The 116,220-nt window shown below is 43.4% G+C and overlaps 3 protein-coding genes and 1 non-coding gene across 7 annotated transcripts; 3 read left to right on the forward strand and 1 right to left on the reverse strand.

The window, feature by feature from the left end:
* The first annotated feature begins 35,138 nt into the window (after window positions 1–35,138).
* On the forward strand, window positions 35,139–54,991 carry TPM1 (tropomyosin 1). 4 transcript variants are annotated; one of them, XR_012765183.1, is made up of 10 exons: window positions 35,139–35,441; window positions 36,341–36,466; window positions 42,285–42,418; window positions 43,663–43,780; window positions 44,241–44,311; window positions 45,127–45,202; window positions 45,749–45,811; window positions 46,063–46,132; window positions 47,404–47,648; window positions 48,965–49,264. XR_012765183.1 is itself a non-coding variant. In XM_009943317.2 (10 exons), exons 1-10 carry the CDS (start codon window positions 35,328–35,330, stop codon window positions 48,966–48,968), a joined length of 855 nt encoding a protein of 284 aa, XP_009941619.1. In that variant the 5' UTR covers window positions 35,139–35,327; the 3' UTR covers window positions 48,969–49,264. The 4 variants fall into 4 exon arrangements, 3 of the variants coding, with proteins under 3 accessions (XP_009941619.1, XP_009941621.1, XP_009941627.1); XM_009943317.2 differs by having other exon boundaries at window positions 47,404–47,482; XM_009943319.2 differs by lacking the exons at window positions 47,404–47,648; window positions 48,965–49,264 and adding an exon at window positions 54,057–54,991.
* Window positions 54,992–67,207: 12,216 nt separating this feature from the next.
* On the forward strand, window positions 67,208–78,019 carry LACTB (lactamase beta). The gene is made up of 6 exons (XM_075431289.1): window positions 67,208–67,402; window positions 67,627–67,693; window positions 69,569–69,759; window positions 70,131–70,476; window positions 72,143–72,308; window positions 74,672–78,019. The coding sequence occupies exons 1-6, from the start codon at window positions 67,208–67,210 to the stop codon at window positions 75,213–75,215; spliced, it is 1,509 nt and encodes a 502-aa protein (XP_075287404.1). The 3' UTR covers window positions 75,216–78,019.
* A 3-nt stretch (window positions 78,020–78,022) lies between these two features.
* LOC104337417 (uncharacterized) lies at window positions 78,023–82,916 on the reverse strand. Its single transcript, XR_012765119.1, has 3 exons — window positions 82,818–82,916; window positions 82,552–82,660; window positions 78,023–79,117 (listed from the first exon to the last, which is right to left on the reverse strand). It is a non-coding gene; the product is annotated as an uncharacterized LOC104337417 (transcript).
* A 3,933-nt stretch (window positions 82,917–86,849) lies between these two features.
* RAB8B (RAB8B, member RAS oncogene family) lies at window positions 86,850–112,322 on the forward strand. The gene is made up of 8 exons (XM_075431469.1): window positions 86,850–87,021; window positions 102,489–102,549; window positions 103,709–103,769; window positions 105,178–105,255; window positions 106,389–106,478; window positions 107,281–107,346; window positions 109,547–109,597; window positions 110,092–112,322. The coding sequence occupies exons 1-8, from the start codon at window positions 86,898–86,900 to the stop codon at window positions 110,182–110,184; spliced, it is 624 nt and encodes a 207-aa protein (XP_075287584.1). The 5' UTR covers window positions 86,850–86,897; the 3' UTR covers window positions 110,185–112,322.
* Window positions 112,323–116,220: the final 3,898 nt, after the last annotated feature.

A 116,220-nucleotide genomic window follows, 5' to 3' on the forward strand; every position in this document is an offset into this window, starting at 1 on the left:
CAGTTGACTACTTTGTTTAATATCCTTCATGCCGGAGATGACAAACATCAGAATTCCCATGACCAAGAACTCCCAAACAATTACAGTACGGGAAATAAATTGAGATATTGGATAATGCACTTGCATGCTGTGCATATGTCAGAGGGCCCCTCTCTGACGTGGAAATGTACAATCTGCTTGTTTCTGGGATGCCAGTTTTGTGTCTAGGTTCCATTCACAATCAGTGCAAATAGCAGCACAACATTTCTGTTTCTTCAGTGTGTAATAAACCCATATTGAGAGATTCATAGCCTGTTGTGAGTGGTAAGCAGTAAAGAGCACAGCTGAAACATAGACCGTTTCCCCCTATTGCACCAGCTCTGCCAGCTTGCTCAGTTTGAGCATGGGTCGTGCATTACAGGATGATTTTCACTGAGACCCAACCACTAGAGCAATACAGAACCCGGCTCCTAGAGTAATGTGTGTGAGAATCTCCGATATGTCAGGGGTAGGGTAAGGTTGGTAGTTTAAATTTCTACATGTGGTGAAAACTTTAGAAGTGTCATGTAAATTCAAAATCTGGAAAGAACCCAACATCAATTTATTATTTCTGTGAAATTGCAGAAATTAGTATATTAGAATATTCACCCCTTTGGGAGAGTTTGACTTATGATTTAGGAGGATCAGCAATATCCTCATAATATCATGTAATTAATTATTTTCCATGTATCCAGCCAACTCTTACTGAGAATCCATGTAGCATAGGTTCACACAAATAAAACCCCAGATAATGCAAAACACAGAAATTAAGTTAAACAAATATGTCATGAGACTGATGTAGAAGGGAGGAGTACATGTGCATAACTAGTCCATAATCTAGAAAATCAGAACTGAGTTCCCTTTTTTCCATTGCTTGGAGAGCCTTAGAATATACATCTGTCACTGAATCTGTCCTTCAGTTGTGTGAAATCTTTCAAAAACATGAGAGGAAGAAATGCATTCTACAAGTCTTGCCTTGATTTTTTTTTTGCAAGGTCACTAGTCAGAGGTTACTTTCTTTGCAGTTACCTGCAGAGAAGTCAATTACGAAGGGAAGAACCCTTTACTTCAAGGCTGTAGAAGCACTGAGTAGAGAGGGTCTGCCTCAAGGAGCTTATGCAAACACTAGTAAACTGAACTTTTTTAATAGTCAAAAGAACTGACGTGATGCAGTCAAGTAAGGAAGGGAGTCCAGAGATTCAGCAGCCCAGTGTAGTGCCAGATACAGTAGATGCCATGTCATATACTGTGTCTTTCTCCATGTACAGAAAGACTCAGAAATTAAGTATGCTTTCAGACTTCATCACAAATAACTATTTGTTAAAAACACATCACAAACTGTTATTTTAGCCTTCACTTGAGCTTTTTGGGTGACAAACCTTTTAAATGTGTTTGATAAATATGATATAACATTAATATATTTGCCACTTGTTAGTGGGGAGACACTAATTACAAAACAGATTGCATTCATAACTCACAATTATTTGTCTAGAACCTGTATTCTCATTAACTACTTGCATTGAAATAAGTGCTTTCCTTTGAAATGTTCAGGTATTCTTGGTATTTTGGAAGCTTATTATGGGAAATAGATGATGTTTGGATGGAGATGACGTAACCCTTACAGAAGACTTTAGCAGATGAGTTTTAGGTTTTGTGGAAGCAAGTTAGGAAGCTGAGTTGGCAATTAAAATGAATGTCAGTCTTCCAGTTCACAGGCGTGTGTGAATGGTGTTTGCTAACATCTAATTGTAGTGGTTTCAGGTTGCACATCCCCTTCTTTTTCCTGTCTCGGTTCAGACTGGCTCTGGATTTTGAGGTTCAAAAAAGTACAGATGCTTTGCAGAGGAAAATTTATTGCTCTCAACAGAGGAGCACTATGGGATCCTCCTTGATTTCTAACAGCTACATTCTTTCAAGCTTGGTAATGTATTTAGTGATAATGAAAGTAAGTAGCTCATTGTGTTGGTATGAGCCAGGTGTAATGTAAATAGGCATTGTGCAAACATGTTCAGACTACCAAAGCAAATTATTTCAGGTTGATTCTGGCCTTCTGTAAATACAGATTTACAACCAAGGGGAAGATCCTTGTCTAAAAGTGTACTACTGTTATCTGGAGATCTTCCCAGAGAGCAAAATGTATGACTGCTTCCAGGGCAGTATCCCTGCTTTGGCAGAGCCTATGGCAAATAGTAACCAGTTGATTAAACCCTTGAAAACAATTGTGTTTAGAACTAAGCTCATCAGGCTGAAGATTGAGCAAACCATTAGAGGAGAGCAGCTTCCAAATGATGCACATACAGTGTCCCCTTCCTAGACCTAGAGTTCTGCAGCAGCATCAGAAAAGATCGAAACACTGCCTGTCGGTTAATGCACTGGTGACCAGCAGGCAGACTGTAAAAGAGCGTTCTGGAGGGGAATCACTAGCACACTGGAGCCTATGTGTTAGCTGAAAGCCATACTGTTTAAAAACATGATTGAATTGATACCAGGTCTTTAGAATTAATGTTAGCCCCAAGCAGAGACACATGTTAGAATGCTGACCACTTCCCTGTGGTCTCATCACTAACCCATCCGCTTGTTATCAGGGCCTGGATGTGTGGAATCCCCGGAACTGTAATAGTAAAGAGCTAGTGAGCATGTAGAACTGGGCAAAGGGGAATTACTGGAAATTTGAGACCCCTCCCTGCATCTGCAGAGCAAACACATCTTATAATTGATGTGTATTTATTTAGTGTTACTAGTTACAAATCTTTAGTAAATAGTGCCTCAACAGGTCAAACATTTAAGGCACAATGAGTCATTCCCCAGCATTAAATGAGAAGCCTTGATCCCAAAATTTTTGACTGAGGCGAAGAAGTGTTTTAAATGTGTATCTCAAACTGCTTGTTAAAATAAATGCCTATGGTATGGCTGGGCTGAAAGGATGAAAGAGAAAATTCACTGGCCTTTTAGACTGGAATGTACATTGCCTGCTCCAGCTTCAGGTTTTATTTCAAGGGGTCTGGTTTTACCCGAACTGACAGCAACTTGGCAGAAATTTTCCTCAGTGCATTCTTTTTATGTAGATTTACCAGCTGTAAACTCAGAAAATGGACAAATGAAACATGTCAGTGAGCCTGTGGTGTAAGTCTCCATCTGTGCCCAACCCACAAAATGTGATTAGTCAGCTGTTGCCCCAGCCAGAAAGTGCTAGCTCCTGAGTTCAGGTTGTGGTAGCTTGTGTGTTTAGCTTGGGAGATTCCAAGTTCAATACGCAGAGTGCCAGCCAACATGACTACTCTGTTGGAAACAGAAGGCCTGTCAAACAGAGTGGCCTCCTCCCTCTGAAGAAAAGGTGGATGTGTCCAGGAAAAGAAGGACAGAATAGACTTATACCTGTCTTTTCTCCATCATGTCTTCTCTCCAGCTTTTATAAAGATAACTTGGATATGCTCTCGGGGAAGAACGTGTCAGGTTCTTCCTTTAATTTATGATATTTCTGCTACCACAACATTTTAAGCTCTGTATTTCAGCATAGAATCGTGGAATGGTTTCGGTGGGAAGGGACCTATAAAGATCATGTAGTTCAACCCCCCTGCAGTGAGTAGGGACATCTTCAACCAGATAAGGTTGCTCAGAGACCTGTCCAACCTGACCTTGAATGTTGCCAGGGGCAACAGGGGGTTGCCCCTCTGGGCAGCCTGTTCCAGTGTTTCACCACCCTCATTGTAAAAAATTTCTTCCTTATAGCCAGTCTAAATGTACCCGCTTTTAGTTTAAAGCCATTACGCATTGTCCTGTCACTACAGGCCCTTGTAAAAAGTCCCTCTCCAGCTTTCTTATGAGCCCCCTTTAAGTACTGAAAGGCCACAATAAGGTCTCCCCTCAGCCTTCTCTTCTCCAGGCTGACCAGCCCCAGCTCTCCCAGCCTTTCCTCCCGGCAGAGGGGTTTCAGCCCTTGGATCATTGCTGGGGCCTCCTCTGGCCCCGCTCCAGCAGCTCCAGCTCTGTCCTGTGCTGAGGGCTCCAGAGCTGGACGCAGGACTCCCAGGGGGGGTCTCAGCGGGGCGGGGCAGAGTGGCAGAATCCCTTCCCTTGCCCTGTGCCCACGCTGCTGGGGATGCAGCCCAGGGGACAGTTGGCCTGCTGGGCTGCCAGTGCACACTGCCAGGTCATGTTGAGTTTCTGGTCAACCAGCACCCCCAGGTCCTTCTCCTCAGGGCTGCCCTCAATCCATTCTCTGCCCAGCCTGTGTTTGTGCTTGGGATTGCCTCAACCCAGGTGCAGGACCTTGCACTTGGCCTTGTTGGACCTCATGAGGTTCACATGCGCCCACTTCTCGAGCTTGTCCAGGTCCCTCTCAATGGCTAGCATGTCCCTGAGAAATTCAGTCCACTTTCTGGAATGATCAATATTACTAAAGCAAAAGCAGTTTGATAAATTTAGCAGGTTGTATTACACAAAAGACTTCTTAACAGGTATTTGCTTGCGGTGAGGACTGGCAGTTGACTAAGAGGTAGCATAATCAGAAATTTAGTTGTTTAATAGCTCTGAAATAGAAAGCCTATTGTCCAACTTGTGCATATGTGAAATTTTTGAGCGAAAAATCAATCCTTTCAACTGTTACAACTCAGCGGATTTCTGTTGGCTGATACTGTCTTTCTCTTTTTTTTTTTTTTCCCTGGGACAGCTTTCCTTTTTTTTTTTTCCTACTTTATTACTCTTTGGCAGTATTTTGGTCACCAGTGGAGTATTTGGTTCCTTGCCACATGCATGGTGTCCACAGAGGGGATTAAAACTTTAAGCTCTTGCTGGACAGTTTGATGGAAAACTGCACACGCAGTTCTAATGGTCCCCTTTGTGGGTAGACGGATGGTTACACTGTCATAGGGGTTTTGGTCTCAAGGGCTGAGAGCCTTCCTGCGTGTCATATCCAGAGGTGATAGACTTGCAGATTGTTGTTCACGGTGGACAAAAGGAAATGCTTGTACCACTACACAGTGTTACGTAAAACATAGACTGTGTCTGCGTGTTAGTGGCTGCTCTCAGTGCTGCTCACAAAAGTGATTTCATACTTCAGGTGGAGTCCTGTGGTGTGTGTGTGTGCCACATAAACTGAGGTGGCTTAGGATATCCACTCTTCATGTTAGCAAATGGAGACTCCATTAAATTTTGCAAAGACTGATAAGTTGATAGTATTATATCCAGCCAGAGCAGCGGAAGAGGCAGAATATCATTACATGTAAGGGATCTTTTCTCTGTGCAGGCATTGTAGTTTAGATCTGCAATAGCCGGAAGTGCTTGGAATGGTTATGAAGTGGTGGGAAAAAGCTTTGAATCAGCATCACCTAAATCCCTGCTGTGTCCAGAAATTCTAAAATTTATAGATGCATGCTACTGAATTCTGTAACCCCCTTTGCCGTTTGCTGGTATCTGTGTCTTTATTGTTGTCTAACAGTGACCAGATGGATGTTCAACCAAAAATCTATCCAATTATTTCGCCTGTGAGTAAGAAGATAACGATACACATGTGAGTAAGCTGCCTGTGTCCTTTCCTTTCAAACCAGGTAGTGTGGCATTTACAGCTCCATTTCTAGGACTTTTATTCTTACGGCTTCCTGTATTAAAGAGCCTAAAGCAGCATGAACGTAGATACTGCAAATAAATACAAACAGTTCTGTTTTCTCTCTTTGAATTTGACATCTCCAAGTACCATGTTCATAGTGTCTTTGTGTGAAGGCTGAGGTAGATGCATTGGTGAAAAAGCAGCAGATTTCATGTAGAAAGATAAAGGTGATAATGTAGAAGAAGTTAAGAAGACCCACAACCAAACATTATGGCCCAGATCTCAAAGCACAGACATAAGTTTACAGAGCTCGATACAACACCTATCAAAGGATAGTAGAAGTCACAATATATTTCTGCCATTGTTTCTTGGAGATCCAAAATATCTTCTGAGTTGTGTTGCACCGGAGACCAGAGAAGTCATAATATATTTCTGCCGTTGTTTCTTGGAGATCCAAAACATCTTCTGAGTTGTGTTGCACTGGAGACCAGAGAACTGCTGCTTTCTTGCAGAATAGATTCAGGAATGGGCTTGATCTGACAGAATCTTCGGCCGCACTGTTTTGTTTTTTATTACTAACTGGGCAAACATGCAACGATTTGTATTGATTATTGATCAACTGTTAAGAGAGTTTGAGGGATAAGCATTAGTCTTAGTTGATCATTAGCTCAACATGGTTCATTCTGTTCCATGGATTTATAAAAGGCACTACAAGTAAATGGCCTAGTCCTGTGTAAAAGGGGTTGGGTAGGAGATAAAGGGGTAGTGGATTATAAACAGTGGTGTTTTGTTTTGTTCTGTTTGAAATCAACAGGTTTTTTAAAAAGCACAATGAAAATGTTTTATTAAGAAAAAATCTGTTTTTTGCAAGAAATATTGCCCCAACACTAGTGTGGGGCAGTTGAGATAGAAGTGCCCTGGGCTAGAGAAGTCTGCTTTCTTTTTACAGCTACAGGAAGTACAAAAAGAAAGCACAGTTGCCAGTGCAAGAACTAATTCCAGATTTTAAAATCTTCCTATTGAGAAATAGTAGTTTCATAAGCAAGGAAATGTGTTTTTCATAATTATGATCAATTGTTCCACCTAACTCTTTCTTACTGAAGTTTAGCAAAGCTAAACAACCTTCTACATAAATAGTAATGTCAATGCTGTTATTTTTTATACTATGTAAATGTGACAAGAGCTGTTTTTCCATGTTTTCAAAATCAATCTTTACAATTTCTGTACAATTCCCATACATTGTCTCTCAAGCTAGAGAGTATACGGATGCACACATCTCCAGTACTTCTGGTCTGCAAGCTATGCAGTTCTAATGCATCTATTAGTGTAGAATCCAGAAATCGTATTTTGCTAAGCCAGCTCCTGTTCTTCTTTTTTTTTTCTTTCTTTTTTTTTTTTTCCCCCTCCTCAAAGCAGCGTGCCGTTCAGCACTGGTGGAATTTCCTGAAGGCAGAGCGATGTTACATCCCATTACAAGTCTTCCATGTGTTCCACAGTACATGAAAAAGTTGTGCTGTCAAAAGCCAAATTTCCACCTGTTGCCTTTGAAAATGCTGTCTTGTTTTGCCTGGAAAAGGAGGCAGGGCCCCTATTTGATGTTTCTTATGAAAATAGCAATTTGCGTAACGTGCACAGCCCATGCCTCTGAATTCCCATGTTTGTTGACTTCTTCCAAGTTTCACATTGTAACTGTTGGCATCCTGCTTTGAAGTGATGAAAGACCAAGAAAGCGTGCAGAGGTGTGATAAAAAGGGGAACAGAGAGCTTGCCAAACCCTGCAGCATTTTGTACAGTTAAAATGCCAATAGTGTCCTTTTGCTCTTGGCTATGATACTTAACTTCAGCTGCCCAATGGGTGTAAGAATGAGCTTGTTTCCATTGAAAACATGTTTGAATTGAACTAAGAGTCTTCTCTGCTCTTATTTTTGTAACAATCCTTGCAAGATGCCTTGCAGGGATCATAGCCTATCATCAGTCAGCAGGAACATAAAGAGAAATTTGAGTGTAAGACACATGTGTACAGCAAGATGGTTATACTTGTGATTTCTGAAGAGTCAAGCTAAAATTTGCTATAGTTCCTTAGTTAAAGAATGTGTATATTAAAATGTTCCAGGCCTCCTCTTTTTGTCTCCTGTTTGTTTGCGTGAAAGCAACACGCTTGCTTTGTTGTGAAGCTGAGCGGGTAACACATTTCCTGCCGTGTGTCCCACTGCATTGTCTAAACACTGAAATATGAATGTCCTTCATCTATGAATTACCCTTATGCTCTTGATTTGTAGTCACACTATGGTTTTGACCATGCTAGTCAGATCCTGAGATTTGGACTTCGGAGACTGAAGTGGTTGTAGTGATGTGGCCTTTCCCTGAGTTGTGCAGTGCCCCTGTCACTAGATGTAATGGTAGTGCCCTTCCATGGTAGATGTGACGTGTGTTCTGAAAATCAGTGTCAGGAAAGGAGTTGAAAAAGTTAAATATGAGGACCTATGCAGTGTTTTACTGGCCAAGATCACTCAGTATTCCTGATACCATATATGTAATTTCTGTTCTTGTTGATCATAAGTACTTTTCAGGATATTGAGAGGAAGATTTTTGCATGTGCTTATACAATATCATGAAGTCCATATCTTCAGACCAGCAGTAAGGTTACTTCATTGTTGATTACAGGGTTAAGAATATTGCAGCAGCCCCACCGCAGACCAGAACAAGCACATTTTTCCTGAGCAAGTAGACTTCAGAAAGCAGTAATCAGATTCTTCAGGACATACCTTCTACCTCAGAAACGGTATAGACTGCTTTCCTGTCTCTAATTCAAGAAATAATTGCACATTATTGTACTTAATTATGTATTACTGTATTGGGCAGGGAAGGTATCACATTCTCTGCCATAAAGCTTGACAAGGTTTGCACTGACTAGCACTACTATTGCTTTGAACCAAGTGAGGGAGTAATCTCACTCGTTTCCAGATTGATGCTGTGGGATCTGAAATCAGATTCTGAATCTCTGTTCTTAATCGCTTAATGTTCTAATCTCCTTTTGTTTGTTGATACAGCTTTGGTTTTACTTAAGGAAGCGTTGCGATTTTTGAGTCCAAGCGCAGGTAGTGCCTGAAGCAATATAGGCCTTAGTTCCCGTTCCGTCTTCTTTTCTTGAAACAAAGATTAATCCATGACTGAAGCGTTAGTTAGAGGAGAAGGCAAGATGTAACAGAAGATTGTTTGTGGTATGGACTGCATATGTTTGCTGACTGTGTGTTATGTAGGGCAGAACAATCATTTAATGATGGAATTCAGACCTCAGTTTACAGCCTGCGTGAGGCAGTGTTTGATGGTTCAGTGTTCTTAGCTATGCAGAGGTGCAATAGAGCATCTGTCCGTCAGCGTGGATGTACGCGCTCCTGCAAGGGAAAGGGACAGGGTAGGGAGAGTCCTGCAGGCTGACAGCTGGAGCACACTTACCTGTGGGAAAGTCTTCAGTGCGCCCTCTCTCTTAGATTACCATGGCTAGAATCAGGCTAAAAATGCTAAAGAAAAGTGTTTATACTGATTGTCCAAAATTTCCACCAATAACATTACAGTAACAGAAAAAAATGCAGAACAACATACGGCTTCTCTGGTACCATGGCACCGTGAGTCTGAGTTGTGTCTAAGGTGTAGGTATCCTCTACAGAGAATGGAAGGAATAATTTTAGGATCATCGCTGTGTACAAGAGGCTCCAGCAGTATGTGAAAGTGCAGGAGTGAAAGACAGAACTACCAACCACTTAACTTCCTACTCCTGCCTCTTGGCTGTTATACCCTACAAATCTCCACGACACAGTGATAAAGAGCTTTTCTGCCATCTTTTAGCAGTCTGCAATCCTCAGCCTCACAGGTTTTATTTCTTTGCAAAACCAGACTTAAAAATAGCAAGATGGTCTTCATGGTTCTTAATCAGTGGGTTAGCACTGCATGAAGGAAATCCTGTCTCTATAGAGCAAATTATTTGCCCTTGCTGTAGTAGTAATCGTTCTTAACTTCCTAATGTTGCCTGCTTTCAGCTCAGGAGGCCTTTTGTGAAAGTATCTCTGTTTTGCTACCTTACTCATAGGCAAAGCTTCCTGTGTGTCAGGAATGACGGATTTTTCTTTTTTTTTTTTTAAATATATGAGTGTGTTGGAATCTGTGACTTCTGCAACAGCTATGACAAAATGCAGGCTAAAGAATAATTTACACTTGCTCACTCTCCCACTTTCTCACTCTTGATCTTTCAGTGCTGCTCAAACCTGAAATCCCCTAGCACCTAATTATGAATCATCAAGGAGAGGTTCATGCTATTTTACTGACAGTGGGCCAAAGTGATGTGTGTTACCCTCTTGCACCAACTGTCAGTCTGACCCACACTCAAGCAATTTTGTTACTCGGTGTGAAAAGAAGAGACTTTAGTCTTGTATTTCTAGTGCTCACTTGAAGTTGTCAATTTTATCCTGCCCTGTCATCTTAAATTCTTTCAAATGAAGTGTGACAACATAGCTGAAAAGTGTCGAAGGTCGTAGCTTTTTTTCATAGTATCTGTTTCCATCTCTTAGGAGGCTATTAAAAAAAATGAATAACAACCTTGAAAATAGAAAGGGAGTACCTGTATAATGAAAAGCAATCTCTTGAAAGAAAAAAAAAAAAGACAAATATTTGTGTGATCCAGGATAGGGTGGGAGGGGAAGTTAAAGATGCAAATTCTCCTTGTCTCTTGGTTTTTGCCTACAGTTTTGTAACAGAGAGAATTATGTATCTGCTGCCATGGCCACAAAGGGAAAAAATGGATTAGAGTGAGATATCACATTGCAGAAAATTAGTGTTCTTGCTGCTGTTACCCCTGTACACAGACAGAACCTTGGGCCAGAGTCATGCCAAGTCTGGCTTCTCACCCAATGGATTATATATCACTGCAGCAGCACATGTCCACGCCAGTCTTTAACACACTTGGCAGTTAAATCTAGGGATTTGATTCCCACACATTACCGAGAAGCTTAAACCCATGCCATTCATGACTACAAATATATTTAGGAACTTTTTGCTGTCAGGAACATGTGGAGAGGAATATCTGTCTGGTTGTCAGTTGGGTTTTACGATAATCAATTCTGCTAATAATGGGTGCTGTCTATTATTAGGCTTCAAGCAGTGGACTGAAAGCATGCCCCATAATGAATAAAAACTTAGTTCGAAGGAATTCTTTTGTTCTTACATGTGTTTGCTGTCATCTCCTGAAATGTTATTAATTTCCTTTTGGAAATGGCTACAACAGTCAGAGCTTGATATTCTTGCCAGCCATTTGGTTTAAATAAACAGCTGTATTGATTTACTGAGATGCGGGGCCTTGTGCCAGTTTTTTCTGTGCGCTGCTGTTGGAGTAGGAAACGCTCCCTGACGCGGTATGCCCTTGACTAAGCTGTATCTTGGCTGCTGCATCCTACCATATTCAATTTCTTTCAGTTTCTTTCTACAGGTGAAAGTCGGCTGGCCATTAAGGAATGTAACGATTTATAGTGTGAAAGCTATAAGTTACCAGCTAGCTCTTGGTGTGGTTCTTTTCATCCCAAATCTGCATGTTTCCTAGCCCCTCAGGGGATCCCAGCATTTCCTTCTAAGCTGCTTTAAACATGATTCTGCATCTCTGCTTTTTGTATTTTAAAAAGAAAATGCCTAGAAAATGGCTTTCTTGGAAACATTTCCTTCCAGAGACTAGACTAGAGCAGAAAATGCAATTAGAATGGAAGGCACTCACTGAAGTTTTAATACCTCTCTCCTTAAACAGGCTATTTCACCACTGGGAGTAGTATAGCTAAGGCAAAATAGACTGTAAAATCCATGTAAGAAGCTGGATAAATACATAAGCTGTGCTCTTGAGCTGGCTTTGTACCGCCATGGCAACAGCGCTACCAAGCTAGCTCAGATGTGTTTGTGGGAACTGATGCCATAGGAATGATGGCAGCACAGCTCAGAGGCTGCCTCCCTGCCAGAGAGCCAGTATCCTTTCAGTGCATCAAACAAGATGTCCCAAGAAATGGCCTGATGATTTCTGAGGCCCCTCAGCACTTTGAAACACAGTTGGTGAGTGAATAAGCCAGCTGGTTTTGGGCTTAGATGGACATCAGAAAGGTCTGGCATGTGGGAGCTACGGAGGAAGATGTAGATTTTAATTTCTTCTGTTTGTTGTGAGTCAGGATGACTGAGGGCAGCAAGCAGCATCTATTGAGTCGAGTGGCAACTGCCCCTTTAGGAAGGAAGTAACCTGACTTGACATAAATGCTGTGCTGCAAATGTGAGCTTAAATTAGGACTTCCAGTAAATTCAGACTGGCATATAATCAGGTAGGAAAGAGCAACATAGGAATCTTTATTCTAGTGGCTTATGATCAGCAGTCAGGATTCATCTCAGATGCTGAGTTTTGCGATTAGTTGGTATTGCACTTGGAACTTTCTTTGCCTTACCTTTCTGGACTTTGATCGTGTCAAACACTTCAGGTATGCGGGCTCAGCCTGTCTGCAGAACCTTGCAGCATCTCCAGAAGCAACAGTATCTAAAGCAGCAGCTCCCTTTGGGGCTCTGTCATCTGATCTGGAAGTTGATTTTTGAAGATAGACTATGCTATTTGCAAATCTGCCAATGGAAACCCGAAGTCCAGCGGACATGGTGATATGTTTTTGAATTCCTTCTGACACCAAACTGTGATAGAAAAGGGAATTGCTCTGGAAGCCTTGAAAGTTTTCCAGGGTCTGGATTAGCATTCCTTGACTTCTGGTTCTTGGGTCACTGCAAATGTATCCTTGCTTGGAAGAGAGTAGGATGTGCCAGAGCAGTGACACAAACCTCATGCTACCCTTGGTTTTATATAGTTCGTCTCTACTAGTTTTATTCTAGAAAACAGGATAGCGCTAGTTAGAGCATGGAAAGTCCTAGGCTGTAGGCTTTGCTGGGGGCTTTGTGGTTGGCATCTTTTGCTAGAAACCCCAGTGAAAGAGCAATAAAATCCCACAGGCAGAAACTTCCCCTGGATCCCTTGGTCTTTTCGTGGTGAATCTTGCAGCTGCAGGAGTCCAATACAGCTTGTCTGCCCTTTCTACCAGGTGAACCTCCTGTCCTTTGAATAGAGACCAAGAGATCCAGCCATTTTGTACTGAGAAGATTTGGTGTATTGCTTAGCTGCTAGTGAACCGAGCTGGAGAGAAAGAAAAGCTTGCAGTTTTTTTGATTCATTCATTCAATCTGTAGCATAATGGTATATCATACATTGTTATTCATTAGGGACTAGAAACAGAATTGTCCACCTCATCCCATTTCCTTAGACAGTAAAAAAATTATTTGTCTTCAACTTAACAGGTAGAACTGGGCTACGAGGATGATGAGGGGACTGGAGCATCTGTCCTGTGAGGAAAGGCTGAGGGAGCTGGGCTTGTTCAGCCTGAAGAAGAGAAGGCTGAGAGGGGACCTAATAAATGTTTATAAATATCTGAAGGATGGATGTCAGGAGATGGGGCCAGAGTCTTTTCAGTGGTGCCCAGTGACAGGACAAGGGGCAATGGGCACAAACTGAAGCATAGGAAGTTCCATCTGAACATGAGGAAGAACTTCTTCCCTCTGAGGGTGATGGAGTCCTGGAACAGGCTGACCAGAGGGGCTGTGGAGTCTCCTTCTCTGGAGATATTCAAGACCCACCTGGACGTGGTCCTGTGCAGCCTGCTGTAGGTGACCCTGCTTTGGCAGGGGAGTTGGACTAGGTGATCTCCAGAGATCCCTTCCAACCCCTAACATTCTGTGATTCTGTGTAATAACTGGAGTCTTAAGCATTCTCTCCCCATATTAGCAGGAAGGATGGGGTATTCTTTTTGTATTATTATTGTTTTGCAATAATATTTGGTCATGTTCATAGAGCTGTTGCAGCATTCTGGTCTGTGTCTGATGCTGAAGTTTGCATCTAGCAATGCTCATGCTGTGTTACATCATCATTGGTTATTTGTGGCAACAGTTTATAAAGCACCATCCCGTCAAAAGGTGATGTGTTCAGTTACTCCTCTAATCTGGATAAGAGTGATGCCCAGAGACTGGCCAAGGACAAGACTCTCCTGTACCAAGCAATATAACAGCTCTTCCTCACAGATTTATTAGAACAGTGGCCAAAGATGCAGGCAGGGTAAATAATGGAATGGTGACTCGCCAGGGCAAATTTTGGGATGATTAGTGTTGTAGTTTAGAATTATGCCTTTTTTTTCCCCACTTTGATCTTTCGTGAATATTGGGTTCATGGCAGAAAATTAGATGCCAAGCTGCTTCCGGCTTCTGTTCTTTATTGCCAGTTCATATTCTGGATTTAATCTGAAATAATCTTCTCTAGATGATGTAAATGTTTTATTTCCAAGGTGGGTCCTATGACCATTTGCTCATTGTGCTTATAAAGCCCCCTCACATTTTTATAGAGGCTCTGTACTTGTTTTAATAATGGTGTAAAAATGTCCCAGCAAGATTGCAAATCCATTAGCAGTTTGCTTTTATCCTTACTCTTTGTGGAGGTGGGAATGGACATTCCTTTCAAAAAGAGACTGACATTCTCCAGACTCCATGAGGGTTGTCCTTTGCCTATAAGTGCGTGGTACAGTCAGCTGGATCCGCCCAGCATGCTGGCAAAGCCTGCAATGTAACAGCGCTCTAGGGCAGGTTTTTCTGTTTGTCCAAGAACCACCAAGTTGTCTGGAGAGCAACAGAAAGACCATCTCACACACCACACACATTGTCACTGTGATAAAAATGAGGCTGTATTTGAACTGTTCTTCTGTAGTTTAGGGCTCTTGATTTTGCTTGGTGCCTCCCTCAAGTAAGTGCATGGCAATGTGCATATGCGTGTTCTGTTTTGTTGTGGGTTTTTTTCTTCCAGTTATTTTGCAGACTGTCTTCTCCCATCTACCCCAGACTGCCAGTGGTCTGGGGAGCACGGGTTGAAGAATACTGGTGTAAAAGTGTGCTTCTGTACTAACATAATAAGCAACAGAAAAGTGATATACTTCTGAGATTTTTTTCAGTGATGTTATTTCAATTCTTTTTTTCAGAATTAACTTCTGCTTTTCTGTCTGCCTCTCTGATGCTGTCATCCTCGAGTCCCTCTACATGTCCCAACCTACAAATTCCATTTTGGAATGGAGTCTGAATACTGAGGCGTTCTTCCACGTGCAGGTATGAGATTTTTTTTTAGTGCAGTAGTTACTCATTTACCTGAGCTTTGTCACAGGCTCTCAATGCTATAAACTGTCTGAAACAGATTAAAATCTTGATAACTGACAGCATAACAGAAAGTTATGCCAAAAGATAAGTGATTATCCTCAAACCCATAAATAGCTTGTACGTTAACTTAAATACCTCAAAGGGAGTAAGTAAAACTGTTTTTGCTACCACATTCGTGTGCCTCTATTGCTGTCACTGAATTTAGAGAGACATAATTAACAGAATAATTAATCAAACAGCTACTTTGTAGTTTTCCTAAAAGTGAATCAACTTTGTTTAGCTTCAAGACAACCAAGTTGAACAGAGGCTTCTGTCAGAGCCACTTTAATTATATTTACCAAACTGATTAAATTCTCTCCCTCTCTTCTGACCCTGTGCATGAAGGAACGGGAGGAAATCTGCATCACTCTCTGTGGTCTGTAGTCCTCTGCACGCGTGTTCTAGGCCTTATTCCCTGTCTCTAAGGCTTAAAAATGAAGAACAGTACATTTAAGCAGTCTGCTGCTCTGCAGACTTGAGATGTTTTATTTTTTTCAGCTGTGGATTTGTGCAGTTATTGTTTCAGTGTCTTTTGCTACATTTTGGGAAGTTGAGAAATTATAGAAATCATTTGGAGAATGAAATTTAGACAGTAAGCATTGGAAAAAAAAATGTAGCCTTGGTAAGTTGATTGTGTACGAGTAATTTTTGCCTTCTACTTTGCGTGTAGATCTCATAAGGAAGATGACCAGTAGTCCTCATGTATGTGTTACGTGTTTCTAAAGGAGCTTTCTTGTTTATCTGATAAAGAGCACATTCTTCAGAGAATGGCAATGGCCCACAGGGAGCCGTTTGACATCTCTGACCCTTGGTGAGGTGTTACAGAGCAAGCTAAGGTCATTCTAGAGGTTGTGTTTTGATCCTCTGTTCCTTTAGGTCGGCACTGAGTGGAGGGGATTAAGGGATTGTTTGTAGCAGTCTGTATGAGGGGTCTACTGCTGGGGATAGCCTTGAAAAGAATGTTTGTCATTCCCTCTGCCTGCTGTGGGAAATTCATAGGATCACTGCATTAAGTGCTGGGATTGCTAGAGAGTCTTAAGCCAGAAAGAGCCTCAGGCAAGATACATCTTTCTTATCTAGCTGTGACATTTCTACAGGAGGTGCTGGTTTACAGAATTTTGATTTAAGGTACCTGAGTCATAGAGAATTGACACATTTGCTGTGCTTTTTTCAAGTGATTTCTCCTATAATCTTAACTTCAGATTTTGGGGTGGGTGTGGGGGAAGTTAAGCATTTTGTCCCAGGTCTTCTTGTCACTGTTCTTGCTCACGTGAAACTTCATTTGTGGCTATCTGGATCACAATATTTAGAGGAACAGGACCTTGCCTTATAATTTGCTATCTGTCCCAAAGCCTGCATTAATTAACTAGCTACCACATTCATGTGCTTAAAAGTCCCTTTACTCAACCTACAGGTGTTAAAAAGCAGTATCAAAGTGTGGGTTTGGCTTGAGGGAAATCAAGGCAGTGGAAACAGGAGATTCTCCTGGGGCACAGCTCCCAGTCCGAGGCATTGTTCACTTTTGTACTGTCAGCTGGGTGTGAAACCTCCTGTTCTCTTTTTTGTAAGTTCAGCCCGTCCAATGCAAAGGATGCACCCACACAGCATGATGCAATATAGCCACAAGAAGGCTGCACTCCTCCACATATGTCAGCTATGGTGAGAAACACAGTTTATTAGCTGGTGTGATTCAGAACAATGCAAGTCTTTCCACTTCCAAGATCTGAACTGGCTTACGTATCACACGGTCTGCATACAAAAGACACTAGGGGTAAAAAACCTTTTAACAATTTCTAGCAGGATTTTAAACATACACATTTTTGTAGCTTCTACTTTGAATGCAATACCCTGTTATTTTATAGAGAGACCTCTGTGCTTGAAGGTCTCCAAGTGCTTTCAGTTTACTAGCAAATTTCTCCTCTATTGTCCCCTTTGACTGTCATCATCTTTCTGCGTTACTTACCTGTTCTGTCTGCCAGTGGCTGACAGTAATGCAGTCAGTGTCAAAGCAAAGAACTTTTGATTATATTTGCTCTGCACTGTACGTACATACCTTGAGAATAATGAGGAATCTTCTGAATTAATTCTGCCTACTAAGTTCTGTGATTAAGGACAACAGTATGGCATAAAAATCTCTGAATCTCAAATGAGAATTTTGCACTTGAATATGTGATGAAGAGAAATGTTCTGATTAGATCTTTAGTATATTGTGGCTTCATCATTTTGCATCTTGTATTGCTCAAGCCATCAGTTACTAAAAGCTGTTTGGCACAAAATCCCGTTGATATTTCAAGAAATTAATTGTATTGCTTAAAAACATAGTACCGCCCTCAAACCGCCAAAAAGGAAGCAGTTTTGTGTTTGGAAGATGAATTCAGTGGAACCAGTCTAGTTCACAGGTGGGAGGATCGTTCTTGTCTTTTCATTGCTAATTGTGTTACAGAACTGGTTTCTTTCAACAGGAACTTATCATGAAATAATCAAATTATGAATAATTTTGTTTACCAGACAGTTTTTCTTTGGGAATAATCTAATTGAAGTCTCTCAAAAATTTATCACCTCAAATACATCCTATTGTTGGTTTCCTAGCCCTTCCCGATTAGTGCTTCTTTCATGGGTTTCTCCCTCTTACCCTTGATGATTGTTCCAGAAGAATAATCTCTCATTATTTTAATGTCTTTCCATTGTGAAGGCCTGTCAGTTTAAAGATAGAATTCCATTATAATTTCCTTGTGCTTTCCAGAAGCACAAGTATTTGAGAGAATACCTGCATGTACAAAATATATTTGTATACAAAAAATGTGTCTGTAAATATATTTAAATGTTTGTAAATAAACACAAAATATATTTGTAAGAATGAAGACTGGAAGATGTTTGAAAACGGTTATTAGAGGCCCATGCTGCTGTCATCACAACAGAACGTGAACATATTCCATGTAAAATAGCATGGCCATTGCAGAGTATCTGTGATCTTCAGGGTGTGTTCTGACTTGTAGTTTCACGTAACTATAATTGAGGTATCAAATTCATGTAATAAACTGGTCGCTTATGCAGTTGAAGAATTACTGTATTCACAGAATCACAGAATCACAGAATGGTAGGGTTTGGAAGGGACCTCTGTGGGTCATCTAGTCCAACCCTCCTGCCGAAGCAGGGACACCTACAGCAGGCTGCACAGGACCTTGTCCAGGCAGGTCTTGAATATCTCCAGAGAAGGAGACTCCACAACCTCCCTGGGCAGCCTTTTCCAGTGCTCCGTCACCCTCAGAGGGAAGAAGTTCTTCCTCATGTTCAGACGGAACTTCCTGTGCCTCAGTTTGTGCCCATTGCCCCTTGTCCTGTCACTGGGCACCACTGAAAAGAGCTTGGCCCCATCCTCCTGACACCCACCCTGCAGATATTTGTAAGTATATATTAGGTACCCTCGTAGCCTTCTCCAGGCTGAACAAGTCCAACTCCCTCAGCCTTTCCTTGTAGGGCAGATGTTCCAGTCCCCTCACCATCCTCGTAGCCCTCCACTGGACTCTCTCCAGTAGCTCTTCATCTTTCTTGAACTGGGGAGCCCAGAACTGGACAGAGTATTCCAGATGAGGCCTCACCAGGGCAGTGTAGAGGGGAAGGAGAACCTCCCTCGTCCTGCTGGCCACAGTCTTCTTGATGCATCCCAGGATCCCATTGGCCTTCTTGGCAGCCAGGGCACACTGCTGGCTCATGGTTAACCTGTCATCCACCAGCACTCCCAGGTCCCTCTCCACAGAGCTGCTCTCCAGCAGGTCCACCCCAAGCCTGTACTGATGCATGAGGTTGTTCCTCCCCAGGTGCAGGACCCTGCATTTGCCTTTGTTGAACCTCATCAGGTTCCTCTCTGCCCAGCTTTCCAGCCTATCCAGGTCACGCTGAATGGCAGCACAGCCTTCTGGTGTATCTACCACTCCTCCCAGTTTGGTGTCATCAGCAAACTTGCTGAGGGTACATTCTAACTCTTCATCCAGGTCGTTGATGAAGAAGTTAAACAAGACTGGGCCCAGTACTGACCCCTGGGGGACACCACTAGTTACCAGCCTCCAACTAGACTCAGCGCCGCTGACGACAGCCCTCTGAGTTCTGCCATTCAGCCAGTTCTCAATCCACCTCACCGACCACTCATCCAGCCCATGCTTCCTGAGCTTCCCTAGGAGGATATCATGGGAGACTGTGTCAAAAGCCTTGCTGAAGTCTAGGTAGACAACATCCACGGCTCTCGCCTCATCTACCCAGCCAGTCATGTCATTGTAGAAAGCTATCGGATTGGTCAGGCATGATTTCCCCTTGGTGAATCCATGCTGACTACTCCTGATAACCTTCTTTTCCTCTACTTGTTTGATGATGGCCTCCAGGATAAGCTGCTCCATCACCTTTCCCGGGATGGAGGTGAGGCTGACCGGCCTGTAGTTCCCTGGGTCCTCTGTCTTGCCCTTTTTGAAGATTGGATTGGGCTCATGCATTTTAAAAAAACAGCATTGCTGGTGTGCAGTGGTCCAAGCATACTGTTCCGTAACTGTTAGCTCTTCCCACATCTCCAACTCAACTGCTACTCTGCAGTTTGTTATTGCAGAAAACACAGCCTTTACTGCTGCCAGTTGTCACATTAACTCTGGCATCGCAGGAGTCAAAGTGTGAAGTATGGGGTCAAGTCACTCTGCATTCTGCTCACATCTCCCGTGGATGGATGGCACCACCTCCACAGGCTAGCCTTCCTTTTTTTTCTTGGGTTTTTTTTTCAAATTTCCCTCTCTCTCATTATTTCAAAATTAAGCCCTGTGAAACCTACCCCCATATACCTGTCTGCTGACCAGACCGTTAGATGCTGGTGCCAGAGAAATGAGCCTGGCCTGACTGGAGTAATTAAGTTGGCCAAGGCACTTAAGACTAGCTTAAAAACGAGTTGCAGTGGGAAAGGGAGGGAGTAACACCTATTTCTTGTATGTGCACGGACTAAAGGAAACCAGCTGCTCCAAAATACCCTTGGTTAGTGCATGGCTCCACAGGCAGTCTGCTAAGGGAGCAATATCGGGAGTTTAGTAAACCTGACATTTTAAAAAGGAGTACTTGAAAGACAGAAGGATTGATTTTATTCTATTCCCCCCCCCCCTTTATAATCAAAGTTGCTTTCACTCAAGCTTCTAACAAATGATACTTTTGGCTTCTGCAACCTTTTTTGCTAGACTGTGAAAGGGAATATGGGACCACCCTAGCAGGAGGGCCCTACACAAATCACTTAACCCTCAGGGTAAGATCTGTGTGTTAAAGCGCTCTCTTCTATTTTTGAGTAATTGAACTAGTCAGCTTCAGCTCCAGAGTTTTTACTGTTGCTGCTGATTTTGTGTACTTTGTTGATTATGCTCCACCACTTTTAATGTTTTTCTTTTTTTGTTTATGGAAACAAAGACAGTAATATCGATGGTTGGAAAACGGAGCCAACAGCAAATGTGAGGCTGCAATTCCCGTGTCTTCCTTCCTTGGCATGTCATCACTGAGGGCTCCAAGAGACTTCTGTTTCATATTGCATCCAATATCTCTTGTAGTGTAATCTACCTACTACTTTTTGCAAGTGCTGGTAACTCGTGTCTTCTAGCAGAAGTCCAGTGTCACTATATTCCTTGTACCTTAAATTCCTTTACAGTTTCAGCTGAACATGTTCTTTGCTTCCTGGGTTAAACTGTGCAGCCCATGAATTGCCAGATTGCAAGTGCCACCTCTTAGCTCTGTTTTGGGTGAGCAAATCTCCCTGAGAAGGAGGAGAGAGGGAGTGTTTGTCACTACAAATTTAGTTTGTAGTGCTCTTCCCTATGGCTCTTTGTAGAGTTCAGTACACATCTTCATTGCAACGAGAAAGAAATACAGTGGGCAGCATCTTGTTGAGATTTGTTATGTGATTAACTGTTATGAGGAAAGAAAGCTTATTGGACTCACAGTCTCATCAGAATTTGTCCTACAGCAGTTCTGTGCTGAGCTTTGTATTGTCAAGTCTTTACAATGAAAAATGGCTTCTCTCTCTTTTTTTTTTTTTTTCTTTCCCACTACATCACAAAAAGTACAAAGGAAAGAGGAATGGTTACTTTTTCAGTATTACGTGATGTTTTTCTATATCTGGCTGGAGTCTTCAGCTGAATAAGGAAGTCATGAAAGCAAGGTAGGGAGTGAATAGAACTTCCAGAAAGAATGTTCCAACAACTGGATCACTATTTTCATATTCAGGAGACCTGAGTATAAGCCCCTTCTCTCAGGATAATTTCTACAGTAGGTTAAGTGGGTTTGCTTTTCTGCGCCTCAGCTCCTCGGTTCTGCAGTAAGGCTAACAGCATTGCCTTGCGAGAGCTTGCTGTAGTAAAACCAGCTCACTCTGGTTTCAAGAGGGTATCCACTGGGTGGGAATTGCTGCCGCGCTGGTGCTTCTCTCTTTTTCTGAGGACGTTGGACTGTGGTTCTAGCAAATGCTATTCCAGACTTCATTCAGTTCTCATTTCTCTGGTCAGAGAGTAGAAGAAAGGGAGAGACCCAAGCCAGGGTGGTGGTTCTTTTTCTAAGGACTGGTGAAAGAGCTAGTGAGTATTTTGGGCAGAGTGGGAGGGTGTTCGCGTCTTTGCTTGCTATTTCTCCTTCTCCACAGAAAATACTGAAGATTACTTGCATGTGTGTGCACAGTGGGAGAAGATGCCCAACTGAGATCCAAACAGAGCTTGCAAAGTTCAAAGCTGACACAATCCAAGTTCTTGCTACTAGGAAAAAAAAAATTCCTCTATTTTTCCTTTATTGAAAAAAAAATCGAAACCAATCCACTCATCTTCCTTTTAAAAAAATGCATGCTTTTAAATCAGCATAGTGATTTTGGGGAAGGAAGAGAGATTTCTGCTCCCAAGCCTGTTTCTAATCATCAGATGAATTTTGAGACAACCTCTGAACATTCAGCACTTGTGGTCAGTTTTCCCCACCCAGCAAAGTAGTGGCTTTTGCAGACATTCCATAAACACAGGAAGCTTTGACTGTGTCTGTAACAGATAGGGAGACAGAAAAGCAAAATACATACAATATAAAGGCAAAAGCTAAACTTGCCATGCTAGCTGAGAGGAATGTAGTCCAGGAGTCTATCTCTATAGCCAGAGCCAGATGTTTCAAAAAATAATACCCAAAATCTATAAAGTACAATTATGACATAACCTGCCTATGTTTTAGATTTCTTTTTAATTACTGTTTTTCCTCCCTGAAGCATGGGACTTTACATTCTGTTTGAGCCTTTGGTTTGATTTGTTTCTTTGGAGGGGGAGAAAGGGGCAGCATGGAAGGCTAAAAACTGCTGTGCAGAATTCCCATGATGTTTGGATTCCTGGTGATCTCATAACTGGCCCTAATTTGTATCTGCTGAAGTATTAGCCTCAGTTTTATCTGCAGCAGAAAATTTAATGGATTAACGATGTTTTACCATCTGTTTTCTTTTCATCCATTTTAAAATTTCTGTCTTCCAGCTCCTTACTGAATATCTCATTTTTCTTTTAACATGAGAGTAGCCAAAAAGAAATTCCTGACTTTTTTCCTGCACCATTTATTATTTTTATATAGCCTAATTGTTATTGTCTCCTTTCTAAAATAAACACTTCTGTTCCTTTCATCCGTGCTTTTTTTTCAAAGAGAAGTCTTTCCTTCATCTAGTTCCCTCACCAGTCTCTCTCCTCAGCTTTGCTTTTGCCCATTTGCTCACCAGAACTGAAGCCAGTAATACAGGTGAAGGTACCCCTTTCACTTTCAGATAGCCTTTTAATATTGTGATTATTGTCTTCCACTTGAGTGTTAACCTTTCTAACCTCATCAGCCCAATGAACAGAGATTTTAATAGAACTGTCAACAATTAACTCCATGAGCAGTTATACTGTTACGAATAGGTGAAATTCAGAACATGTTTTCCAAAGTACATTACTTCTCTCTGAAAAGTAAAGAATTTGCCCGATGTTAGTCTGTCCACTTTTGTCATTTCTACCCAGTTAAAAGTACAGGAAAGAACCTTTAACTGGGAAGAGAGAACCTTTAACTGAGAAGCTGTGGCTGCCCCCTCCCTGGCAGGGTTCAAGGCCAGGCTGGATGGGGCTTTCAGCACCCTGGGCTGGTGGAAGGGGTCCCTGCCCACAGCAGGGGGCTTGGAATGATGTGAGCTATAAGGTCCCTTCCAACCCAAACCATTCTGTGATTCCATGAAATCTTCAATAATTTCTGATGATTTCTGTGAAGTTGTCATTGTTGAAATAGCTGAATCTAAGGTCTTTTAATCATTCTGAGTTTAGGATTACGAATCAGAGTAATTTCATATTTTTAGAGTCAATATTCTTTGATGACAAGCTTCCTCATTTTTTGATCTGTTTTCTGAAATTCTGTTTTAATATGATTTTTCCCTTCACAGTCAAACTGGAACACGTCATCGTTGTTAGCCTGTTTGTCAACAGAAACGCTGTTCCAGAATTTTTTGTTCTGTAGAAAAGTTTCAAAGTAAAAAAAATAATCAAATTGTGAAAAAAAGTACAGATTTTGAAATTTTCTGCAAAGTGAAAAAAACAATAGTGAAGATCTTTCATGATACTGTACAATATTGGTGGTATTAAAATAACAATGGAAAACAGGAAGAAAATAGTTTTACTTTGTAGTAATGTATATATTCCTGCAGACCTTTCAGATTTCAGTTGCACTGTCCTGTGGTAAACTCCTCTGTAAAAAGTTTAGTTACAATTCCACCGAGAGAAGGCTGCTTAATATTTGATTTTTTTTTTACCCTAATGGCTCTGTGTTAACAAAGAGAAGTTAAAATAGTGTATATTCTATTGCACTCCACAATCAGGAATTATAACATCTAAGGTATTGAATTTTTAACTCTCATTGCATCATCTGTACCTTGTGTTCAGAAAAATACTAATTTACCATTATTTGGTTTCTGCTGGGAGCTGTTTAATTTGGTTTGGTGAAACTATCCGCTGACATCCCAGACGCCTTCCAGTTAAAATTTGCCTTTGGTGTATCCCTGCCCCATCCTGCTCCTGCTTTCTCCTATCAGCTTAGCCTGAAATCTGGAAATTCCTATCCCCATGACTAACAGATACTGATGCAGTTCCTCCCTGAAAGCTCTGCATCCCCTGCTCCTTTGGGTGTACTTTGAAACTAGTTAATAATAAGGGACGAAAGACTCCTGGCCCTCACATTGTTTTATTAAACCTGTTTGCATGATAGCTTTAGCACTGTACGCTCATTCTCCTGTTCCCAGCCTTAAAGCCACATATGATAAGTAAAGAAATATTGTGTTTTACCAGTCAGTGTAGTTAAATGGCAACACAGTAGGTAAGTTGCATATGTTAAAGCAGTTCTAGTGGTATACACCAAAATCTCATCTACAAAGAACTCTGAACCAGCTGTTCTCAAGGGAAGGGTCAGCAACCTTGAAGAACTCCCAGCTGATAATCAAATGTCATCTGGCCCCACCAGCTACGGCCTAAAATTGACTTGCCCAGATCAAAAACATGCAGTGTCTTTGGAGTCCTTTATTCACTGAACCATTATTTTCAGCAGTATTTTTGGCTAATTCAGATACCACAAGCTTCTGTGGGAGATGTAGTCAACACCTGTAAATGCAGGATACTGAATGAGATCGTGTGCAGATTTTCAAAGGTACAAATAAAGCAGTGAGGCCCCGTTTGCGCTGGGAGCAGCTGGCTCCCACTGGAACAAGATGCCTCTGTGCCACCAGTGTCCCTGAACCCGAAAGGGTTTCACCCAGTCGTGCAGCTTTGCGCTGTACTGATGAAGAGCTTGGGGGTCTGTTCGTGTTAGACACTGGATCTTTTTCTTGAAAATCAATGGAGTGGGGGATTTATTTATTTTATTTTTTTCTAATTTTGGCATGATAATTAGGCATGGGTAGTTAAATAAAGGATTTTAGCAACTTCGTGGAAGTAGAAGACCAGTATGAATAACTATTACAGCTGTCAACATTTCTATGCTGTTTTTAGGGGATTAATATGCAACCGCAAAAATTTGTTCCAGGCAGAAATTTGGCATTAAGAGATGCAGTCCAGGATTTTTTTTTCCCCTTAAATTTGAATTTAATCCATTTGGCCATTCTTAAGTAGGAAACAGACTTTGTGTTTTTGAAGGTAGAGATTACTAAAATACTTCTGGTGTCAGAGGGAATATTTAGGGAACTAACAGCGGCTGCAGGACTCTGCCCCGTACCTTGCCCCCATTCTGCCTCTCTTCAGCAAACCTATTTTGTGTTGGTATGTTTTTGCACTTTATCACAGCCTTATGATAGGGGCAGATATAAGTGTAGTTCTAGGTTTATTCTTCCTCGTATTTCTCATTCGTTTGGTTAGGTATTTGCAAAAGCCCATAACTGGTTATGCCTATTGACTTTTGATAGCAGTTGAGGGTTTCTTTGGGACCTTCTGGAAAATTACATCTTGGTTATATATTCTGTCCTCAGTGAGTGCTTTCTATGCCTGTATGTAATACAAGTTAACCACCCCATGACATCCTGAAAGTCGTCGTCTTTCCCCAGTCATCATAACTGTCTTCCAACAGATAGGTTTTGAGCTATTTCTGGAGCAAATGACCTTTTGTGAAGACAGTAGTAGCAGAAATTGATCTAATCCCAGTGCTCTTGCAGCCACGTTTCTATGCCAAATTTCTGCTAGTCTGGGGAAGAAAAATTTAGCTTTTACATAGCAAATACTTCATGACTTAATTTAAAATAATATGAGAACTCAGAAGAGGAAGAGGGAGAATGTTTAGACTGTTAAGAAAATAGCTTCTTAATTTAGAGAGAGATAAAGATAATTATGAAATTTTCTTACTTACAAATTACAAATCCCTATGTCATGGTTTAACCTGGCAGCCAGCAGCTAAGCACCACACAGCCACTCGCACGCTCCTCCCCATCCTCAGTGGGATGGGGAGGAGAATGGAGAAAAAGTGAAAGTTGTGAGATAAAGACAGTTTAATAATATAACAAAGGAAGGAATAATAATAATAATAGTAATGGGTGGTGGTGGGTACATTCAAGATTTTGTGAGCTGCAAAATGCTCGACTGTCAGGGAAAATCACTCAGTGACTTGTTCATTTTTCTTTTTATCTTGAGTGTCTAGTTTCGCTTTAAAACTAAGCAGTGTAGGTTCTATGCTGAATTCCAGTACTGAGTAACATAAACCCAGAGATTTTTTCTGTAAGTTCAAACAAAAAATGTGCCATGAGGTAACAAAGAACCCACTATTCCAGGTCTGAGTTTTGCTTTGTACGTTGCCTGTGAACTTACAGCATTATTTATTACTGTTATGCTGTCTGTGGTGCAAAACGGGGTTCTGTTGCCCTGAGATCTGAGGCAACAAATGCACTGAGGGATGAGTGCTCATATTTGAACCATAAAAGGGGAACAGCAGTACTGTAATCTCTGTTCTACTGAGAGCCGGAGTGAGTATGTTTGCTTTGTTGGAGATTGCTCGGATAGTCTGTGAATCAGTGACAAGCTCTACTTAGAACAGGGTTTGTTCCTTCCTTCTGATCCCTGCAGTGTTACATGAGCTTTTCTAAAACTTCCCTTTTAATTAAACGTGTGTAATATTTTTAGAATCAAATCCATCAAAACAGTTACATTTGTCCTTAGTTTACCGTATTTAAATTTAAAGAACAAGACTCAACGCTCTGATGAAGCTTGGCAGCGTCATTTACTGAATAAATTATTTAGGGGGGAAAAGACCCCGAACATTCTCTGCCAGCTATTGTCAGAATTCTTGACAGCTTAAGGTCTTCATGCTTTGAAAACCAGTTGTTAAATAAAATAAACTGTGTGAAGGAGTGAAATTTGAAGTCATATAAAGTTCAGAAAGGATAGAAAGAAATACAAAGAGCTTATTCTCAACACCAAGCTCCTATACTAATATTGAGAATTAATTCACCCCATATTGGACGCAGAGGGATCCCATTGTTTTTGTTTAAAAGAATATTTTTCACTAAAATTAAATATCCCATACATAATGTTTCAGACCATGTTATCTTCCGCTATTTCTGTTTTTAACATATGGTGCAGGAGTATACTATCTTCCCTGTTTGTAGAGCACTCAACAGCCATCACTAGGTATTTTTCCTATGCATCCATCCTGAGGTTGTCTTTTGCAGAACAGAGGAGGTCCTGCAGATATCCTGTTTAGTCAGAGAAAATGGGGGTCAGGTCTGCTCTACAGAGCAGAGCCCCACATTGGCAATCCCAGCTTTAGCTCCAAGCAAGCTGCTGGTTCTGCACTGGGCAGCATAATGTCGTGCAGAGATAGTAAGCAGAGTTTGGTCCTGGCGGGGCTGTAACTGCTAACTAGCCTGTATGCCTTTGTCTACTAGTGCCATGAAACTTCTTTCAGTTCTGACACCAACTTGTTTAATACTTGCTTGGGGATTTTTACAAGGTGCTCATTACATGATACATACATGCCCAAAGGCTCTGCAGAGTGATCTTGGTAATAAATAATAACAATACCAGTGAGTTTTAAATATATCATTGCCTTGAGTACAGGAAATGCGTTTATACCCTGGAGTATTATAGGAACAGGCACCTACATCTTGCTTTACAGCAAAGTAATTTGGAATATTCTTGGTATGAACAAGAAGGGCTCATGTGAGATGTGTACGATGTCCTATTCTGACGTGAGCGGTTCTTGGAGAACATCAGCGGTTGTTGCAGAACAACAGAATGAAATTAAGGATCTGCTTTTGCAAGGAAAATAACGCATGAAACAATTCTGTTTTGTGCAACAGCCCTGAAAAAAGCATGGCAGATTGCTTTTCTAATGCAAATTAAGGTTTAGCTGCTCAGCATGAACCCCAACTTCTGACACAGGATTTATTTCAGCAAACCAACAGATCCTAAAATACATCTTACCTATTATACACTCAAATTCAAATATATTAGTAAAATTCTAAAAATTTCACCCTTTTTTCCTTAGTGTTTACTTGGCATCAGTGTGCACGTTACATATCTGCTGCACGTTGCCACTTGTATTAATAAAAGCGGGAGCAGATGAACAAACGCTGGCCAGATCTTGCCTAAAACTGTTAGGACTCTCAGGGGCCATAGCAAAAACTAAAAGCTACCTATAGAAAAGTTGAACTGGTGACTTGTCAGGGACCCCAGAGTGCCTCTGACACAGCTTAGACTCGCAGCAGTTGTCAGTTTTCAGCAAGGTCTTCAGAAGGAGTCGCTGTTGGCATGCAGCCCCTCATTCTGCCGGTGATGAAACGAGTCCCACTCATCTCTGTAGCCTGGATGAATGAGTCCAGAATCTAAATTTCACCAGCTCTCCGCAGCTGTAGTTTTGAAGCCTTTGCTCTAGAGCTGCATGCTAAAGAAGAAAAGCTGTGAGCAGCCTTCAGCTTCATCAGGATTTGCGTTTGATGTGCTGGTATCAGGAGCAGAACATAAAGTCGTGCAGCCTCTGTTAGAAATGATCGTCTTTTCTCGTAAACAGCTGAAGTGAAATTGTAATCAGCAAAAGGAACACTTTTGCAAAAAGGTCACTGGGGAATTCTGCCTCTGGTTAAGCTCACTGTTGGCTGCACTGGAAAAGCGTGTAGTTGAATCTTTGTAAAATGTTAACTTCAGGAGTGAACTTTCAAGAGTCACTCTGGCAGAGGGCTCTAGTAAAAGTCCAATTGTTTGCTAAGCTTGTTGTCCCTGTAGACAAATGAATGTTAAAATAGCTTCTAATGAAACTTTAGCTTCTGGGTGGCTCCTAGTCTCTAATCCAGCTGTAGCAGCTATGCCATCTGAGTGCCAGTTTTCAATTCTAATTGATTAACAGTTCATGCAGACCACAGGATGGCTGAGATGGATGTTAAACACATCAACATGCGGATGATTACCGCTTCAAACGGTTTTGCTGTTGGCACCTGCAAGCTGCTGTTCCAGTGCCAGTGATTAGCTGGGAGAGGTGTGACACCAGATTCTAGACAGATTTCAAAACAACGTGTTGCTCAGTAAAATTGATCTGTAAATTTGCAATACAGAGGCCATTTTACCCTCAGAATGAAACAGAGCTGTGAGCTGCAGTGGTCTTAATACTTGCAGCTGCCATCTGCATGCTGAAATACGCATCTTGTGACACTGTGTTAACTGTTACAGTACCTGTGTGGTGGGCATGCAGAGGCTGTTCTCTCTGCTGCTGCCCAAGGGCTGTTGTATGGCAAGCCCATGGCTGTCTTGTATGCAACATTCTTGTGTAGCTTTCCCAACCAAATGGAAAGCCATTCATTTTGGCATCATGGTACGTGAGATAATTTTAACTAACTCCAAAATCATTTGTCTCTGAAGAAAAATTGTGTTCTTCATGGAACTTGACAACTTTTTATTTCAGATACTCCCTTTGCATCTGGTAATTTGGTTTTTACGCTGAGACATAAAGGTTTGTCTTCTGAGGTTTGAGGAATTAGATTCAAATCAGGATTAATTGCAGGAAAATTATCTGGGAATTTGTTTCTTCCACTTCATTGGGGCAGGAAGGAATGTGTAAATGTAAATTATACAAACCCATGAATTCTGTCCAAGCAGCTTTCCGTAGCAAAAATAGCATGAATGCTAATGAGAACATCAAGTAAGTTCTTTATCTAGAAAAGCATTAACTGCCAAATAATTAATGAAAGGTTTCAGAGTTGCAAAGAAAAAAGATAAGGAACTAATGAGAGGACAAATTAACATGTATTTGTTATTCCAGTGGATTGGCTTTATTGTGTTTACTATTGCTGAAGTTCATCTGTCGTGTTGTTAGCATGTCAAGTCGCCAGCTCAAAGATCTCAGCGATATGAAATGCATGTTTGCCATCGAGGAGGACAGGAAAGACCAAGCTAAGGTTGTGGGATACATGGAGATAGATGTTGGAAGGACAGAGTTAGCACCTGGGCTACACTCTTAATTCCTGAGCTGAGACTAAACACTTTCACAGTTCTCTTGCTGTGGCAGCAAGTTTCAGGCTGTACAAACATAAGACTTGAAGTGAAGGGGATAAAGTATTATTTGTTCTGCTACATGATGTATGATCATTTATAAAATAAGGCTGAAGGCATCTTTCTTCCCTTTCTCGCTTCCCAGAAAATAGACTTGGATCAGAGAAAAAAACTTCTCTAGGTTCCAGTAGAGAGTTTTTCTTTTATTTTTTTAATTTTCTTTGTTCCCTGGTGGGTGTAGTCTTGATGGCAATAAGAAAACTTTGGCCAGACCTGGTAGGGTTAGCTTTTGACAAAAATTTACACTATTTAAAGGCACAGGCAGTTAGGTTCTCAGGATCTTCCCACCATAAAGGTGAATATTCAGATCAGATAAGAAAGTTTACTGTCTTCCAGAAGTAACCTCTTTACCTGGTAAGCTTATATAATGCATTTTGACAATTTAATTACTCGCTTATTTTCTTGAGCTATATACGCAGTTTGACTGAAATAGAATAATTGCTGAAGATCGAGTGTAGTGACGGCTCTATTTGCTATCAGAAAATTTGCTTTTACCAGAGCCACATTCACACAGCAGAAATTCCCCACGCTGGTATTTCTTCTTGGCTGAAAATTTCAGAAGACTTCTGTCTAGTGTCCTGGGTCGTCAGTCATAGGCAGGTAGGTTGAATTTAAGTTGCATGAATGTGGACGTATTTTCCTATATCCTGTCCAAATTCAGATTGATGCCTTGTTGTGTGATGACTGAGAACTTCCACAAAACAAAGGCTAATTCCTGGCCGGAGAGGAGCGCTCACATGTACAGCCCAGAAGCTTCTGCTGATTCACTTACTGGAGAAGCTTTTTCTTTTCTAGCCTTCCGTGCTGCAGGAGTTGCTACTGCTGTACATTCCCTGCTATGAACTCTAAAACACTTTCAGTTTTTTCAGTTGCAGCCAAGAGAAGGGAAATAGCTGTCTACCCCCATACATCTCTACCCCATCTCCCTCTGTACTGTTGTGTGAAGGGCTGGAAGTCAGACATATCATTAGGTTTCTCCTCTCCTTTTTTCCATTCCTGCTCTGGTCCAGTATTTACTGTCATCATATGTTACTGTACCAGTAAAATCAGTAACGTAAATCTGTTAAGGATATGCAATGGCAACTGTTCTTTGTTCTGCCGGGAAAAAAAAGAATCCCCGACAAAACGGCAAAGCTATACTTCAGTACAGCTTGCAATCATGCAATCTATATATAGCTCAAAGCATTGGCAAATGAACTGCTGAGCAAGGATGGAACTATGTCTTTTGCAGGTAGAGGCCACCTTGTCCAGGACAGCGGGTCTTTCTACAACTTTTTTCTCACCTTGAATTCAGTAGAACTGGGTCTGATATCTTTTGGCATATTGTAAACCAGAGCAGATCTACAAAATTTAATGCAATTTCTGCACCAGTGTAAGGTTGTGACTGGGCTTTTTCGCTAGGAAAGAGTCACTTCCTTTTGGATTTGTCGATTCACAGGGGGGTTTTTTCAGATTGGTGTTTGGGTACACTTGATTATAGTCTTTCCTTTCCCCAACATTACATATTACTTGTCCATATCTGTTACTTGTCCTCTTCAGTATTCTTCTTTTCTCTTTACCAGTAGCATGCTTTAAATCAAAGTGGACTGGGTGGTTTTTTGCAAGACTATTTTTTAAACACCACATTACTGTAGTCAAATTCAAGTAAATGACTTCAATAGAGACTGCACTGAGTGGAACATAAATCAAACAATGTATAAATACAAGCAAACAGTTTTAAATTATCTATTTATCTTTTTTGGCCTAAAACTCTCTGAAGCTATAAAAAGGAGGATGTGGGAAAACATCTTGCCAAAACTGACTTTTTAAAATTGTCTTTCCATTACTTGTTTTTTGTTTATTTTTCCAGAGAATTACGTTAGTAATTCATAACTACCAGCTAAAGCAAATCTGATTTAAAAAGGAAACACAATCCAAAACCTTGGGAGATGTGTGCTCAGCTGAAAAGTAGTGAATAACAGTAATGTAATTAGGGTGAAAGGAGTCTTGCAAAGAAAAAAAAAGGATATGGGGGGGGGGGGGGGGGAAGACATTCTCAGTTATTTTAAGACCTTAGGTCATAAGTTAGGTCATGAGCTTCTTAGCATTTGGTGTGATATCTGAGTAGACCCTTGGATTATAGATCAGGGCAGGTGCAGAAGATTGTACTATAAATACTTTTACCCTTAAGGAGTTCACAAGTTTCTTGAATGACAAATGGGACAGAAACATATTAGTTCTGAAAAGGAAAATTACTAAAATAATTTTAGAAGAACTCAAAGCTTAATTTCCCAACTAGTCATCCCATAATTCTTAATTGTAAAAGCTAAAATGCTGTTCACCATTACCTTAGAAATGTTAGGGAAAACCTTTTACAGAGTTAGAGGATGTATTCATTAAGCATGACTGGCATGTTCAGGGGTATTTCTGTACTCGTTGGCTGCCCACTGAGCTGTGCAAAGAACTGACCGTCAGGATTCCTACCTTCCATTTTAGGGCCTTCTCTTGCCTTATGGCTGGAGCATATTATGACCAGTTCCCTCAGGGGAAGTTTTGACATTTATACACTTCTGAGAAATACTGTCCCCCAGCTTCCTTAGTGCAAAGCTCTTGGAGACCCTTACAGGATAAAATACCCTAACTGTAGTGGTATAACCTACCTAACTTCATCAGTATCTATTGACTTATTTATTTTCCATGTGAATACAGATGTTTTCAGTTTCCTATTTTTTGATGATTTGCCACACTCATGTTGCTGCTCCCCTTGTCCTGAATGAACCTTCCCATTTTACAAGGGTTGCAGAGGTCTTGGAGAGCTTTGGGAAATTAGTTTGTATTTTATTTATATTTGCCTCCCTATGAGGGAACACTCCACTTTTCAAATGACACATACAGCCCTATGAGTTTACTCTGACTGTCCTAATTTGAATCCTTAATCATCTTTGAAGAGCCATGTTTTCATAGAACTGGTAGAACCAGTTGTAGTATAAAGTTAGGTGTAATTTCCTGCTTATTCCTTTAAAAAAAGAAGAAGAAGAAGAAGAAAAGGAAAAGTAACTCCAAGGGTATGTTTGAAGTTTTTCCAAATTAATATATCCACCTACACTTTTGTCCGTTGGCAGAGTCAACAGTGTGAACTCCCTTTGACCAGCCCAATCCATGCACAAAAAAGCAGGTCCTTCTCCAAGCAGATTTCTGCCTATGTCAAGGGATGTATGACATGTCAGAAACGTCGTGATATAAATGGGTTCCAGCCTTGCTCTGGGAAACGATACCATATTGTCAGTCAGCTTGAAGTGCAACATCACCTACTTATAGGAGGAGTAGTGAATTTCAAAAACAGTATATCCTTCTCTGGTTCTTTGTGTTGGCTGTCTTCATTTTCTAAAGAGCCTGACTAAATTAACAGACTTCAAAACGAGTGCAGTAGGTACTCCCTAGAAGCACATAAAGCTGATGCTAGGGAGTTCCTGCACCATTTGTTAGCAAGAGAGATGAGATAGCCACTGTGGTGGAAAACGAACAAGGTAACAAGTAGCATTACAGAATTGGTATTACGTCAGAAAAGCAAAGTTTGTGCTGCCTTCTTTTTTCAGTATGCAGAAATAATTTGTGTGCAGCCTTTCTTCACATATCAGTTAAAGAGGGAGAGACTGTACAAGCTGTTTGATTTCCAAGCCACTCTTTCTTAGCCAGCTGAAACAGAAATTTCCAAGCAATTGAAATTGTTAATGAAAGGTATAGCAGGCATGTTTACACATGTCTGTACTTTTCATATTCTCTCTACAAGGAAAGAAAAATTTAAATAGCCATCAGCCAGTTCAGCCCCATGGATACAGGGTCATCTTGATACAAACAAAGCTTATCAACTGGACATTTTCATGTAAGCGGAACCTCGAGATTCTGTTTTTCTGTGGAGGTGATTGCATTCTGTAGGTATGCCTTTAAAAAACTTGCAGTTCCTTTCCTGCTCCCCATATCTGGTACTTTCTCACATATCCCAGAGGGCTCCCATGTCAGGGCTAACATTCTTTTAGAAAAATGGAGCTGCACAGGAATTCTTTAAGAGCCTATCAGCACCACTCCCAAATGAGCCAGACAGAATTCTGTTTGTTTAATTTCGCAAGACATTTGCTTTCCCCAAGTCAGAGGAGCTACCTCAGTGAACTCCCAGCCATGACCCTATACTTATTCAGGAAGTTTTTGTGGCAGAGGAGTAAGTTCTCCTAAACTAGGAACAAAACATACTGATACATTTAATAGTGCAGTCGGGTTGCTGAACAATGTGTAACTGGGTGTCTTTTATTTGCTATGCTGAACCTCGGAAGAGCCGTGATCTCTTCTAATTGGCTATATTGTAAAAGCAAGGTAAGGGCAAAGAGAAAAACTGCGCTTTAGAGCTGGCTGTGACTAAACCTGCAGGCTTTTCCAACGCTTTGTTGTCTGGTGGTTTTAAACATCCCCTGACAGCGCAATGCTGTTTATATCCCGATGGGTTTAAATAGTATTTTTTTGGAACTGATGGATAGGGATGAGTGAACAATATTGCCTGTATAGAAAAGAGAGAATTTCACCCTCCAGAAGCTTTATAATCGTTACTATTATTACTATTGTTTTACTGTTCTTGTCGTAGGAAGCCGGCCCGTCCCCTCCTGCTGCAGAGCCCCGTCCCCTCGCCGTGTGCCGCCGCCCGTACCGAGCGCCCTCTCGCCTGCTGGGGCCTGCGAGAGACCCGCCGTCAGCCGGAACGGGGCTCCGCTTAATTACACGGTGCTTTCTTAATTGGCGCTCCCCGCTGCCAGTCTCTGGCTGGCGGGGCGGGCTGCCTCTGCAGCCCGTGTCTCTGGCCCGGCTCCCTCCCAGGCGGCTGGCGCGGCCCGGCCCCTCTGCCCGCTCGTCCCGGCGTGCGGAGCCCCGGTCTCGGTGCTCGGCGCTGTACGGCCCGGCTCCCCGCCTCCTGCTCCTCCCAGGAGCGGCAGCGAAGCGGCCCGTCCCGCCTGGTTGGAAATGGGAACGGACGGCTCCGCCGCCTCCCCTCGCTTCCCATATATGGTCACCTCCGCGATCAAATGGCCGGCAGCAGCGAATGGGAGCGCTCCGCCTGCGAGCGGAGCCGGGGGAGTGAGAGAGCGAAAGGGGTAGGGACGAACGGAGGAGGGAGGGAGAGGAAAAAAGCCCTTCCCAAAAAAGTATTGGATGTCTTGAGGAATGCAGTCAGCCCCCTGGGAAAGTACATATCTGTGAGCGCTGCCCGCCCGCCGCCCGCACTCCGCTGCGCCCGGTCCCGCACGGAGCAGCCCCGCCGCACCGCGCCGCGCCGTGCCGTGCCGCGCCGCTCCCTCGGGGGCCACGCCTGGCTCTCGCACCCGGGGCCGTCCCGCAGCTTCCCAAGTTCTGCTTGCGGGTGCAGTTCGCGCGGAGACGCGCCCTAGCCCACCGCCGCCATGGATGCCATCAAGAAGAAGATGCAGATGCTGAAGCTGGACAAGGAGAACGCCTTGGACAGAGCCGAGCAAGCCGAAGCAGACAAGAAGGCAGCGGAGGAGAGGAGCAAGCAGGTCTGCACCCAGGGTCCAGGCGTGGCCAGCACCGGGGCGCAAGTCTGTCCAGACAACTTCTCTCTCTCTCTCCCTTTTTTCTTCCCGATGTACCTTGTTGTAACCCCTCCCGCCCCCATCCCCTGCAGAACTGGTTGGACTTTCCTAAGACAGAGCTTCGCCCCGGCAGCCCCTGGCTGGAGGTCGTTCCCCCAGCACCCCAGCTGGGGAGCAGGGCCCTGGGACAGCCACATGGCCTCTGTGCCTTTGTCGTGGGGCCACGGCTGGCAGAGGTTGCCTTGAGCTCCTGGGTAGCAACAGACAGACATGCTGCTCTTAAAGCTCTGTTCACCCCCTCCAGCACCACCCAGCAGACTTGTCCGATTCCAGCTGCTTCCCCCCCCTTCCAGATGTGTGCCCTGTTTTCCTGGCCTTCTCCAACCCCCCTCCTTTACACCTGGGGCTTCCTTCATTTGGGGGAGAGAGACATGTTGGTTGCACTTTTGTGGGAGGTCCTGAAGGAGGAGGGAGGAAGGGGAGGGGGGGTTAAAAATGAAATACCCACTTCTAAGCCCAGGGAGAAATATATTTGTATTTCCTCTTGTGCACCTAGTTAGAGGATGACATTGTGCAATTGGAAAAGCAATTGCATGTGACGGAGGATGCAAGAGACCAAGTGCTTGAAGAGCTACACAAGTCTGAGGATAGCCTCCTCTCCGCAGAGGAGAATGCTGCCAAGGTATCGTGCCGTTGCCGCAAGCAAAGAGAATCTAACTGTCTCTCCTTCTCTCTCTCTCTCTGTCCGTCTGTCCTTCTCTGTCTCTTCTGCACTCGCACTTCTCCCTTTGCACGATCACATTGCCTGCTGCACCTTTTCCTGCCCGCCCTCCCCTCTCCACCACTTTCCACCCGAATCACAGCTGGAGGACGAGCTGGTGGCTCTACAAAAGAAGCTGAAAGGCACTGAGGATGAGCTGGACAAATACTCCGAGTCCCTTAAAGATGCACAGGAAAAGTTGGAACTGGCTGACAAAAAGGCCACAGATGTAAGTTACCCCCGTCCCTTTCACCCCCACGGCAGGACAGCGACCACACGCTCCCTATGCGCAGGCCCGCCCGGTCTCCTGCCGCCCAGCGCTGCAGAGCTTTGCTGAGGGCAGGTCAGGGAGGCGGCACTGCCTCCTTGCATGAGGTTTGCACACTACCAGAGGCATTTGACCGGGTTTCTGCTCACCTGACACGTGCTTCTCATGTGTACTTGCTGCTCTAGATGTGAAAGTAAGGAAAGGGAGCATTGTCGCATTGTCTGCTCAGGTGATGGGGGAAACGGCTCATGCTGGAACAACGCTGTCTCGATAGCAGTGCAGAATCAGAGAGTTGGTAGCAAGTAGGGCCGGGAGAGGGACATCTGGAAGAGCAAGGGCTGCGAGGTCGCTGCTCGAGAGAGCTGTTCTAGGCATACATGCGTTAGGACTGCTGCTAGGTGCTAGTTTGGCTCGCTCGCGGGGCCCTGAGGTAAAAGGCTTTTTTTCCTAGAGATCACTGGAACTCTTTCACTTGTCGGACAAAAGTTCAGTCTTGTGTGAGAGAAAAATGTCCGGAAGGTGATACTTGCTGGGTCTGCAGTTCAGAGGGCAGGGATCCTGGGAGCGAGCTGGGAGATATATATAGCTCAGCACTTTATATGGTAATACTGCAAGAGCCCGTGCCTCTCGCGGGCCTCATCCCACCCACTCGCCTGCCCCTGACGCACGTTTGGTGTGCTGCGTGCGCGGAGCCCGGCGAGGCGGTGGTCTCTGCCTTTCGGGTCCGGGGCTCTGCGGTTGCTGCCATACAACCCAGTTCTCTCTGAGTAAATCGCAGGTCTGAATTACAGGATTAGGGGAAACCATGGTATTTCCAAAGTGATGACCATCTTTTTCCTATAACTCGGCTTTAAAAATGAACCTCAAAGCCGTAATAAAGAGAGGAGTTGCCCCAGATGAAGCAAGCAAAGTATTTTTTGGGGGGAAGGATACTTTTGGAAGGGGAAATGTTACAAAAACCAACTTGGCATGGAAGACAACATGCTTTTATCTTGCTTTGCTTCTCCAGTGAACAAAGGATGGAAAGGGCTTAACTTCAGTATGGCAATAAAGTTTTACAGCTTTGAAAGAGAACTGGAGAACTCGGCCCCCATGAGCGTGCGTGCGCAGGAGCAGGAGGGGGTTCCGTGGGCAGTGTGGGTCGGGCGGCTCTCGGCCGCGGTGCGGTGCGTGGATGCGGGGCAGCTTCCTCGCAGGACGCTAGTTCGACTGGTTCGGAGGAACCGCGTGTGGGTCCGGGGGAGATACTCCTTATAAGGAAAAGTATGCGGGCTGTCTGGGAACGGCTCGCCTAGGGTGAAGGCGGGAGCAGGCTGCTAGGTTCCCTCTCTGCGGGATGAGCTCTTGCTGGCCGGTCCCGCGTCGGTTTGCCGTGCTGGCGGGCAGTGTCTGTGCGCGGGGGGGCGGACCAGCGCCTGGCCGCCGGCCGGGGTTCGCGGTGAGCACGGCGGGCAAGTCCCACGTGGGGTGTCCCCGGGGCCTGCCCCGCTCCTCCGGGTAGCCCCGAGCCTTGGGAAGGCTAGCCGTGCTCGGGGGGGGTGAGGACACGACCGGGGCGGTGTCCCGGAGCTCGGACAGCGGTAGGCCCCTCGCTGTCCCCTCAGCGCGCCGGGCCCGCGTCGCTGGAGGGGGGCAAGCCGGGACCCGGCACGGCCCTCGGGCGCCGCCAGGGGGCGCTGCCGCCCCAGCGCGCCCACCTGGCGGGCCCGCCGCCGACCCCCGGTCCCCGCCCGGCCCGGCCCGGCCCCGTCGCAGGGCCCGCTGGGCTGGGGCCGGGCCCTCCTCGGGGCCTGCCTCCGTGCTGCCCTCCCCTCCCAGCCGGCTGCCGCCAGCCCCGCCCCGGTGCGCGGCGCGTTGCGGCGCGTTGCGGCGCGGGGGGACTTCCGGGGCCGGGGCGGGCGGGCGAGGCGCGAGCATGGCGGCGATGAGCTCGCTGGAGGCGGTGCGGAGGAAGATCCGGAGCCTGCAGGAGCAGGCGGACGCCGCCGAGGAGCGGGCGGGCCGGCTGCAGCGGGAGGTGGACCAGGAGCGGGCCCTGCGGGAGGAGGTAGGGCCGCCCGCTCGGCTCGGCTCGGCTCGGCCCGGCCCGGCGGGGGTCCCGGGGCGCGGCTGGCCCGCGGCCGCTCCCTTCGCCGCCGCCTGGCACGCGGCGGTTACCTCCGGGTCCGTGTGTCCCCCTCCCTCCCCGTGCGGGGGCGGGGGCGAGGGGCCGAGGTGCGGGGGAACACCGCGCCGGGCCTGCTGGCCCGCAGCAAGGCGCTGAGCATCGGCGAGGTGCCTGAGATCCGGTGCTTTGCGTTCGATTCTGAGCAAGCGTTTATGGAGTTTAAATTTTTTAAATTTTTCTTTGTAAGTGTCGGTTGTCTGCTTACCCAGTCCGAACGGGCTCAGCTGTGGGAAGTCAGCTTGCCGGCTGTTCAGAGGTTACGCGCTCTGGACGGAACCCGAGGTGGCCACGTCCGAGTGCTCACCTACAGTACCTGAAAACACCACAACCGTGTGGTCATGTGGACCCTGTTACGGCACAGCTGTAGCATGTTTAGCTTGTCCAAGCCCTAGCCAAGATGGGAAAGGAACAGTAGTCACCGTTCTAGGCAGAGATGGGATCAGGTGGGAGCCACACAGACTCGTGCAGCAGAGAGATGTAGTTATGGGTGGCAGTTACAGCAAAAAGCTGATAGGGCTGTTGTTTGCCTTGCCACTGACCTTGGGGAATTCTAGCAGCTGTAACTTGAGGTTTCCTGCCGTAAAATGTACAGTGTCCTTTGCGGCAGTGTTAGTGTATTCAGGGACTGCGTAAAAGTGATGCAAAAGAACAGATTTCTTATGCGTGTAGTTTATTACAGTAGAAAAAATGGTGATTATTGGATTTCCTTACAATATGGGGCTTTCTGCATATTTTGGGCAGCGAGTTCAAAGGAAGAGCTTTCTGATTACTTGCAGGTGATCTTCCCAAGCAGCAAAACATGGCTGCTTATGCTTGTGTAACCACTGCATTCTTGCAGGTGACTTCACATACCCGTTGTTTTCAGTGGGGGATTGTCACGGGCATTAACTCGTTTCATAAGTGTTTCTGTCTTCAAGAAAATCCCTGTACTCGTTTTCTAAACTTTGTGGAGTAAAGGACACAATTTTCCTACTTTCAGTAACATGCGTTGTTCTAAACAACATGTTAAGGGATTCCCATCAAAATGGGAAGCTTTGCTCTTGCCTTTTGTGGCAGAAGGAATAGTGCTGGAGGAGTGATTACAGCTTGCTGGTGAAGTCTTCCCATTAGAGCTCAGCCACATTGCTATAAGGCTAGGATCCTAAATGTTAATGTTCGTCTTCTTCCCTGGAGTTGGTTTGTGCGGATCATGTGGAATTCTGCTGAGTACATTTACATGGTACTGAATGTTTTTGTTCGAAAGTGTCAGTGCTGAGGTGAATAAAGGCAGAAAACTGAACTGGCAGGCACATGTAGACCTGTGCCTCTTTTATAATGCTAGCTGTGTACAGATTATTTTATTGTCACAGCTGTATTTGTGCGTGCTTGAGGAGGGAAGCTTTGCAAGCACTGCAGCAAGCAAGCAAGTGGAGGTGTGACTCTAACCCTTCCTTTAGTGTAATGCCTTAATTGTATAGCATGTGACCATCTAGGGTTGTTAGGGGGTGTTTTTTTCCTTCCTGTGCAAGGTACAGATACGCAAACAATGAAAAAGCTAAAGCTGTGGCCAAAACATATCGCAGCTTACAGCTTCTGATAGTTAAACCAGGTTGTTGAAAGTTTCAAGGCTATGACTGGCAGCCATTGCCTTAAAAAAGACTCTCTTGTGTTTTGAGTGCCTGCATCTCAAGGGGCTGTTGGTAATCGCATTTTCAGAATGCATTTTTCTTCCTTCTTCTGGAAAACAGAATCTCTCTTACAACAGTAATAATTAAAACCCGATGGTAATGCCTGCATGTCGTCACTCATTGTAAAAATATTTGGTGTATAAGTGCTATGGCAAAAGCGCAGGAGGCTGTGTTTGCCTGTCAGCTGTGGGAGTGCCCCCTGATGTCACTGGGGTTTTTTCCTTCCTTACCATATAAGGAGAGAAGTCCTGCTCCGCAGAAGACTAACTTGGGCCATATAAGGCTGGTTGGTAAACCCTCATTGAGTTACTGGAGCAGGAAGTAAAAACTTGAACTTTAGTCACCCTGTGTTTTCTAAGTGTATTGTACGCTCTTATCATGATGAGGAGTCTTGACATGATAATTATTAACTTGTAACACCATAAATTCCTCAAGCGTAACATTTATGAAAGGTTATTTTCTTTCTTAAATCAGAATATTCAGATTCTTGCTGTTTAAAGCCAGAAGTCTGAAAACACACGTTTGGAGTACAGCTGCTTGATTACTGAGCTAAAGATGTCACATTTGGGTTAATGTGGATCTCTAAGGATGAAGTCTCCACTACTCCTGGTTCTACATGTTCACCATCAGTACTCATTAATGTTCAAATATCTATTTGTTTCCCTTTTTATGTGTTACTTTCTAGTGGGGCAAAGTTACTGTTATGTCAAACATTGTTCTGCTTACCTGGTGTGTAAATTATTCTTACTTATGTACAGCAACATTTTAGCTGTTGCCAACTATATCCAGCTGCCTCTGGTTAGCAGAAGCAACAAATAACAGTTCCTAAGATTTTTTAATTAAAGAAAAAATACCAGACTGATACTTGTGGTATCTGCTTTTGATAGAGGGTTGGTTCTTTCCCCTTCAGCTAGACATCATAGGAAATTCAGATGTGTACTTCCTCATATATAGCAAGATTGTTTTCAGTACTAATTAAGAGTAACTGTTACTCTTGGAAGTCATTAAATTTTTAGGATAATGACCTTTTTCTATGTATTTTGTGCTTAATATCCTTATGAAAGAAATAAAATTTAATAATGAGGTTACTGCGGGAAGGCTATTATATAGAACTTATTCTGCAACTTAAGCAAGTGTAGGTTTGAGCATGTCAGAAGTAAAAGCTTGTAACGATACGAGGCAGATGAGTTACAAGTGTTACATAGAAGGTGAACAGGTAATGCAAGACAGGCAAATCTGGGGGAAGTGGCAGTATGGGGGGAAAAACCCCAGATGTTTTAAGCAATTGTTGCCCGTACCAGAGCCCTTCCGAGGTGTAGGCCCTGCTGATCCCTTCTTTGTCAGCTCTTGCATAGCTTGTCTGTAAACAAAGCTTGTGGGTATTTGGGCATTTCTTAAACATCCTCATGCTCTCTCTGTATCAGCTGTCTCGTTGCAAATGCTGATCTAGGTGTGTTTTTGGATGTTGACACTGAACCCTTCTTATGGAACGCAAGGAAATACTGGGACAATTCTTCTCAAAATATGGCAAAAGATCATAATAAAGGGTTTGGAATAATATAGAAGAATCAAGTAATTAGTTTGTGTTGATTCGATTAAAAAAAAGGCAGGGGGGAGACTACGATTGACTAATGTCTGCCAATACAATAACAGAAGATATTTGGGGAACAATGCATAATTCTTCCAGTGCAGTTCCTTCTAGTACAAATTGTACAGTCCTTAATGTGCTTCATGTAAAGGAGGCATTAATCACTTTTTCCTCTGTTAAGCAATAACTTCACAATTCAATGAGGGCGTGTATATATCTGTGTACCGGCTTTTTAGTGAATGAAGTCAGAAATTGCTGAAGTGCTGTTCTATGGCACTAGCAGGTACATGGGACAATGTTTTACAAGAGGTGGTGTGCGCCTTATTGTGAATTAATATCTGTTCTTCCTGTGCTTAGGCTGAGAGCGAAGTAGCTTCTCTGAACAGACGCATCCAGCTGGTTGAGGAAGAGTTGGATCGGGCTCAGGAGCGCTTGGCTACTGCCCTGCAGAAGCTGGAGGAGGCCGAGAAGGCTGCAGATGAGAGTGAAAGGTGGGTGGGGCCGCTCTTGAATGGATTGTTACCCTTATGACAAAGGTGATAGTTGCCAGGGTATGGGTTAGGGAAGTAAACTAAGCCACTCCTATGTCTCTGAACCTGCCTGCTCTTCCTTTGCCTACATGGACTTCAGTTACAGCTTGTCTCTAGGGGATGTCCAAATGTGTAGGCTTGAATTCTTTTTTGTGTCTCAGATGCAAAGATAAGATTTAAGCACGGTAGGGCTTTTGATGTATCATGCTGCATTCTGGGAAAGCGTTGTGACCAAGCCTAGACTTCTCTACTTGGAGGACAACTTTTTGAGGGTGATGTGTACTTTTGTGCTGTTGGGTGATTCTTGATGTGATTGTGGGCAGAAAATCCCACCTGGAGAACAGCGAAGTGCTGGAAGAGGCTTTGGTTCTCCTATTGGTGAGATTGGTACAGGAAGGTGAGCAAAGGAGAGCGAGCATGATAATTCCTTCAGATTTAGGCGGGGATTTCCAGAAGTACTTCATGTAAGTTGGGAACTCAAGATTTATCGCTTTGGAAGAGGTCCTCTTCTACAAATTGTATTTTGTATCTGTGATAGTACTTTCTGTTGGGAAAGAATCCTTCGTATTCTGCGTATGTATTTCTACCTCAGTGACAGTACAGCCTGCTGAAAAGCACCTGAAACTCACAGTGTATTCTGAAGTAGCGAAGAGAGTTTGGGTCAAGTGTGCAAGGGGTAATAAATATGCAATGTTTCCTGTTCTGGAGGAGTTAAATTTTGCTTGTGCAGGACACAGAGAGCTTCAGTGCTCTAGGGCTCTGACATGGCAAAACTCATGGGAGTCTGTCTGGCCCAAAAACATAATGCCTGTCAGTCCTGCAGGGGTTGTAATGTGCTGTTTCACAATGAGTGTGAAGCACAGGTGCCTGCAGTCATCTTATTAGGTCTTTAGAAGCAAGACCCTTTATTTACCTTTCTATAAGATCAGTTTTCGTTCAATTTAAAATGAAAAAGAGTAGTACAGCTGAGCTGTGGTAAGAGCTAAACAAATTAAATTTTCTTTCTTCCTAAGACATGCTGCTTTCCTTTGAACTTCTGAAGTGTGAATGCACAGGACTAGATCTGTGGTGTGACAAATCCAAGTATCTGAGGTGCTTCGTTCACCTTAATACACCTGTCTGAAAGTCACACTCCAGCAGTAGTAGAGTTGGAGATAAACTGGCAAGCCCTGAACCTTGAGTTTCCTGGTTTTTGCGTCTTTCAGGGGAATGAAGGTCATTGAAAATAGAGCCCAGAAGGATGAAGAGAAGATGGAAATCCAAGAGATCCAGCTTAAAGAAGCTAAGCACATTGCTGAAGAGGCTGACCGCAAGTATGAAGAGGTCAGTTCTTGAATGCAGGTCATCTGTTTCTAAAGCCCTTTAGGCTGTGCCTGTGATTCTTTTTTTTTCTTTTTTCTTTTTTTCCCTTTGCCTTTTAAATTCAAAAGATCACAAACACTACTCTTTGCAGCTGTGGAAGGAAAAATGAACACCCAGATACCTCAAGGGACGAGGTGGCAGGAGATCTGCGCTCAGATCTTTGCACTAAGATGGTTGAGAGTATTCCCTGATCTCTTAGGGATAAAAATACTTTTCAGTTGCCTTTTGGTGAATGAAAGAGAGGTCTTGACAAATGTCAGATAACAAAGACTCAAATGCATAATGAATATGTCACATAATCAAAAACATGTTGACCAAGAAATGGAAGAAGGCCCAACTCCCTGCTTTTTTGGTTCTAGAAACAGGTGACGTGTGCTGCAGCAACATAACACGCCTGATTGTCATGTGCCTCTTCTTGTAGGTGGCTCGTAAGCTTGTGATCATTGAGAGTGACCTGGAGCGGGCTGAAGAACGTGCTGAGCTATCAGAAAGGTAAGTGTTGAACCGCCCTGAGACGTGTGTGAGGTGCTGCAAGACAGCGGTAACAGCATGAAACGTTGGCAGTACACTGTGCGTTCAGCTCAAAGCTATGTTCTGCTCATTTGTTCTAATGGTTGAAATAAATGGTCAGTGCTGAAGTAAATGTGTTCATACGTGTGTGCGCGTGTGTTTTGTCACTGCATGCTGTACCTGCACACTGATTTTGTGAATGGCTTTTGTGCATTTCATGTGTTCACTAACAGCCAAGTCCGACAGCTGGAAGAACAGTTAAGAATAATGGATCAAACCTTGAAAGCATTAATGGCTGCAGAGGATAAGGTACTGATACTAATAAACAGTTCTTAGGTTTAACTGCAACCCAAGTCTTTCAGCTTCCATAGCTGGTTAGCTCACTCAGTAGTAACAAGACCTCGCTACACTCTTTGCTCTCTTTGCATCTTGCTTTGGTGGTTTTCTGTGGTCTCTTTTTTGTTTATTTATTCATTTTTGCCTTTTAAACTGGTCTCCTGTGCAGCCAAAAAGAAGCTGAACTGTCTCACGTGTAAAGGCTATGTAAATATTTCTGTGTAAGCCAAGGGCCGTAGCTGATTTCTGTCTGGTCATCGTCTTAATGTACACTTGAAATGGAATTCGGCATCGTAAAGAGTTGCTTTCAATCCGTGATGGATTCAGCTGCTTTTGAGGCCGTTCTTTTGCTCTGTAATTGTTTTCATTTTTCTCTATCTTTTCCCCCTGTTTTCTCCTGTTTCTTTTGCTTGACTGAATCTCCCATGCGCCCCTTTCCTGCCTTCCTTCCGAAATAACAGCAAATGTGCTGAGCTTGAAGAGGAGTTGAAAACTGTGACCAACAACCTGAAGTCGCTGGAGGCTCAGGCTGAGAAGGTAGGCTAGAGGCTTACATGAGAACATTGTCATCTGGACTGGCCTGTGGGGTGTTCGTTATACGCTGATCACTTTGCAGCATTTCAGCAAGGCCGTTGTCAGTAGAAGCATTTAGACTTGCTACTCAATCTGTATTTGGCTCTTATCGGAACCTAGCATTCCTTCTGGTTCCAAATAGGTCAGTATTACTTGACCACGTATTCTGTTAAGTAGCCTGACAGGATTAAATATTATTTATAGAATGTCCCTCAAAATGGCACTTGTGTGCTAACATTGAATTTCTCCAAATGCCATTCCTCTTTAAAACTGTAGTACTAATTCCTACTCAAAGTTCCCACCAGGTAGCACTGGAATAGAACTCAAGGGAACTTTGGCTCTTGTCATAAACGGTGTATTACCACAGTCTGCTAAGTGAAATTAATTTAGTTGTACCCATATTGATTTCTGGTATGCAGTTGATCTATTAGAAGAGAATCTTGAATGTGAGTTTTTTTGGTATCTTTAGAATACCTGGTCTAATATCGGTGATCCTCTTTCTAATTACAGTACTCGCAGAAAGAAGACAAATATGAAGAGGAGATTAAAGTCCTGACTGACAAACTGAAGGAGGTAAAATTGGAGCTGTTCTTTACAACAGATCTTCCAAGGCAACTGTGATTCTTTCAATATCAATGCTACTTTGATGCTTTAAGGATGAACGCATCATTTTGGAGACAGCTTAGTGTTAAATGTCTCGCTAGTACCATTTTGTTATGTGTCTCCTCTCATTGTACTTCTTTCCTCATTTGAATTGTTGCTTTTCTATTCGTAAGTACTATGTGTGTGTTTCCTAACGTCGTTTGTATTTGTCTCGACTTCAGGCTGAGACCCGTGCTGAATTTGCTGAGAGGTCAGTAACCAAGCTGGAGAAGAGCATCGATGACCTAGAAGGTATGGGGTTCTGTTTTTCTCGCTTACTATAGAAATACAGTTCTTCTGTTCTTCTGTTACTTTTTTTTAGTACTCAATTCTACTCACCTAACTTGTCCTACTCATGTAAATGATTCTGCCTGAAGAGTAAAAATAGTCAAAATGTTTTCTGATTGAAATGTATTGATAACTTAAATGCTTCAGGTGAGCAGTGTTTTGCTCTTGCGCGTTCCTTTTTCTCTCATGTTCTCAAGACTCCTTTCATTTTTTTCATTATACTCTTCTTGGAGGTATATAAATGTATAGGGTAAATGAGTAGATGATAAGTAGTAGTATTCTGTTACTGAAAAGCTGATGAAGAGCTGTGTTATGTTTGTAATAATCAGGAATGTGGCAGGCTAACCTAATTTATTTAATGTGATAACTGTGGGTCGGGGCAGGCATTTTGTGACATAGACCAGTTGCTGTTTCTCAGTAAAGCTAATGGTTTGTATACATAATCAGAAGGAAAACTTATTTAACTTCAGAGAATTTGTTTCAAGGTTTTGATAAATTTTTTGGAACTGTAGTAGAATAGTAGAATGTGCTTTCTCCCTTCAGAGAAAATAATTGAGTAGTGCTTTGTAATTAAAAGTTTTGTAGAGTTTACTATTTAGGTGTGTTAACACCGAGTCTAGGGGTTGTAAGAAGCTTGATTGCTTGGCACGACAGGCTGGCTTCTGCATAAAGGGTATGAAATGTCAAGGTAGCTGCTGAAAGTTTACGACCACTGACTCAGGAAGGAAGCAGAGAAGAAAGATAAGTGTTTAGAAGGAACAAAAATTGCTGTAACAAACTGGGTTTATGACATCACACAAACCAGAATGATTGGGGTTTTTTTAAAAAAAAGCGGTATAAAATAAATGGTAGCATCCTTCTTGAGCCTCATTTTTTGGATCTCTTCTCCCTTGCTTCTGTGTGCCCTCCTAATGTGTGTTAAAACAAAAATCCAGGGCAGCAAAACATGGGCTTTGCTTCGCTTGTACACTTTCTTTCCTTCGTTTTCTCTGTATCACAGGTTGCCCCACTGGCAGTGCAGTTAATGAACTTATCGCATAAAACTGTTCTCTATTGGTTTTTTGTTCTTCTCTAATTTTGTAATTATTGTTTTGTCTGTCGCATCACCTCTTTCTGTGCGCTATTCCCCTTTCCTATGACTTCTGGATGGTATCCCATGCCACCACCTTCACCTTCCATCCCATGGTTGCACTCCATTTCCTTGCACACCTCTGCCTTCCCTGGGGGAATGTTAGATGAGCTGTATGCTCAGAAACTGAAGTACAAAGCCATCAGTGAGGAGTTGGACCACGCTCTCAATGATATGACTTCCATGTAAATGTCTTCCCAGCTTGTGCCTGCACCTGCTTCCCTGTCCTCGTTGATTGCGCGGTTCCGGCCTTGTGAAATTATACTCCCTCTGTAGCGGGAGACGCATTCCTTTAGCGAGACTAGGTGTACAAAATACCATGAACAGTTTCTTTACCGTGGCAGAGTGTGGGTGAGTGTTGTGCTGAGCCTGGTAAATACTCATGGTGATTTTGTAAGCTGCCTAATAAGCTCGTGTTTACTCTTTCGTTCTGTATCTGCAATCCTGGTGTCTTGTGGATGCCTGTTGGCTGTAGCTCTGCATTTATCCTTTCAGTTCACCTCTGTTTCAGCGTTGTCTGCCAGGCCTGTTGTGTTCAGTTAATCAAAGAAAATTGCCTTGGTACATGCTGCATTCAAAGTGTATTCTTCTGCTGTCACAGTTTTTGTCTAGCAAAGTTCCTACAAAAGTTTCAAAGAAATCTGAATTTAGCTGTATTCTCTGTTAATGACAGTGGAAAGTCTTTATCTAAATTTGCTTAACTGCCCGGAAAATTTCAGCTGCTATCACCAAATTACAAGCGTGGAAATTGACTTAAAATAGTTTGTCATTTAAACTCAGAAAAGTGACAGTTGAAATATAGGTTGTTTCTGCATATTTTGTGGAGAGTAGTAGTAATTTAATTTGCTTATACCAAAAATGTGGTAATACCAACTACAGTCATAAGGAGAAAAATAGTGCATTGGGCAGCAGGAAAGTGATCGATTGTAAGGTATGACGGATCCTTGCAGTGTTTGATGCAAGCTGAGACTTCTTCCTTCAACCTAAAACTCTGAACAGAGGTCAGCTGTGCTAAATCCACCTTCCCATGCTCATACCTCTCGCTTGCATGAACCCTGTACAGCTGGCATGGGAAAGAGGAAGAGTTGTGGCTCTCAAGTGCTGGTGAGGTGTGTTGTTTAGTCCTAGCGTCTCTTTTTGGAAGCTAGCATGCTTTTAGCAAGGCATAAGCTTTGCTCAGAGCTTGGAATGTATTTTGCATGCACCCATATTTTAGATGTCTTGTCTTCTGCTTTTTTCATCCCTGTATCTAGTCATTACTTCCCTCCTGCTCTCCCAACGTTTTAGTAGGGGTCTAGTGTTGTCTGCTTTGTATGCTTTGATCCCCCCCCCCCAGTTCCCCCTACTCCTCTAATCCCCCTACTCCTCTAACCCATGCTTTTGCTCAGTGGCTTATTGAGCAGATGGATTTCTTTTTCCTCCTCTGTATACAGAGATTACAGTATGTCTTCAATTTTGGGATATTTCTAAACGGAAAACAGACTTTAAAATGTACTCTGCTGGTACATGAGGATGTTACTGTAGCATTCCAGTCCCAGCATGGTGTGGTGTTTCTCTAGTAGTCATTCTGGCATGTTGGGCTCTGCCATGCTGTTGCTGCTTTTTTGGGAGTCTTTACTGCACCTTTTTTTATTTCCTACCTTATCTCACTTTTTCTTTTCATGCAGATAATTTTCTTTGCTTCACTTCTCCAAAGACATCTTCATCGGGTTGGATAAAACATCTTTCCAAGCTTTGGATGTTTCATGGGTTCATTGTCCTGTCTTCTAGCTTAGTTCACTCTATTCCTCTAGCACCTGTCTCAAAACATGCTCTGTTTGTGCTCTGCTGTACAGAAACTCTACATCTCGCAATGTAAAATAAACATCCCAGCTGTATCCCTTTTGCTATTCCCTTGCCTTTTATTTATTTCAATAACTATTTCAGTTATTAATAAAAATTGCTTTTTTTGCCATTAGGGATTTAAATTTTTTTGGTGTTTCCATTTTTTGCCTGCAAACTATTCTGTCTGAATGTTGACAATGCAAAGTCAGTGATAGGAGTCGATGGGAAGAGAATACTATGCTTGGTATTTTGAGGTCAAATCTGACCGGTTATGATCTTGGTCTTTCTCAAAATCTGATGAAGATAAAATGACAAATAGATATAATTAGGGTTTTTTCAGTTGTTATTGTTAGGCCAAAATCTGCAAGGACACTACTTCCTTGGGGTCACTAGGTCGTGGGAGCATGGCTGAGAGAGCAGTTAAGTCCTCAGCACCAGATTTTTCACTTTACAGTCCAAAATTTTCTCCTAGCTTGATGCTGAAGACTTCCTGTCTTTATATGAATTTGTTTGTTCATTAACTTAAATATTTGAGATGGATTTAAAGGGGCAATATCAAAAGCAGTAAATTGGTCCTCTAAATAAAGTTCTCCCCTCTTTCACACCCTGATTACTTGGCAAAGCTGTCACTTCGTAACTTTTTTTTTTACAATATGCTTCTCTTGAGTGGCATGATAAGACTGGAAGTTCAGCAGGGAGATTTCAGCAGTTTTCCACTCTCGTTCTTAGCGCAGACTTGTGAGTTTGAATAGCAGGCTCATGACAAATGTTTCTGAACTGGAGCAGGAAAACTCATTGTTACACTAATAATGAGATGATTCTGCTGCAAAGTGGAACATACAGATTTCAGGTTTGAAAGCCTAAGCATTGGCTTTCAGCTGATTTGGCATTGCCTAATTAAGGATGAAGCATTAAATACAGACAGCTTGTGTTTTTTGCATTGTTATTTGCAACTAGAGAGTTTATTGCATTGTTTTAACTTCCATTTTCTTCATGATGAAAAAAGTTATCTTCTAGTTCGCATAAAAGTGCATCAGTTTAAACTGGATTGATTTGTGATTATGCCTGTCACTGTATGTATTGCTAAAGTTCCTAAGTCACCACAGCTAAACAAACTCATCATAGTGTAGCTGAGTTAGTTTTTCGCTTGTAGAACAATGTAAATGTGGCTTTCTTGTTCAAGATTATTCAGCAGTGCATTCTAGGCTAGATTTCCTCCCCTCCCCAAAAACTGCTTTTCAAATCAGGCAGGCTTGCAGATGGATGCATCGTCTTCCCCCATGCCATCCTCGGATAACTTCGTCTCATCCCAGTGTTTTGTCCAGTGGCACGCATCTTTATGTCACTGGCGATGGGGAGAAGCCCAAATACAGGATATGCATTGGTAGTCCAGATAATAAAGTTCTGTAACTTACTACTCATCAATTGAGATACAGTAAGTGGGTTTATACACTGTGTGCATGCAACTGACAAGTAAAATATTTAGTGTGAAGGTTAACGAAATATAATGCGATGAGCATTTGTAAAATGGCTGAAGCTAATGTGGTTAACGTGACAAATGCAAAAGGTATCAGGAATGTGGTCAGCTGTCACTTCTCAGCTGAGCCAGAGTAATTTACACTACAGCAGCTCCAGCCCCTTAATCTGTTGTGTATTTTGTTTTATTGCCAGCAGTGTTGCTTTTTCCCCCTCAAGTCCTTGCAATACTGTTGTTTCTGAAAAGAACTAAAAAAAGCAAAGACCTATGTAGGAACCTGGTGATTTTTAACACAGTAATTTTGAACACCAGTATTTAAATCTTCCCTTTTCCTTTGAACACACTTTATCAGCTCTCTGCACTGTGGGGTGGTGAATTGCCTGACAGAGTACTGGAAACGGGCAATGCGGTGCAGATGCCCGGGTAGCTGTGTGCAGAATTCCTAGCCTGCCCTGCTGCACTGGTCTTGACCCCACGGAGCTGCTGTGTTTCTCACCACAGCATATTTCGGCACTTTGCTCAGCGTTGGGCCTGATGTGGCACATCCCCCAGTGTCTGGCCCTGGGTGGTTGGTTACGTACATGAGGCTTGTTGACTGGGGTGCAAGGCTGGCGCTGGTGCCTCACATGCGCGGGCTCTCTGCTGTGCTGAGGCTGAGCCTCGCTGGCTCTGCCCCAGAGCCTGAACTCCCTGTGTGGATGGAGGTGGCTGCCTGCAACGCCAGCCCGTGGCTCTGCCTCTGGGGTAGCTCGCAGCTTCGGCAGGTTCCCCCAGGTAGTAATGCTTTCCATGCTGTGCCTTGGGGGTTTAGGCTCACTTTGGATGTGGAGAAGTACTGTAAAGCTCTGCCTCAGTTAGAGGGAGGAGTTTTCTGTGATGAAGGTAAGCACCAAGTTCGTAGTTTAAATTGTCATGTCTGAATAACAGCTTAATACATTTTGCCAAAGTGAAATTTTAGTTACTCTGGGGTTTCAATGCTTTGTTCACTTACATATGGCATTATCCTGATGAGGGAGACAAGACCCAGTTGTTACTGGTCCAGAATCAGAGCTCTGAAATGTGCCCTGGCTTTGCTGTTGGAGCCTGGGCTGGGGAGGAAGCTGTGAGGAGCTGCTGCTTGCTGCACGAGTATGTCCTACAGACCAGCTCGTTGCGCAGCTTTGCCGTTGTTGTGTCCAGAGCCTGCAGGGACAGAGGATTTCTGTGGAAGCTGTTAGGAGGCTCATGGAAGATAATCAGAAACAGTCATTTCCTGTAGGAGAATGATCTGGGATCAAGAGGTCAGGAGGGCGGTTTGAATCTAGACTTATGAGAAGAATATGGAGAATCTGAGAAAACACGATGGTCAAAAACTACCACGGAACATTCTTTTGCTCTGCAGAACAACTTCCACTAAATGCGCTGTCACAGCATAGCTGTGGCTGTTCTCTGTGACTGGGAATGTGAACTGTCCTTTCCGTTTGCCGTGTTTGAGCAACATGGGTTTTCATGCTTCCATTTCGTTTTCATTGAACGTTTGGGTTTGTTTTCTTAGGAAGTACAAGTGCACGATTTAAAGGTATCAAATTGTGTGGATACAAGTAGCAGAAGTAGGTTTCCCTACCAAAAGTACCATTTCAGCTGTCAGATTCCCCAGGAAAGGATTAGGGGTCGAGTCAGACCTAGTGGACCTTGGCTACCAGCATCTCTCCTGCCGTGACGTACACTGGTTGTGACACAGTTCCTTGTCCTCCACTGACAAATGAGGTTCCACCACATCTTAAATAGTTTACAAGGAAAGATGGCACTCGTAAAATAAATCTTCCACACACTGTACGTAAATAGTAAAGCAGGACTTGGTTCTTCCAGGAATATAGCTGCAGTTCTTCCATTTCTGTTCCCACTTACCTGTCTCAGCTGTTGCCCATGACAGGAGTCTTAGCCGGTTCTTCATAGGTTGTAATAGCTGCTCCTTGGAGTAGCTGTTTAATTGCTACAGTTCTAGAAACAAAGGTAAAATGTTTGTATGTTACTGAACTGTCTGTGGTGTGACCAATTTCTTTATTAACTCTTACTTAACTGTTTTCTCTGTCTAATCTGTCTTCATTCTGCCTCTTTTTTCCCTTCTAACCTGCTTGCTGCCTGTACAGACCAACTCTACCAGCAACTTGAGCAAAACAGTCGCCTAACTAATGAACTAAAGCTGGCATTGAATGAGGATTAAACTTTAGTGTGACTATATTGTTAACTTGTTTAAAAACTGCTTCTTCCAAATTTCCTCAAGAATGAATCAGTACATGTAGAAATAAGCAAGAAACCTAGAAATTGGGGTTTTTTTTTCAGGCTGTTGGTTCTGTGGTAATTTAATGGATGAAATTCTCAGTTTATTTTGGAAAAATATGAAAATGCTTCTTCTGGATGAGGCTTTTCATTATCTATATGCACACCTACTGTGGGAGAGCAGTAAGCTCATTGGCTGTGCGATAGCTCCTTTCCACTTCAGTGAGCAGCTGCAGCATTTAGCTAACAGCATCCAACAAGTAACAGCCTGCCTAGCAGAGAGACACTCAGTTTACCTGACAGCCTGAATTGGCCCAGAGATATTTACTAGAACGTGGACGAGAGAAACATGTTCACCAGGATTCATATTTCTGTATTTCAAAACCAACACAAAGGATACTTAGAGCTGTTTTGTGTTCTGGGACTTTAATGCAGCAATTTTGCGTTAGTGTGAATTGGGCTTGTATTTGACTTAAAAAAAAAAAAAAAAAAAAAAAAACAAAAAAAACCACCAAAAAAACCCCACAAACCCTAGGAATGGGAGCTCCATCTGAAAATACCCGGTCAGTTTAAAGGTATGCTTGCATTAGTATGAAGTTACTGTTACTGGAATCTGGTAGGACGCAGCTCTAGAACATTGTGCTTATTTATTGTATCAATTAAGTGTGTTAAATGACTGTCCTATAAAAGTGTGCATGCAACATAAAGCTATTAACGTTGATTTTACTTATTTTCTAGAAGAAAGAAATTTCTTAAAGGTTACTTCACTGAAGAAGAGATTAGTTTTAATTTTTTTGTTCTTTGCAAGTTCTGAATTACATAAAGCTTAAAGTATATATTTACAAAGAACTTAATTATTTGCTTTATTGCCCTACCTTAAAAGAAAAAAAAAAAGCCATTCACCATCCCACATTCCTATAAGCAAAGAGCTTCCAGACCATGGAAGAATTGCGACTCTGTTGGCAGTGCATTTTCTTGACAAATGCAGCTGTAAACAGTTCTAAACTTGCATTACTTGCCATTTGTTTTGTTAATTGGGAATTCTCTCTAGTTGTGTTGGACATTGGTTTTTATGAGCATGCACATTTCCTAACTTTTTAAACCCTCCAATAGAATGGTGATTGCATGCCTTCGTGTTCTGAGAATCAGTGCCTCCAAAGAACTGCTATTCATGTTTTAATTTTCTAATCCCACAACAGAGAAAGTGGCGCATGCCAAAGAAGAAAACCTTAGTATGCATCAGATGCTGGATCAAACTTTACTGGAGTTAAACAACATGTGAAAACCTTCTTAGCAGCAACCACATTACTTGTTTTATTATTTGTACACCTGCTTGCCGTGAAGCCCCGTAAACATGCCTTTATTTTAGTTTCACCACAGTCACAAGAACATCTGCTGAATTATCAGGCAGGGGTCAGGGAAACACCAAAATGGGCAAGCCGTATGCGGGTTAAGCTATATTACCTTATGGTTGAAATGTGCCATTTCCCAGCAAAAATGTTACCTACACTTTGTAGAGAGTTCAGCAATTCGGTCTTTTGAAGAATCCTGGCTGTGGCAGCATGTGTCCCACCTCAAGTGCCAACTGCGGTTTTTAACAAGAGTAATGATTCGTGTTCAAGAGAGATCGGGTGGAAATGGTGCTATTTTGAACAAAAGGTTCTGCTGAAGTCTTTTGTTTGATATCAGACAAGTCAGGAGTTGTCCAGCACAGTAATTTATTTTTAGCAGAATTTTATTGATCTGTGAGGATTTGGACTTTCTGTGCCTCCTAATTCAATAAAACGAAGGTATGTGAGCAACAGAGAGACATGAAGGCTTCTGGAGGTTTTAAATTGTGTTCTTGCAACTCAATACGGAAGTGTAGGTCAGCATTTCACCTTGAGTATCAATTTGATTGTATTTTTCATGTTGAAATGAAAGATTCAATAAATTCAGGATAAAACATAAATTTGGAAGAGATTGTTTTAAAATGTATTTTATTTGTGTGGATTTTGGGGAGGGGGAGGAATTTATAAACCGATATTCACCTCACTTTTTTTCACACTTTCTTTGAGCAGTTTTACAAATAACCTGTATGTAAACATTGTATAATGATATGGAATAAAATGCACATTTTAGGACATTTTTTAAATTTTGCTCTCCTGTGATTTGTTTATTATCACATTAACTTTCTGTGTATCACTGTGTAAAATACACACGCGTGCAGTGGCTCAGTTTGGGATACACTTGACAGGCTGGCTTTCAGCCTCTGCTGTTCTGCTAGGCCGATGTGTAAAATTCAGTGAAATGCAGCGGTCTGGGCTGATGCGCATCTGCAGCTGTGAAGAGGGGCCCTTTGAGGGCCGTATTGCAGGAACTTGTCCCCGTCACTTGATTGTGTTCCCAGATAGGTGCAGAATGCAACTGTCCTCTGACGAAGGGTAGGGCTTTCCAAAGTTATTCGTTATTGACCAAAACTGTTTTCAGTAAGATCATTGCAGAACTCCCATAGACTTCTGTAGGAAATGAGCCCTAAAGGCGCTGCTCTTGGAAACACTACCGTGTATTTGTGTATCTTACCTGTCAATATGTGTTAATTTACCTTGATACAGTGATAAACCTTCCAAAATGGTATGTCAGGTGGACTGAAAGGATCTCTTATGAACTTTTCACCACTGGTTGCTAATTTCCACATATGAAGGTATCTTTACTTGAATTATGACGTCTGTCAATGAGCAATGTCAAAACATCAAGTTCTTATTCCTTCTTTTTCTATAGTATATTGCTGAAAGTTGATGCTGTCCATCCGTCTAGCAGCAAGGAGCTTGGTAGGAGGCAGGTGTAGATAACCTTCCAGATCACCAAAGGTATTCTTCATTAGTGGACCCTTAGCAAGCAACTGAAAGCAAGTGACTTTCTCAGCAGCTGGTGTAGTGGTGAAAGGGTAAAGTAACATCTAATGATTTCTGGTTAAATGGGACTCGGAGAGGGAAGATGTACTCATGTGAGTCTATGGCTTTTTTGGATTGTGTTGTGTAGGGGAGAACTCAGTAACATTAGGAGCTTTCACAGGATTCATTGGCTGCTGCCAAGTCATCCTGAACAGAAGGGATGAGATCCCTGGCTTCACGTTTCCCTTTAAGTGTTTTTGGGAAGCAAAATACATGTTACAAGGCTCCTACAGTGCTTTAAGCTTGTACTGGAGGCCAACAGTAAAGCTCCAGATAATGGTTGTGCAGAGGTAAGTTATTCTAATCCTTTTCTCCTTCCGTAGCACAAGGATGGGCTGTAAAAGTTGAAGCCTCCCCTCACTCGTGGCTCTGTGTGGTGCTGCTGGAGTCAGCGTGGCTATTGCCAGCAGGAAGGGCTGGACTGGGCGGTGGTTTGTAGGGTCAGCCTCAGGGCCACCCAGAGAGCTGGAGGCTGTGCGGGGAGCCGAACACAGGAGTTCCTGGCACCTGGCCACGAGCCTTATGCAGCCCAGCGTGCTGCCTGCTCTGCTGGATTGCTTTTATGGTCCCATGGTCTCCACTCGGGTCCTGAACAGTGGGTCTGAGTGAGGTCAGACCCTTTGTTTGCTGCTTAAGGAGACCACAAACTGCTTTGTGTTTTGGGGAGCCTGAATTCACCTCTTGCTGTGTGCAAGGGTGAGGAGGCAGCTGTGGTTTTAGTGTTTGTTAATGAGATCATGTTACCATTAATAGGGAAAGCATGTGCAAGCAGGGAGATAAGAATTAATCGGAAAAAAATCTGTTTGTAGAATGGACGACTTCCCTGAAGTGCGTTGTTGCAAATGAGTCCATAAAGCTTCATAATCAGTAAGTAAAAGTTTTCCAGTCCCAAGGAAAGCTGAAGGGAGCAGTGAACATAATGGTGAATCACACCAAATAGCTTTTTGTGCTGAATAGCAACAGACACATAAACAGGCATATGGATGCATTTGCTGGAGCAGGAAAATCTGTTTCTACTGTTTACCATAAGCCACGACCCATTATGGATTCTTTGCATGCAGCACCTACTCAGACAAAACTCAGTGAAGCTAGAAAGCATTGACTTGTAAAAATAAATACATTGGGCTCTGATTTAACCCCATTCCAATCAGACGAGAGCTTCTCCCTCTTGCAGCTACTTTGCCCAAAATGTTCACTCTAAAAATTTGTTACATTACAGAACCCCACATCATTTAGCGTTCCTCAAGACGTGTGTCTTGGTTTGGAGAGCTACTCACCCTTTTCTTCAATGCAAACCCACATTGTTTTTTCCAGAAAATGAGACATCTGTGTTGTCTTTTGCTCCCTCGTGGGGTTTCTCTGATGTCCAGTAGCATGCAAGTCACGCTGCAGGGTGTGCCTTTCCTTCCATCAGGACCTCATAGGCATGCCCTTTCTATCTTAATGGTTCCTTGTGGTCACAAAACTTGCAGAAATGTGATTTTCCTTTTAGAGTTCTGTGTGGTCAGAACTAGCTAGTCGATTCAAGAGTTGTTGAATGGGATGAGAGATAGAGATAAGAAGGACAGAGAGGTTGCTTTTCCTGCAGAAACAAGGCTAAAGCAGTAGCCTGCACCTCTAAAGCACTGCCTCTCAGAGCTCTAGCACCTGAGTGAGAAACCCAAGTCTGGAAGGTGTTGTGCACGTTAACCATTTTCTGCTGTCATTGATGCTACTCAAAATCTGGGTGAAGTCAGCAGACTTCACTGTGCTGTTAATATTGTCGGACTGTCTGTTCCAGCGGGCTGTCGGTGGCTGCTGTAATGCCTGCTGGTGGCAGCAAAAGAAGGAAGTGGTTAGCCAACTAAAACATTTAAAAACAAGGAGGAGGGGAGGTGCTTTTTACATGGCTCAACACTTGGGAAAATGGAGTATTTTTTTCCCCGAGGTGCTCATGTTGGTGGCGTGGGGTATTTTTCTTAGTTTCTGAGTTTTTTGATAATCAAACAGGATCATCAGTGAAAGATTAAGTGGAACTTGCAGCAAAATGTCAAAGTGGTAGAGAAGACACAGATAGTGCCTTTTGTCTTCATGGAGGTTTTTTTGAAAATGCACACAGGAATAGTTCCTTTTAATAGAGAGAAGCTGTGTAACTTCAGTGTGTGTTGTATTCTTTCCAAGGTATGGAAAACCTGTACAAGTTTGCATGATCTTCTTGGCTTCAGTTGCAAACTGCTCTAGTTTTCTGTAAGTCATAGCCTTGCCAATTTGTAAGCTGTTGCTGAGAATTGCATAAGTGCAGGACACCCCTCACAATGACAGCAGCTCAGTGAGCAATCCGGATATCCCAGCTAGTTAATTTGTATGAGAGCAGAAACAATGGGAAACAGAAGCAGATAGACATCTTAGACACGTAAAAACCTATTCCTTCCCATTTGTTATTTCTTGACTCACTGCGCTGAAATGAGAGGGCATTACGTAGCATTTTGGATTTGAATAATGCAGCCTTTAAGAGCACCTCAGCACTGGTTTCTTCCTGTCCCTTTGCTGGTTTGAGGAATGGCTGCATACAGGTTAAACAGCATCTTTTTCAGAGAGCTAACACCAAAACCAAAAACAGTGCTGCAGGCCTAGCTGCAAGTGACAGTACCACACGTCATAACACACTGGCATGTGTGGTTGTGGGAACACGTCTCGCTGGGGTATAGCAAGCGTGTGTGGATCACGAGTATGAAGGGATTGAATACATGTGGGGCCACAATCCTGCAAAGCATTTTGAATGCCTTCTGTTCCAGGGCCTGACCATGGTCTGCTCTCGGGATTATTCCTTTCGTTGATGTTGTTCTCATTTTTTGCCCCAAGATTCAAACAGAAATGTCAAGGCTGTGTCCGTGAGATCTGTCTCAGACAAAGCTTACGGCCGACGGTGTGTCTTTGGGTAAAACCTGCAGAGGCCTAACACCTAGTGATAGTTGTCCCTGGCGATGAGGAACATGGTGCGGGTCTGCTGTCTCTACTGCAGTAGCGTTTGTGCAAGAATAGTCAGGAAGATGAAACTGCAAAGTTTTTGGAAGTTTGTTTTGACTTGCTTAGAACACATTCGTATTGATACTAACACAGAGATCTGTGTGAGTTTCCAGTTTAAAAACAGAGCACTTCTTTGCAGGTCCAATGGTAGTTTGCATGTTTCTCTTGACAAGAATATTAGTTGGCGTAATAGCCTGGGAAAATGCTTCAAAATCTTTTCTGGATTATGGTTTTCTGTAGCCGGCCAGGAGGAGCCTGCCAGACTGCTTTCCACTTAATCTGGATTGATGTACTACTTCCTTATTTATTTATTGCACACACATAGACTATGAAATAGGCTGAAGGGATGATGTAATTTGTGCAGGCTGTCCAGAAAAAAGAATGTATCTAGAAGACGAAATAGGCGCGAAAGCAGCTAAAAGGGAAACGACAAGATAGACTTGTGCGGGGCTAAGGCCAGTCAGGAGGGTATAGACAGTGTGAAGGTGATCGGCAGAAAAATGAATCCTCCCTCTCTAAATGCTACCGTGTAGTTATGCATCGTCCTGCTCCCGGAGCCTCTGCTTGTGTTCCCGCAGCCACCACATTCCTCTGCCACAGAGGAGCGTGGCTGGCAAAGTCCACGTAGCAGCAAATTCTTTGTCACACCTCATCTGGGTTTAAAGTACAATATGCAGGAGCTTTTGCCATAAAAATCAATAAAAACCCTTTCTCTCAGTGGTTCTCACTACACCGGCAGAATCTGGGTTAAATTTCTCTATGCTAGGACTTCATTATCAATTACATTAACCAGGAAATCATGACAATTTTCTAAAAAGACAAGCCCACAATTTTTTGTTGCGTTTCAGCAGTTAGCAAACATGTAGCAAATGTGTGTGCTTTTATTACGCTCAGATGCAGCCATGTCTGAGTGCAAGGCATTTCCTGGAGATTAACAACTGGCTGGGAGGGACTGCGGATACCAGAGGCAGCCCAAGGGACCCAGACTGGTTGTTAATCCACGGGAGGTGCTCCGTGCTGAGACCTACTGTTGTAAATTGAAACAAACAGCACGCAGGCCCATACGTCTCTGTCTGTGGAGGAGAAGCAGAGATCATTGCCATTTTGAGCAGCGAAGTTACTGACTCCTCCCTCCGCTTCCCTGTCAGTGTACGTGCTGCCAGCATCGGGAACACTACAGCTGGTGAGCGAGCTGATGAGAAGGGTTTACTCTGGATTCATTATTTTTGTGAATCACTTGCTATTAACAGTTTGGATTTAGTTAAGGAAAATCATCCAAATTTAAATTGAGTGCAGATGGTAGAAGGGTTTGTGTCATTTTAGCTAAGGTGTTTTAAAGAAGTCCATTTTACCAAACCACACAAGGGCATGTACAACTTTGGCTATGCACAGATATAAAGTAGATACAGCTAAGGGCTGCCTGTTTGACCGAGCCTCAGTCAAACAAATAGTTCTATTAGAGCGAGGTCTCGGTGTTGTAGAATCGAGCTCTGTAGAGGCATTGAACAGTGAGAAGTTCTCTTGCACGTCAAAGCTGCTGGGCCCTGCGCTGCTGTGACATTTGGTGTGTACATGTAAAAACTAAACGGTGTCCCCGATGAGGATTGCGATGCTGTATTTCAGTTTATAAAGAAAGAGACTGATGTTCAAAGGCGCTGAGCAGTGCTTCTTGATCCGAGCAGGGCACCTAAATACTGTGCTAAATGTGGGAGATTGCAGAATCCCTGTTTAAGCTACAGTAAAACCTGAAAGCTCGGAAATCTGTTTTGTCAGTTTCTGTTTTCCACAAGTCTGTTTTGCCTTTGAACCAATAATGAAGAAATTACTCTCTACTGCACTGTGAGCAGCAAAACTAAGTATGTCTCTTTCAGTTACAGGTACATTTCTCAGACAACAATGGGGATTTCTCTTAGTTTTTGCTTTGTTTTCCTGCTGTCCATGTAAGGAATCCTTTTTACTCACACCTGTTGTTTAAGTTTGACAGGCACCAAGTCGAGTAGGAACTTGCTAGCTTTCATTACACCACTTGGAAAAAGTGTTGTCATCCATTAAGTAGAGCACAGCTTCCCCTGCAGCACCAGTACGCCTTGAGCTTGATTGTCTTCTGATGCATGCGTCAGTATCTTGCTTACCTTCGCACTACAACGTTGTTTTTATTGGAGATGAAGGGATGAGAAGAATCCAAGCTGAGTGGCAGACATTAAAATGAGTATGCAGGTAGTAAAACTGTTCTACTGAGTAATGTTAATCACACTACAGTATAAGTTAAGTGTGTGTATTCGTACCTGACATACACTGGAAAGCATATATAGCATCTAAAACATGGAAATGGTTTTGGTTTGGTTCAAGGTCAAAGCAGTAAATGATAGTATTTCCAACTCAAGGAGCTGATGGGTTGTTTCAAGTGGCAAGAGGGACAAACTGTCCCACACTTGGTGCTGACTGCAGAAGTCGGTCATCCCAGGCAGTCGTCTTCCCTCAGTTTTTCAATTTTTCTTAGTTGTTTCCCGTAGGCAAAGGTACAAAAGAAATACCTACTTTAGTTTTTGCAGTGATCCTATTGCAGCACAAATCTGTGTAAATGCTATTAACTCAATTCACTCTTATTTTACGTGCATGGAAAGGGTATAGAGTAGAATTTCTCCTTACTGATCTGGGTAGCATATAGTAATTGTGCATTCACACATCTTTAGAGAGGCTCTTTCGAAACATGCCTCAGCTTGGGAGCAATAATACGAAGCAAAGGAATGGAGTTTGTAGTATGCATGGACTCGCTCCTATAAGGATACGCAAGCCCAGTGCCAAATGCCTCCACCCAAATATCCGAGATGTTACTAGCCTGATAAGAGGCCTTTTCCTGTTTTTTACTAGCCTGTGCAGTTTCTCAAGCTATCTGTGCTCAGTTCTCACGAATAGCATTTTTAGTGGCACAGAACGTGTCTGCAGAGCAGAACGAATAGTTGCAGCACAGGTCGGTGAAACCACACTAGAGCGGGTAGTCGTAGCAGTGAACGTGTGGAGAATGGGCTGGCTGGCAACCAGAACATAGAGTTGGATGGGTACTTGGTGTGGACTGCAGAGAAGCATTTGCTTATGACAGTAGTTATCAGTAAAAACAGGTGCTGGAGCCTCAAAGAACGTTGAATGGTTTGGAAAAATTGCTAGAAGAATAGACACGGAGAAGGCTCTAGAGTCGTCTCGCTAGAAGGACGGATACAGACAGTAAATGCAAATCAGGACTGTGTTCCTCACACAGCGAAAGATCCATATACGAAATCTGGGAAGGCGTTTTTCCTCCTGCTGCCGTACCTGTCGAAGCAAACGTGCCTGTTGTTTGTCCTCCTGACTGGCAGGCGCCTGCTGTGGAGGTGGCACTTCGGGACGACTGAGTGCCGTTTCCTGGGCTGCTTCTCCCTGAGTAAGTCAGTCAGTCTCAGGCAGGCAGAGTTCTCACTGCCGCATTTCTTGACATGTGATTGTCTGAGACTTGTTCATTCTGTTGAGCTTTATATTTTGGGGAGAAAGGGTGGAAAGAGAGGTAGTTATTGCCCAGTTGTGAGGAGCTCTTCCTAGAGCAAGCCAGGAAGCTTTCCTAAGCACCTGCACTTCCTAGTTGTATCTTTGGGCATATGACCATAACTGCTACCTTATGGTTAAAAGGTTTAATCTTTTAGGTGTTTTACACCTTCTGTGCTATGTCACTTTGGTTTGAAACAACATACTTCAGTCTGAGAAGATACACTTGGAGAAGTTAAAGACAGTGATGCTGTCTGGTACCTATTGCATTGTGTGAGTAGTGGTTACACAGGCCGTCATCTTCCATGGTGTATTGTACCTCTGCCCACTGAGTGGGGAGGAAAGCTGGAGAGGGTGGAGAGGTTATACACAGCAGCTGAATTCTAATCTTAAATGTGAAGCCATTCTCAGGGACAGAACTGTTCAGTCCTCTCAGTGCTCAGTTTTCTACCAGACGAGATTGTTGCCTGGAGAATAACTTGAGGAAAAACAGGTAATAATTCTGTATGGATTTTTTTTTGGGGGGTAGTTTTCTTTTTTTAAACCGATGTATTTCACAAATGTTCCTTTATTACTTACTTTCAGCTGGTGATAATTATTTTTCCTCTGAGTCCCAAGAGGTTTAAAGTAGGCCCTGAATTAGAAGTATGAGGCAATCACGACTGAGAAAGCGGAGTTTCAAAACTAATGTTTTTGCAAAGAAGAAGAAATGTGTGCACCCTTTGGCTGGTCTGTAACCGCAGCATGGTCTTTTCAGCATTCCTTCCCCTGACATGCAAAACGTTTCCCGAACTCCCATCCTCTTGTTGCTAGGATCTGTCAGACTGCATGCAACCTGTAAAACTAAGGCAGCAACAATGTGGCACTATGAAACTCTCATTTTCTATTTTATTGAAAGTAAACAGTCCCCAGGTGACACATCCTGAGTACGCAGGAAAATGGAGTAAATTAAGAAGAGTTATGTTCCTTTTATGGTGGGGGTGTGTGTGTGTATTGGGGAGGGGCGGGGGAAATGAAGTTGCCAGCCTGTGGTGCTGCACAAGTATCCCGGTGTGAGCTGCGGCTTCAGCCCTGCTGGACTCCAAGCCCAGCCCGAGGACCACCGCTGCTGCCCAGTCTGCTCACGGCTGATGGGGACAGGGATGTGGACGTGGACCTGGATGTGGCACGACTGCGCTGCTGGTGCCACCACAACAGGATCAGTGTTCCTGTGCAGTGTAGAAAAAGTACATGATGTTGAGCTAAATTCCTCAAGAAGGTAAGATGAACAAATGTCTGAATGGTAGTTCAAGCAGAGCTGGTGATAAACACGTTGATCCCAGTGTGTAAAGACCCACTGGTTTTAATGCTGCTTTTTCTCCTGGTCCAGATGTCTTACATGTTTGAAGATTTGTTCTTGATTAATGTTTGTCAGCTGACTTGTTAGAGAATTCACCCACCTGTGACCTTAATTTAGGAGAAAAAAAACCCCACAACAACTCAGGGAATATTTTAATCTTAAAATAAAGCTGTGAGAATGCACCTATTTATGTACCTTTTGGGGAAGGGATGCCTGGTTTTTGGCTGGATCTAGCTGTCCTAGCCTAGAATGGTGTTGGTGCACTTTGGTAGGGTTAGCAGTGTCACTGAGATGGTACGTACACTGTAATCATGCGGGTGTTACCTTATTTAATAAGCAAATAATAACACTCTGAGAACTGCTGTACTGACCAAGACCAAACAAAAAGTGTACGTGGGTGAGGAATCTGTAATAACAACTCAGTTCGGTGAGATTGTGGCAGCCGAGAGATCCCGCTGCGGTGGAACCGCCCGTTCTGCCAACAACTGGTAAAACTGATAAGGTTTCTTGCTGCCATCTGCTGTGCGAATGCCTCAAGCCAAAGGGGAACAAAAATCCTGTCTGGCTTCTCAAACAAATTAAACTGCTTCTGAGAAGAGAAAGCAGAGCTTGATTTCTCTCCACACGTAATATTCCCTCTATTTGCCATCTTTTCAAATTCAGAAAGCAATTGGTTTTTTAAAATCTTTACTGAGAGTAGAAACATCAGGTGTGATCAAGGGAATCCTTATCCCTTTACTCTTTGCATTTTCCAGCAGCATCAGTTTCCCCTCTATCTATGGATACAAACATAGATAATATTTTTTAATTGTTTCTTTCCCGTTTCTCTTCATTTTATCTAGCACAAATAGAATTTGCAGTCCTTTTTGACAGTTTCACCTTTTGTCAGTTGCTTTCCATTAGATTCAACATTTTTAGATCCGGAAGTCTTCACAAAATTAACAATCTTTAATTCCTGGAGTCTTGGAATTCTTTACAATCTTGGATTCTTGGAATCCAGTTGGATTAATGGAATGTTTCATTGTTTCACACTAAACCCAAGCAAAGAAAACAAAGGAGTTTCCGTACACTGCTACTTCCTAAATTTTTAAAAGCCCCTTCCTAGCAACTCAACCTGCAAGCTTCAGTTTGGGTGTGTGGCAGTTATAAATGGCATTTCATAGGATGAAAGAGCGGAGCTGGGCTCCTGATTTCAGAACTGACCAGCCCTTTATCAGGGGAATACTAATAGGCATTGCTTGTTTCCTGCTGTGCAAACCTTCCGGACGTTGTTTGTTCAAAGCATTACCTGTCTTTGCAATTTCGATGGAAATGTTAAATATTAGGGGTATGTCACTGTGGAATTTTGCCACATCTGTGAGCTAGAACAGCAAGTGAGATCATCATAGCAAAAATACTGTGATCAAAGTCCAGACCTACCAGCAGAGGCAGCCCTAATAACATCTGTTACCTGGTGCTGGGATGTCAGGTCCACAAAGGCACTGGCGGAAAGGGAGCGGGACTGACAGAAGTGATGAAGATGGTTTCAAAGTGCCTGTGGATTTGGGTTTTTTAGAGAGTCATGTTTTAGGAAATACTGATGAAGCCTGAGGATTTGCAAATGCCTGATGTTTCCACATACTGCTGACCACCAGCAGCACAACGAGCATGTTACACCCTTTAATGGTGGGCTACACCACTGCAGAACAGTACAAAAGCCACTGCCCACCTTGTTGTTGTTCCTCAGCTCACATGGTATTGTGAAAAAGCCGGTGAATGCAGCAGCTTACAACTGCAAGAGCAGGACGACGAGGAAGATCCACAGGCACTTTGTTTTAAGGTCTCGTGTTATTGAGCCTTTGGTGTTTGTCCTGCTCAAAGGCTGTAAAGTCTTGAAGGATTCTTGATGGTGAGACTCCAAAGATGGCCCGCACTGAGGCAAGTGAGCACAGCACTGCTTTGCCGAGAGACCCATTGTGTGACGCCGTTCGTTATCATTTCTTCACAGAGGCTTTGCAAATCTGGTGAGTAAATTTGGCAAGGAGGCAGAGCAGAGGTTTAGTGCTGCCAGAGCTGGTTTAGTGCTAACCGCTGTGGAGTTTTCCACCATGCCAGAGGGTCTCCAGATGGACTTTGCTGGCATCCAAGGAAGATGGATTACAGCTGAGAGTCTGTGCCTGTACTTCTAAGTGACCGATGGATGTGGCTAGAAGGAAAACATGGGTTTTTTTTGTTAAATTTGGAGTTGGTTTAGCCTCGTGCTTGCTGTCCTCATTTTCTGTTGCTATCGATGGGAGAAGAAAATTCTCAAAACGTTGTAAGCCTGATAACTCAAAGTTAAAACCGGCAGCTTAGAGGAAGATACAACAGAGAACAGCAGGCCATGTTGTACTACTGGATTTAACACAAAGCGCCTCATTAAGGCGATCAGGGAAAAATGGCAAGGTCTGTTTCTGGCTTAGGCCCATTCGGAAGTGTGAAGCCAAGGAGCATTCCTGCTGAGCAGGTCGGTGTACGAGTGCAGCGAATGCTGCTGTGCAGCACATCCAGAGGTGGTTTGACGCAGTGGGAGTGAGTTACGAGGAAGTAAATACATCATCTTGTACCAGCTCGGTATGAAGTTGTTCTGCGGCAAGCAACAGAGTTCTACTGAGAAAATACTAATGAGAAATAAATGCCTGCAGTGAGATGCCTGTAGCATCTGGTCTGCATTTGACTTCGCGCCTGAAAGCTGTTTGCCCTGACCTCCTGCCAAACCCTGCAGGTTTGGAGATCAGCGGACAGGAAGGAGATTGGACTCCCATCGCAAAACTTTCTCCCAGCAGAGCCCGTGCAGAGTTCTGGAGGGACAGGCTGCCCGCTTTTGCTCACAAGCGTGGCTCATTTTTTCGCATTTTTTAAGCTGTGGCGTTCTCTGTCCGCACCTGCAGCATTTGTAGAGCCGCCATGATTGAAGGTTGTTCGCTGTTGTTCAAGAGCCTTCCAGCATGTGTTCATCGGGTGTTGAGTCGTCGTCTAAACACCCCAGCCAGCCTCCGGGACGGCCACGGCGAGCCCCATCCGTCGGACGAGCCCCGGCGGGCTTTCCGCACCAGAAGCTGCCGGGTGCCGGCGCGGCGCGGCCGGCCCGTCTGTGACCCGCTGGGTTTCGGGCCGCTGCGGTCCCCACGGAGGGGTTCTTCGGACCGCCGAGGAGAGTGAGCGGCCGCTGCCAACGTCTTCGTCCCGACGAAGGCGTCTCGGTGCGCCGGGTGGGCTGGCGGCCCCGCGGGCAGCGTGGAGCGGCTCTGGGTGGGCGGCGGGCAGGCCGGTGAGGGGGTCCCAGGGCCTCAGCCCCAGCTGCCGGGAGTACCGCGGGGGGCCCCGGGCCGGGCAAGAAACGCCTGGCTGATCTCGGCCCGGCGTGCTCCCCTGGCAGGGAGCGGGCCCGCTCCCGGCGCCGGCCTGACTCCCGCGCTTGGCAGCCGGCTGTGCTCACCGGGAGCCCAGCGGCCGCCCCCGCTCGATGCGCTCGGAGCGCGGCCGGGCGAGCGCTCGGGGCGCGGCTGGAGGCGCCTGGCGCGCGGCGGGCGCAGCCATGCGGGGCCTGCTGCGGGCCTTGCGGCGGGCGGCGGGCCCCGGGCGCGGCGGGCGGCTGCCGGGGACCCGGCGCTGGGGCTGGGGGCTGGCACTGGGGCTGGCGCTGGGGGTGAGCCCGGCCGGCCCGCCGCCCGCCCCGCGGGGCTTCGGAGCGGCGGTGGAGAGGAGCCGGGAGCTGCTGCGGCAGGTGAAGGTGCGGGCCGGGGGCGTTAAACGGCGGGATGAGCGGGGCCGGCGGGCCTGCTGCCCCGCCGCGCCGGGGTGAAGCGCTTGCCTGCCTGCCGGGGGCCGTGGATGCCCGCGGGGCCCGGCTGGCGGAGCAGTGTGCGGGGCTGCTGCCGCGGTTTGGGCGCGGGAGGAGTTGAGGTTTGCACCGCGAAGGCCCCTGGTGACGTCTCCCGTCCGTTCTTCCGGCAGGACGAAGCGGGGGTCCCGGGTATGCTGGTTGGAGTCGCCGTCGATGGAGAGGAGGTCTGGGCGGAAGGTCGGTCTGCGGGAGCGGGAGCTGTGCGGTTGTGTTTAAGAACCTTTCTCGCAGTGGTTTGTCGGGTCGGTCTCTGCGGACACTCCTACTCTAGGCCTGCAGCTGGGCAGGGGGCTCGCAGAAGTGTGCCGCGGAGGTGACGAGCTGGGCTCCCCGCAGGAGCTCACCCCGTAGCCGGAGTGGTAACGGCTCACGTGTGGCGATTTGTCTGGCGTCTGTGGGCCGAGGTGTGGATTTGCACTGGGGAGGTACTGAGATTTAACAGATGTCGTCCTTCCAGAAACTGCAAGTGATTTTTCTGGTTACACAGCTTAGATTTAAATAGTCTGGTAGTACCACTCACATCATGTAGACATTTGATGTTTATTTAAAAAAGAAACCCCAAATGAAACACCAAACTGTGTGTCTTTTTCCAGAAATGTTTTCGTAATGTGCTTGGGGTTTTTTGGACAACTTAAATGGTGGTAGTAAATGGCAATGTATTTCATTAACGTCTTATAGAATTGGAAAAAAAAATTCTTTACTATCTTTCTTCTAATTATCTGTTGTTGCATTAACTTTTATGTATGCATAAAGCTGACTGTAGGTTTTCATTTCTCTTTCATTGTGACAGAAGGGAGTTGGAGAGCCTCTGGTACCTTTTATAATGTGGCCTAATGAGAAAATCGTGCTAGAAACTTAATCATAAGCTTTCTGAAATCGGGTAGCTTTTTCTGGTCTCAAACTGCCTAGCAAGGAAAGCAGAAGTTGTTGTAAGGCTTCTGCAGAATCCCTTCCTCGACACGCAGGGAAGTGCCCGAGGGAACTAGTGCCGGGGTTGTGGTTTCTCGCCAGGACTGCCGGATCCAGCAGGCAGACAGCTCCGTGCGTTGCTTGTATTCTGTGACAGCGGTACTAAACCTGCTTTCTTGCTAAACTGATGGGAGCGATTTGAGATTTGGAAGGTATTATCACTGACGGGCACAGCACCCGCGTCCGCCAGCACCGTGCAACTACCTGAGTAGCAACTCTGGGTAAAGGAAAGGGTCTTGGCCAGCTGACCTGCCATTCTGTTTTGTTCATTGTGTTTTGGCAAGGATTTCTTCCCCAAGCAGCTCATTGTTAGCCGGTGGTTTTATGTAGACAGATACGCGTTGCTTGCCGGCTTTGCTTGTACTGAAAAGTGCAAATACGTCATTACTGCGTTTCATTGCTTTTTCTGCTGCAGCATCACTTGCACAGTTTCTTTGAACCTAGCTCAAACTGAAGACTAGCGGGGGAGCTTGATAATGCCACATTAATTCCAGGTCTTGCTACCAGTCTTGTGGGAAGGTTGCATAGGAAAATGCTGGTGTGGAGACTGTTAAGCTGTCTTGAATGAAGTCATGCTGAGTGATGTTGAAACATAGCGTATGATACCAGTTATGTGAAGCCTTACAGCTTAGGTAACTGCTGTGAATTTGTGAATGACTTCCTTCCTCAATGTCTGTACTGATAAAATAAGACTACTATTTCAGCCATTCATTCAGTACAGTAAAAGGTGTATTTATGGCTGTCGGTCAGTTACTTTACAGTCTAGGTTTTAGTCTCTAGTTTTTCTACATTGAGTATTTGACCTCAGGAGTGTAAATTTTGGCTTAATCTTCAATCTCATTTGTCATTAGGTTTGTTTTGTAGTCTTAATCAGTAACTTGGGATGCCTTTGGCCAATACAATGGGCTTTGATTCACTGTTCCTACAACATTAAAACATAGCAGGGATAGTCCAATGCTTCACATCACAGTTTAACTAGTGGAAAAACATTTTAAGGAGCCAGTAGATTTAATTAATTGCAAATAGTTAATTCAACATGTCTCTATGCAAAATATTTACCACAGTGTTTTTATTTTCTTAAAGGTTTGGGTTATGCTGATGTAGAGAATCGTGTGGTATGTAAGCCAGAGACAATCATGCGAATTGCTAGTATTAGCAAGTGTCTTACAATGATGGCTGTTGCTAAATTGTGGGAAGAGGGAAAGCTGGATCTAGATGCTCCGGTGCAGAAATATGTCCCTGAATTTCCAGAAAAAGTCTACGAGGGTGAAAAGGTACGTAATTTTTTGGTTTGTTGTTGGTAGCAACTTTTTTGGATTTTTGTTCATGGTGTTGCACAGTCATATGTGTACAGGTGCCTGTGCCTGGACCTATTCCCATAAAACACCAGAAATCATTCAGACAAGCACTGATGTTTGCTGCTTGAAAAGCAGCACTGGAAATCTGGACCTTCAGTTTTATATCAAGTGTGTAGTGTGCACATGTATATGCATGTATTTTCACTGGCTTTGACACACGATATTTAGAAGGTCTTACATCTTTGTCTGTTCATCATCATGCTGAATTTTACTTTGCTGGCAATTTAGTGTGCATCATATCTTTAACAAAGAAGAGCTCACATGTAAATATTGTCCTTTCTACTTAGGTCGCTATTACTACAAGACTATTGGTCTCACACTTGAGTGGGATTCGTCACTATGAAAAAGATACTGCAAAAGTAAAGGAAGAAAAGGAAAAGGCAAACAGAGCACTAAGGCTAACGAAATGCCGTCAGGATAAAGAACAAAAAGAAAAAGAAGGCAAAGTGATTGAAAAGACTGATTCTGTCAAACCTAGGGAAGAGCACGAAGGTGAGGTAAAAAGCCGAAATTCAAAACCTGGCAGGAGAGACAAGGAATTTGAGCAAGAAGAGTATTATTTGAAGGAAAAATTTGAAAGTGTGATTGAATCACTGAAGATATTTAAAAATGATCCTTTATTCTTTAAACCAGGTGAGTTTCTATTACTTTAGACCAAAATGTGCTCTTCTGGTGAACTTTTTGTTTCACATTGTTTTACATGCAGGGAGGATAGTAGAGTACTGTAAAGTGTTTGTGTGAGGTTCTGGTTTTGTTCTGCTTTTTTTTTTCCCTCCTCTCTTTTTTTCTTTTTTTTTTTTTTTTCCCCTTCTTCTTGTGCCCCGTTAAAAGCTCAACGGAGAAGTGTTTGGGCTGTTCTGCACATGTGATCATCTTAAAACTGATGCAACTTTTGAAGACTGGACTGATCAGGATTTTACCAGTTCAAATTTAGATAACAGTCCTGTATAGGTGTCTTTACCAGCCTACTGACTTGAAGAAGTATGCTTGTGTAGACATCTTCCAGTGGTGTGTGTGCACCATAATCCAGCAGGTCCAAAATGTGATGTAGCCAAGACTGAAGAGGTAGCACAAGGAGTCCCAGGTAATGCAGGGGAGAGGAGAAGATGGGACCTCAGAGCGCCTGGGAGAAAAGTCTGCTATCCAAGTAATGCAGCAAGCGCTATGACACGTACCTGTTACTGAATGTAGAACTGCTAAAGCAGATTATAGTTTCGGTATCGAATTTGTATCTACAAAGTGTTTTGTAAGGGGATACCAACTTGCTGTATTCGTGCTCTTGGACTTCTAGATACGAATCAAAGGCAAAAAATTTTAGTGAGGCACTAAACCAGAGCTAAAAAAATCTACAGAAAGACCATAGCATCCCATAATTGTTGAGGTTAGTTATTGTTGGAATTACTGAAATTGATTCTAGAGATGACTTTGGGGAACTTCAGGTGCAAATTCTAAATGAGTTAGGTTAACAGGTAAATGATACCCATTGCTGCTAAACAGTAAATAATGTGCATTTAAGGGGAGAGGGGTAGGAAAGAGGGGGAGCAGTTAACTACTTGCCATCTTGGAGAGTTCTAGGAACCACTTCAGGTGAGAGGTCTGTCTCGACTGTGGGCAGTTTGGCAGTTGCTTGATGTTTCATGAAAGGCGTTAACACAAGAATGAGATTTTCAAAAATGAAGACTTGTTCTGTAAATTAATTATGTTGTCTTAAATAATATGCATGTTAGTGCTCGTATAATCTTCTAGGATGTTCTAGAACTAGGAAACTAGAACTAGAAAAGCTGAGAAAAGTGATCAAGACCTTTGAAAACCTTGAGTGAGCACTACCCTTGTTTTTCCATCGCTAGGGTGCAGGCACACAAACTTGTCACAGGAGGTGACGCTTTTTAAGAAGTCGTTTTATGGTTTGCCCCAGCTTTCCAAATCCAGACATCCTTGTAGGAACTGTTGTGGTACATCTCGTGGGCAGGCTGTTAAATGTCAGGCTGCACATCTGGGCACGAAACCCGCCTGTGCACGCAGATCCCCCAGAATGTGTTAGCACTGTTGTCGCAGCCTGCACTTAGCAAGCGTCTGTCTCTGCTGCAGCACAGAAATTCCTAGGGCCCAGTACTGTAAGTCTGTGATTTACATCGTATTAAGATGGGGGTGGAGGGAGACTCTTTTAGCTGATTATTCATTGCTATATGTAGTTTTATTTTCACGTGTGATGACTTACATTTTATCCTTCAGATTCCACTTACGCATCATGTGGCTAACTTCCCTCCCCCACCCCCCTTTCTCACTGTATTTCTTCAAGGTAGTCAGTTCTTGTATTCAACGTATGGCTTCACTCTCCTGAGTGCTGTTGTGGAGAGAGCTTCAGGGCAAAAATTTACAGATTATATGCTAAAGATGTTTCGTGATTTGGATATGCTGTCAACTGTACTAGATGACAATGAAGCAATGATATACAACAGAGCAAGGTAAACAAATGAAACTTTGTTGTTTCCATAATAATTGTTGCTCTTTCTATCTTTATTAAGCCAACTGAAATAAGAATGTGTGAATCTAAAAAAATTTTTTTTCAGGCTTTTAAATGAAGTGGCTTATGTTATTTCAAAGTTAGTCGTGTAACTGATTTTATGTCAGCATTATGATATTGGTTCTGTAATCAGCATGTAAAATTACAGTAGGAAGTAAGTATTGCCTGTACGTACAGGAGTGTGTATGGGGGAGGGAGTGGCAAGGGTGGCTTTGAAGTTTGCGTTTATTTTGGGTACAAATAAGCAGGTAAGTGTAAACAGAGAAAAATGAAGGAGTAACTAGGAGATTATGGTAGGATATATAGTTACCGTGGTTTGCTTAATAGGCTGACTTTTTCAGAGTTCTGTGGATTTGTAATAGTGTCACAGGAACACGAGGTTTTCATAAATAAAATTTGTAGTATCGATTTAATTAAAATTCTGTTTAACACAGAACATACTTTACCAATTGATTTCTTTTTATTAACTTTAAAAAACCCCAAGGAACAAAACCCCCCCAAAATCCCAGATCAATGTATGTGACTGGATAATCCATTCCAATACAGTGGATAAGGGTAGAGTTTATTGCCTTTCTCTCCAGTCTTATTTTATTGACCTGCCTGCCTGGGTGCTGAAATGTATTTGTTGACTCACCTGTTAAGTTTTGGTGCAGGAGAATGAGACTGACTGAATGGGAAAGCAGGTTATGTAAGAAGTCTCATGAAAATGAGACTCAAACTTTTAAAAGTTTGTCTTCTGAAATGCTCTCAAAGAATGAAAATGGTGATGAACATGTTGAATCCCAGGTTTATTGTACTTACATGTAAGTGTATATTTAAAGTGTGTGCGTGTATATACGTGTGCAGTCTGCAGTGTCTGAGGGACAGCTTTACTTTGTGCTGGTGTTTATTTTGCTCTTCTGGCTGTAGATCTGGATGCTAGTGATGCTCTCGAATTACCAAGCTTGTACAGTCAAGATATTTTAAATGTGTGTGTGTGTGTATACATTAACCCTTTAATAAACTGAAATATGGTGGGGATGAAAGAATTGGGACAGACGTTTTGGGGATCTTTTTATGGGCTATTTGTTAGGCAGAACTGAGATGCGAATGCGATGGTTTTGTTTCCACAAACAGCGAGCTTGGTCCCTCAAGCTAGAACATACTGACATGTTGTGGTTTGTTTAATGGTTTCTTTATGCTGTATTTCACTGGCATGAAAATGTTTAAAAATTCACATTCTAGATCTTTTAGAGGTGTAAGTCAAGCATTTCAGCGTCTCTGTAACAGGCTTTGTTGTGATCGAAAAGCTGACCATAGGCGCACTGAGATAATCAAGTCACTGGCAGAGCTGGTGGTAGTCTTGGGCCGCGCGTCTCTCTTCCTTTGCTTCAGCCTGTTTTTCACTAGTGGGGCTTCCAGAAGTTCCTTCAAAGGTTTCCAGTGTAAGTGCAGACCGGGCAGGGCATGTATCCTCTCTTGGACAGTGGGCTTGCCCCAGCCCCCGCTACTCCTCCCCACCCATCCCGTGGTTTTTGTGTGATTCCTTTTCACAGCTCTCCCAGTAGTACATGGCCCTCTTGTGGTCTAAGGCCAAAGGCTGAAATTCATCCCATTCTTTAGTTACTCGATATTCCTTTTTGTATGTTGTCTGAAATTAATCCAGTCAGGATTGGACTGTGTTTTCGGTCAGCGCTCTTGTTGTGGTATTCCTGGTAGTTCATTTGTAGTTTCTAATTTGTATTCTAATGACAGGTTTTGCAAGACTCTTTCAGGCTTCTCACTTTTCTTAGTAGTTCCAGGATATTCAGCTGTTGCAGTATACGGCAACTGTAATGGGGCGGGGGGGGAATCAAGCATATATGGAAAATACTGTCTGGGCACGGTCACCTAAGACCTCAGTGAAATTTCAGCCCGGCGTCTGACAATCATGGGGTAGTTGTAGGATTCCTCTTTCTTAAAACACTTTAATTCTAGTACAGGGACTTAAGAAAAACCCTGTGCTGGCTAATCTGTAGATTTCTGTCACGTGCCTTATTTGTTTATTGCCTTTACTTTTAGTATATCGTAATAGTAAGTGGAAGGATTAGTACTTCTATTGAAACTAAGCTGCTAACCTGAGAAGTCACCTTAATTTTTGTTTTCCTAACTGAATTTCTTGATGGCTCTGCAAGAAATATATTTAAGAAAAATAATTTTTTTAAAATTGTGAGGTTTCATGAGAACAGGCTAATGCATGCTCAGTTTGCTCTCTTAGGGTAGGGCAGCATAAAATAGTTTTGCATAGTGTCTGAGAATGACAGGTTGAATTTTCTTGAATTCTAGGTGTTACGTTTACAACAAAAAGGGACGGCTGGTAAATGCACCGTACGTGGACAACTCTTACAAGTGGGCTGGTGGTGGCTTTCTGTCGTCAGTAGGCGACCTTCTGAAATTTGGAAATGCCTTGTTATACAGTTACCAAGCTGGACAATTTAAAAACACTGATGGCAGACTTCTTCCTGGATACCTCAAACCAGAGACGGTCGCGATGATGTGGACCCCAGTGCCAAAAACAGAAGTGTCGTGGGATAGGGATGGCAAATACGCAATGGCTTGGGCTGTAGTAGAGAAAAAACAACAATGTGGCTGCTGCAGACAGCAGAGACACTACGCATCTCACACGGGTGGTGCCGTGGGGGCAAGTAGTGTCCTCCTGATTCTTCCCGAAGAGCTGGACTCGGCAACTATAGGTGCTGGGCTGGTGGCACCACCCAGAGGAGTCATCGTTAGTATCATCTGTAACATGCAGTCGGTTTCGCTCAACAGCACTGCCTTAAAGATTGCGAGGGAATTTGATAAAGAGAAATGGGCACAATGTGTAGATTAGACAGAGTTGCGTGTGAGCTCACTGTACTGAAACATGAAAAACAGATAGAGAAGGGTGTAATTGGACTCTGATGTCACTAAGAATACGTGAAGAAAAAGTATCAAAAATACACTTAATTCGCTTCTGCTAGTGGTGCTAAACTTCTGTGTAACTGAATTCATCTCTCAGGGAAGTTCCTAGCTTACAGAAGAGGAGTAACAGTCAAATCTGACTTCCTGTAGTACCTGTGTAAATTATCATTATATTAGCAGGTTTTTTCCCTCATCCAGTCAAGCACTTGACCAAGATTTAAAAAAACTAGCATTGGTTTCTTGCACTGAGAAGTACAACAAGAAATCATCTACCTTAAATGTTAAACTTTTGAAAAATTTCTTATCTTGATTTGAGCACACAAAGACGTACTTCGTTATTCTCACAGTTCCAGTCTGCCAAAACCGTTCAGTGTTACTTCTGAAAGAAGAATGGGTGTACTGTCCTTATATTTTCCCATAGCGCTTTTCTTATTTTCTTAAAAAGCAACAAAACCCCAACAAAAGGCAAATCTTGAAGCTACCTCCGGAATGCAGATTTATGCCAGACGTACACTTTTGTCAGTGCTGTGGATTGTTAAGAATTAAAAAGAATTAAGCTAGAGTTATGTAAGTAAAAACCTTTGTGTTTTTTAGATGTCCTCTCTTCCATGTTCATTGGGCGCAGAGAATGTGTGAAACTAGTTCACTGTGAAGTAAGGGTATTATTTCCAGAGTCAGGTACACCCGAATGGCACAACGCCGTGAGCTGTCAGACTCGTTATTTTTGAATGATATGCACACTAACTTTGGTAGCCAGAAATGGCACTGTATTCTGTAGTGTAGATATAATTCCTTTAGATATCAGAATTAGGAACTCAACAAAATTTAAAGCCCGTTCTTGAAGCCAGGAGAAGTCTCACAGACTTTGAGAGGTTTTTTTGAAAACCATCCTTTTTTGGCTGTGGAGACCTGCCTTGAAGAGTCATTTTTTTGCCCAAGGTTGAACATGAAATTGTGACAGAGTTCCCAAGAAGCATTTTCTAATCTTCAGTTTTACTATAGGAATACAGTAACAGCTGAATATGTTGATTTTACGTGTTCCATAATAGCATGGAAGATTTCGGTGGTCTCCCGGATCTGTACCCCCCCAGGTGCCCTGCGGTTACCTCAGGCAGTGTTTCCAGGCTGAGACGAGCCAGACTGTCCTTGCGGAGGGGTTTGAGCGTTTGTGTCCCTGCACTGCTGCTCCACGTCTGAGGGAGGGGTCTCGGGTAACAGCTGGCAGAAGATAGCCTTGCCTGCCCCGTTCACCAGTTAGCGCTTTTAGTGATAACTCCGTAGTTGTTACCTGCCCTGTGCGGAAACAGCGTGCTGTTGTCTCGCTTCCCGGCGTGCCTCTGATGGTAACGTTTATTACCAAAGACTGACCATCCAGGAAATGCAGCATTTCAAGGGGTCAGCATTTTACCTACATTTTTAATTGATGCGAGTAGGACAGGTTTATTAGTTTTCATAATTATAATCATTCTTGTGCCTTAAAACAGTAAAAGCTTACACCTAACCTATTTGCTTGGGTTTTCTGGTCCGCTCACCACAAGGTCACTTTTCTTACTAATGGGTTGTCCTTATCTCAAGAATGAGCGAACCTTTCTGAACGACTTCCCTGTGGTCAGGCAATACGTTATGTACTCTTCCACGGAGGTCTCCGATGCCATCTGAGGGTTCCAGTGCAGAAGTACTGGAGGTGAGCATCTTCTACAACAGCAGCGGTTTTGTTCCCGGTCTCGCGCCCCTCCTCGCTGGGTAAACATGCAGCAGCAGTCACTGCCCGTTTTACACAGGGAACAAGAGTAAGTAGTTCCGAGTTGTTTTCATGTTGAAGAGTATGTGAATAGAAATAGACCAAATAAAATGTTTTACATATAGAAAATCTACAGACAAGTAACACTGTTATTTCAGGATTTATAACATAGTTTTCTTGTATGATGCGTCTGTTCCTGCAAACCATTTTGCATACGTGAGAGAAAAGAGGTTTCATTCACTGACCATTGTGTTTGGGTTTAAACAAAGATTCAGAATGCAGAAGGTGCAGGTTTACCATTATTGAAGTATGTATGAAAGTGGATAATGGTAAGAAGTGTCTGAGGCATTTCTAACACAAAGATATTAATGACAGTGTCTCAACTCTCCTCATAGAATATGTTCAGCCACCAATTTTTTCATGCATACCACATTCTTTATACTGTATCTCCATTAACTTTGAGGCTTCTAAAAAAAACCACCCTCTGTTGTCACCTGTACAGCATTGGAGATGCTATGATGTGTAAACTTCATCTTCCAGTACCTGGAACAAAACGGGTCACAGACTTGCTCTGATCTGGTATTTGCTTAGGAATGAGTTCTTGCCTTTTAGGGTGGAGGAAGAGAAGGCAGAGATCTAGGAGACTGGGAATCCGTCTGGCCTTAGCACATGTATTCAGGTCACAAGTGACTTAATACCGCTACTTTGATGTTTGCTCTGAAACCAGTTATTTGATGGACTGGCAGTAAGTGTGGGAAACTGTCTGGTCAATTAAGAGCAGCTTTCGTGATAAACTTGCTCTTAAATTAACCTTTATCGGGAAAACACAGTATGGCACTGACATAAAACTGTACTGTTCTTAAAAGGCATGTATACTAAATTGGTGCATCTATTTCTGTAGCAAACACCTACTTTTTGCATCTGGTAATTATAAGTGTTCACTGTTTGAATTAACTGAAATAAAACTTATGTTGCAAATGAAACGAATTCTAGTATCGGGTTCAAGGGTTTTTTTTATTGACTACAAACATACCAGTTTTGAAAGTCATAAAAAGAGTACAGATTAAATAGAAATTCCCAACAATAATTTGCTGATCAAGACACCTGATACTTTGAGAGCTGTTGACACATAACTTGAGATACAATTTAGTAAAATAAGATACATGTAAGACATCCTTGGAATGTTTTCTTACAGTTAAAAAAAAAATCCACTTTTTAACAGCCATTTAGAAAGGGATGGAATTTTAAAACTAACTAAAAATCTGTTTCCTCGTTGCAAAAAGGTGATTATTTAGTGTCAGTATTTAATACTCAAAATATGCATGGTTTTGCTGTACTAGTTTTTTTTTTTAATGCCTGGATACCATTCACAGCCATTAGTATCGTTTGCTGGCTTACTGTTGCTTACACACCATATACCTTCTCTCTACGGAATGCTTTCAGTGTTTTGCAAAAGACTCCTTTCTTTTTTTGGTACAGAATCTCAGTATAGAACACCAAAGGCTGTTTTGAGAGCAGATGAGAAGGAGGGCAAAACCATGCATTCCTGAAGAACAGCTGAATGTGAGTAACTTCGTATTCTTATTTATCACCATGTTACTCAACACGGTGAAGGGACTACAGCAATGCTGAAAGCAGATGAGCCGTTTTAAAGCTATCTGGCCTTTGCAACCCTTGCAGTTAGGGTAGCTGCAGCAATAAAGTACACAAAATGCCTTCTTACAGCAGTTGCTGTCACCATATGCATTATTACACTGCTGTAGCTGATGATTAACGAGGCAGAGGATGCAGTAAGTCCAAGGTTTTCATATTACGAGACACCGCCCAATTAACAATACACTGTTTAAAAGTAAAATTGTAGTAATAGGGCTCAGTTGTCTGCAAACTTGCAGGAAAAGCTTGCACTTCAAATCATTTATTGAAAAAGAGATTCCAGCTCATTAGTCACGAGTAGCACGTAATTTTTACAAAATCAATCATAATTACGTTGTTGTATTAATAGGCATTTTTAAACTGGTAAGGCATTCAGGAACACGGATCCAAAGCCACATGCTGAAGTGTTCAGTGTTGCTTTCTTCTAAACGAACAGCCTGTAAAGACATCATGTGAGTACAGATACGAATAGTCCTTTGATTGTTAGACTGCCTTGGAAAATTGCCCACACAACTTCAGTAGGAAAACTCACGCAACACATTTACATTTCATATACCACAAGAGATGAAGATTTAGCACTTTGAGTGTTCTCTAAATCAACCAGCACAACATGGCCGTCGTATAATTCATCTTAAAACAAGGCTAAGGTGCACTATTTCTTTTCTTCCAGCTGCCTTCTAAAATTTCAGTCAACTGTTCCATCCCTTAGTGACACAAACCTCAAATTGAAGCAGCTGCTAGGAGTGTTGACACCTTTTCAGCTGCTCAACAACCTCACTTCAGGTATTCTGTCCTCATACAAACTACATCCGTATAGCACACGGTATAAGCACTACTGTATGTAATTTGCTTATATACTTGCCCTTTGTCCTTTACACAAAACATGAACACAATCCGGATTTGTTCTTTTTTTTTTAAAAAACGTCAAGTGTTTCTGGTGTTTTTCATATACCCCAGAGCGGGGCTGCGTTTCAAGATACTGGTGCTGTACCAGTTACCTGTATATAATTATCAGTGATTATTTGTTCCCTTATAATTTGTACAAAACAAAATTTGATTAATGTGAGCCAGGGAGCTGCCTTAGGGTACTTACTGGCAAGCCTCCCCTGACTAGCAGTGGCACAGAATCACTTTAGCCTGGCAAAAGCACCCTACTCATTCAGTGGTGCTTTTTCACGCTCTAAACGTAGCTCAGAATTCAACAGGCAGTATTTATTACAGATAGGCTAAAGGAAACAACAAGTCAAAGCACCTAAAATCCAGTGTGTTCGACCACAGTATAGCTGCTTAGCTGCCTGCTGTATCTGTATAGCCATTTAAAAACAAGAATCCAAAGACAAATTTGCAATTCAGGGCCCATTAACAGTGTTTTTACTGGCCAACTCTATGCAGTTTGCAAAATAAGCGTTCCAATATCAGGTTTCAAAGTCAAAGCTAAAATATTTGCAGGCTATCAATAGATAAACGCATTTATGTAAGCGGAATACCGAGGCTGCTCAGCCTTGCCCCTTACCTTCTGTGAGCCTGGCTTTCCCCCCAGTAGGCTGGCACAGGACAGTTGAGCACCCTACACACAGAACTACTGTCTGAGCGTGGCTGAACACAGTGGTGATCTTGTAGCATCTTGGAAAACAGCATTGTTAAACCTTCCACTGAGTATTCCTAGCATGATTTTTTTTTTTAATGTCTGTGCAATTGAATCAGATACTCTAAATACACGTGTCCGAAAATGGACCTGTATTTCATTACACAGCAAACCGAGTCAAACATTGCTGCTGGGGTCTGAAGAGCTTGCTTTTGCTAACATGCATATGGAAGCCAGTTAGTTAACTGACACTGTTGGGACTCATCATAGGAGAGTCAGCACAGCCCCATGGCTGACAAGCCCTAATGTGCCAGCAGTATGTCTCCTCCAGGAAAGCCGAAGAGTTCCACACTAGCCTTCTCTGCTGGACAGAAGAACCCATCTAGCCAGAGAAACACTTCACATGTAGAACACTGCTGTTGACAGAGCCTGGCAGCCATGAATATGCACACTGCTGTTCAAATCTGTTTTTCCTTTCCTGTTTAATAAGTGGTATGCATCGGGCACGTGCCCGGTTGCGTTCTACAAAGCTAGCATCACACTGAAATGAGAGGACTTGCACAGAATAGCTTCACTAGTTCCAGATGCAAAGAGGCATCAGCAATGCTCTGTCTACAACTTCCAAATTCTATGACTTGAGAATGAACAAAATCACTCTCACACGTGGCTCAGACAAAGGGATTTTCACAGCTATCATTCTTTTCTGAGAAGTATTTTTTAATTAGCTGAGAGGAATTTTTGGAGAGAGAAAACTTGTGAAGGATTTAATGTAGAGTTGGATGTACAAAATAGACAGACAAAGGTGAGCATAGATTCCATTTTCAGCACGTGTGGACCAGAAAGGTAAGACAGAATGCCTGTTGTGAGGAAGGTCCTCTGAAAGCTCTCCAACCAGAGAACTGGTTGGTAGAGAGAACTCCTACTAGACAGAGTAACAGATTTCTGCTTTGTTTAAATCACAAACAGTAACCGCACAAATCTTTGTTCGCAAAAAACTGCCAGCAGCTAAAATTTCACTGTAGCAAATGTTGGCTTCCTCCCGCAAATGTGAACTTCTTCCACGTCAACTAGTTTTTGGCTTTGTGGATTTTCCAGGGAAATGAGCCCAATCCATTTCAGTAACTACACAGCAACTTCCAGCACCACTGAATGATGCACAAGGCCATCTGCTGTTTTCAGGGCCTTGCGCGTAGGGCTCTCATCACTGAAGCTCCCCTGCTTTGCTGTATATATCCCTCCGTAACCAATTAATACAACAGTAGTGAAGATAACCAGTGACCTTTGGGCCTGCGCAGACACGAACTGTATCTTTGTATATGCATGCACGTACAGTGGTTTGAGGAAAGTTAAATCAGTGGCTTAGCCTTCAACCATGTATTATTTAAAAGTAACCACACTTTACTTGAAAACTGTTTTAATGAATTTACCTCACTTTTAGATGGAAAACAATGTCTCAGAGCTTCTTAGAAATCTAAGCTACTAAGAAAGAATAAGATAAGAAACATAAATACAGCAACAGTTCCCTTCTAGTCAGGATGATCACTACTGTAAGTAAGTCTACGCATTTTCTTACTGCTATAGTTGTCTTACGCTGCAGGAGTTCCTAGGAGATGAGTTACCGCACTTGACAATTTCTGTGCCCCGGTGTGGACGTGGCTGTGCTGATGGAAGAGCTGTGCACTGGCAGAGCACGCTCCTGTCACTGGGCTGGGAAATCCCATGGTTTGGTTTATAAAAGAAAAGCTGGTTTTACAGATGTTTCCGGGCCAAAGTAATGAAAGTCTGTGAAAAGCAGGCACAGGCAACACCTTACATATAAGCCCTGCATATGTGAGCCAGATGGTGGCTGCTTCTTAACGGCCACGTGCGGAGAAGGCAGCTGTGCGTGTGTTCCTCTGCGTGTGAACCCCCCGCGTGCCTGCACGTATCTGCACGAGCAGCTCGTCTGGCTGCCCTTTGAGCTTAGGGCAGGAGGAAGGCAATGCTGTCTGCTGCTGCAGGCGTGCGCCAGGGACGCCTTCACGCTTCCCAGGCGCGCCAGTCAGGGGGTTCGGGGTTTGTTCCTTTACGACAGCCTGGCAAGTAGGGAAAGAAAACAACAGGGGAAAAACCTCACGCCAGGCCTCCAGCCACGAAAGTACAAACGTAGTGGTTTAAATGAACTGCTGGAAAAGGCTGGAAACAGTTATATTATTTAAAAGGCCCAAAGCAATCTAACATCACACCCCCCCCCCCCCCCCGAACAGATCAGTACATTCCGGGGGGGTGACCGCCGCGGACCTTCACCTGGGCACTTGACGTCCATGAAGTAGGAGCTGGGGCTCTGCACCAGCCGCTTCTTCTTGTGCCACCGCCTCTCCTCCTCCCAGGAGGGACGTGCCAGGTCCCTGGCCAGCTGCGGGGGGCCACGCACCGCCGTCAGCCTTCAGCGGGGCCAGGCCCCGGCCGCGCTGAGGGGGGGGGGGGAAACGGCGGCGGCAGCCTAGCCTCCCCCCACCCCCCCTGCCCTGAGGGCCGCGGCGCGCGCTGCCAAGCTCTGGTAAACAACTCACCGGCATGGCCGCCGCGCCGCGCGCCTCCGCCGGGCGCTAGAGGGCAGGGTCACGGTGTGCGCGAGGCCGGCATTTTGGAGGCAACGAAGGGCGGGCCGAGGTGGCGTCACTCTGACGTCAGGCGGCGGCGGGAGGCCGGGGCCGGTTCAAACCCGCCACCGGTCACCAGCGGGGGGGCCCTGCCGGGAGTGGAGTGGCGGCGGGAGGGGCAGGGCCAAAGCGGCCTTCGTTCATTTCTTAATGGCGGCCGTGTGCCCCGCGCCGGGCTGGCCGGCACCGCGCCTCCCTGCCCCGTACCCCGCGTTACCCGCAGGGACAGACCCCGGGGCTGCGGCACACCGGGCTGTCCCGCCGGGCATCCTGCTCGCCATCCCTCCGTCGCCCTGTAACGCCGCGCTGCCGTGGCCGCACCTTGCCCCGCCGGGCCGGAGCGGGGCCGGCTGGCAGAGGGAGGTGTTCTGGAAGAGTTTCTCGTCGTGTCGTGGGGAATTCAGCGCGGGAGGCCCCGACTCGCACTTCCCTCTGCGCGCTGACCCGTGCAGCCCAGAGCACAAACCCCGCGCAGAATCAGTGCGTCAGCCCGAGCTGTTTCTTTCAGCCTTGCTCAAAGTTCTGTTACTCGTCTGCGAGCAGAGGGGAAGAGGGAGAATCTGTTAGGGGTGTCGGTTCAGGGTCTGAAAGAGAGTTAGGTTTTCCTTCGCACCATATGAAGCACCACCACCAGACAAACAGAACTTGTGAAGTGCCACCCTGCTTCAGCGCTTCCTCCCAGCTTTCCCTGCCTGAACGTCCTTCCTGCAAGGAGCCTCTGCTGCTTGAGGAAGGCTTCAGTCACGGTTTACGTTAAAAATGGGTTTCGGTGGAAGGAGAGGCATGCAGGATGGTCTGAAAACAGGATGTGTTCTGGCCACGTCCCTCTTGGGTTCTCTATTTTGGTTCGACTTGGAGATTCGTTTCCTTCTCGTAACTGCTCGTGGTTCAGTGACCTGCTGAAGGAGTCAGTTCTAACGCCTTACCTTCAGTCTTACGACTGAAGCTTTTTTTGGGGCATACTCTTTGAAAACAGAAGCACAGCACTGCGTTTAAGTTGCAAGTTACGGAGGATAGAAATGCGGTCTGTACCACAGTGGCGTGGCCTACAGGGACAGATTCAGGTCTAAGGGAATGACTTCCCCTTCCCAGCCCTCTCCCTGCGAACACAGACCTTGATCTTGTTTTAGAGAAAACAAGAAACGCCGTCTGTCTGCTAGAAAGCAGACAGAAAATTTCCAAAGGCTGATCTGGAGGTGTCTAAAACCAACATAGGACAGCTGGGGGGTTTTCTGCATCGCGAGCGGCAGCCTCTTGCCCTTTACAGGAGAGTGCAGGCTTTCTGGGGGGTTCACTACAAAACCTCGTTTAAACTGGCTGTGGTCTCTGAGGAAGTGAGTACTGACTGATTAAAAAAAAAAAAATCACCCTAATAATGCTCGCAGCGGTTTGTCTAGAGTGCTAAACTGCGGGGGGGTGTCTCTGTAGTACTAGCACTAAGGCCACGGGGATTGCTGTACGCCAGCCAGCCCTAGGCTGCACCCACAAGAAGCACGTTCGCTTCCAGGGATACGCTTGGTCTGGAATGGGTTTTGCCTGTGCTGCAGAATTAAGTATTATGATCTTAATTGCTTATAAATTAAAGGTGTAAACCATGGCACGTAGTCATCTGGTTTAAATGTGCTTATGCTGACATAGTTTAGGTTAGCACTGCAGCTCGAAGAAGGTCTACTTTTAGCACTACCGTGATAGCAAACCTTGGCATGACTGGAACTTACAGATAAGAGTCCTGCAGTGCTTTTCCTTTCTGGAACTGAACTGTATATACGTTAAGTAATTTTTTTTCCAACAATGACTTGATTTAACCCCTTTATAAGGTTTTACAGCATATGCATGTGGAAAATTCATACGTTTAGATCACTAGAGTGCTGTTCTTTGCAAAGACCAAAAATAGTAAACCTGCACGTTGATCTTCTTAAAACTAGGCCTTAAAAGCAGGACACGCCGACATATCAAAGGCAGTCCGACAAAGTGCAGAACGAGCATAGAAGTAGCTACCTGCAGTGGAAGATGTTTTTCCTGGAACTGGGGAATAGGTGACGTCTTTTTAAAGGAGTGTCACATGATGGTCATCAAACAGTAATCAACTGCGGAGGCTTCTGCCAAAACCAGAGGTGTTAAAGATATGTATCAAAAATATTATCGTTAGCTCACAGAGTGCAAAAGCTCAGGAGCAAAACTCATGTTAATGCCTGATGGTTAGGTGGCATTTGGGGCAAGAGTGCCTCGTAAGATTATCTTTTGTAGGATGTGGACCTGTGGATCCCAGTTGGTGCCAAAACAGCAGGATCCTGGTTCTGCCAACGTGTTTTAAACTCTGGTTTTTTGAAACCTTATACTTAAACAACTACGGTGTCGAATTTCCTACAGTCTCGTGTGCATTGAACAGAAGCACTTGGTTAAAGGCAGATTTTCACACAGTTCTCTTTTTGCTTAACTGGCCCTGCCTTTGAACTGAGGGGACAAAAGGATTTTTGAAAGCTAAAGGTAATGATGGCTATCCTTTGAGAGAGTGAATACGAGAGTGGGAATGAAGCAGCAGTGTAATCTGGCTTCTTCTTAAAAATGTAAGTGTTGGTAAACTAGTCACAAGTATTTCCTGGGCTTTTTAATGTGTGTGTAGAGATTGTTGAGTTTACTGCATACAGACAGAGAGAGTAACTGCATTTTGCTGTTCGTAGGAGTGCCTGCCTTCAGCTGAGTGCCCCAACGGAAGCACTTTACGTGCACCCCAGTGACCAGCGGAATTCTGCCGTGCCTGGGTCAGGACTCGGCATCGGTTTGTCGGATGAGCTTCAGCTGCGGTTTTTGGGCAGAACTGCTAGGACAGCCATTTAGGCGGCGTAAAGGATTTTAAAATTGTGCTCTTTTGAAACGTACAAATCAGCATCACACCGTTACGGCGCTGTCCGCTGTTATGCAGTGACAGGCGGTAAATCATGCCGTCAGACATTTTCTGTTCCCCACACGTTCGGTGTTCCCTGCAGCGGTTCTGCCACGTCAGAACGAAATGAAATGTTTAATTGCCGTTGATCTATCTGACTCTAATGCAGTGTAAAGCAAACGTCGCCTCTTCCAGCTTAGCGCAGTAATGAAGGCTGGGTGTCAGACTGTATCCGTGGAACAGGTACCGTAGCAGCTGGGTCACTGAGCCGTTGCAGCTTGGGCAGCACTCCTCAGAGCCTGGCTGGCACATCGCAAGGCCCGCGGTTGCACAGTTACAGTTCCTCCCTATTCTGGAAAATAAAAAAAGGTAACAATTTTTAGATCTTGTTTTTGAGGTCCGTGGTTAAGTAAACATCTGTCCCTTGAATCTGGCAAAGTGGCCCTTTTCCAAATCAGAACAGAGCGCAATATTGCAAAGCTCCAGTGTAATTAAAGAGGGAAGTGATTTGCATGCTTTTTCTAAAAAACTACTCTGGAGTAACAGATGGCGATCGCAAACGCATCACTCCAGAGACATATGGAAGCCTGTTTGTTCCGTAAAACTCATAAGTAAATATTAACCCCAAAGTGACTCTCCTCAGTGCTGAAATACGATTGTGCAGTGATCTCTGGTAGGGCCGTAATTACAGAGCAGAGCGGTTCGCACCTCTGAACACGCACGTACAGGGAACTGTTGCAGGGATTAGTTTTGCCTTTGCGGTTTCCTATAATCTGATTATCCGTGCTAGTCTGAAATAATTAACCAGTTCAGTTTGACTGCTTAAGTGCCAGGCTGCCATCATACGCCTAACTCTAGGAAGGGAGGAGGGAGGGAAGGAAGGGAAGGAAAGGAAGTAAGGAAGGAGGGAAGGAGAGAAGGTGGACGGGGCTTTGAGCACCCAGGGCTCTCCACTCAACAGACGACGAACGGCGCCATGACGCACCCGTGACGCCGGCGCCGTGAGGGGAGCTCGCGCGGGGCGGGGCGGGGCCGGCCGGCGCTCCGCCCCCTCCCTGCCTCTCTGCCTCCCTCCCTGGGCGGGCGGGCGCCGCGGCGGAGGGAAGATGGCGAAGACGTACGATTATCTGTTCAAGCTGCTGCTGATCGGCGACTCGGGCGTGGGCAAGACCTGTTTGCTCTTCCGCTTCTCGGAGGACGCCTTCAACACCACCTTCATTTCCACCATCGGTGAGGGGCTCCCGGGGTGGGGCAGGCCGGGCCCCGGCGCCCTCAGGGCCGGCGGGCGGCAGCGGTGCGGCGGGCCCGGGCCGGCGCGGCGGCCTCCGGGGAGCGGGCGGCGGGTCCTGAGGGAACCGGGACCCTTCCCTGCGGCTTCGCGGCCCCGCGGGTGCTGGGAGCAGAGCAGGAGCCGCCCTGACAGGGGCCGGGCCCGGTCGGGAGCTGGGAGGCGGGGGGGACTGAGGCCGAGCTCCCCCCTCTTGGCGGCGGTGACCTGCGGTGTGCGAGCGGGCCGCTCTGGCTTCTCTCAAAATCCTGCCTGCTGAACTGAACGTGAGCAGCATTTCCCAGCTTCTCCCCCCGAGACGCTGCCGGGGTGAAATCTCCGTCTGGCGAGACCGGGGCTGCGCGGCCCGTGGCTGGGATCGCCGGTAGCAGAGGGCGAGGTGCGCGGCTGCCGGGCGTCGGCGCAGGCTGCTGGTGCTGAGGAGGGCGAAGCTGATGCCGGCCTGGAAGAGCAGCACGAAGGGAGCGCGCAGGCCCTTTGCTGGGAGGAAACTGGTGTGAAGCTGGGGCGGAACAGCGTGCGGTTGGGTTCCGTTACCCCAGCGCCGTACCCTCCTGGGGCGCTTCGTCGCGCGGAGCTGGGGGCGCAGGGCAGAGGCAGTTTTTACTGGGGCAGATGCGACTGGCGGAGTGAGGCGTGGCTGGCAGCTCTCCTGCTTTGAGAACAGATTCTCTGCATTTCAGAAAAAAAAAGTATTTCGGGAGAATTAGAGTGGCACATTCCCTTCCTCTCTGCAGCCATTTTCAAAGTGCTGTATCGGTAACGTCAGCTAATCAAGGCCGGAGTAGTGTTTTACCTAAAAAGGCGTTTTGCTCTATCTGTGGTATAATAAAAGGCTTAATCAACATTAATAAATGCTGTATGTTGGGGCTTTTTTTTGAAAAGCCTGTGTTGGTACCATGCTAAATACAAAATACCTCTTTATGATTTTAAAGAGATAGCTAATGTAAACGCGTAGGTCTGCCTTCCAGCCGCTTTTCTGATGTTTCTTGAACTGCATAGCCCCTTGATATTTCTTTTTCTCACTGACTCACTTTGATGTCTTGAGGATTGTGAATGCAGTGCTGTTTTTTCTTACCTTATTCAGTAAATACAGGATTTGTTCTCATTTCCTTCCTTTAGATTTGCTTTCATAAGGGTCTTACTTTCAACGCTCTTCAGCTTCAAGAAACTTACTAATAATTGAGGCATTCTTCTGATGCCATAGGTAGTATTTGTGATTTCACAGTTAACGTTTTCCTTCTTACAATTTGTTTCTTGCAGTCCCGTTTATTTTTTAGCAAAGGACCTAGAAACAGGAAAGTTGACAACAGAGGAAATAGTGAAACTGTTCATAAAGTGCTGACATATGCTTAAATAAAAGTGCTTGGGGTTTTTTTTCAGTCTTCCTCGTGTGTTGCTTGTATTACTTTCAGGTCAGTCGTGTGGATCTGATCTATTTGCTCTTGATGCCGCGCTCATGTGCACGGTCCCCCTCTCTCTCTGTCTCTGAGTGCATACTGGCTGCTCAATACTGGACAGTTTGACAACCACAGCTAACACGTCAGATGAACCTAGGGGCATTCCACTTTAACAGTTCTGGTGTTTTTCCTTGACCAATAAAGCAGAGCCCGCCGTGGTATGGAGGCGCAGGGATGTGATGCTTTTCCCAGACAGGCCCACCTGCCAGCAGGAGCTTTAAGGTCTCCAGATTAGCGTTCCTAATTGAGTACACCAAGTCTTCCCGGAGCGTGAGCTGCCAGGCTGTTTTGTTTATATGTTCTCAAGAAAGTGGATTCTGCAGTGTGATCGTACTTGCTGTTACCATGTGTGTTTGGTTCATAATGATTTTAGTTAGCATGCATGATACCATGTGCCCTCAGCGGTGCCCTGGCTCTCCTCTGGTCTGTCTCTCTGCTGACACGGTCGGAGTTGGTTTGGCTGTGGAAGTCGGAGGAGGCATATGCTCGAGGTGTGTTGACATCAAATTTTACTGTTTAATATTATATATGTAAACGCCGTATGTGAGTGAGGTGAGTCATTTTGAGGCTCCTCTTAACTACATAGGGTTAAACTTGTAGCTGTTTCAACTTTTTTTTTTTTATTTTCTTAGATTCTACATGCAGAAATTAAAGTAAACTTTGTTGCATGACGGAAGGGTCCGCATCATGGCTGAGCACCAGTTATCTTTCCTGTAATTTCCCACTTTAACCGGGGTTAAACCACAACGCTTCAGTGACCAGAGCAATGGAAACACTTTTCAAAAGGAAAAGAAATAAGTAGGAGGGGATTATCGAAAAACTGCTTCGTTACAGAATATTTGTTTTACTTAGCCTCAATGTTCATATGACAGAAATGAGTCAATACTGAATTTTAGTTACTTTGTCATCTTGCGCGATACACTTGTGTCCTGCTCTGCAGGCTCTCTTCCCTTCTGCTGCCACGCAGAACTTGCCTGTAAGGCTACCTCCTTGCAGGTTGCTGGAGGGTTTGCAGATGGTCCCCTGACTTTTCTCCTCCGGACTTTGGTCGTGCTCTAGTGATGACTGCACTGATCCAGACAGTAAGGGCTTGGCGCAAGAGTTGCTCTTTCTTTGTCTTGACTACTTGGCATACAGCAAACTTTGCAACCCATTACGAGCAGCGAGCCAGCAATCCTTCTTTCGGCTGATCCTTTTGGTTCTTCTAGGTGATGTGTTCTCGGTCTGTGAAAATGCAGACTGGCCTCCAGCACCTTCAGGTGAGGCAGGTCCTTGGCCTTCAGAAACCTGAAACTTTTTATGTAGGGCTCTGTAGCTCTGTTTGGAAAACTTCTGAAAGGGTTTGCCAGTCATGAGACTGCTGTGGTCCCTAGTGAGGATCAGCTTTTCACTGTTAACATGGGAGAAAACTTTTTTTTACAACGGGAATCTGTTGTGTAAGGTTATGTTGTTTAGTCTGCTTCCTGAGTGGAAAATTCTGCTTTTGCACAGTTCTACATGGAAAGTAAAATGCAGTTGAGTCAGCTCGTTTTCACACTGCAGCAGCTCCTAAAGCAAAACTTATCTTGGGGTATCTCATGTCCGTTTTGCTGGTGGTTTCAGTGCAGTGTACAAGAATAAGAAGTGTTAATTTAGCAGTCTCTAAGTGTCTCAACTTGCTGTTCAGGTACTGCTGTCTGGTAAAACTGGATTTGGTTTATCGTTCCAAATAATAAGGTTTATTGTCTGCATTCCTTTCAACTTTACCTTCACAGAAACCAGTTTCAACAAAAAGTCATAACTTTTAGCTGATAGCAGTTCTGACTTAGTACGAAGGCTTGCTGACTGAAACAAAATTTGTCCTATTTATTTTTTTGAATTGAAGATGATATCAGCGTTTGGCAGGAAGTTCCCCACATGAGGCAGTGCTGTATCTGAGAGTTGAAACAATCTGTTGATTTTACAGAAGTAACTTTTCCTTAGCCTACATCTTGCAAAATAGGACACTACTCCAGCAATCAAGCGCATGTATGCTGACCTTTGAACACTTTGATGAAAATCCTTTGGCAAGCAAAATTATCAACTTCCCTTTTGCAGCGAAATTTCCATGTCTACATGTAATGGAAATTGGTTTAGTGTACTCGAGTCAAACTGTGCCCCGCTGAATATTTCTACTCTTCTTCCCCACGGTTACTTGTGTGGTAGACAAAAGATTGGTTGTTGGTTGGATGGGCTTTTCCACTTTCCCACTAAACTTCAGCGTTCCCGATCCTCATTCCATTGATTTCTTTTGGGCTTTTCCACATGGTAGGAGCTGTAGAAGAAAACACATGTCACTGGTAGATGAGCAAAGGGAGGGAAGAGTCAGGAAGGCATTGTCAGTAGTACTTTGTTAATGGCTGTTATAATAAACGCGTTGTAAGTAAGGCTGTGAAGTGACCAAGACTAGTTTATGTGTCTTGGATGGCACCGTTATTCATATCTGCAGGATGGAAGTGCACATGCAAGGTTTGCAGGATCTAGGAGGTGGGTATCTCTTCAGCACAGCATGAGGAGGGGGTCAGAGGTTTGCGTGGGAATAGGGACAGACAGCGTTGTGGAGGTAAATGAGAAACTGGAAGAATTATTCTGTTTTAAAGGTGTGTGATGGGCGGTCAGCAAGGTGTTATCCTTGTGTTGATCAGAAAGTGTTGTAGTTGGAGACATCATAGGTTAAAAGCATTAAGGTTTGTGTCTCTTGTGACCTGCAATTTAATAGTAACACCGAGCTGGTAACAAAAGACATCTTAGGCTTTGATTTTTCGTCTGCTGCTGAGACTGCGTTACCCTACTGTATTCTGCAGCCAGCCAGCAACTGAAGTGAAATTGTTTGGCTGCTAGTGAAATTGCTGTTGCAGCTCTCTTGCTGCACGTTACTTGGAAACAGCGTGACAGATGTCCAGCCGTTGTGTGCCTGCTCCTAAGGGGCAGGTGGAGGTCCGCCTGGGTTATGTGCTTCTGAGGGACAGGAGGGCAGCTTGGGCTGCTTCTGTGGCTTGGTTTGAATGCAAACCTGAGAACACAGGCTAACACTGGATGAATGTAGGAGCAAATGGACTGGCAGATTTCTGTAGGCTTTGAGGGAGGTGTTGAAGACATGTAGCTTGTGTTTGGGAATTTTTTATTTACTTTTCTGGAAGGGCTGCCTAGTCCTTCTGCAATAGGACGTCCTTTTAGTAGAAATACATCTTGAACCGACTTGTTTCAGAATTTAACTGAAATTCATAATAGGTGATGAACAACACATGCACTGTTTATAGTGATGCTTTATTTCATGTTTTGCAATAGTAATTAGGTGCTTGTAATTCAAAGAATATTATATTGCTTTTTGTCTTTAATTGGATGTTCTGGTGGCTTCAGAGCCCAGTCCATGAAGCTGATGGTAGGGACATGAAATATATCTGATCCTCTTCTGATGTGAACGAGCTATGAAAAACAATAACTTCAACAGGGTGGCACTGTGTGAGACTCTTGTACAAGCAGAGTTGATCCAGAGACTTTTAGTTGCCAGACTTGCAACTTCGGTCAGCAGCGTCCTGTCCCAGTGAGAGTAGCAGTGGGATGTAATTTAGTGCCTCTTCAGGGGTTTTTGACCAGTCATTGTGTGCAATATCAGTTTTATCTTGTGGTTTATAGTAAGCTTTTTTCTTAAATGTAAGCTGTGACACTTTTGATTAGATTGTACATAGTTTTGAAGGTAGCTAAGGTAGTGCATGTTTCATAAGAATTCTCTTCTGTTAGGGAGAACAAACAGCTGGCCAGGTTTAAGGTGGTGCTGCTGTGCAGACTCTGCTGCTTTGGGTGCCAGAGAAACACCTGATGCTGAATGCCAGTGGCATTCTCCTACACGCATGGCAATGTCTAAGAACGTGTGAAGCAGGCTGGTCGCTGATAGGAGTCTGGCACCAAATCTGGGACTCGGGGAGAACAGGTTGAGTTTAAGAAATTGGGCAGAGCTGAAGTGGCTGCCAGCCAGGGAACGCACACACTGCTCTCCCCCTCCACCCCCCTTCCTTTCGTCTGCCGGAGGGAAACAGCTTTCCTTTACTGAGACAGAATATCTCGCCTGTACGGTATGACTCCTGATGGAGTGAAAGATGAAGTAAGATATCTGTGTCAACCCAAGCGTGGAAGGAGGGAGGAAGATACAGCAAGTCAGAGCAGCCGCTGACTGGGAGAACTTCTCTGGCGTAGCAGAAGTGACTAAAGAGGAGCACTTAGAATATGCGATGCAGGAAAAGCAGATGAAGTGGCCATTAAAAGAACCTCGCATAATGTGCGAAAAGAACACTGTTATGTGCCAGGAGGACAAGTATGGCCTTCATTAATGAGTTAGGTGGCTTTGCATGTTAATGTAGGTAGTAAAAGTCTTTCAAAAAAGACCTGTTTTGTCATTCACTAATAAGCTAATTAAAGCAGCCCTTCTTCCCTCGTGTCCTTTGCTTCCAAACCAAAAAAGCCCCCATGTATTTACCCCCATGAAAAAAAAGGGTTTAAAAAAGCCTCCCGATAAAAAGGATGTTGGCAGAGCCTGTTGAGAGTGCCATCTTTAAAAATAACTTCAGTAACTTCAACCTTCTGCTTTGACTTTTGGCCTGATTTTGCTGCTTCATGAGGTACTTCACACACTTGCTTCTAAAACACAACTGCATTTCAGACTCTAACTGAAATTCCTAGATTAGGTGGTTCCTTTTAGCAAAGATGATTCTTACTGGATGACACATTTTGATCTTCATCGATAACCAAGATCCTTTTGGCCGGAGTATCAGTTACAAAGCTAAGAACTGTCTTATTAATATTGCTGACGTATGCCTTTTTTTTTTTGCATTTCTGTCTCGGCTTATGTTGCTGGTAATACCCATATTGTATGTACTTTTCCTTCCAGTTTTAGCAGGTCTGTGTCCTCTGATGCCTTGTCTCTTTAGTGAGTGGGATGTTACTGCATTCCTAGAAAACTTTCAAAAACTTCATCACTGCTCATCTTTTGTCATCACTTCTATCTTTATAGTCGCCATGTGTAACTTATACCTGCTCTGTCTAATGTTACCCAGTTCACCTTTGTTTTTCCCTCCACCTCTGACCCTATGTTTATATCCCTGAATCTCTCACGGAGGTGCTTGGAAGTCCAGGTTGGTGAGCTGTAGCAGTGTTTAACTGTGCGTACCAGCTGTTCCCATCAAGTGTCCATACCTGCCTTAAATCCGCAGCTGGTGGGATATGTGTGCAGTACCTATCACAGGTCTTCTCTGCTGTGATGGAAGGTACAGAGTGCATTGCTTGTACTATGCAAGGGTTTTTTATCTCAGTGATCCATGACTTAGCAATTCTGCCTTTGCTTTGTGAATTCTGGGACACTCTGCATGCTTGCTTTTCATGTAGGAGCTCTGCTGTTGTGAACACAGTGGTGTGGACCCCAAAAGTCTTTATTTCTTCACTCTGAATAACCAGTTCAGTACAGACATCTGGATCAAGGGGGAGTCCTAAAACTTTGAGGCTTTTTTAGCAAGAAGTGGCATCTCCATTTCTCACTGGGCAATCGTATAGGTTCATCCGGACCAAGAATTACTGAACAAAAGCAAACCTAACCTCTTTGGCCTGTTCTCATCATCACAACTGAAGCCTAAAATATGAATAGTGAACGGTGAACTTTAAATTGTGGTGGCAAGGTACTATTGGTTACATGGGATTTTTTTTTTCATAATTTTTTAATAATTTAATAATTTTAAAAAAATTTGACCTTTTGGATGCTTAAGATGCGAACTTTTGGATGAAGAGAGCAGCTTTTTTATTCCTGACAGCAATATTCAGTTAGAGTTATCTTGGTTAAAGTCAGCATATTCTATGTTTTCTGCATCTACAAACATATCTGATGTACAGGCAGGAGATTCAGGATCATCTTTTCCTGTTCTAGGGGGTTCCACTTTCAGTTTCTTTTGGTCTTATTAAATGATGCTTTTGATAAGGACTAATCACACGTCATCTGATGTTAAGCACTGGGCTTCTGAAAGAATAATCAAGTATTTGTATTCCTGAGCCACCTGCTAAATGGGAAAATCTGGTGTTCTTGCCCATTAAAACACGTGGCAAACGGTTTTGTTGTTGTTGTTGTTTTGCTTTGTTTTTTTCTTGTGCAGTAGAAAGCCATATGCTGCACATCCTGCAGACCTGAGGGAAAGAAGAGCTTCAGAGTAGATGACAGATGCACAAATCGCCCGTTGCTGCATTACAGGTGAAGTGAGCATGGGGCTGGGTCCTCGGGAGATGGCTGCAGCCGTTTCTGTTCCATATCTAGCTGTAGTTGGGAGTGTGAAATACAGAGTAGCACCTGCACTAGTGTGGAGCTGCAGCTGGTCGGGTGGTATCCCAGGGCAGGATCCGTGCTGGAGCTGCTTGCAAGGCACTTGTGGGCCACCTTTTGGTTTGCATTAACTAGGGCTTTAATTTAGCAATGGGTTCAGCGGAGTCTGCGGTCTGCTACTCAAAGGAGGAGAGCTGTGACGGTGTATCGCTAAGTTACGCCGTCAGTTGTTGTTACTGATGATGGTAAGCGGAATTGTGGAACTTGCCCAGATGAAAACTAACCTGATCAAAAGAGAAAAGGGTTTGGTCATGCCTCTTTGGTGCCAGCACCTACCCAACTTTCAGCTCGTTGTGAAACTGCAGCCTCAGCTCAAGTCTGCCTGCCGATTTTAACATTTGCTGCTCTCCAGTTGCGCGTTGGCTTGAAAGGAATATGTTCTCAAAGCAGCTAAGTTAGTGCCTTCCTCTTAGTCAGTCTATAAATAATCCTTAAAATAAACAAACTTTGCTGTCTGTATCTGCAGTGCAATTTTAATCTATCGGAGATGAAACTGAGTTACGGTCAAGTGTAGCTTGTTTTACATTGAAAACAGAATGAGAGGGAGACATAGGTTAATGCCTGTGCACTTTCGTAGAGCTGTAGTACCCAGGCTGTAAACGCGAAAAGGGCTGGGTCCCTGCAGAGTGTCTTTTAGAGTTGGGCTGTTGTGGCAGTTGGTAGTTTCACTCATGTCAAGCAGTAATAAGTTTCTGCTATTGTGTTGTTTTATAGCCTTTAGATTTGGATCGAGTGTTTTTGGTGTTTAGAAACATGGAATTCAAAGGCTGCTCAAAGCAATCTATAAATTCTGAACTCCAAATGCTGCAAAGAGAATTTCACTTAGCAGGATCTTCTGGTGTTCACCCAGAAGCACTGCGGTGCACGGCTGTGGTGGCAGAACTCATAGCAGCACTGTGACGGACAAGTGGCTGAGGAGCACTGGATTAAAATCTCACTGTGATGATCAGATTACACCATAGGTTATTGAACTGTCGAAAACCTGAGTGTTTCAAAGCGTAGGTTGGTCTAATTCTGATGGTTTTGAGTTGTATTCTGAATATGGCTTGTTCTCTTTGAAACAGAAAGTCGTCCTGTCTTGAGAGAGGAAGCCTAGAGTGGTAGCCATAATGAGGAGAGACACGCTGAAGGCGGCGGTGGGTTGCTTAGCATTATGAGCATTAATCTGCTCTTGGTAGCAAGTTTCAAGGTCTTAGGAGCAGGAAACTGCTTTATGTTATATATACACGTGGCAGCTGCGTTCTTTACTGCCTTATCTACTTTAGCCATTTGTATAGATCTATTTTACCAGTGTAGTGTGTTTAAACTCTAAGAACCTTACCTTATTAGTATTTTTCAAGGTGCAAGACACTGTGCTGCGTATCGTTGTGTAGGACACCGGTAATAGATTCTTTGTATGGGTGAATAGTATGATGGAGAAAGGCCAGTTAACCTGAAGGAGCCTATTCAGCCCACTCTGAATTTAGTAGTGCTTTGTGGGTGCTTATGGGCTGTCCAGAGGGAGTAGAATACAGCTTTGTCCCTGTAAGTTGCGATAGGATGCAGAAAACTGGTTGCACTTGTGCGTCGTTCTAAAATAAATCTATCTTACAACTTTTAAAAAATGTTGACCTTCACACTGGTGTGTTGCTTCATGTTAATCTGCTGTATTTTCGAGTGGTCACAATAAAAGACTACTGTGTCTTTAATTTACATAGTGAAACGAGACATTGCTGAGATCATCTGAAAATGCCTTGCAGATGTTACTAGGGACAAAAGCCAAACGTTGAAGTTCAAAATGATTAGACTTTGTTCTTTTGCATGAGGCTGCATGACACACTGGTGTGTTGCAAGTGTTCCCCACCCTGCCTTTTGCACTGATTTTGTTCCTACTTGGTCGTTTCTTAATGTTTACTGAAATCCTTCAAGAAAGGTCAAATATAAAAGGAAATTTCTGAGGCTTCATTTATCTACCTTTATAGATTGAGACAGAATAGTGATGTAGCACAAGAAAATATTCCCTTAAAAATACCATGGAAAAAAAAAATAGCTGTATATTTACTCCAAACCCTGCAATCCCTACTGCTGAGAACAAAAGGATAAGTAATCCCTGGGTAAGCTTGTGGGGAAGATCTGTGGGAAGAGATGAATGTCCCTCAGCTGTTGCATGCATATGCAGAAGAAGTTGTTTCTGGACGAACATTGTCCAATAGGTCTGCCCGTGCTTGGAGTCTGCACGGGGGGTGTTGAAACTCTTCAGCTGTGTTCACATGTGTGAGATCAGTGCTGGTACCTGCACGCCTGTCTTGTGGCGAGCAGGGTGTGCAGGTGAGCATGTCGGTGTCCTTCGGTACCCACTGCGTACAGCTCTTCAAAGTACAACGAAAAGCAAATGCACGGGCAGCGGTTGCTTCCGAAATGCCTAGCGCTGCAGTACCTTGGAGGTTCCAGGCTTGTGATGGCTCTCAAGTTCGGAGCCGTCCTTTGGAGAATCAGCAGAACAGCACCAGCTCTGACAGCTGTGCTGCAGAAGTGCTGCTGCTTGGTACTGCTGGTGTTCATCCGTGCAGCCTGGGCATTTGCTGCTCACAAGAAGCAAAGCCTACAGGGAGAAGTATTTTCCGAGCAATCTCTCCCAGAATTCAACAAACTGAAGGTGAAGCATATTGATTGTCAGTCATGTGCTTCCTCTGGCTTCCTTTTTTTGAAGGTAGGTCACATATCTGCCTGCTCATTTCTAATTCAGCCGTAACTCCTGAGTGACTGCAGGAAAGTGTTTTCCTTTCCTTTTGTGTATCTTGAAGGCTCTTCTGTGTTGTGTCTTGCAGTAAAGAAATTGCAAAATTTTCTCCCTCTCCGCCCATTGAAAAAAATCAAACCCACCACAACCCTGCATGTAAACACAGCAGGGTAGGAAGGACCAGAGGACCAGTGCTGTCAACTTGGAGCAAGCCCAGCTGGAAAGCTGATGCGTAAATTCCAGTTGTTCTGACGCTGTATTGCTCAAAAGGGTAACGAGACTTTGTACCTTGGTGCCTTTTCCCAGCTTGTAGTGAATTCCTTATTATTGTGATCTATGTCCAATGGTGGTAAGTGCCACAAAGTTTCTGTTTATCAGGGAATCCCACTGGAAAATTGTTTTATTTACATTTAATTTTACTTTCTCCATTCTTACTTGAAAAGAGTAAGATAAGGTTTAGATGAGTAGGAAGAGAACTTCTTGAAGAGGGTGGGGTTTTTATTATGTGCAGGTCATGCCAAATGGATCTCTTAATTTTTAGTTTCATAAACAAGCTCTGATAGTGTGGTGCATCTTTGATGTTCTTTGATAGGTGGGTCTAAAATGAGATTCTTTCTAGCAAGCAAATTGGGTATTAATTTTTTCACAGCTTCTTTGCCAGCTGTTGGTGTTTAATCACTTTTTTAAATTCCCTTGGCTTATATATTAAAAAAAACACAAACCCGAACAAAACCCAGCTAAACCATTTAAAATGCTAGTACACTGAGTACTAATTTATTTTTCTCTAATGAAGTATTCCTTTGCCAGAGATGGAGAAATACTCTGCTGCGGTGGGTATACGGGCTAGTGTACACTGTCAGAGATTGACATTTATTTACTTCCTGAAAGGGGTTGATTTCCTGGCTGGCTTCTTGCTACAGCTGCACCAGAAAAATGCTATTAAATATACAGACTCTATGAACTTAGTGAAATGGGAAACGCATTAAATCAGCTTCAGTGAAAATTGACAGGAATTGTCATCTGATCATACAGGTTTCTCACATGTAAGGTCCAGCTGCTGCAAACTGATGTTGAGCCACGTGAAAAATTAACTTAAAATACTGGTTAACCTAGTGTAATACATGTAAATATTAAGAAGTCTAATATTTGCTTGCCAGTGGCTACTATGTGATTTTATTTTTTTTTTTTAACATTAATGTGTGTTTCTTTTCTGCCTGTCTTTCGCTAGTTGTGTTATTCAAGAACATGGCCCTTCCAGTATCTTCTTGCTAAGCAGACTGAAGACCAGAGAAACCCCTACCTTCAGGAAGTAGTTGCTGGTTCTCTTGTAACAGTTTACTTACTCCAGCCAGAATACTTTGGTTTGGTTTCTTTGGTTTCTTTGTGCTGTAGCATTTTCTGCGACAGAAATTTTGTTTAAAAGAGGAAACCAGACGATCTGTAAGTCCGAACAGTGGTACCGTGTAGGGAAAAGTTGTAGTGGAGACCTAGCTTGAACTGACTCTGTAGCACTGAAAACTGTTGCTGCTGGCTCTGGTGGCTTCAGGGCTGAAGTCACGGGTAGGGGGGGAACAAAGCAGCAAAATGAACTGTTTCACAGCTCTGCTCAGTTCCTCCTTACACTCTTGTAAGAATTACGTCTGACTCGTTTTCTTAAGGTTCGTGGTAGAAGACTGTTGGTGCCAAAGCTGGAAGAGGAGCCTCTCTATACGGACTGTTGGGCAGTCCTGTGTGTTTACTATTGTAACGCAGCTCTTTGGCACATTGCCCACCATCTCTTTAAAATGATTGCGTTGCAGCTTAATTGTGAGTAAGATCTGCCTAGGCTGGCTGGAATAAGAAGGAGCCTGTGACTAGGGAGTGGAGCTGTCAGCCTCTTCAGCCCCATGCTGCAAGGGGATTGCAAGCGATTACAGTCCTAGGCACCGCACAGTTCGTGTCTCGGCTTGGACTTCATCCTTGCAGGCTGCCGGCGTGTGATTCCTGCAGCAGATGCTCCTGTGCCCATGTCTAGTGTGTGCTTGCTTGCGAGGTGGATGCCAGCGTGTCGGACTCCTGCGTGGCAGCTCTGCGTTAGTGGTTAAAAGTAATTATCCCGTTAGCCCTAGCATTTGAAGAATTAATCCATGTGTGTGTTTGCTAAAAGCCTATAAAACTGAACCTTTCAGACGGACGTCTGAATGTTTCTGGGCTCTTTCTCCCTACTGGAGAGAACAGCACTGCACGTTGCATTTTAAAGCTGTGAAAGCTGTGTGATCCTTTGCAGTCAAACTCTGATTCGTGAATGACTCTTCTTTGTTAGTCCTGAGTATCTTTTTAATCTGTTGTGTTCCAGTGTGTGACCGTGCAAAGTACGGGTTCGTTGACAAAGGGAACTTTCTGTCAATAACTGCTTTTGGGACGCTGTGGACACTGGAGCGTTCGGCATGGCGTACTTTAAATTTGACCGTGAGAGGGACGCTGCTCGTACCCGGCGGGGCAGGAAGCGGGAGCATGTCGCCAGGCTCGCTCTGCGGAGGCTTGCAGCTTACCACTTCCTCTCGCTGCAGTGGAAGAACAAAAGAAATGCCAGTTTTTAGTTCAGTTTAGCCTCTAAAAAGTTGCAGTTGAATGTGTTAAACTTCTTAGCATCGCAGCAGAGCTGCTTATGGGCCTCCCCCTTTGTATTCTTCTTTTAGCTTTGAAATTCGTCTTTATTTGAGAATTTTGATGAAGTTCCTACTAGACATCTTAGGTTCCGGGAAGGTTTTTTTATGCAGCTCCTGAGTTTTAGAAGTGGTCAAGGGAGTGGTTGTCTGAATCGTTTTGATGCTGCGAGGGAAATGACTAACCACAAGAAACCAGTCTGCGTGAGGCACAGACTGGTGCACAGAGATACCGAACTGCAGCGTAAGCCTGCTTGCTCGGGATTCTTTCACGGGTTGTGCTGCTGGGTCTTAGCTGCAGTGGGTGACAGTGCGTGCAGAGTTGTCTTCAAACCGCAGTAGTCCCTGAGCCAACAGTTGTTCTACTTAATTCTAAGACTTCAGGCCTAGACACAAAAGAGCTTTAAAACTGATCTAATTTGCTGTTGTCCGTGGTATAATACCCTTTCCAGAAAAATCTGTGTTTGTGCTTTATAACTTGGAGGCCAAAAGAAAATCTATTCGGAGCAAAGGTCATTTGTTTTCAGACCTGAACACGATTACCTGTGGTTTCAGCAGGTGTTGCACCTAGTTAGGAGAAAAATCTTTGCAACAAGGGAGACACAAAATCCTGTCAAATGTAAAATGGAAACTCTTGCCAAACTTCTGTTCCATATAGTAAGGATTTTTTTAAAGTACACATCATTCTTACGTCATTTTTAGAAGAATGTGAATTAATGACAGTATCTTTTTGCCTGTAAATCTACAGGTGAATCTTGCGAAATTGCAATTGCAGCAGTAGTCATAGCATTTTAAATTAATGCAATTAATTTCATATGCTGTTAGAAGTGCTGATGTGATATTTCTGCTCGTAATTTGTATTCTAACTAATGGGCTAAACTACATATCCATAGCACATCAAGATTAAGTGGCTGAAACTCGGTATTTCCAGTGTGTTAAAGTATTGATATCGCGTGCAAGAAGAATGAAAGTCAGATAGTTAATGTCCATATTTCATATTCAAATGCTACTGTAGTGTATTAAAAAATCCCGTAGCTTCCTGTTTAAGTGATAGATGAATCTTAAAGCTAGAAACAGCATTTTCTCAATTAAGATACTCTTGATAGTTGTCACTTCAATTGCATCTGAGGAAAGAAGAAATTAAATATATAAAATAACCTACCCTGCCCCCCCCAATCTTTTATGAACTATAACTAAGTATAAAGTAACTATTTAAGATTCAGTGAAATAAAAATGGTCCATTAGTTTCAAAACAGATTAATTGGAGGTACATGGGGGCGGCTGTCCTGGGATTCAGAAATCAGGCAGTCATGTAGCAGGACTCGAGCAGTCTCAGTCTGAGCTGTGTTACAGTGTAGGCTTAAGAGACGTGAAAGGTAAAGCAGTCCAGGGTAAAGGCTGGTCTGTTTGGAAATCTTGGCTTGATTCATAGCTCCATTTGAGCCCTCTAAATCTTAAAAGACATTATTAAGCCCTTCTGAATTAATTGATATTTTTTCCACCCATGGCTTAAAATCTGAGGCTGATTCTGAACACAGAACTGATGGGTACCATGTGGAAGTGTCAGGGGGGACAGGAGAGCAGTGTTTTCTCGATACCTTATGGAGCTACCTAGAACATCTGAGTTCCTCCTAGACTGGTGCTCTTGACAAGTCCCATGTTTGATCTTCTGCAGCCACCATCAGTAACTATCTGTATATGGCTTTTGTCTCCGGTGATGCTTTACCATCTACTGTGATGTCTGATTAGATTGCATTAAACTTCAGTTTTCAAAAGTAGATGCCAGCTTTGAGCAGGAGCTAAGGGGCCGTAGTATGTATTTTTTCCTCTGAGCCAGCAGAAGTTCTAGGGAATTGACTTGAACTGCAGGGGCTAGTCGAAAGCTGAGAAAAACATACATTGAAATTAGTGAGCTTACCAGCGTAAAATGGAAGACTTTTGAGATTAAATCTTGCTATCGTAGTCTTGACTAACTCTAGTAGTGAGCCTGAGTTTGGTCTGTTTTCACTGTGCAGAATAACTGATCCTTGACGTGGTGGGTGCAGCTGAAAACCTTTGTGCATCCTCAGCACTTCCCAGTGTTCGGAAGGAATGACAGCTTCAGAATAATGTTTTTGCCTGAGTTTGCTCTGACCAAATTGTCAAAAGGAAACCGAGCACTTCCTTTGCATTTGTTGCAAAACTCAGAGTATCTCTTTCTCTCTGGCAGGAATCGACTTTAAGATCAGAACAATAGAATTAGATGGAAAGAAAATCAAGCTACAAATATGGTAAGTATTTCAAAGTAACTGACGTTTTCAGTGAGTATTGAATTAAACTTTGAGCAGGATTACTTCATCGCTTTGGAGCCTAGGTGTACCAGAAGTTTCGTACCTTTTATTCATCGACTGTCCGTAAGGTCTGTGCTGTCTTCTGTCTTGCTCTTGGCGTGGTTCTGTGGCAGCAGCACAGGAAATCGCCTGTTCATGTGTGAGCGTTATGGCAACTTTCCACTTTATCAAAAACTGTCTGCTTAAATGCGCTTTTCGCTATGCCCTGTGGAAGAGAACTATTTGTCAACTAAAATACACAACCTAACAAAATGTAATCTCCTCTGATACTTTGTCACCTCGGTGTACTTGGTGGCAGAGAAAGGTGGTGCCCCCGTTCCCGGCATGGTGGCTGAGTAGAGACCTTGAGCCTCCTAACGGTAGGAGCTGAGTATCTTTGGACGAGCATTATTACACACGCCAGACTCTCTAAGCACTCCTGGTGACTGTAGGGCTCTTGCTGATTTCTCAAGTTCTGGAAAAGATAGTTGTGATACTTGTGTGCAAGCTGGAATCCTGGTGAGTAAGGAAGTGAAGTGCCAGAAGTGGTTGGTAGAAGCGTACTGTCTGTAACGGAAGCCAGAAGGCTGGTTTTTGTCAGGCCAGTGGGGTTCAGCCGCCCCCCGGCGTGACCAGACACTGTGGTCCTCTGGTTCGCTCAGATAGGTAGTGCTTTGAAGTCAGCTGGGATAAAATACCAGCATGCTAGGGGATAGTGGCAGACTTTAACATCTAACTGTACTTGAAAATACACTATCCTAGAATATTTTACTGCTGTATGTTTTATTTTTTGTTTAATGCAGGACTCAGATGTATCAGAGCTGCCTTTTTTAATGATTCCAGGGGAGGCTGTGTAGTGCTAAGTTCGATTGCTTGTATGACAATTTAAATGCTTTTGTGCCAGAGGTACGGTGCTGCTGTACCCACTGGTGTGAGTAGGATAGCATAGGAGTGAGGAAGACATTGAGGGCTGAGGAAACTTGCGCAAACAGCTTCTAAATGGTGTTTTTTCATAATGGGTGGGTATCAATACATTGTTACTCTGTTTAAAAAGACATCTCTCAGTTCAGAAGAGTGTAAAGATCACCTCCAACAAATGCTTGTTTTCACTGAATTTTAGGGATACAGCAGGCCAGGAGAGATTCCGCACAATCACAACAGCTTACTACAGAGGAGCCATGGTGAGTGCTCTCGCTTCAAAAGAAATTTGGAACAACTAGTGTAACTGGTTTGCTGCTGTTCAGGTTCTGCCGTGTAGGTCTTCGACTGGAGGGTTGGATAGTTGTGGCTTGAGATGTGGGGAATAAAGTTTGTGGTTTGCTTGGGTTATTTTTGTTTTGTTTTTTTTTTTTTGTTTTTCCTTTTTTTTAAACCTGCTGGTACTTTGTCTAGTCCTTTTTTTGTGATGAAACTTCAAGCCCTCTTGTCTTTTTTAATATAGTTAAAATTTCTGCAGATTATAATAAGAAGTTAAGTTGCCAAGCTTTAATCAGAACAATTTTTTTTAATGCAATCAACCGCTTTAAACATTTGAAATGCTTGAAAAATAGGTAATGAATTATTTTAACATTAAAAGTGTATTTCACAGAATTGCTTTTCTTTCAGCCAGTTGAGAATGCAAAATCTGGGCTGGAAATAGAATCGCCTACAAAAGCTATTGTTACTTTTTCCTCCATTAAGAGTGACTGGAAATCAAATAACTGACTTAAGGCCTGCACTCGTTGTGGTACGACTGCTTGTGATGCTTCTTATTGCCCCGACTGGAGATACGTTATGTTGGGACACTGTTAATTTCAACCTGCTGATTACTAGCTGTGCTGCTACCCCATGTTTTTATCACGTTGTGTGAACAGATCCATTCCATTCCTGGGCTGACTGTGGGTACAAATAACTCCACTGTTACGGAATACAGATGGGGAGAAATAGTAATGGTTGTGGCTCTGTGTTAGAGCTTTCTAGTACTTAAAAAGGTTTTGACAGTGACATGGTCTTCTCCCCACCTCCAGTCCACAGCCCAGAACTTTTCTGTGTCCTATGACGAATGACTGGAAAGGCAGTAAGGAGTGGAGGTGAACCTGGCAGTCAGTGCCTAATGCAGCTGTTGTGTGGTTCCCCACATGTTGCTAGTTGTCAAGAGCCCACACTAGCATACGTAGGTAACTACCGAAAGAACTCGAGCTGCTGGGAGCGCGTCTACTGTCACCTTTGCTCTAAGTGGCTGCTGGCCCCAGCAGGCTGGATCTCACAGGCTGGTCATCTTCAACCGCTTAAAGCTGCGGCTTCTGAACTTGACTTTATTGTTAAAGTCCTGGTTGCTGTTGTAGTAGAATCTCTAAACTTTTCCTGACTGCAGGCTAATAATTTAAAACTTCATATAGGTTGTGTGTTTGACCTCTAACAGTGGCAACAGATGTTAAATAGTAATAGTTTGCGTAAATTCTCAGCAATGACACAGGGCTTTGACAAAGGATTATAGGTGCGTAAGTTGTGTGTTGGATTTCTTGCAAGTACAGTCAAACCCAACAGCATACATCAGAAGTCAGCCAACAGTGCTAGCTCATCTAATTGGATTTTCTTAATTTTATTTAGGGAATTATGCTGGTGTATGACATCACAAATGAAAAGTCTTTCGACAACATAAAAAACTGGATAAGAAACATAGAGGAGGTAGGTGCTTTGGAGAGTACTTCTTACTTGTTGCATCTTACGATTTCTTTGGGACAGTTAATAATCAAGTAATTACTCACTTTCATTGTAGTAGCCAGCATATGTGGCTGAGTTAGACTGTGTAGTGAATGCAGCAGTGGTTATTAATGGTGAGAATATTATCTCGTTCGTCAAGGGGTAGAAGGTCAAAAACTTACGTTTAAAAAGCAAGCATAAAGTGTTTCCAAACTGCTCTTACTATATGACTTTTATTGTTCTTTTTTGCTTTTGGGTGTGTCCAAGGAGTGGGAAGGAGCAAGATCTTAGGGTGTCTACCTTCCACTGAGGTGGTGGCAGATCTGTCTAATTTCAATTGTTAATGTGTTGTGTGTTTGTCTGTTTAGAGATTTTTGACCTTTTCATTTGGTGTTGCGTAAGCTTCCTTCCTGCTAACTTATCGTATCTTACTTTGTAGGACATGCTGTCAAGTAGGGGTAGGTCATTATGAAGTTAGAGGAGAAACCTGAAGTTTAGTGAAGCTGTAGTTAGGTAGCAGAATCTTACTGGGTTTTTTTCCGTAGACGTAAAATCCGTGGGCTTTTCTTTAGAATTGTTCTTTGGCTCTGAAGCAAAATTCCTGTATTACTGACCAGTTTGATCCAATAGCGACTGGGCTAGATGTGTTCTGTTGTTGAAGTTCTCTTGCTGAAGTGATTTATTACCTAAAAAATCTTTTATTAATAATCTGTTTTAAAAATGCAAATGTATGACATGATGATACTCCAGCCAAATACCCTAGATGTCCATGCACCATTTGAAGTGTGTACCGTGACATTTCTAGAATAGCCAAATGCCCGTGCATGTGTGCACCCTGGTACAGAGCTTATGGTACTGTGTTTGATCTGTAATAGCGCTCAGGCAAATTTAATCCAGGGGTATTTATTCCAACCCACTTTAATATTTAAATGTTAAATTGCCTGTTTCAAAAGTCAATCTCTTTCTCAGTAATGCCTTCACATTAGACAGCTCCATTAGATAACGTATGTTCTCATTTCCTGGATTTCTCTAACATTCATTTGCGGACGAGTTTGACGTATGTTTCTTTCGAATAATGATGCACTTTGTTTCTGAGAGATTACCTTTTCTTCTTTCAGCATGCCTCTTCAGATGTAGAAAGAATGATCCTGGGTAACAAATGTGATATGAATGAAAAAAGACAAGTCTCAAAAGAAAAAGGGGAGAAGGTAAGCTTTGGTGACTTACCTTGTTTAGAAGCTGACTGTTCTTCGGACTTTGGCTGCTGGACACTTGGTATGTTTTAGGCATATGAGAGATAATCGGCCTCAAACCTCATTTCAGAAACTTTTACATATAATAGGATGCCAGTTTCGGGGTTTTTGTTTTTAAGTAGCACTTGACTGACTTCAAGTTTGAATAAACTTAATTGATACTGTTGTCTTGAGGGGAAGATCCCGTGAAGAATGTTGACCTTTGCTACAACATGAAGTATTCTGAATCTCAGTATAAAGAGATTGTCTATAGTTTGGTCATGTTGTACTCGATTCACTGTGGTGGTTACTTACTCTTGTTATAAGTACTGTTATTAAAGCTGAAGTAATTAGTTGTTCTGCAGAACAAACAAGCAAGTAAGAATACTATATAATCCATCATACACACAGCTAAAGTAGTTTAGTTGCTAGGAACACAACTTAAGGGATGATTGTATGTAGTTACCTGGTCCGTAAATCTGTATCAGTGAAGATTCTATCGTAATGTTCTTTTAGGTCCTAAATAGGTCTTTTTGTAGAGCAATTAATCTCTTTGTTGGTTTTGAATTTACATGAGGGTATGGCCTGTTCTAATACTTTGTCTAATTGTCCAGTAACTTTAATGTGTTTGCAAGAGAAAAACAGCAGTGAAGCGTGTTTGGTTTTGTTTTTAAAGCTTCCTGCAGCATACAGCACCTATTTTGTTATGAACCTGTGTGAAACATGCCTTTTGCAAAGGAACTTCATAAACACTGAAAAACTTTAACCTCTCTTCCAGCTAGCAATTGATTATGGAATCAAATTTTTGGAGACAAGCGCGAAATCCAGCATAAATGTGGAAGAGGTAAGAGATGGGCGTTAGGCTTATGGTGTGGTTCTTGAACTACTGCTATGGAGGCATGTTTCATGATCTGCTGGGCTTTCTGGCCTGAGCTGGGACCCGACATCCCAACTGTGCTCCTGGGTCACTGATCTTGTTGTAGTTACAGAGCTACTGTAAAATCCAGCATATCTTGTTTTCTGGTAATGTCTGGAATTGTTTTTTAAATAGCTGTTAACAGAGTGGCTTACTATTATTGTCACAAACAGTTGATGTAGACTTCTGTGCCTTGCTACTTAAATTGCAAGTGCTTTTGGACAGAGAATACATGTGATTTGGAACAATGCTTTATGCAGGAAATTGGATTCAAGATTCTTTACTTTCAGAATAACATGCTACTGTGCCAAGGAGCCTTCAGGTTACTGTTAAATATGTGCTATGAAGATTTGTGTGTTAACCTAGAACATCAGCATAGACTGTCATAAGCTGATGTCAGAGGAGGAAGACAGCTTATAATACTTCATCTATAATACTTCATCTATAGACTTGCACTCTGTTTTCCTGCAAATAAATTTCATGCTAAAAACACAAGATCACTATTATGAGAGCATAAGGAAATAGAATCAGAAGAAAGAGTGGCTCAGCTCTGCTCTGTCTTATCATGAATCACTCTTGTCATCTCGGGGAGGCTGGGGGGAGGATCTTAACTCTATGAAAGTGTGGAGAAGAAAATAATATCAAAAGGCAATTATATTAAGATTCATTCACTCGGATAAGGCAGATTTGTTCTTAAATGTTCTCGCTGTACCTAATTTTCTAAAAGCCTTTCCATGTCTGTTGAAGGGATACGCTTTAAAAGTCCGCAAAAATGTAATTCAGATCGTGAAGCTAACAAATTAACTGGAAACTAAAGAGATTGTTGCTTCAAAGTAACATGACGGATGCCATGCCCGCCAAGCATTTTTTTCAGATTGCAGGATGGTTGTTATACAATAGAGTTAGGATGGACTTACTTGCGTGGAGCTGCACCTGGAACAGGGCTTGACCTGATTTTCACAGTGCTGTTACGATGCTTACAGCAGAGAATGAGCATGTGACCATTAGCAGCTAAGGCCAATGGCGGATAGCAGCAGTCTCTGAATAAAAAGTACCTGTCGTCTTCGCGAGTTCCTCCAGGTGGCTGGCTTGCTCTTTTGTCACATGCCCTACCATGTCATTTTAGCCCCTGCAGGTCATTAAATGTAGAACATTAATTTGTGCTTACTCCAGACAGTTTGGCTACCTGAAGATTTTTTTTAAATTGCTACCTGAATAGTGAAGAAAGCATTAAAAATGCAGCTGGTATAGGCATTCAGCAAGTAACGATTTAGCCGTCTTTCCACCAAATGCTTAACTTGTGGGAATCGACACTATTGTGATATTCTTGTGATCACAAGTGAATTATTTTATTTGTTGCTATGTATTTGCATTAAATGAGTGTCTGTCTGTGGATATATTCCGCACACAAGGAGAGGGGAAATCGTTACAGTTTTTCACATTCTGGAACTGTCCTTGGATTGTTGGTATCTCCAGATAGCCTAAAATCCTGCTTTTCCCTACTTCTGGATAATTGCAGATTTTTTTCTGCTACAGAAGTATCTTTGCTCCTCTTTGTACATTGAAGTCTGCGGCCCTGAGATTTGCCAGAGTGATTTTTTTTATTTTTTTTTTCTCAGTAGGGATGTTGGAAGTATAAATACCATTATCAGCTCAGGAGTAAAGCTTTTGGAGGACAGAAAGCAAGCTAATCTTAATGTGAATTCAAAGGCATGTCATCAAACCTCTCTGTGGGTTCATAGCTGTGATGCACAGTACATTTGTTTGGCAAAAAAACCCCAAAATATTAGCGTATGCAGCCTTCTCCTCAGCAGGGTTTTTTATGCAGCCTTCTCTTCCAACAGAGTTTTCTTCCCCACCCACCTCACCCCGAGGTGTGTGATGGGCAAGTTTCACTTGATTCAAAGATTGAAGGGATGGAGACTGAAAATAAAAAATTATTTTCCTCCAAAGGATGCTTATTGCAGTTGTAAGTAAACAGCTGTGGTACATAGAGTGCCTTGCAACTCCCGGCACTAGCAGTGGCCTACAGAACACTGTACTGTTAGTGTGTTTGCCTGCTCCAAATCTAGCTTGTCTTTCATGTGTCTTCTGACTAACTTTTTTTTTTTCCTCCGCTCCTGACCAGGCATTTTTCACACTCGCACGGGACATTATGACAAAGCTCAACAGAAAAATGGTTTGTATTTCCAACTGGCATACAAACTAGGTATATTGAAATGCCCAGTATAAGAATTGGCTGAGTAGTAGCCCTGCCAAAAAACTCCTGGGGATTACAGTGGAGGCTAGATCAAATTAGAGCAAACAGTGCTTTATCACAGCTTTACCCATCTGTGTGTAATTGTTCTTCATGTGGCATGAACACTAGCATTGGGCAGCCTGAAACCGAGGTGTTCTTTAGAAATGTAAAAGTGTGATCCTTGCCTTATTAAATGTCAAGTTACGTAGTTACTCCCTCAGCTAGTACTTCAGATCTGGATTGCTGGATAAAGGTTTCTTTTTAAGAGGCAGTTTTACAGAGTGATTAACAGAGTCTGGATAATTGAGAAGATCAGGTTGCAACAAACCTCTGCTCTGGTTATCGTTTTGCAAGGGGGGGAAGTGGGGAGGGAAACTAGGAAAGCTAGACGTATTTTTTCTGCATTTTATGATTTTGATACTCTTCTCTTTCAGAATGACAACAGTTCATCAGGGGCAGGTGGGCCAGTAAAAATAACAGAAAATCGATCTAAGAAGAGCAGCTTCTTTCGATGCACGCTACTTTGATGAACTTCTAATGATAGACTGCAGCACACTTAGAACCTTTTCTGCTTCTTTGAAAGCACAGGGTCACAAAGCCTCAGAAATAATACCACCAAGCTGCTGCTGAGAGCTCCATTGAACGTAGACTGCGATACACAAAATACCGAGTGGATTTTGCTCACTAAGCCTATTGACCTGTCAGGCTCTTCTTTCTCAGATATGGAAGCTATGAAGTGGAGACACAAATGCAAGAGTTAACTTGATTTCCTTTTTTTACTTCCTGTTTTATTGCCTGTTGCAAAAGCTGCTATGTTTCTTTTAACTTTGCACATCCAAATTGGCCTCTCACTGCCTGTTACAGCACAATCTTACATCTGTATTTGCACAGTTTGACTTGTAAGTAAGATTCTTAACAGATGTGCGCAGGTTTTTTCTTTCTCATTTTAAACAAATTTTTTTTCAAGCAGAAGAGCCAGGGGAAAAATTAAGTCTTGCTTCCATTATTTTCTCTGCTCTATACTTTTGGCCATGACTGCAGTGTGGGTGTTGACACTCTAGTGAGGGCATTACTGTAACAATTGGCATTTAACAATTTGTATGGGTTTTGTCTCTTAGATGCACAAATCTGTTCATGCAGAAGCTATGGCTTCTATTCTGAATGTGGTATGTTGCTTTTCTTCCTTTACTGGACTCGGCAAAGTTGTGTTCTGAGTTGCCAGTCACTGTCTGATTCACAGATGCACCTTTCAGTTATTGGAATAAACACAGTGTCTTTCCTCACTTAACCTCCCTTTGTTAGCTCAAACTGCACCTTTTTTTGTTTCTGATGAGGAAGTACACTCTGGAGTTGAAAGCATTGTCACAAATTGGCCTCATCACTATCACTTAAGTGACTTGTGGAAGCTGAATGCGTGTGTTTTGAGTAACCTCTTTGTGGATTCATTTGCTCAGAAGTGACTGCTTCTAAAGGTGACTTCCATTTCTGCTGAAATTCTGAGGGTAGTTTGTTAACGTCTGTAAGCGTCGGCCCCTGACAACAGAGGTGCCCAGAAGCGAGTTTGCTGGGCAGCTGCGGGAGTTGGTCAGGTCCCAGCACTAAGGACGTGGTCACCTTGGGGCTGCAGTGTGCTCTTAGTCAGGCCGCTGACGCTATGTGTGAGAAGCCCTCCTTGGTCTGCTCAAGCAGTTATTTTTTTAATCGAAAACTGGTATAGTGACCTAGACTGTTAGAAGCAGAGTTGAAATGTAGTTGCTCTTTTTACTCAACTGAGCATTGTATAACCTAGTCTTTGTCCTACTACTTTTTTATTGTCTTCTGAAAAATCTCCTGAATAAGCAATTAAAACAGGTGCTTTTGTTCTGTTGATGTGCCAAACTTGGACCACTGTAACCTTTAACTACAGGCCTGTGTCCAGTGTGTTTGTTATTAGGGGGTAGGTGCGTCCTGTCGTCGTCAAAGTTAACGTCTGACGTGCTTGCTCTTGCTTCACTACATTGTCTAGAGTTGTCCACAGTGAGTTGGTTGCTACCACACCACAGATAACCGCTTCGTTTTGTGGTGTCAGGTACTGAATTTGTCATCTCTGGGTCTGTTGTAAATGTTTGGAAAGTGAACGGGCCGATAGTGTTGAGATTTAGACTTCTGGTTTTAAAAGGTTTAACATTAGTAGCTGGTTCCATAAAGTTTCGAGTGGTTATCAACCTGTCTCATAACCTGCTATTGCTGCACTGAAACTGAAAAATCTTCACGGCAACAAGGTTCAGTGAAAAAACAAAGCAACCCTAACTGCTCTGTTGTCTACCCTTGATGTTTTTCTCGGACAGGCTAAAGCAGTTACGTTTTCTGTATGGTTTAAAAAAAAGTGCTTCTATACAGAAAGTGTTGTGACACCAATTACTAATGTTGTTTATTTTCAGTAATTTACCTCTGACTTACTTGGTGTCGTAATACTTTGATTTTTATCTCAGGGGTTGTCTGCAAACCAAAACTGACATGTTCTGTGTTTGGCACCGTTTACGGAATGCTTTGTGGTGTTTTTCCTGTCTTCGCTGTGTGGTTAAATGTTCACTCAATATTAGTCTCCATGAATTTCCCTTTGAAAGAGCCTGTAAGTAGTAGAGTCTACAAAGTGCTTCTTGAAGCAGCAGCGCATTGGGGTATCTGCTGGGGGGGGGGGGGGGGGGGGGGGGGGGGGGAGAAAAAAACTTGCTATTTTCTTACATTTAGCTGTGCTAAACTGTACATAAATGTGAGGTAAGACCATAGGAAATTCACTTTATGCATGTTAAAATAATGCAGTAAGTATTTCACTTTGCTTAGTGTTCATGTAAAGTTCATCTTTTTCTATTTGTAGAAGAATTTAATGCAATTTTGTTGTCCCCTGCTGAAACTGAAGAATTCTAATTTCATGTGGTCTTATGGATAAGGTAAAATGCAGATTTCTTTCTCTTTCCTTGTGGTTTTGCCGCCACCCCTCTTCTCCAGCAGTATTAAATGGCTGAGTGGCTGCACTTTATCGGTGTGCTAACTTTTGGTCGGTGAAGACCGCTTTCTGTGTACAGTTTGCCTTGTCAGACATTGAAAAATGTGCTGTATCTTAGCATGCAGATCAGCTGTATGTTTTACTTGGAATTTTTTTAGCTGTATTTTCCTTTAGACAGGCAGGTGATGAGAAGTGGTATGTTCTGCCTATGCATCAGGTGCTGGTACTACAGGCTTTTCTGATATCGCTATGATTGTTTTGTGCAGTCTCTATTGCTGCTTTGCTCAAGACTACATAATCTAAATTTTGAAGGACTCTTAACTATACCTCAGAAAACTAGTTAGTATTCTGATGTCCATTAGAATGAAAGTCATGTCATTATTATTCTTTAAGCAGCAAATGTATTTCTGTTTTGTTCCAGAAATTGCCATTAACCTTTCGGGAAAGGCAGACATTTTTTGGTGGATTTCACTAAAACAAAAATGTTGTTCATGCCATTGAGTTTTAAGAAATCTTTCCTTCAGCCCCATCTCTGTGCACTGTATCTTGACCGATATTTTTCTAAATGGTTTTTAAAAGAAAAAAACAGGAAAAAAAAAAAAAAAGCCAAACAAACCCCAAACTGGTCTCAGTGCTTTGCAGTTGTCGCTTTCAATCTGTGCTTGGCAAAACATGCACAAGTTTTTGTTGAGTGTATATAGAATGTTAGATGTACTTACTGTCTGGAAGTTCTGTTATTGTTAAAGCTTAAACCACTCATGAAACTTAACGCAGCTCACTTTTCTGTTTGGGGGACAGTCTCAAAGATGCTAACTGACTTTTCAGACCCGTAGTTCTCTTTACAGAAAGTATTTCCCATTGTAAGTACCTTTCCCACACGAGTATGCTGAAATCAGGTGAATTAAGTGGATCATTTTCACAAGTGAATAAAGGAGTCTTGAATATACATATCACATTAAAATATTGTGAATGGATAATGATTTGACAGTACATGAATAATATGTAAAATGCATAAATGTGTTATTTGTGAAAATGCATCTGTTATTTGGTTAGCTATTAATGTAACTCAAATTTTGCGATGTTAAACTTCTTTAAAATCGGCCTCTAGGTGATAAGAGGTTTTTTTTCTCCTCCATTCACTGAACTGCTTTCATTCACTGTGCCATTCTCATTCTTATAAATAAAACTTGCATTTCTTTCTTCCACAAAAGCAGGATTTCCATTGATTTTTCTTGTTTCTGGTGAATTTAAGTATTTTGTGCATTCCTATGGCCTTACGAACATTTTTGCAAATAAAACTTCAATTACAGTTATTTTAATGCTATATAGCTACTAAATTCAAAATAAAAAATATAGACCTTGAGAAAATGCTTAATTTTGAAATGAAAGTGTTCTACTGTGTGTGTTTAAGCACATTTTATCTCTGGTATAAAGGTGTAATGTGAAAAGCTCCTGCAGATAAAAGTGAACTTGTCATGTGGTTGTGAACCTAATCATTAACTGTGTACTGATATGTATAGACAAAAAACCCAACCCCTAAAAACCCTTCACGCTCCGATGGTTTTATTATTCATGTGAACTTTTTTACAACAATGTGTGTCTGAAATAAAAATGACATGAAAAACATAGTTGGAGTATTTTGTATTAAATATTCCACACAGTTTTTATACAGTTGGTGTTTCCACTCTGTCTGCAACTCATCTGGAAAGGTCTCCAGCTGAGTTGCATCTGTAAAGCGTTGCTTAACTTCAGCGGCAGACTGCAGCAGTTTTTGTATGGCTTTGCTTGTTCCCAAACTTGATGGTTCTTTAGATTTCTCCTGAAGTATCCTCTGTTCCTGTAGTGATAGCTTAAATCTAAATTTGTTTCAGTGACCTTCAGCTTCATAAGGAACCATTTTTCCAGACGTTTAGTGTCATGAAATACCCTGCCAAAGTAATTGCTGAGCAATGCCCGTAAAGATAACAGAATCACAGAATGGTAGGGGTTGGAAGGGACCTCTGTGGGTCATCTAGTCCAACCCTCCTGCCGAAGCAGGGTCACCTACAGCAGGCAAACGTGAGACACAGTCTCCCAACTTGATTAAGAATTACCTGCTCACCTAAGCTGTTCAGTTTCTTTTTTTTGTTGTTACTGTTTCAAATCAGCATTATGTGAAAGGTATGACTCTTAAGTAACCTGAGGCACAAATATCATTCATTAATATAGTGAATATTGTTTGTCCTGCTTCCTTCATCATTGAATATCAAAGGATTTGACAACAATATTTGTTGGCTACTATATTAGCAATAGTTCTTGACTTCTGATTGCAGTAACTCACAATTGGTGTGAAAAAATGAGCGAACCTGAGGAAAGAATGGTTTTGTCTACCCAAGATAAAAGCAGATTAATAGTTGAGACACCCAAGTGGGCACGCTAAGGAATAAATGTGAAACTCAAGGATGACAAGTAACTTCTTTATAATCTGGTAAATTGCCTTTTTCCTGAATGATTCTTTTTCCAACTTGGTTGACTAGTGGCTCTTTAGAATTCTTGAACTGCACTGAAGTCATCAATATAATGTAAGTTTTCAAACTCATTTTTCTTTAGAAAGATTCTCATCTTTGAGAGACACATAAATGAAGCTTTTCTGTTGCATACTGTTATTCTTGCCAGCTAGAGGTTTAGAGAAAGGGCATGGAATGGAATGCAAAACATACTGGAGAGAAATTTTGGTGCTCTGCGATGTTTTGTAGTTTTTTACTGTTTTCAGCAGAGCACATCAGCACTAAGCTGCTGCTGTGAACAAAGGTTACAGAAATTCCTCTGAGCACATACTCAGTACATATTGTTCCTTCCCTTTGCGAAAGGAGGTTGGAGGTTTTGATCAGGACACCAGCATTTTCCTCATCTGAGGAATTAACATATTTAATGACTTGTGGAAAGCGTGTGTAACAAACTCAGCCACTCAATGTGTTGTACTGACTTCAGAGTGATCAAGGATTCAGTAAGCACTTGCTGGGTGGTGAGAATTTCACCCCTTGAATGCATTCCTTGAGTAGGTGATGGCATTGTGACTCTTCATGCTTCGGCCACAGCTACACTCAGCCCTCCAGGCCCGGGGCTGGGCAGTGGTCCCTGCGACCGATGGGCTCCTTCCAAAAGCGGGCTTGGTTTCTTGGAGAGGCGTTACCGTTGTGCCCGCTGACCTTTCCGGGCTGGTGTAACCTTTGCAGGACGGCGTGGAGAGGTGACGCGGCTGTGAGCACGCTCCTCGTGGACAGAGAACAGCAGGCTCTGCACCAGCCCCACTGGCACCCCTCAGCACTGTTTCATCCATGTCCACGCATTGTTGGACCGCTGGCCATGTCCTCATCTCAAAAGAAAAGTGCCGTCTTCACTTCCCAAGTAACTACAAGTGAAGTGCCAGTTACTATGTCAATAATGCTTCTTTTTAAAAAAGGAAATTGAATGTTTATTTTCCAGGCTGTTTGCAAATCCTTAGTGTTACTTTACTTTCTTCTTTTTCTTTTTTTCCAGGCCCCACAGTAGCTGCCTGGCTCTGGTCCGTGTTCTGGATGGAGGTTTCCAAGAAGCC

This window comes from Opisthocomus hoazin, chromosome 10 (genome assembly GCF_030867145.1).
Source record: "Opisthocomus hoazin isolate bOpiHoa1 chromosome 10, bOpiHoa1.hap1, whole genome shotgun sequence".
Lineage (NCBI taxonomy): Eukaryota > Metazoa > Chordata > Aves > Opisthocomiformes > Opisthocomidae > Opisthocomus > Opisthocomus hoazin.

Excerpts from the sequence above, each read along its gene's own strand:
- LACTB (XM_075431289.1), top strand. The coding sequence starts at position 67,208 with ATGCGGGGCCTGCTGCGGGCCTTGCGGCGGGCGGCGGGCCCCGGGCGC. Across the intron at positions 67,694-69,568 it reads AGAGGAGGTCTGGGCGGAAG|GTTTGGGTTATGCTGATGTA; the intron begins GTCGGTCTGCGG and ends ATTTTCTTAAAG. Across the intron at positions 70,477-72,142 it reads TCCTTTATTCTTTAAACCAG|GTAGTCAGTTCTTGTATTCA; the intron begins GTGAGTTTCTAT and ends TATTTCTTCAAG.
- RAB8B (XM_075431469.1), top strand. The coding sequence starts at position 86,898 with ATGGCGAAGACGTACGATTATCTGTTCAAGCTGCTGCTGATCGGCGAC. Across the intron at positions 102,550-103,708 it reads AAAATCAAGCTACAAATATG|GGATACAGCAGGCCAGGAGA; the intron begins GTAAGTATTTCA and ends ACTGAATTTTAG. Across the intron at positions 106,479-107,280 it reads CAAAAGAAAAAGGGGAGAAG|CTAGCAATTGATTATGGAAT; the intron begins GTAAGCTTTGGT and ends CCTCTCTTCCAG.
- TPM1 (XM_009943319.2), top strand. The coding sequence starts at position 35,328 with ATGGATGCCATCAAGAAGAAGATGCAGATGCTGAAGCTGGACAAGGAG. Across the intron at positions 35,442-36,340 it reads CGGAGGAGAGGAGCAAGCAG|CTGGAGGACGAGCTGGTGGC; the intron begins GTCTGCACCCAG and ends CCCGAATCACAG. Across the intron at positions 43,781-44,240 it reads CTGACCGCAAGTATGAAGAG|GTGGCTCGTAAGCTTGTGAT; the intron begins GTCAGTTCTTGA and ends CTCTTCTTGTAG.